Source organism: Molossus molossus, unplaced genomic scaffold (assembly GCF_014108415.1).
Source record: "Molossus molossus isolate mMolMol1 unplaced genomic scaffold, mMolMol1.p scaffold_m16_p_5, whole genome shotgun sequence".
NCBI lineage: Eukaryota > Metazoa > Chordata > Mammalia > Chiroptera > Molossidae > Molossus > Molossus molossus.
In genome coordinates, this window is record NW_023425388.1 from 90983509 (window position 1) to 91127687 (window position 144179).

Below are 144179 nucleotides of genomic sequence, written 5' to 3' on the forward strand. Positions count from 1 at the left end.
GAAGAAATATAAAACTGGGTAAGGGAATGGGGCTAGGATTAGGACTGGGAATAGGAGTGGATTAGGAGTTAAATTTTAGATAGGATTTAGTTGCATATTTAGAACTGTGCCAAAAACAAATTTTGACCAAATAAAATTGACCAAGTATTAATTGATATTGAGCTAAAGCTAGATATCACCATCACAGAATGAAGTTCTGAGATAAATTAAACATCCAAAAATTGTATCCAAAGATGTATTATTAAATTTTGGTATTAAAATGTTCTGTATATAATTTTTTCAAGTTTGACATTACAATATAGGTAGGATACATAAATTTTCAGCATTGGCTACAGGTGCTGGCACAGTGATACACATTTGTGGTATTAAAAAAATTCCATTTTTTAAAATTTTGGTGTTATACTTTTATTTTTTAGAATATCACCTTTATTTATGACTTAGGTGAAATGTGAAACACAAGAGATTAGATTGTTCTCCAGCTAATTAACAAATGCACAAAAACAATAACTATAAATTATATGCTAAAATAAAGTAAAACACCATAATAACTGTACATAAAAAATAAACAAATTGCCTGAAACTTGTCTTTTCAAAAATAAGCTAATTCAAGTCCCAAACCCATCTTAACTTTTCCTCCCATCTCTGAATTTCTATAGAACACTTTCTGTAATTCATAACACACTCATTGTATTGTCTATATTGTTTTTATACAGATAGACATTAATTATATCTCAAACTAGACAGTAAATTCCTTTGAGGAGACTTTACAGTATCTACCACTACTATGTAGCAGGAACCCATCAAAGCCTAGTCAGCATTTATTTTTTGCAAGCATTTCTCTATGAACCAGTTGGAATGAGAAGGATGATGTATGCTGGTGGTAGGATATGGAATCTAGGAGAGTAAAACACAAATTAAAAAACACAGTCAGTATCTAATAGACTGCTGCCTAGACAAAAGGGCTAATATAGTTTTATTTTGCTAATACTAAAAGCCAAACTACAGTATAATTCTCAGCAGCACAATATTTAAATGGAATAACACAAAAACAACTGAAACACATGCACACTTTATTGCAACCAAAGATTAAATAACGATTGTAAATATTACTCCATTTAAAGTCATCAAAAATTGTAGGTAGTATATAACCCAAAAACAACTTGCTGAAGATAGAGTCATTCAATCAAAAGCAATCCTGATATTGTATTCCTGTTGCTTGTGAAGAGGATCCTCAAAAACCTATGCTACTTCTACCTTCCTTTGCAGCATCCCTGAATTCTGGTTAATCCGCGGTGGAGAGTCCATTCACTTTCAGCTGAAGTCTTTGAAAGAGTAAGATTTTTCTTTTGGTAATTCACTCCTCTGTTTCTCTAACATTCCCTTCTTCATGTTCGTTATAGTTTTTTTTTAATGTCTGTATTGGAGGTGATTTGTTATGAATGTTGTTGATTCACAATTTTGGAGGTTTTCCCTCATGAAATTTTGAGATCTCAAAACTGATATTATACTCTTAATTCTTCCTCACAAGATGAGGAGATTCCTAAATGCAATTAATAAATAAATATAGTAATTAAAGTTTATTTTGTTTAATGTTATGATTGCTAACACACCTAACAAATCCACAGAGATTAGAATTATTTAAAATTAAATCACTTGGGGCCGGGAATAAAGTGGTGAATAGACTGACATGGTTGTCAGACAGTAAAAACAGAAGAGAATTTAAAAGAGGGAAGGGTAAAAAAAAATTCAATAATTCCTTTGCAATTGTTCTTATCAAAAACTGACTTCCATCCAGCTGGATCACAGAACCATAGAAAGCTAGAGCAGGAAGAGACTCCTGAAAAAAGGATCAGCCTATCAAATTTTGCTCACACACATAGGAAATCAATTGATATGTTCATTTGGTCAGAAATACTAAAAATGATAATAGTAAATATGCCTTAAATACCACTAACACACACTAATTGCTTTATATGTGTTATCTCTTTAAACCCTTACATTAACACATTAACACTATTATGGCCATTTTACAGATGATACAACTGAGGCTTAGAGGTTAATCGATTTGCTTAAAGTTACAAAACTAGTAAGTGACACAGTACTGCAATTTAAATCCTGGCAGTTAAGCTCCACAGGCAGCCTTAAACATTAAATGACATTGAAATGTGTATGTCTTAGCACAAAAAGCAGAGGTAACACATAAAAAACAAAACTTTGAGCTACTCGAAGGTGATGAAATTTGATACATTCTTTTTTTTTTTCCTCAAAACATTTTTTATATATATTTTTTAATACACCATACATGCAGGTACAAAATAAAAACTATTCTATTTGCTTCCATTATCTTTGTTCTCTGCAGTCTTTTCGCAGTTGCTTCATTCACTTCTAGGTTTCAGTTAATGTCCTCATCCTCACTGTCCCTCTGACTGTTTTGCCTTCTACGCAGGGATACCCAGCCCTTTGAGTCCTCAAAGTTCTCCTGGCCATGCAGCCTCCCACCCTAGCTTGCTGGAGCTTTGCACTGCTTTCGCTTGCCTTCCCCTTGGTAAACCTCCCATTCGGGAGACCTGGAACGAAACGCTGGAGCTCGGATCCGGCAAGGAAGGCGGTCTGCACAGTGTTTACTAGGCCTCCGGAGCATTCCCTGGGCCCTGCCCCCAGCTCCGAAAAGCTTCCTGGAAATGTCCTCGTTATCACTTCCCCCTCTCCGGCAGGGGGCTGGGAGCGGGCGGTCCTCTCCGCCCCCGGCTCCCGCTGTTGCGCGGATGCGCTGGCTCGCCCGCGCCGCCACCCCAGTGCTCGAACCGCCGCGCCCCAGCTCGCAGCTCCGTCGCGCGCCCGGCGCTCAGGTCCCGCCGCGACGCGCCCCTGTCCCGCCCGCGCAGGGCCGGCCTGGCCATGAGGGTCCTCGGTGGGAGCTGCGGCGCTCTGCTGCCATGCCTCGCCTTAGTGTTTTCCGTCTCAGAGGCAAACTGTGAGTAATCAATAGCGTCTTGTCTTCTTTCCCCAGCGATGCCAACTGAACTGCCAGCCAGCCTAGTTGGATTTTCTTTTCAAGGGCTGCAGCCTCCTGGAAAGTTCCTGGGAAGTCTGGACAGCCACCGGCTGATGGAAGCGTGGATCTAGCGGGCAGTGTAATGGTGGGGCAGGGTCACTATTTGCCCCGCTCTGGGAATCATTGTTGCCTATAGGTCAGACCCAAGGACCGGAGTAATAAGCACTAAGTATATAAAGGACACCCACCCATTTGCCCCAACAGCTAAAGTTCCCGGAGGACGGGAATGAGCACATTCCAGCATAAAAGTAGGAGAAAAGGCAACCTACTGTCTTCCCTTTGTACCCGCCCCTGTCCCCAACTAGCACCCCTGCTGCAGCCTACCCCCTTTTGCTATTTCTGAACTTTGAGCTTGGTTTGCTTATTTCAACATTGACCAACGAATTGTTTTAGGATGAGTGCAGTTTTGCATAGCAGTTGGCAGATGTCATTTTCAGACCTTGAAATAAAAAAAACAAACAAACTATTAAATATCGAATTTCTCAGATCATTTTGTACTGAGGATATTTGACAGAGTGCCACTGATATGAAGTAGTGGCGTGAATTTTTGGTCTTTATCTTTGTATTTCCAGTTCTTTAGGTTCCCATGCCTGGATTCAGGGCAGGATACTGAGTTTTCTCTGAAAAATATACGAGCAGTGTTTAGGGTATTTAGAACATTTTCGTTGTCAGTTAACTCGTTTGTTTTCTAAAGTTTAAGCATGTTCATTGATTAAAAATGCTTACTTGTGCTGTTTTGTTCTCAGAAATGACATGGGAGAGATACACTCTGAATTAAAAATAACTTTTAGGTTCCACAAAGCACTAATATAAATTTTTCAAAGAAGCAATTTCAGGAGAATTAAATAGGAATTTACTAACATTACACTAGTTTTTGTTACTGCTTAGGATGAATGAGGTATTTTAAAATTCTAATTTAGAGGCTAGAACATAATTTGTTGATTTTGTATTAAAGAGCTACAATAGCAGAACTTCAGTGCTCAGACCCCTCTTATTAAGCCTGCACGTGGACCATAGGCACTACCTTGTTATCTATGTAGTTTATTAGGACAACCAAATATTTTTCTGTTAACCAGTGCTTTGGAGAAGAGAAAGAGGCAAAAGTGACTTGCCACACTTACTGCTTGTCATCACAGGAATTTGTTAGGCTCTTTCTTTTTATAGAGATTTGTTATATTTTCATTGAATCTGACAGTTAAAAGTGTGTTTGTATGTCTGTCATATGCAGGTATTCAAACCATATATATGGAGAAATACACTTGTTATGTACAGATACTGTTAGAGTGGATACATTCATTCTACCAGTATAACAATATAAAGGCCCTATAATCTCTCCATTTAAAAAAATATGATAATTTGCCCTGGCCAAGTGGTTCAGTTTGTTAGAGCATCATCCTGATTCGCCAAGGTTTTGGGTTCAATCCCTGGTCAGGGCACATACAAAAATCAACCAAAGAATGCATTTATAATTAGATCAACACATTGATGTTTCTCTCTCTCCCTCTCTCCCTCCCTCCAGTTCTCTCTCTCTTTAAAACTCAATAAATAAAAAATTGAAAAAAAAACTTATATGATAGCCCAGCTGGTATGGCTCACTGGTTGAGCATCGACCTATGCACCAAGAGGTCACTGGTTCGATTCCCAGTCAGGGCACATGCCCAGGTTTGGGGACTGATCCCCAGTGTGGGGCATGCAGAAGGCAGCCAATCGATGTTCTTTCTCATCGATGTTTCTACCTCTCTCTATCTTTCCCTTCCTCTCTCTCTAAAATCAATAAAGAAAAAATATTTTTTTAAAAAAAAGTATGATAGTTTAATTAGTTTGAAAATCATCTTGGTTTACTGATGAGGAAACTGATACAGATGGTTTTATTTTGCTCCTTAAGATTTTAAATTTGAGATAGAATTAAAACTCTAAATATTTGATTTATAATTCATGTTTGGTCCATAGAAATATAGTTGCTATTTAAAAAAAATCAAATCACAGGTTTAGTTTTGAGAGAGTGAGAAATCTAGTTCAACTGCTTTGTTTTAACAATAAAGAAATTTTTCAGAGATGTTAACTGACTTTCCAGACATTTCCAGAATGCAGAGAGAGAGAGATATTTAAAAAATATACTGTCTACATATTTTGTCATTTCCCACCGTGTGCTGTAGTGAAGAGAGGACATGTCCCCTTTTGACTGTGTTAATTTGGCCTATCATGACTTCCACTTCTGGATAGATGCAGTCTATCCTAGACATCACTGACTTATATCTTCCTTCTCTTTTTCACTCTTCTCTTTTCTAACTGTTCCTTTCACTATTTATCTATCTTTGTCTTGACTTAAATCCCCTTTATTCAGAGTCCAAAATGTTGCACTGATAGATTTTTTAATTTTTTCTTTTATCCTCACTGGAGGACATTTTTTTTCCATTTTTAGTTCAGATAGAGTGGGAGGGGGAGAGAGAGAGAGAGAAACATCAATATGAAAGGGACACATCGAGTGGTTGCCACCCGCACGACCCAACCAGGCCCAGGGACAAACTGCAACTGAGGTACATGCCCTTAGCGGGAACCGAACCCGGGTCTCTCTGGACTGCAGGCCAATGCTCTAACCGTTGAGCCAAACTTGCCAGGGCTTTGCAATGATAGATTTTTTTTAAAGAAATTTGTTTCTATTGATTTTTTTAGAGAGAGAGAGAAAGAGAAATACTGATATGAGAAACATCAGTTGGCTGCCTCCTGCCCGCCCCCTACTGGGGATTGAGCCCCAAACCCTGGGCATGTGCCATGACCAGGAATCCAACCGGGATCTCTCAGTCCGTGGGACAATGCCTAGTTCACTGAGCCACACCGGCTGGGCTGTTGGAGACATGTTATCAAGGTTAGGTTAGAGTTGGGGTTGTGCTAGAAGAGTTAGAAACAATTTCTGGTATGCAACGACACCACCCTTTGCCATATTCTCTTACCATTAACTCTGTGCTCGGAAACACAGTAATGCTTTTCATAATAGACATTTTTTGTCCACCAAGTTTAATAGCCTCTTTATAGATAAGTGTTCTATATACATCTGTAAACTTTCAAAATATTATGAGAAAAAAAAAGAAGACTGATAATACATATATATCAGTATTCTCTAGCTACAAGTAACAGTAATGATAACTAAAGAAGGAACGAAAGGGAAGGGGAAGGGAGAGGAGTGGAGGGGAGAGAAGGGAAGAGAAGGCGAGGGGAAAAGGAAAGAAAGGAGAAGAAAGAGAAGAAGGAAAAAGGAAGAAAGAAAAAAAGCTGAATGGATTTATTGGGAGACTACTGAATGGCATGCTGAATAAGCAGGCCTAGGGAATCAGGGACTTGGCATTTAGGTGATCTATATAGTGGGAACTCATGTGCTTACTATGTTAGGAGTTGCCACCATAAGACTCATTTCTAACTGCGTTCTTCTAGCCGTATGTGTCTCTACTCATTATTGAAATTCCTAGAAAAGAGAGCCTTGTCATTTTGGCTCAGCTTATTTCTGGAGTCCTGTGGTTCCTAACTCAGTAGAATCATGTAGAGGGCCTGGACAGCCCCCACAGTGCTGGGAAAGAAGCAGAAACAGATAAGTCTACACATTCTAATTATATACACACATGGCCTTCTTTTTATAAACACCAACTGAAAGTATTTCAAGCATACACACATATTTCTAATATAGCGTAAATAAGTAATGTACAACAAAAAGTACCCCCTCCTCGTTGGTTAGTAACCATAACTGAAGAAGAAGGCCCAAGGTTACCATTTCCTAGTTTAATATCCTTGGATGATGTCCATGTGTCCTCTAGTTCTGTCACAATCCCATGTCAATCTGCTATGCTTTATGGACAAAATGATACATTGTAGTGTACCAACATATCATATATGCCAATAGTAATAATAATGAAGAGGGGAATAAAGGTACTCTCGTTAGAGCTTGCCTGTCTCTCTTGGTTATAAGCTTGAGCTGGTATTTATGAAGGACTTCATTCCTCACTACTCAATTCATCAATTCATAAATTCATATCTCTCTCACTCTCAGGGAGTTCCTCATGTTTGAGCTTTTGTCTGCTCTGTGAGCTGAATGAACCACATCCTTCAGGAAGAATCTGAGCCCTGTTGTTCCTACCTGCGGATGGTTGTATTCTTTTATACTAATTTCTACTGTGTACAGTAGTTATGCTGGATGAGTAGCCCTCCTTCTGACCCTGATTTGTATGTGGCAACAGCACTATTGTCACTCTAGAATAATCCTCTTTTTTTTCCTAAATGACGGTAAAGAGCTTTAAATGGCCATAAAGCAGGTTCAGCTTCTAATTCAGCAGAGAATACATTAGGTCCCCTGGTGGATGTATTCCTCCCTGGTTCCCCAATTTCTAGATGAGCAGAAGCCAGTTGCGAGGGAAGAAAGCAAACAATTCGAGAATAGGCCTGTGGGTTAGTTTCTTAGGTCTGTTGGAACAAACAACTGGGTGGCTTAAACAACAGAATTTATTTTCACAGTTTTGGAGGCTAGAAATCTGTGATCAAGTTGTTACCAGAAAGAGGACCTGGCTCTGAGAAAGTTTGCCTAGGGTTAGGTGATCGTGTGTGGGCTTTGACTCTGTGCAGGAAAGATTACACAACTAGTTCTGGTGATTTTTAGAGGACATGTGTTAAAGCTGAGGACAGTGAAGCAAGGAAGGGCCTAGGATAGAAACAACAGGAGAGCCCAGGCTGGGCTGCTTGGGCTCACTAAGAAGTCAGAAGGAAGTCTTGGGGAAAGGCTCAGGGGGTTAGCCTGGGGTGAACTGCCACTGCCCAATGTTCCCTGATTGTAAGTCTCATGGTCTCATGGGGTTCCTCCCTACCTTTTTTATTAGATTTTAAAATTGAATTTTAAAGAATAAGAGTGAATCATCGATTGGCTGCCTCCTGCACTCCCCCTAGTAGGGATTGAGCCCGCGACCCGGGCATGTGTCCTAACTAGGAATAGAATCAGCAACCTCTCCATGTATGGGACAGTGCTCAACCAACTGAGCCACATCAGCCAGGGCTTTCATTGGGTCCCTTAGAATTTAGGAGATGCATGCCTGTGGAGGAAGAAGAGGGGAAGGGAAAGGCATGGGTGTACCCCTGGGAGGGAGAGGGCACGCTGGGACTTTTGTTTTGAGGGTTTTTGAAGGCTGAGAGTTTAGGGGAGATCTTAGAGGAGGATTTCAATATTCATTAGTTTTTTCATCAGAATATTCATCAGTTTTATGCTGATGTACCAAAATGAGATTTATTCCCTTCACTTCATCTGTCCTTGGATGTGGTTGGCAAATGCACTAATTGGATTTCTGCTGTCTCCCTGAGTAGGTGATTTAAGCAATTTACTCTCTGGTTGGGGAGAGGTGTAAACCATTTACTCTTAAGCGTCCTTGGATTTTGCGATTTACTAGATGGGTGTAAATTGTTTGGCCATTTAACTATCTGTCTCAGTTTCCTATTCTACTTGTCCTGGTTTACTAGCCTTTCTCAAAGGTGTAGGCAGGGTTGGTTCCTTCTGAGGGCCTTGAGGGAGAATCTATTCCATGCTTCTCTCCTATCTTCTGGTTTCCAAAGACATTCTCCCTATGTCTTCACATCATCTCTGCTCTGTCATGTCTGTCTCTGTTCGTATGGACAAGAACATCAGTCATAGTGGATTAGAAACCACCCTTATGATCTTGTCTTTTTTTCATCATCTGCAAAGGTTCTACTTCCAGGTAAGGTCATGTTCATGAGTACTGGGGGGAATTAGGACTTCACCATCTTTATAGGGGACACAGTTCAACCCATAACAGTCACTAAGCCTCAAATCATGACAAGTACTGCTTTCTTTCAACCTTCGTTCCTGACCTATATATTTGGCTTTAGGAAAAAGAGCACTGTATATGAATGATTGCTGGTACTGAAAAGGTACTACTTTTTTTAAAACTGCATTGGAAGATAGTGTATCCCAAAGGGCAGTGATTAAGCCCTCAATAATTGGTCAGTCTATTATTCCCTGAGGTTAGCTCCTTTTTTTTTTAGAGAGAGAGAGAGGAAGTGAGAGGAAGAGAACGAGAGAAACATTGATGAGCGAGAACATCGATTGGCCACCTCTTGCATGTCCCCCACTGGGGATTGGGCCTACAACCTGGGCATGTGCCCTGACTGGGAATTAAACTGGCGACCTCTTGGTGCATGGGTCAACACTCACTCAATGAGCCACACCGGTAGGTTGAGGCTAGCTCCTTTAAGATATTAGAGTACACAATAAGACCAATGAAAACCGTAATAATCATCCTATCACTTATTTCCTTAATTGAGTTAATTCCTTAGTTAAAGGTAATGTGTGGCTTGGCAAAGCATTGAGTTAGTCTACCAATAGTGGTGCTGACAGAAAAATTAAACCAAAATACAGAATAAATGTCTCTATCTCTGAGTACAAATTGCTGTTCCTCCTTGATAAAAAAGCCTACTAATCAACCATCCACTAGGTATCTGATTGGATTTTGTAATATGTCCAATTTCCAATGGCTCAAGGAATAACAATTCTACTGACAAATTCGGTGTTGTTGTTTTTTTAAGTAGTGAGAGTCTAGTGGACCTAAGTGAGGGGAAAGTCTGTGTAGTTGAGTTTACCTTTAGTCTCCATCCTTGCCAGCCCGGCTGCTTTTTTTTATGTGTACTGATTAAACATTAGAGTTACACAAAGTGGCCGCCTGAGGGGCCGTGCATAGCCACAGAATTGTGTGTTTGGCCCTCGTCGCATGTTAAAAATTAAAAAATTTAATTTAAAAATTTGGTTTTATGACTTCTCATGAAACACAAGTAAAGGGCTGGCCACACTGGACCCCAGTTCATGGTAAGACTCACGAGCGCCGGTTCACAGCTGCCGTCTTCAGATGGAAATGCCCTCTCAGTTAACACCATCCAGGCATCTGCCACTGTGTTCCACCAAATTCTCTTCTCTCATTTATGATACTTGTCTGACTCCTGTAGATTTATGTGTTTGTGACCCTTGTACTAGATAGCCTTGAGAAGAAACACAACTGACAATCATTAAGTGGGTCATCTGTCCCCTCTTGTTAAGCACTGCCCTGGTGAGGGGCTGTGCTGTGAGCAGTCATCTAGAACATCACAGGTGGTCTCTGCCCTGGGCCAGTTCTTGCCCAAGCTTTCTCGTCCCTACACCTAGGTCCAGCTCTTCACAAGTCCCTAAACAAATGGTCAGATCATTGGCAACCATTCAGAAAGTAGAATAGGGTCTCATTTCAGATAAATTATCCTTCCAGGAAAAGTGGACAGTGAGAAATACTGCCTGTGTCTGCCCATATGAGGGTTTTGTGTCTCCGGTTTTCCTCAGGACCACCCTTGAGAGAGGCTGCAGTTTGTGTATGTTTGTTTCTGGCTTTCACAGGTGGACCTCTGGCTCATTGTGTATCACAATATCTAATAGTCACTGAAGGGTTTTGCAATCTCTCTCCTTAGTGCAGTGCAGTTACCCAGTGCAGTTTTGGAGAAAAGTTCACTGCGCTGAATACAGATGGTTTTTTATGGGCATCTCTCCTCTCCTTCCTTCAAGATGTTCTGGGTTCATCAACTGATCCGAGATTGGTAACTAAGGAGAGAGGGTGATTTCTTTGCATTGTGACTGAATACAGGGACATTGGGGGTGAAAAACTCAATGACAAATTTTGTGAGTTGTTTTTCTATCTCATTCTAGGGAGATTTTCTCCAAGATTTGATCAATACACTCACCCTGACTTTGATTCAGGTGAGTCTAGGCTGCTCCCTGAGCTCAGCCACCCCAGGTTCTTCCCATTTCACCTGAGATCTGGTAGCTCATTTCAACAGCAGCCCCTCCCTCCAGTATTTCCATTGAGGGAGGATAATCAGTAACTTGCTTTTTAAAAACTCCAATGAGCCCTGGCTGGTTTGGCTCAGCAGTTGGAGCGTCGGCCTGTGGACTAGAGAGTCCTGGCTTCGGTTCCCGCTAGGGGCACATGCCCCCACAAAAAAAAAACAACCTTCAATGATTTTCTCAATAATCTATTTCTGTGATAATTATGGAAATATACCCCCCCATATTGGAATGGGGGGAGTACGATGAATGAATGAGGAAGTGAATAGGTAGGAACTGTATGAATGCCAGAATGTCTATCTCCTAGTCTTTGTGAATTCTTTCTTTTGTATTATGCCAAGGAATGTTGGCTTTTCAGTATTATTTTAATATACGCTGAGGTTTCATATAGGATAGCATTAGCCAACCAAGAGAACTAACTGTTAAAACTGAAGCTGGTGGCCCTAGCTAGCCGATGAAATGAAATCAGCAATATTGAACACATTTGGCTTCATTCAAAATTACATATGCCTCTTCGTATTCGTTTTCTATTGCAATGTAACAGTTACCACAAACTTAGCATCTTAAAGAAAAACAGTTTATTATCTCATAGTTTCATATGTCAGAAATCCAGGTACAAGTCCAAGGAGCTGCTCACGGTCTCGCAAGGCTAAAATCAAGGGGTCTACCAGGGCTGAGGTCCCATCCGAAGCTCTTCCAAGCTCATTGACTGTTGGCAGAACTCAGTTTAGGCAGCTGTAGGACAGAGGCCCCCAGATCCTGAGGCCTCCTACCAGGTGCCTGTCTCCACAAGGCAGTTTGCTTCTGACAGGTGAACAGGAGGCATCTGCTGCTGCTTATCTCCCTTCTGTTTCTCATGTCTCAACCTGGCATACGAGGCTCGTCATCTGGATCCTTCCAGATCTTTTCCTCCAACTAGACTTTCCCTGTCTCTCTTCTCAAAGAAGGTCATTCTCTCTCTCTCTTTTTTATCATCTTCACCCGAGGACATTCTTCCATCCTTTGTTCAGGTAGAGTGGGAAAGAGAGAGAGGAACAGAGAGAGAGAGAGAGAGAGAGAGAAACATCGATGTGAAAGGGACACATCGAGTGGCTGCCACCCCGCACAACCAACCAGGGCCGGGGACAAACTGCAACCGAGGTACGTGCCCTCAGCGGGAACTGAACCCGGGTCTCTCTGGACTGTAGGCCAATGCTCCAACCGCGCTGAGCCAAACCGGCCAGGGCAAGAAGGTCGTTCTCTATCCTCTCTTCCCTGTGGTCTTTTCCCATGAAAGGCTTCCTGTTTGGAAGACTTTCATATTCGAGTCCTCTCCCAACCATCTCAGGTGATCTGTCTAAAGGCTTCTCAAACTTTAGGATTCTTTTGTTCTTTTTTTTAAGAATCATGGACTGGCATGTGACCAAGCTTTCTGCGATAATTATTTCCCCATTTATATTACAGGATGATTTAGAATATTGTCATTTTTCTTGATTGCTATTTTCTAATATTTAAAATATATTTGGGGCTATTTTTTACTCTTTTGCTTTATTGGTAATTTTATTCACAGAATAAACTGAACTACCCTGTCTTATCTATCTATCTATCTATCTATCTATCTATCTAACAGTCTATCTTTATCTATCTTTCTTTATCACTATATCTCTCTCTTTATATATTTATACATTTTTGGTTTCATTATAGTCCTCTGATTATTAGAATGGAGCAAATAAGCACTTATTGAATAACCTTTGTTCCAGGCATTAGTTTAAATTTTTCATAATCTTATATGAGTTTGGATAAGATATGCTATGGAGTAATAACACTTTAATCCCCAAATCTTCAAATTAATCTCCAAATCACCAAATCTTAGTAGCTTAGCAAAACAAGAATTTACTTCTTAATCATGTACAGTCCAATTTAGTTTGTGTTAATCTCTTCCATCTCTAGTTATACTATCTGGTACACATGGCCTCAAATGTCTCTGCAAGAAAAGAGAGCAATGTAGGAGGTGTACTTGTTCTTCACAGTCTTAGCATGAAAGTGCCAAGACTCATTCCTGCTTACAGTTCACATCCCAAAGCAGCACGTGGAACGTTTTGGTCAGCATTGTTTCTGTTACAAATACTTTTCTTCTAAGGTTAAGATGTTAAGATTATGGTTTCTTCCTCTAAGAGGAGTGCAAATACTGCTTATTTAAACTTTGGTAATATATATTACAAAGTTTGAGGTTGTTGTAACTATGGAATAAAATTTGTGATAGACAGAGGCCATAATTAATTATGCCTACTAACATACCACTTGGGGACTTAGTATAATGACATTGAGTTGGTTGTTAGTGTACCAGGATGAAAAAAACATGGTAATAGCTGATATTGAAATTATTCCTCTGGTGAGAACTGCTGTTCTTTTAGAAATCACCTTCAACAATAGCTTTATGTTTAGAAAGTGAAGTTCTGAAAACATGGTCTATAAGTTTGCTGCTCAGATGGAGTCTATGGACCACCAGCAGCAGCATTACCTAGGAGTTTATTGGAAATGAAGTCTCTCTGTCCCCACTCACTCCAGACTTGCTGATTCAGTTTAACAAGACCCTCTGGTAATTCCTATGCACACTTAAAGTTTGAATGATGTGGTCTACAAGGAGATAGCAGGGGAGATATGGTTCTGCATAACAAGTGAACAGATTGCACGCGTGGCAGTAGGGGGCAGCCAGGGAGAGAGAAGGGAGAGCGATGTCCCAGAAAGGAGAAAAGCAGCTGAGCCACGGGCAGAGAACGCAGCTTGTGTGGAAGGTCTCCAGGGAGAGATTATTAGATGTAAGGTGGACAAAGGATTTTTAGGAACTGGCATTTCTAGGACTCAACTTTAAATTGCAAAAATGCTTTAAATGTAAACGGAGGCTTTCCCAACTGCCACCTGCCCCCAGTGCATCTTCAGAAGAGGTTGATTTCCACATCAAGGTGGATTAAGAATAAAGAGAAGGAAACAGTGAGACAGTTTAATGAAAGCTAACACACAAAGCCAACAGTGGCCATAGACCACAGCTCCAAAAGATTACAGCTGAGGGATTTCATGTCACCATTCAGGGAATGAAAACAAGCAGGATAATATCTGACATTAGCAAAGCTAAATTATCTTTAAATTGCTAAGTTTTGATTGAGAGTAATGTTTTGTTATGCTAAAAGAAAAAAACCACCTTGGTGCTGTGAAAAAATAGTATGTGCTGACTCTTGCTTTATTGGGTGATGCAAATTCTTTTCATCTAAATATTTCTATTTTATTTTACAGTTATCTGGAAAATACATGTAATTACTTGGGAAGAAGGGCAAGAATTCAATTTTTTATTAAATATTTTAAATTGAAATATATTTGTCATATAACTAACGATTTAAGGTGTACAACATGTTACTTTGATACATTTATGTATTGTAATACGATTGCCATTAAGAATTCAAAAATTTTAAGCAAAAATATACTCTGTATAGAAGTTACAAACTTCCAGTTATAAAATAAGTCCTGGGGATACAAAGTAACATCATGGTGACTATAGTTAATAATAATGTATTATATATTTGAAAGTTAACAGAGTAGAACTTAAAAGTTTTCATCCATCATACACAAAAAAATGTAACTATATGGGTGAAGAATGTAACTAGACTTATTGTGTGATCATTAAATATATATATGTGTGTATATATATGTGTGTGTGTGTGTCTGAAGCTAACAATGTTTTATGTCAATTATATCTCAGCAAAAAAAAAAGGAATATTTTCTGCATTACAAAAAAGATTAAAAGGAAATGTATAACCTTTTAATAGTGAATGTCTTTGGAAGGTAGAGTTATAAAGCTTTTTTAAATTACTTGTTCACTTTTTTTAAAGATTTTTTTTGCCCTGGCCAGTTTGGCTCAGCAGTTAGAGCGTCAGCCCTTGCACCGAAGGGTCTTGGGTTGGATTCCTGGTCCAGGGCAAGTACCTGGGTTGCAGGTTCAATCCCCAGCCCCAGTCAGGGTCATGTGGGAGGCAGCCAATCAATGTGTCTCTCTCAGATCAATGTTTCTCTCTCTTTGTCCCTCCCTTCCACTCTATCAATGGGAAAATATCCTTGGGTGAAGATTAACCAAAATAATAATAATAATAATAATGAAAAATAAAATTTTTTTTCATTGATTTTTACAGAGAGAGGAAGGGAGAAAGAGAAAGAAAGAAACACCAGTGTGAGAGGGAAACACTGATCAGCTGCCTCCTGCTGGGGATTGAGCCCACAACCTAGGCAGGTGCCCTGATCAGGAATCGAACCAGCAACCTTTCAGTGCTCAGGATGATGCCCAAACAACTGAGCATTACCAGCCAAGGCTATAACTTATTTACTTAAAAAAAAATATATATATATAAATATATAAATATTTATATATAAACATATATATATAGTCATTTTATATATATATAAATTGTCATTAACTCTAGTATGGGGACAACCCCTTATTTAAGAGGTTTATTTATATTACATTGTTCTAAATATAGAAATTTAATCCTTCAGGTTTATGGGGAAGTGAAATAAGTACAATTTATCTAAATAGATTCTGAGTATTACTACAGATGAGTAAAGTGATAGGAACTGGTTCTCACTGGTTCTAGGCCATCAGTATACATCTTCTTAGTCCTCTTGTTCCATTTTTGTTTGGAATGGATTTTAAAAAGACACATTCAAGAACAATGGCTCTTAGAGCTTTGTTAAAATGGTAAAATTGTAACTTCCTGCATTTATAGGTATTTTCCATCTTTTAATATGGCACATTTGGCATTTTTGAATGGAGTTTCACAGCTATTCACAGCTCTTTTCTCATTGAGATTCACCTTCACAACTTTAGGAAGATGTTACTATAACTGCATCTCTAAGCTATTACCTCCTCTTTCTCTTCCCGGGGGTCTGTATTTCCTCTCTTCTTACCCCTACTGGTATTAGGGACTGAGAGTGTTTATGGTCATGCTATTGTTAAAGAAACCGTACATTTTAATTTTTATCCTAAGTAATAGTAATTATTAATAATAATTATGAATGATTTTTGGCCACATTCAGTGCTGTTGAAATTTGTATTTTAAAAATTAACCTCCAGCCCGGCCGGTGTGGCTCAGTAGTTGAGCGTCGACCCATGCACCAAGAGGTTGCAGGTTTGATTCCTGGTCACAGTACATATATAGGTTGCAAGTTCAATCCTGGGTAGCAGGAAGCAATTGGTTGATGTTCCTCTGTCACCTCTCTCTTTCCTTCTCTTTTTCTCAAATCTAGAAAAACCACTTACCCTATATATATCAGAGAAACAACAAATAACACTTGGAGTCCTCACCCAGAAATTAGGTCTGACTGCAAGGTCATTAGCTTACTTTTCAAAACAATTAGATCCTATAGCAGCCAGCAGGCCACATTGTTTAAGAGCAGGCACTAGACATACCGAACCCCATCAAGCACAAGGTGTGTTAGGAACAAAGGGACAATGCCTGGCTTGTGTGGCTCAGTAGTTGAGCATGGACCCATGCACCAAGAGGTCACCAGTTTGATTTCCGGTCAGGGTACATGCCCAGTTTGTGGGCCAAATCCCCAGTGGAAGTCGTGCAGGAGGTGGCCAATCAATGTTCTCTCGTAGATGTTTCTGTCTCTCTCGCTCCCTTCCTCTCTCTCTAAAATCAATAAAGAAAAGTAAATAAATAAAAATTAACCTCCTTTTATGTCTACAAGCATTCTATTTTTCAATTTTTTTCTCTCTCTACATATGTGGTACTAATTCTGCTTCTGCTGTTTTGATGATCTCTGCTTGCCCTTAAGTGTTAGAGTTTCGTGGGGTTCTATTTTGACGTTCTGTTCTCATAAGCCAGCAGCTTAAACTACTAGCTATATTCTACTGGTTCCCTAACATTTTTATTATTTATTTATTTATTTGTTTATTAGGGCAGTTTAATTTTTATTTTTTGCAAGACTGTTGGCTTTATTATTATTGTTTATTTTGAAAATTTTTTATTCCAATAATCCTTGTTTAATATAATCTCACTTGGGAACTCTCTAGTGTCTCTTCTTATAAGAGCACTGTTCCAATAGGATCAGAGTCCCACCCTTATGACCTCATTTAACCTTAATCACGTCCTTAGAGTCCCATTTCCAAATACAGCCACACTAGAGACTATGGCTTCCACATATGAATTTAGGGGAGACACAAACATTCAGTCTATAATGACCCGTCAAGTAGAATACAAATGCTTATTTCATTGTTTTGTTACTATGGAAGAAAACAAGTAGGTTTATACTTTGTGGTTGTTTTTTGTGTGTCCCTGAGTTTCTATATGTTAAATTTATCTTTCCTTATAACTTGTTTTATTATCTTTCTTTTCCCTGACTCCTTATCCCAGTCATTTTTCTCCTTTTCTTAATAAGTTTTCATTTTATTCCATTGTTATTTAGACTGTGTCTCGTAGCCTTTTGGAATGTCAACAGGGAATTCTGAGAAACTAGCAGAAATTGTACTGAATTATAAACACCTACTCAATGATACATCAATATTACAAATAATCTCACATCCACATCAGCGCTTTAAAAAAATTAATTAGTATCCCAGGAGTCAAAAGGGAAGCCATTGAGATCTAAAGGTTTTCTAAGCCTCTAAGTATACTTCAGACTGGCTTATTGGGGAGATCTGGGAGATACTGCAGGAAGAGGGATATTACAGAATTAGGCCAACTCTTTCATTGTTGCCTTTAAAAATGTCCAGAAATAGTTTGCCTGTTGCTTTTCCAAACATAAATACACACACAGGCCAGTGAACTAATAATATAATTGATGGCATCCAAATAAAATAGGTCAAACAGAACAAAAAACAAAACATTTCCTGTGCTGTAACCTCTTGGTACGTGATGTCAAAATCAGATGGTATTTTGGTGTCCTAGTGAGCAGGAAACAGAAAAGCCACGAAAGCTGACTGCATGAATATCTTGCTGCGTGTCATAAAAGAGACCTCTGCTATAGCCTGAGGAAGTAGGACCAGTTGGCAATGTAGCAGTCGAGAAAAGATAGAAAATTCCTCTTCATACCTAGTGGAAATCTGAACTCTGATGAAGGACGTAAGTTATCACTCACTGAGAGCAAACAAGTCAAATAAAAGAGATGGTCAATGTAATGACTTCCTGGGTAATAAATAAGCTGCCTGTTCTGTCTTTTGGGTAGAAGTATTTGTTTTGGAACGAATATCTAAAATGTGCTACTTCCTCTCTCTCTGTGGCTAAATCAAAGGTTTAATCTTGAGGAAACAATGGCAGAGTGATTTATTCTTTTTTTCCCCCTTATACTGAGGCTATAAATTAAAGTAAATTAAATCTGAGAGTAAGAAGAGGCCCATTTCACTTCTCTTGTGGCTAAACAGTTTAGGCATTGTTTCCCTATTCATTCATTGATCTGTCCCAGAACAGGAGTCAATGGCCAAAGTTTTTTGTTTGTTTTAAATATGTTTTTATTGATTTTTTTAGAAAGAGATGAAGAGAGAGAAATCTTGGTGTGAGAGCGAAACATCTATTGGCTGCTTCCTGCAAGCCCCCTACTGGGGATCAAGCAGAGAACCCAGGCATGTGACCTGACCAGGAATTGAACAGGGACCTCTCAGTCCATGGGATGATGCTTGTTTTTTTATGCCCCTATTTTTAAATAAATGACAGCCCTCAACACTTCCAATCCATATGTTTTAGAACTCACTTTTATGTGTACAGCTTATAATTATTTATTTAAATGCAGATTATTTCATCTTCTTCTCCAGATTTATATCCTTATCCAGACCTATCTCTTGTGATCTTTGACTCCCTTAAAGTCAGCCTATTTATTGTTCATTCCTCTTGAAGGACAGAGACATAGTTCACCTTTAGAGATGACTTTTTTTTTTATCCTCACCCGAGGACATTTTTCCATTTTTTGTTCAGATAGAGTGGGAGAGGGAGAGAGAGAGAGAGAGAGAGAGAGAGAGAGAGACACATCGACGCGAAAGGGACACGAGTGGTTGCTACCTGCACGACCCAACCAGGGCCGGGGACAAACTGCAACTGAGGTACGTGCCCTTAGCAGGAACTGAACCCGGATCTCTCTGGACCATAGGCCAACGCTCTAACTGCTGAGCCAAACCAGCCAGGGCTAGAGATGACTTTTTCTTACATTTTTCTAATCCTTAACATAATAATATGAGAAGAATCAGTGTTTAGCACCACAGTGCTCAATATGAAAAACGTGAAATTTAGAGAAAAGCAAGGGTAATAACTTTATTTTAAAAAAAACACAACTTTTTCTTTTTTAAAATTGAAGTATATCATACATACAGACAGCATTTCTTTCTGAAGGCTAACAGAAATTTTTTGGAAAGTTCATAATAATTATATAGACTGATGAATACCTAAGTAAAAACCTGTCTTTGGGTTTTTCTCAATCTTTACAACCTTCACATTTCTAAATATCCCTTCTCAACTGAAAATCTTCTTAATAGAATTTTTCATTAAAAAAAATGAGATATTATGTAGTTTATTAATATGCAATCATTTAAAATAAAAATTATAATATGTGGCCATATGTTTTCCTATCATTGGCTAAAGGTTTTCATATATTAACGTGCAATTCTATTTTTTCCAGGCTTTGGCTAAGGAAAACATGCATTTTAACAGTTGAGACATAAGAGACACAATTATATCTCAAATTATTATCTAGTTGTTCTGTTTGTACTTTGAAAGCCATTTTCCCTGACCCCGTCCCACACTGAAGCAGAAACAAAGATTCAAAGACTCTGCCAACCCAAATGCTAGGCAAAGACTCTCTTCTCAAGACACATTTTTTAGGGGCAGTTTTTCATTCTTGGGATGCCAAATGGTAAGGACCTGGGGAAAGGAGAGGCAGAAAGCAAAACTATAAAAGAGATGAGCTTTTGGGAGGAGGAATATACAGACAATCTTCGCAAGGACAAGAGAGCAGAATGGAAGAGATTCAGAGGATGAACTGTCCTAAAGTTTGGGCCTCCTCCATCTGCTGCCTCCTCCTCATCTAACTGATCAGTTTTGCGCAACCTGCAGATCTATGGTCCCGACCCGCCTGTACAAAGGGGAGCAAGCTCGGACAACCAGGTGGGAAAGAGGCCCGAAGAAAGGACCTCCCCTTGACCAAGGTCCAACTAAATTGAACCATGGAGGAATGTTCCCGTGAGCAGAGGCAATACTGACTCCACTATCCTTATGACAGATGCTTGAGTGAAGTACCAATAATAACAAACTACTTTTTTTTGGAGATAAAATATCCAACATATGCTGGAAAACAAAAACAAAACAAACAAAAAAACCACACACACACACACACACACACACACACACAGATTTGCCCCCATAGAAAACATCGAAGGGAACATATGAAGGCTGTGAGGACAATTTCAAAAGAGAATTCCAGTTAGTTCTTGAACAATGGTTATGTTATTGGCATAGTTGTTCAACCGGATATGGCCCGTTTTGGAGAAGGGATGACTCAGATAAGTTAAAAAAATAAGCTGATTCAGTTGTACTTCTAATCTTGAAAGATTCATAACTAAACATTATAACCTAAAATTTTAAATTTGAATGTAACATTTTTCAAGGAATGTAGTTGGGTTTTAACAAGGAATTTCTTGAAAAACTTCATCTAAACCAGTGAAACAAACTATTAGAGAGACGGGGTGGTGATGCAGACAGAGAACAGGTGTCAGAGGCAGTCTTGTCTTTGTTCTCAGATCTGTGAACTCGGCAAAATTAGACTCAACTTCCCTGAGTTTTAATTTGTGGATAAAATGGGAAAATTATTATCCACTTAGACCAGTTGTGATTAGGATTAAAGAAGATAATGCAAAAAAAACAGCATTTATCTGTTTATGTGCCATGGTTATTATTAATACAACTTTTTAGACATTGCTGCAGGCCAGTAGGCTGGATATTTTGGGGCGTATAGACTCTGAGCCAGCAGCTAAAAGCATGTCTGACCATATATTTGTCTCATCCTACAGTTCTGTAGTTCTTGGTTTGGATCTGTGATGTCATGTTTATACCTTTTCACAAGGAATAGTAGACTCTGAAAACACACTCTGTTGGATGGGTTTATTTTATCAAGGACAGTAAATGTCTTATTTAAGCTATCAAACTTGTCCATTCCACAACCACATAATTTCTTTTTCTTTCTTTTTTTTTTTCAGTTTTTTTTTTTTTTTATCCTCACCCAAGGACATTTTTTCCCCATTTTTTTTGTTCAGATAGAGTGGGAGGGAGAGAGAGAGGGAGAGAGAGAGAGAGAGAGAGAAACATCGACGTGAAAGGGACACATCAAGTGGCTGCTACCTACATGACCCAACCAGGGCCGGGGACAAACTGCAACTGAGGTATATGCCCTTAGCGGGAACCGAACCCGGGTCTCTCTGGACCACAGGCTGATGCTCTAACCGCTGAGCCAAACCGGCCAGGGGTCTTTTTCTTTTTTAAATTCAGTACATTGTGGGCATTTGAGTGACACAGAGGAAAGAACACTGGACGGAGAGGATGGGGATTTATTTATTTACTTTGTTTTATTTCTAATTATTTTTTTCTTATTGATTTTAGAGAGAAAGGAAGGGAGAGGGAGAGAGAGAGATGGAAACATCTATGAGAGAGAAAATCCACTGGCCGCCTCCTGCATGTCCCCCACTGGGGACCTGGCCCACAACCTGGGCATGTGCCCTGACTGGGAATTGAAGCAGCAACCTCTTGGTGCTTGGGTCAACACTCAACCACTGAGCCACACCAGCCGGGCAATGGGGAAATATTTAAATTTCTGTCCCATTGGCATCACCTCGTAGCTCCGTGACCTTGGTCAGATCATGTATCCTTTTTCCATTTCAATGTCTTCAGTAGGAAAGTGGGAAGGATCATTCTAACCAGTAGTTTATTTCACTATTTATGTGAGGTTCAAATGAAATAAATAACTTTGAAAATTATTAAGTATCATGCCAATTTGAAGCATGATTGGGTTGAACCTGGATGAAATAAAACATAAACATTCAAATTTAGACAACATTTATTGAGACAAAGTTAGTTTTTTATTGTTAGCTTCATTATCCTTTAGGTCAAAGTGTTACCAGATGGGGTCCAGGCCGGGTGGGTCTGCCTCAGCTTGGCCGGTAGTGTGTGGTTCTTGACTTCATGGAGGAAAGATTTCATAAGATGAGCCCAGGTGACTGTGAGATACATTTATTATAGCTGGGAACAGTGAAATGGAGGAAGGTTTGCTAGCAGAAGCAAGAGGAGAGCCTAGGCAGGGCTGGCTTGGCTCTCTAAGAAATAAAAGTCTCAGTGACAGAAGTGAGCTCACTGGGAAGTCAGAGAAGAAAGCAGGTCTTGGAGACATGTTCAGCGGGTAAGTTCAGCAACATGTTCAGCAGTTGCAAGTCTCGTGGGGTCCCTTAGAGTTTAGGAGAAAGAGAGCAGAAATACAAGGCGTGGGCATTATCTAGCAAGAGCGGCACTGTGGGCCAGCGGGGATCCTAGGAGAGGTCTCAGGGAGGGTCTTACAGAATGTTCATTAGCTTTTCAGGTGTGTCCTTCAATATGTTGATTCATCAAAATGTGGGTATAGAGGGGTCAGGGGTTATGTTTTGGTTAGTTTTATTTTCAAAGAATGTCATTGAAGAGGGATCACAACCTAAGATGATCTATCCTGGGATGGTCTGGAATGTGTAAAGCATTTGCTCCTAAGTGTCCTTGGTTAGGGAAGATAGAACCTTGTGATTCATTAGCTGACTATAAACAGCTCAGTCATTTGGCCTTATTTATTTTGTCTGTTTCCCTTATTCCACTCGTCAAGGAATTTCCCTAGTTTCTTACTATTCTACCTCATTCCATCCTTAGAGTCTTCCATCCCTAAAATCTTTTAGGGTTGATGAGGGAGGATGGTGTGTCTTCAGGAACTACTTTCTGCTCATAAGAGTCCTGGTCACTGCCTATGTAGGGTATAGAAGTCTCTCTCTGCCTGATCTAAGGGGGACAAGGGAATAGAATCTGAGACTAAAGCAGAGAGGCTATTGGCTGATTCTTCTGAAATAGGATGGGCTGGAATCCCTGAAGTGTCATAATCTTGCAGGGTGTTGTTATCCTACAAATGACAAATTTGGCAAGAAGATTAGTGGAGTGGAGGACCTGGGGGAGGAGGCTGATCATATTGACAGACTAGTAGAAATAGTCTCAGAAATATGAGAAGCACAATTATTTTAAGGTCCAGTTATTATATTACTTACCTGTAACAAATTTTTACTTCTTGAAGAGGTGTTTGAGGTCCTTGATGGGTTCACAAGAATAGGTCTTCGGTTGTGGTTCCTGTGGGGACTCATGAGAAACGGGTTAAATTTGAGATCAGTGAACACAAGTGGCTATCCCTGAGAGCTTTACTGTAGTTGGGGTGCTTAGTAGGATCTGATATAGACTCTTCCATCTGGATTGTAGTTGGGACTCAGAACAATTATAACCTATTTTCTCTCTCTCTCTCTCTCTCTCTCTCTCTCTCTCTCTCTCTCTCTCTCTCTCTCTCTCTCTCTCTCTCCCTTGTTAATCCTCACCTGAGGATATTTTCCCATTGAATGTTTTAGATAAGGTGGAAGGGAGGTAGGGAGGCAGAGAGAGAAACATTGATGTGAGAGACAGATTGGTTGCCTCCTGCATGACTCCAACCAGAGCTGGAGATAGAATCTGCAACCCAGTATGTGCCCTTGACCGAGCATCAAACTAATGACCCTTTGATCCATGGGCCAATCCTCTAACCCCTGAGCCAAACCGGTCAGAGCTGTAACCCATTTTCTAAGGCCCAGGAGACCTTCTTCATGGTGTAGGAGGGGACTTCTGGGGACTGAGGGAGGTTGGGGAACAGAGGTTTTTCCTAATTGTAAGACCTTGGTGAGTGCTATGAGTTCAGCTTTTTGAGCTGAAGTAGTAGGGGGCAGGGGTTTTGCCTCTGATGTTTCCTGAAGACTGACAATGGTGTACCCAGCCCTTCTAACCCCATCTTGCATAAAACTGCTTCAATTTGTAAGCTATTCTGCTTCATAATTAGGTAAAGGTTCATCTTTTAAGTCAGGCCTGCCTGAATATACTTATTCAGTAGTTTCTATGCATTGCTCTGTGACCTAGGTTTGTCTTTGGTGGTAGGAGGGTGACAGGAGTGAGAGTCTGACAAACCTCAGGGTTAACCCAGGAGAGTCTAGGAGGAGAGCCTGCTGTTTACTTAGTCTCCCCCCTATGAGCCATTGATGTCCCTTTGTTTTTGTTTTTAAAAAAATATATATCTTTATTGATTTTAGAGAGAGAGGAAGGAAGAGGGAGAGGGAGAGAGAGAAACATCAATGAGAGAGAAATATCGATTGGCCGCCTCCTGCATGCCCGCCAATGAGGATCTGGCCCACAACCTGGGCATGTGCCCTGACCGGCAATCGAACTGGTGACTTCTTGGTGCATGGGTTGATGCTCAACCACTGAGTCACACCAGCTGGGCCTTGTCCCTTTATTTCTAACACACCTTGTGCTTGATGGGGTTCTGTATGTCAGTACCTGCTAGGGCTCTTAAACAATGTGGCCTGCTGGCTGCTATAGGATCTAATTGTTTTGAAAAGTAGGCTACTGACCTTGCAGCCAGGCCTAATTTCTGGGTGAGGACTCCAAGTGCTATTTGTTGTTTTTCTGCTATATATATAGGGTAAATGGTTTTTCTAGATTTGGCAGCCCCAAGGTGAGTGCACTGCTTAATTTGACTTTTTTTTTTATCCTCACCCGAGGACATTTTTCCATTTTTTTGTTCAGGTAGAGTGGGAGGGAGAGAGAGGAACAGAGAGAGAGAGAGAAACATCAATGTGAAAGGGACACATCGAGTGGCTGCCACCCGCACGACCAACCAGGGCCGGGGACAAACTGCAACCGACGTACGTGCCCTTAGCGGGAACTGAACCTGGGTCTCTCTGGACCGCAGGCCGACGCTCTAACCGCTGAGCCAAACCGGCCAGGGCGCCTTTTTTTTTAAAAAAACTGATTTTAGAGGTAGAGGAAGGGAGAGAGAGAGAGCAATGAGAGAGAAACATCAATCAATTGCTTCCCAGTTTTGAACCTGCAACCTAGGTATGTGCTATGACCAGGAATCGAACTTGCAAACTTTTGGTGTATGCGACGACGCTCCAACCAGCTTAGCCACCTAGCCATAGCTTGGTTTGACTTTTAACCTCTCAAAGGCCTGGTGGCATTCAGGTGTCCAGTCTACAGGCCCTGTCTCCCTTTAAAGCATCATATAGAGGTTTATCAATTAGCCCCAAACCTGGTATCCACAGGTGGCAGAAGCGGGCTATTCCAGAAGTCCTCGAAGCTGTCGTTCACTTTGTTGGACTCCGAGAGCCAGTATGACCTGTTTTCTTTGGGGAACAGGGCCCGGGCTCCTGGGGTTAGTAAGTACCCTAGGTATTGGACCTGCTAAAAGGTTATTTGGGCGTTTTTGGGAGAGACTTTATATCCTCTATGTGCGAGGAAGTTTAATACCAGAATGGAATTTTTATCTGAGTCCTCTTTCTTATTACTGGAAATTAATAGGTCATCAACATATTGTAGGAGGATCCTCTTGGTCAATTGGAGTTCTCTTAATTCCTTGGCTAAAAGATTTCCAAACAAATGGGTTCTGTCCCTAAAGCCCCGAGGGAGCAGTCCATGTATATTGACAACTTTTCCTAATTTGGGGGTTAGTCCAGTCGAATGCAAACAGGTACTGGGAGTTTTGATGCAGGGGGATGCAGGAAAAAGCATCCTTTGAATCTCCTACAGTAAATTATTTGGCTTCTCCTGGATCTGAGTTAAGATAGTGTAGGGGTTTGGAATTACAGTATGTACTGGAATTACAGCCTCATTTACTGCCCGTAGGTCTGTACACACTGGCACCCTCCATCCGGTTCTGCACTGGGAGAATAGGGGTATAGCAGGGCACTGGCAGGGCCCGAGGAGCCCATGCTTGAAATATTTCTCAGTGAGAGGTTTGACCCCTTTTAGGACCTCAGGTTTCAGAGGGTATGGTCTTTTGTTAGGGTAGGGTACCCCTGGTTTTAGAGATATCTTGACAGGGGGTATGTTTGTTGCCCTGCCTGGTATTCTAGTTTCCCATACCTGGGGTTGAATTGGATGAGACAGATTCTGGAATATTCATTTCTGGCTCAAGGTGAGAAGTTAGGTTGACCATCAGGTATAACAATGAGGGTACATTATATTCTATAACTAATGCTCCTAGGGTAGTTCCCAGAATAGACAAGTTGTCCTGCCCTGGATGGTTTGGCTCAGTAGTTGAGAGTGTTGGCTCATGGACCAAAGAGTTGTGGGTTTGATTCCCGTCAAGTGCTTGTACCTCAGTTGAAGTTTGGTTCCTGGCCCTGGTCAGAGTTGTGCAGGAGGCAACCAGTCGATGTGTCTTTCTCACATCAATGTCCCTCTCTGTCTGTCTCTCTCTCTCTCTCACTATATCTGAGGATAAATGGAAAAATACCCTAGGGTGAGGATTAAAAAAAAAAATCTGTCTCTCCTAAAAAAGGGAATGGGGCTACAAGAAAGGCATGGCTAAAAGAGATTTCTAAGGCTTTAGCTGAGGTGTCAGACCAGACCTGGGTTCAGCCACTTTGGTACTTGAGTTCTGGCTAGAAAAGATTCAAAGGCAAGACTCAATCTATAAGAGAATATTTATTTGGAAAATCACCGAGGTATAAGAAGTAGTTTGTAGAAGAAATGAGCCGAGGAAACAAGTTATAGAGGTAAAGGAAGGGCCCTTGGGGCTTGGGAGTGAGGAAGGTAAAGGTGGCGCCGTGAGCAGAGCATGCTGGCTCCTCTGTCCTAAGGGTTTTTAGGGTAGATTTTAAGGGCGGTCTGGTCCCAGTGGAAGATCTCAATAGACTGTTCAGCAGCTTTCAGGTGTATCCATTCAGGGTCAGGGTCTCCACTGATGGCTTGGTCTGCACCAGGGCAGGGATTCATTATCCAGTGCAGCTGGTCCCTGAGCTCATTGCTTGTCTTGTTTGTTTGCTTTTCTGGGCCTGAAGCTAAAATACAACTGAGGCCTGTTGTGTTTAGGGAGGAAAGGTCAGGGCTTTCAAACCACATGACCATCAATATGCTAAGAGAGGAAAGGACACCCTGGGATGAGGTCCCATCCTATAATTGTCCTTTGTTAGACACCTAGGGCTTTTCACCCCAGTGACCTTCTCTACCTGGCCCCAGCCCAGTGACCTTCTCTATCCTTGCTCCACTCAATCTGTCTAACCACCTACCACATCTCTCTCTCAATGATTTGGTTCTGAATTCTTTCAGGGAAAAGGAGCGCAGGGTCTCTTCTGTATCTGCTTACTGCTGAAGAGATGTGAAGTTTCCTTCAGAGCCCAGAGATCCTTGCTCTTTGTCAGAGGGATGATGAGGCCTGAGTACAGGAGGTGGTGATGGTGTCTAGAGGTGGTATTCCCTGAGTACAAGTAGGGCTGGTGTGGGCACTCTGTTACAAATCTTAGTATTACTGGGTCAAAAGCTAGAATGAGAAGAATTATGACAAATGATCCCATGTAAGGAAAAACGTTTACTTCTCACTAATTTCAAGTCAAAGGATGGGAGAAAACTGAAACGTTAGTTTGGAGGGTTGTAGATAAATATTTAAGAAAGTTAGAAAAATTCAGGATCCGGTTCAGTTTATAGGTGAAAAATATAAAGCTTTTAATTGAACTAGAGTCTAATATTTACAATGGGGAATTATAGAGTATTGAAACACATCCCCCCCACTCCCCTGGAAAATTATCCTCATTTTTATCAAAGAGACCAAGTAAGACCAATTTCTTTACTACTTTAAGTCTAGTTTCAATATGGTCTGGTTATTTGCCTAAAGACAGTAAGAATAGCAATTGATTATATAGGCTCTTTTAAATATGCTTTGCTGGAATCTGGCCCTCAGTGCAAAGAAGCTGAGGCCCCTAGTAGCCAGTCAGGATTTCCTGCAGTACCTACAGACTTGGGTGAATTCTTCAAGTTCTTGAGGTTCCTTTCTTGCCATCTCTTGGGAGAGCAACCTCTGCTCCTTACCTGGAAAGACTACTGTGAACCATGTGACCAAGCAAGGTACTAGGCTGTTTCCCCAACGGGCTCTTAATTGGTTTCAAAGTCAACCTTTATTCCTTGGGCTTTCTGGAGACATCCAGAGCCAGGCATGTCTCTCTCACACAGGACATTCCAGTCAAAGTCTTGGTCAATAAAACCACAATTAGAAACTGGTCTTACTGAATTCATGCAAAGGAACATATTGCCGTGACTCACTCATTAAGAATTGCCAAATTCTGGAGGTAGGGAGAGAAATGTATAATTTACCAATGCTTTAAAAAAATGTCTCCTTATACCTGAAAAGCAAGAGGATAATCCTTGTTCTTTTAACAAAGTGAAAAGAACCAAACTCTGTATTTTTATCTTTAAATTCATTTATTTAATTAAATTTATTATTTAGCTTATATTTCTTTACTAACCTTTTTACAACTTTTATAAATCTTTTTACAACTTTCACAAACCTTCTTATCCATTCAGAAATAACCAGCTTTAGAACAACTTACTTTCTCTTTGTTGTTGAAAATATATCTCCATATCTTATTCCTTTTTATTACCCAACCCATACAATTTATTTCCCATTAGTTAGAATTCTTAACATTTAGAAACCTTGATATTTTTTAAGTGACAACTAAAAAGTAAGTAATTAGTATCTTTTAGATTGTCAAGTACATTTTATAACTTTTAGAAACATAGGCTCCTCCATTGGCAAACACATGAGACATAGTTCTAATAAAATATAAGATATTTACTATTAGCCCCAAATCTATTTTCTGGCTTTTTTGTATTAAAAGGCCAAAAGTAGGTGAACTTAAGACTTGTCTAGCAATCAATGTTTAAAGCTGAAATGAATTAATTGATCTGCTCAGATGGCTAAGGTTTTTTTTCTTTCAATAAGGATTACTTCCCAGAAACTTACATTTTAAGAGATGGCCCAGATAATTCTTGCAGAAGACCAAGTACAGGGAAAGAAATGCAAGCTTCTCATAGGACATTGGCTTCATAAAGCCAATCATCTATAAGCATTTTGAGCCAAACAGGAGAGGTTTTGGGAAGGTAAAAGGATTTAGTGGGCTCTGATGTCCTGGAGCCATACCTCTGACCCTGTAAAGACTTTATTTGTAAAACAAGGACAGTATTTTTTAATACCTCAAGGACTGGCAAATGTTGACAAAGGACTCACAGATTCATTCATCCATTTTTGGAATGTTTCTTTCCATCTGGGTATATTTTTTTCTCAGGCTCTGTAGCAATTAATTACAGAGAGATTTAGTTTAGTACAGGTGGCACATAGCTGAGAGTCATTTCTGAGAGCCACACGGCTTTCGTGTATGGAAAAGACATGTTGATCTAAGGAGGCCCCATCCTCCATTCACTTCCCTTGGGAATGGCAAAACAGGTGCAGCTGCAGGATAGTATTAAACTTTATGGTGCCATACACTGTCCAAACCTCTCCATTGTCCACTTTTCAGTGGGGCCAGGTTATGTTGCAAAAGAAGCTTGAGGGACTCAGGGTCAAATTTCTCCCATTTGGCAAATATGTATCCCAAAGGGGTATCTTGAAGCACTGTGGATTGGTACCCTGTCTTCAGAGAGACAGATAAGTTCCAAGAGTTAGAGGTGTCCCTGTTAGTCTGGGCTGTTTTGGGCTTTCCTGCAGGCACCTGATGCCTGAAATCCAGCAGGCACATGGAACCCCTACCTGCAGGCACCCGGCACCCCAATTCTGCAGATAACTGGTGCCCCAATCTTGTAGGCACCTGGTGTCCCAATCCTGAAGGTACCCATTCAAGTGAGTTGTGCCTCCCTTAATGACTTCCAGCTCTAGCTAGCCTTACTGGGGATTCCCTCTATCATATCTATCTGCACAAGGTGTGTCGGGTACCTTTGTCTCCTCAAACGGAACACCCATCCTACAACTCCAGCAGTACAGCTAGGATCTGTTTCCCTGTCTTTCATCTTTCTAAGAGCCCTGGTCCTTCAGGAAGCCTAGGACAGAGAGAGCAGCTGCTACTCATAAGGAAGGAAGAGTTCCTGTTAATTTATCCCTGAGGCTCTCATAGAAGTTAGAAATAAAGATAAGATGGTTAGAAGAGTATGGAAGGAGTTGAGGGTGGTTCAGTTCCCCAGTTTCAGGGGCTTTGGGGAGTATATAGAAAAGATGTTTTAAAAGACAGGGAACCCACAAGGGATCAGAGAAGGTTTCTGTTGAGCCATGTATGTTAGCTGGGCTAGCCTGACAGAGGCAGCACCTCCGGCCCTAAAGGCAAATCTTCCCTAGGAAGATTAGAAATTGCTGATATCCCTTATCTTTAAAACCAAATGAGTTTATGCTCTCATTTATCCAGCAAAAGTTTTGTTCAAACCCTCAGAAAGCAATTCTAATGGAAAAGCACAAGTTAAAAAGCAGCTATTCATTTTTTTTTTTTCTGTCCTTAGTTATCTCAATTCTTATCTATAGCCTAGGGTCTCTCAACCCTTAACCTTTAGCTTCACCTTGAGGATTTCAAAAAAACAGCTTAAAGAAAGTCAGCCTCTTACCTTAAAACAAAGTGGTCTGGAATTCCAAGAAACTCACCCAAGTCCACCCAATGCAAAGCAAGGAGCTGGTGGGCACAGTGGGTTCCTGCTAGTACCTAGCACGGGTCTGGGTCTGCAAGGTGGTCCTTGATGGGCTTCTCTGGAATTCTGCCACACATTCTGAGTCATAGTTCGAATCACAGCACCATAATGTTGTAGGAGAGAACGGCCCCAGGTGTTAGACTAGTGAGGTGGGACCAGACCTGGGTTCAGCGACCTCAGTACTTGAGTTCTGGCTAGGACAGAATTGAGAGCCAAGACTCAAACTATAAGAGAGTCTTTATTTGGGACATCACCAAGGTAGAAGAAGCAATTCGTGGAAGAAATGGGTTGAAGAATCAAGTTATAGAGGTAAAGGAAGGGTCCTTGGAGCTTGGGAGTGAGGAGGGTAATGGTAACTTGCTTGGGGAGATGGGGAGGGAGAGCATGCTGGGTCCTCCCTCCCAGAGGTTTTAAGGGTGGAAATTTTAGGGGAGGTGCCAAAGGAAGATGCCAATAGAATATTGAGAAGCTTTCCAGGTGTGTCCATTCAGGGTCTAGCTCTCCACTTATTGATTGGTTAGTGCCAGGGCAGGGGTTCACTGTCCAGTGCAGCTGGTCCTGAGGCAACCATGGAGTCACCTTTTTGGTTTTGCTGCTTCTCTGGGCCTGGAGCTGAAATACAACTGAGGCCTAGATGTTATGTCTAGGGAGGAAAGGTCAGGGTGTTCAAAGCACATGACCAACGATATTCTAGGAGAGGAAAAGTCACCCTGGGGACGAGGTCCCACCCTACAATTGTCCTTTGTTAGACACCTGGGGCTTTCCACCCTGAAGGCCTTCTATACCTGGCCCATTATCCTTGCTCTGCTCACTTCTGTCTGACTGCCCGCCACAGCGGGATTGAGTGAAATGGTAGCATTGAGGATGCCCATTCACCCTACTGATCAACGTGTTATGGAAGAAAGAGGCCCTGGTGAGTGAGTCAGAGCAGAGTAAGCAGCCCTCATGTATAATAAAAAATGTAATGGGCTTACCTGCTACGTCAAGGGTCACCCAAGGCTCCTGTGGCATGATGGCCTGATGGTCAGTCTGTGAGGTACGAGGTCTCAGGCACCATCAACTCTCAGGTGTCTTAACAATCATTGCTTTGGAGCCACTAGGTCCTTTTGGAGCCTAGGACACTGGCTTTTCCAGTGGCCTTTCTTCTTGCAGAGGGGGCATGGCTTACTGTTTTTTCAACTTGCCAAAGGTGCTTATAACTTCTTGATGTAATTTTTTCTATTCTATATTATACAAATATTTCTAATCTGTTGCTTGATGCTGAATTTTTGTTTCATCATTTTTGTTATTCAACTATTTAAAAAATATTTTTCTTTGCCTTCTGTTTTTATCTTACATATTCTGTATACAGTGATACCTCGGTTCTCGAACATAATTCGTTCCAGGAGGACGGTCGAGAACCGAATTGTTCGAGAACCGAAGCAATGAAACCAATAGGAAAGCGTGACTCCACAAAGCGTGACTCTCTCTCTGCACTCACACTGATGACGCAAGCAAGGCGCGCTGGGCCGAATGAACGCCATTCGGCTCAACTCGGCTCATCTCGGAAGTTCGAGTTCCAAATATTTGTTCGGATTCCGAGACAAAAGTTTCTCGAATCTCCATTTGGTCGAAAACCGAGGCGTTCGAGAACCGAGGTATCACTGTATGATGCCATTAAACACACACACACACACAGACACCTTTTTTTTTTTTTTTGGTTGTTGTTAATCCTCACCTGAAGATATTTTTCCATTGATCCTCCCCCCCCCCCCATGGGCCAATGCTCTCACCACTGAGCCAAAAGGGTCAGAGCTCATTAAATATTTTTAAAATACAATAATAAAGTATTATAGTATCAAATGGGAAAAAACAATACATTAGTCATTTTTAATTATATCAATCATTTTTTAAATAAAAGATGGCCAAACTCATACATACATATTGGTTTGTCACAATAATGAATAATATTAGTTAGTTAATTAAATTCCCCAAAAGATTTCACAAGGAAATTTCACCTTTCACAAATACATGGATGGACCTGTGAAATAAGCCAGCCAGAGAAAGACAAATACCATATGATCTCACATAAATGTGGAATCTAATGAAAAAAATAAACTAATGAGCAAAATAGAAACAGAGGTATCAACGCATGAAACACTGTCAGAGGGGAGAAGGGAGAGGGAGGACTGGATGAAAGAAGATGAAGGAATTAGCCAAAGAATGTATGTGCATAACCCATGGACACAGGCAACAGTGTGGTGATGGCCAGAGGGAAGGGGGTCGGGGACTGGGTGGAGGTGGGCAAAGGGCGGGCATGGGGGCATCTGTAATAGTGTCAACAATAAAAATGAAGAAAAGAAAAAATTGTAACTGTGAGGTGATGGATGTTAACTAAACTTATTGTGGTAATAGTTTGTATATATATAATGTTATACACCTAAAACAAATGCAATGTTATATATCAATTATATCTCAATAAAATTGGAAATGACAACTAAAAACAAATTCCCTAATTTTAAATAACTTTGTAAAAACTGACCTTTTTCACATTTGCATGTGCCACAGATAGTAGTGCCTGGGTTTTAAATCTTGACTCATAGTTAAAGAGCATGTTTTATTAATTTAACTGTGGAATTTTTTAAATGAAAGCAGATATACCAATAATAACAATTGAGGTGGTGAGAAGTGGTCATGATTTTTATAAATCTTGAAGAGAAATTGTAGAGGATTTTGTGATGCTATAAAATTGGGATGTAGGGGGAAGCAGAGGAATGAGGATTGTTTCAAGATTTTTTGCATGAGCTCCTACAAGTTACCACCGACTGAGAGGCTTCAAGTGGAGCCAGTCAGATAGAGTGCGGAACCTCACTCTTTTGATGCCATGTTTGAGATTATTATTGGTCATCCAGGTGGAGATGTCCAATAGCCAATTTGGCATATGACCTGAAGTGAGTAGGGAGGCTTGAGCTGGAGATATATTTTATCTTTAGGATATAGCCATGAAACTTCTGAAACTTCAAATACCAACATTGAGAGGTAAGTAAAAGGAGGGCCTGGTCAATGAGATATAAGAATAATGAGTGCTTGATGAGCTGTAAGTCAGGTTTAAATATATACAGGAAATAATAATCAAGGTTGTCAGATACTGCTAGTAGATCTCTTAATATGACGACTGCTAATTAACCACTAGAGTTAGTACTATGACCTTAATAAAAGCAGCATGGTGAGTTGCAGACAAAAGCCTGATTGATTTGAGTATGTGAACAAATGGAAGGAGAAGATGGAGGTACTATAAATGTGGACAACTGTGTCAAGGGGAGCAAAGAAATGGGGGCACTTCTAATGGAATTGAAATGTCTTTCATTAGAGGATGAAGAGGGTCATGCTAAGATTAGTCCCCGTGGATTCTAGAGCCTTCTGTATTTTTTTTTAGGGGGTAAGAGAGAAAGAGAAACATCCATGTGAGAGAGACACATTGAGTGGTTGCCACCCACATGACCCCAACCGGGGATGGGGACAAACTGCAACCGAGGTACGTGCCCTTAGCGGGAACCGAACCCTGGATTCTCTGGTCTGCAGGCTGATACTCTAACCACTGAGCCAAATCAGCCAGGGCAGATTTGCTTTTACCATGAATTTTTATCGTCCTGTTTGTATGAATAATTAAGGGTGTCATCCTATCAAATATATTTTAAATGGCTTATTGGACTATACTCCTGCTTCACTGATCATGTAAGTTTTCCTTTAAAATTGAGAAAGTAGCTTTCAAGATGGCTATGACTTTTGATGTAGTAATTTCAGCATGATGCTATTTCCAGTGTAGTTACAAGGTAAACAGTAAATATGTCTGGTATGTATGACCTCCAGCAAGAATGTGAATAAGTTGTGTAGATCATTATACAAGTGCTGTAGCCGGACACTGAACCTGCTCTTTGAGTTCTTAACCAAAGTGATATATATCTGCCTTTTGTTGTTGTTGTTGTTCAACCATACTGATTTTATTTACTTATTTTTAAATTTTAACTTTATTGTTGAATGGATTACAGATGTTCCTCATTTTTCCCCCATTGACCCCTCCTCCCCACTCCCACCCCCCTTTTGCCTTTTCCCACACTGTTGTCTGTGTCCATTGATTATGTATATGAGTTATTTGGTTTATTTCTTCCCAACCCCCTTTCCCTTTGAGATTTGTCAGTCTAGCAACCAATTTGTACTTTTTAATCCCTTCAGCTTTTTCCCCCATTTCCCCAACCCCCCTCCCATCTGGCACCCAACAAAATGTTCTCTGTATCTATGAGAATGTTTCTGTTCTGCCTGTTCATTTTGTTTGTAGATTCAATTGTCGATAGATATGTATTCATTGCCATTTTGTTTGTTCATATTTTTTATCTTTTTCTTCAAAAAGACCCTTCAACATTTCATATAATAATGGTTTGGTGGTGATGAACTCCTTTAACTTTTTCTTGTCTGGGAAACTCTTTATATGGCCATCAATTCTAAATGACAGCTTTGCAGGATAGAGCAATCTCGGTTGTAAGTTCTTGCTTTTCATCACTCTGAATATTTCTTGCCACTTCCTTCTGGCCTGCAAAGTTTCTTTTGAGAAATCAACTGACAGTCTTATGGGAACTCCTTTGTAGGTAACTCTTTTTCTCTTGCTGCTTTTAAGACTCTCTCTTTGTCTTGAACCTTTTGCATTTTGATGATGATGTGTCTTGGTGTGGGCCTCTTGGGGTTCATCTTGTTTGGGACTCTCTGTGCTTCCTGGACTTGTATGTCTGTTTCCTTCCTCAAGTTAGGGAAGTTTTCTGCCATTATTGTTTCAAATAGGTTTTCGATTTCTTGTTCTCTCTCCTCCTTCTGACACCCCCAAGATGCGAATGTTGGCATGCTTGAAGTTGTCCTAGAGGCTCCTTACACTATCCTCATTTTTTGGGATTCTTTTTTTTTTTTGCTGTTCTGATTAGGTGTTTTTTGCTTCCTTATAGTCCAAATCAATGGTTTGCTTCTTGACTTTACCTACTCTACTATTGAATCTGTGTAAATTATTCTTTATTTTAATTAGTGCCTCCTTCATTTCTGACTGTTCATCCTTCATTTCTGACTGGTCCTTTTTTATGATCTTGAGGCCCTCACTAAGTTTGCTGAGGTTCTCACTAAGTTCTCTGAGCATCTTTATGAGCAGTATTTTGAACTCAGCATCTGTTAGGTTGCTTATCTCCATTTCATTAGTTCTTTTCCTGGGGTTTTGTTCTGTTCTTTTATTTGGGACCTATTTCTTTGTCTCCTCATTTTGGCTGCCTCCCTGTGTTTGTTTCTGTGTATTACTTAATGAGAGGTATGGGGCTAGCTGAGACCAGATGCTGCTTGTTTGAAAGAATTTAGGAAAACCTGAAGCAGGATCCAAGACAGGCCAATCCTATGGTAAAGCAACTGGCAACAGCTTGGGTGGGCTTGAAAGTTGGGTGGGGCAGGGCCTCAGGGAATCACCAGGGTGGGGCAAACAGTGTGAGCCAGGTTGCTAGAGTCCCAGATATGGTGGCTGTCTGCTGTCCCAGGGAAGGGCTCACCAAAGGAACAAAAGCCTCTGACAGCACATTTGTACTGGAGAAAGACCCCTCTCCAGCCCTTGCTCCAGTGCCAAACAGCTCAGTTCTTCCCTGTATGTCTCTGGCGCCCCTCGAGCTGCCTCCCCTCCAAGCTTAGAGGGAGTGAGTCTGATAAGTCCGTGCATGGGTCCTTTAAGAGGAGCTGCCTGGGGCTCCAGCTGCCTCAGCCTCCCTGAGCCTCAGTTCCCACTGGCTTTTCCAGCCAGAAGTGATGGGGACTTCTCTTTATGGCACTGGAACCCTGAGCTGGGTGCCTGGTGTGGGACGGGGACCCCTCAGTCCTCAGGGAGGACCTTTCCAGCTGAGGTGTCCTCCTAATTTTTTTTTTTTTATCCTCACCCAAGTACATTTTTCCATTTTTTGTTCAGACAGAGTGGGAGGGAGAGAGAGAGAGAGAGAGAGAGAGAGAGAGAGAGAGAGAAAGAAACATCGATGTGAAAGGGACACATCGAGTGGTTGCCGCCTGCACGACCCAACCAGGGGACTAACTATAACCGAGGTACATGCCCTTAGTGGCAACCAAACCTGGGTCTCTCTGGACTGCAGGCTGATGCTCTGACCACTGAGAAAACTGGCCAGGGCTGTCCTCTTAATTTTTATCTGCCACACCTGGGTGTGGGACCAGTCCGTTGTGCCTCCGCCCCTCCTACCAGTCTCAATGCTGCTGTTCCTTTAATTCCGTAGTTGTAGGACTTCCTTTCAGCTTGATTTCAGGCAGCTTTGAATGATGGTTGTTCTGTAGTTTAGTTGTAACTTTGATGTGGTTGTGGGAGGATGTGATACCGCGTTTACCTACACTGTCATCTTGACCGGAAGTCCAACCATACTGATTTTAAATGTCATACAATTTACAGGCAGAAAACGATTTTGATTCTCATTGTTTAATAAAATAATATATTTTAGGTGGAGAAATGAAAGATTTATTTATATAAACTTATCTTTTCCTTCAGTTTTGTCAAAGCAACACGCTTCGCAAGTTCTGGTTAGGAAACGCCGTGCGAATTCTGGTCTTGAAGAAACCAGGCAGGGTAATCTTGAGAGAGAGTGCATCGAAGAACTGTGCAATAAAGAAGAAGCCAGGGAGATCTTTGAAAATTACCCTGAAACGGTAAGAACTCATGAAAGTTAATGTTAGCACACCTAGACATGCAGTTACAAACAGAATTTTTCCAGTGTGAGTCTGTGTTCCTTTTTAACATTAATAATTGTGTTTATATCATGTTTCATATGTAGTAGCCATGGAATCATTTCAGAAGGATGCACCTTCAAAGGGAGGTGGACTAGCTAGGAAGACACTACTGTCAAAAGCAATGAGCTCTAACCAAACTATAATTCAACTATACCTCATTGTCAGCAAATAGTATCCTCCTCATGGTTTGTAAATACTTTCTCCCCACCAGAATTTGGTAGTATGGGGTAAGGGGGTAAGGAATCTCAAGTATAATGTGTGTGTTTGTGCACATGTGTGCACACCAGCAGGTGATTGCATTGTTAACACATACTTAATTAAATCACACCATTGGCATTTTTAACCAGCCTTTTCATCGAGAGCTTGGTAAAGGTTAGGTACTCAGTGAATGCTTACTGAAGAATTTATTCAGCACCGTGTTCCCTGAGTATATTTTAATCTATTCCATAAAACCTTGGGAACTTTCCTGAGCCATTTTATATCATCAGTCAATCCTGGGGTTAGAATGTACATCTTAGTGGATTAATTTTTCCAAGTTAGTTTAGAAAAATCTAATCATACACATTCTTAAATATCATAAAGAAATATGACCTTATCTTTAGTCCTATTATTTCCTGGAGGAGGATATTCTCTAACATATCCTGTGGGTAGCAGGGGTATAAATAGTGCCTCTAAGAATTCAAGTTTGATAATCTTCTTGGTTACCTCAGATATATTTTCTGAGATGAACCTTATAGCCAAAAGGAAATGAGGAAGAAAACGTATACAAAGTACCTCCTTTACCTCTGCCATGGCTCTTGGAACCGTGAGACTAGTTGAGAGATAATGAGGAAGAATCATTCTCCAGTTGTAGAACTTGTCCAAGACAGTGATAACTTGTGTTCTTTTGAATTCTTTTACCTCCACCTACCTTAGTAGGTTCAAAGGGATTTGTTTCTAAGGTACAAAAAGATTCATTTTATTTTAAATATGCTTTTATTGATTTTTTTTTTAAGAGAGAGAAGAAGGGAGAGAGAGAGAGAAACATTGATATGAGAGAGAAACATCAATCAGCTGCCTCCTGCACGCCTCCTACTGGGGATTGATCCCAAAACTCAGGCATGTACCCTGACTGGGAATCAAACTGGAACCTCTCAGTCCATGAGATGATCCTCAATCCACTGAGCCACACCAGCTGGGAAAAGATTTATTTTGAATACCCTCTAGGATTGAAGCAAAATGTTTCTCTCAATTCTGTTGCTTTTGTAGATAAGCAATTGGCAAGACAAAAATATTTTATTCCACACAATATACAGAGTATTCTTATTTTGTAGGAAATAGATACACACATGCACATACATACATACACACACACATTTATTTTTATTATAGAAATTTAAAATGCATACTAAAGTATCTAGAACAATGTAATAAACCCCTCTGTACCTTCCTCCCACTTCAACAATGATCAGCAATCTGCCATACTTGCTTTGTTCATTTTCTACTCCACCCACTCGAATTTTGTTTTGTTTTTCTGGAACATTTCAAAGCAAGTGTACATGGCTGAGATATCATATATATCACACATGTTGGCATCTGAGTAGCAAATGGGGTGCAAAGCCGAAGACCGTAGTGGAGAGAAGGGAAGAGAGTGGGAAGGGAAACTCGTGAACGTTCCCTCTCTCCTCCACTCATTCTGACATCAGCCACCCTGACCGAAGAGAAAGGTGTGACAAAGGAAGCAAGGGGAGAAATAAGCCCTGGCCAGTTTGGCTCAGCGGTTAGAGCGTCGGCCTGCGGTCCGGAGAGACCCGGGTTCGGTTCCCGCTAAGGGCACGTACTTCGGTTGCAGTTTGTCCCCGGCCCTGGTTGGTCGTGCGGGTGGCAGCCACTCGATGTGTCCCTTCACGTCGATGTTTCTCACTCTCTCTCCCTTCCTCTCTCTCCCTCCCACTCTGTCTGTACAAAAAAAATGGAAAAATATCCTCGGGTGAGGATAAAAAAAAAAAAAAGAGAAAGGTATGACAAAGGAAGCAAGGGGAGAAATAAAAGGAAGGAAAAAACATTTGTGCCGCTTTTATCCTGCCGCATCCACTCGTTGTCCACAACCCCAATACCCTAGCCGACATTCCCAATCTCTACCCTATTGTTTAGCTCCACATTATCCCGAATGTTTTCTTTTCCCCATCACATAATCTCCTTTTAACCTGTTCTTCGTTTCTTCTCCTGGCTTTTGTTCTGTGGAAGACAGCGCCGCTGTCTGGAATACTTGGTGGGAGATGCCATCCTTACACACTAGTAGACATGCGGTGTGTAAGTTTATATGTGAGAGGAGGAAACGGCGAGGGCTTTTGACTCTGTACTGGAAGAAGTTATGTTTTGTACTTGAGTACATTTCATGTAGAAACACTGGTTTCTCATGAGGTGTTCTTGTGCTATTAATGTTACACATTAAATATAGTATGGCTTAAGAAGGCTTTTGTGAACCAGCCTGAGAACCTTCCATTAGAAATCATTTTCAACATTTTTCTCTCTCTGATAAAGTGCATTCCTTAGTCCAAATTACTGATTTAAAGACAAACTTTTGGCATATGACCAATTAATAAGTAAGGTATTACTTGTACCTATGATGCTAACAGATAAATGTCCACTTCAATTTACTTCAGATGTTATCAGTGTTATTCAAACATTGGATCTAGTGTGTTTAATCAGCATGGCATGAATGTGTCAAATGGGTACCTAATCATTATGGAAAAATAAAGGATTTACAAAATGGGGGCACATAAAATTACATTTAATAGCTTCAGTAGAACTTGTTTTCAGATTAGAAATTTTTTGTTTGTTTGCTTTTGTTTTTGGTACATGCCCCTAGCAGGAACTGAATCTGGGACGCTCTGGTCCGCCGGCCGACGCTCCAACTGCGGAGCCAAACCAGCTAGGGCAAGATTAAAAGTTTTTGAAGCATAATTTAATTTATCAGTATTGCCTTAAGCCTAAGCCTCTTATTACCCTAACATTATTAGTTATATGCTCCTGGTATATATTACTATAGAAAAAAATCTAACAATGTGGAAATGACGGTTATATGTAATTTATTTGCATCTTTTTTTTTAATCCTCACCCGAGGATATTTTTCCATTTTTTTGTTCAGATAGAGTGGGAGAGAGGGAGAGAGGAAGAGAAGGAGAGAGAGAGAAACATCGATGTGAGAGAGACACATCTACTGGTTGCCTCCTGCACAACTCCAACCAGGGCTGGGGATGAACCGAAACCGAGGTACGTGCCTTTGACCGGAATCGAACCCATGACTCATTGGTCCACAGGCCGACACTCTGACCACTGAGCCAAACCGGCCAAGGCTTATTTGCATCTTTTAAAAATATTATTTATTTTATTTTATGGTTTTCCTCACCATGTATCCCCCCCATACTCTCCTCCACCTTCACCCAACCCCCCTCATATATTTACACCTTTAAAATAAAAACATTTTAAAATTTGTTTAACTCTATAGTAAAATTTAAGTTTGTTAAGATAATTTATTTGTTTTTCTTTCTTTCCAGGACTATTTTTATCCAAAATATTTAGGTAAGTTCAAAGGTTTTTATTAATATAATGCTATAAATGGAAGGGAACTTAGATATGATCAAGTCAAATTCTCCACTTATATATTTCATCCAATACAATTTCATTAGCCTTGGGAGTAAGATCCCATTTTTTTATATGCAATATTGCTGTCCTTTTATTACAGTTACATAGAAAAGTTTAGAATAGTTCTTTAATTAGCATGTGACATTTTGACTTTTAGTCTTCAATATTCTATCTTTCTCATAGAGGCATTGGGCTAATGCAAAGTTATATTTAGGTCCATGGGTTATCTTTTAATGGAAGGAAAAGTCTCTGTACTCCCCAGAACTTATGGCATATATAATTATTGAAATTATTAACAACTTCTCTCTTGGCAACACAACTTCATCATTTCCTGCAGGATCCCTCTCCATGTTTTGCTTTTGTTCACAATTCTGGACTCCCAAGAAATGAGGTGTCATTTCCATACCCAAACAGATGAGATGAGTTCCACTGAATAGCAATAAAAGATAACAGGGTTTTGGTTTGCTTTAAGCAAATATAAAAACATTTTGCATTAATATTATTTGGAATGTTGTCAGCATTTCTCAGCAAGAAAAGTCGAGTATGATTTGCTCACCTCTTTCTGATGGGATTCTCTGTCGATCCAGCCCACAGAGGTGTGCTCGCTGTCCTCCTTTAGGCTCAGAATTCTCCCCATCTGTGCATCTTTCCACCTCACTGTCATCCCAGCCAATGTGAGCTGCAAGCCCTGCGGAATAGAGCAGTGAATTGTCCTTGAAAAAAGAATAGAAATGTACTCTGATACACATTAATGACTATGCAGCTTACCATTTATTAATATAATTTTACAAATACCTTTCTATAAATTCTTATTTCTCTATAAATTGGAGGGCTTAATTATAGTTTAAGGCTTTACTTTTGTTTGTTTTTGTTTTGTTTCTGAATATCCACACAGAGATGCCAGAGACCATCTTTAGATTTGGTATATCTCTTCCTTTCCCCCTTTCCTGTGGAGCCTTGCATTGAAATGATGGTATGTACTTATACCTACTCTTTGGGACAATGAACAGATAGGAGCCTAAGACCACTGTGTAGAAGACCCTTTTAGAGCCAAATGCTCTTTTTCATAGTCCTGAAGTCATTGCTCTTTCATTTTTGAGTGTCCACGATGGTCTGAATCTTGAGTGTGTGGTACATCCTGAGCCAAGGAGACTCAGCTGTCGCACCCAACATTTCATTTCACCCCCTCGTCAATGGCATGACCTCAGTTCAGTGGTATCTCTGCTTAGAACTCCATGGCATGACCCATTTCTGTTCAGTGAGCTGCTAGGTGTTTTCCAGTTGATTTATTACAATTCTTTTTGTAATTCCAATCCAACATTTCTCCTGCAAGATCTTAAAATTATGATAATCCTCTTATTTTCACTTTGACTTCTCTGTTTCCATTTTATTCTTCCCCTCACTTTTCTTTTTGAGCCACTAATAGCAGACTCAAGCAGTTTTATTCAAATTTGGAAAGGGGACACTATAAAAATTTTGTAGTGATATTATTTTTGTCTCTGAATATGAAAATACAACAAAATTGCCTAAAACTTCAAAAAACAATGCTACGTCTTAAAAGAACGTTGAGATATAGTTACACATTTATGAAAAATAATTTTCTTTTGTAATGTTATACATGACTCACTTTCTAAAGCAAAATCTACAGGTTTGTACTGTTAAAATGGAGAAAAGATAGAGTAATAAGACTATTTTAGCTTCTCAATTTTAGGTAGAAATTAGAATATTTTATAACTAAAACAGACAATATTTGGCTATTAAAAAACACAAACTTGCATTAAAAAAATGTAGTATTAATTAATACGTATTTCTTTGGTTGGTGTGTTGAACCTGTTTTTGCAGGTGTCAGCCCTCTGGAAAATACATACTTTTGTTCACAGAGTATATTTGGATAAAGATAAATAACACTTTAATACAACATTGTGTGTTTTGGAGAGTTCTTTAGATAAAATATTTTTTTCTTTTTCTCCCTTTTTCCTTCCCAACTTCCTCTTTGCTGGCTCAACCCAATTTTCTCCTCTCTTTGCCTGTTTTATTTGGCAGCATGGTAGAAAAGCTAAGTCTCAGATAAATAAATAAGATATAGGCTCTAGTCTCAGACCTAAAAATTTCTACTGTGTCAGGTTATGCAAGTTATTTAACGTTTCAGGTTCTGTATTTAAATGTACACTATGTTTTCTAACTTCAGAGCTATTGGGAATACCAAATAAGTATATTTATGGAGATAGACTTTTTATTGCATCAAATTTTCTTCAAATGTCAAGTATTTTCATTTAACCAACCCACGTATGAAACAAAAATATATTTTTTGTTATGGCTTATTTTTTTATTAAAACTTTATATTTTGGGTTGTATTTATACATCAGCATATTTTATGAATTCCACTGTTAAAAATTGAAAAGAAATGCTCTAACTTAAAGTTTTCTGTTATTTGATGTATGTATTTCGTAGGCCAGATTTTCCTACTTGATCAAAAAAAACCTTTATAATCCTGTCCCTGGTAAACCTAACAGTAATTTTATTAATTACCACAACCCATGCCCGGAGCTCCTTTCAGTGAGATAAGGATACTCAAGAGATTAGACCACTAGTAACCCATACTTTTTTGGACAGTGTCTAGATTTAGAGTTCTAGGGGTTTAGAAAGCACTTCAATCTATCCACACATCCCATTACTGCATTGAAAACAGAATTTAGACAGAAATATTCTGGATGTCTAAGTTGTGTCCTTTTCCTTAGAAAATAGAATAAACAATTCTACCATCCATATTGACCTTTAAAATATCTCTTGACAGAGTGAAGGATTCCATTCATGGGAGAGAAACTTCTTGGAAAGAATGCTAAATTCTGAGCCTAAATATAAACATTACACATAAATTTTAACTTCTATGTCTTACCAAGTTGGTGAATTAGCCCAGACTGCTGACTTCTCTTAAAATCATCTCAAGAGAAACAATACATTCCAGACATTAACAATAACAAAATAATAATAAAAAACAAAACAAAACAAGAAGTATGAGAAACCCATGGGTAGACCGAAGGCTGGCTTGAACTAGCATGTGTGTGTGGGGAATCAGGGTGTTGACTGCTGAGGCAGCAGTCAGAGAACAGCTTGGAATATTTTAAAAGTGATCTAAGCATTCTAATCAAGAAAAACTTTTAGAAGTAAACCCTGAGTAATAAGAAATAAGGAAAAAACAAAAATAGGGATAGAAATAAGTTAAATGGAAAACAAAAGAGAGATTAACAAAAGCAATATCATATTCTTTGGAAATATCATTAAGTTAGACTGATCTCTGACAAGAATAATCAAGGAAAAAGAAAAACAAGGAAACAGGAAATATCAAAACAAAGTGTAGAATAAAAATGGGAAATCCTAGAAACTCCCAACATAGATAAGATTTATAATCTGATGTTTTACTGGTGAGTTCTTCCACATTTAAATAAATCATTAAGCTCTTTCTTATAAAATTGTCCTAGAAAATAGATAAAAATCTATGCTGTGAGCTTATTCTAAGACCGGTGCAATCTTGATTCCAAAACCAGATAAACACAACATAATAAAATAAAAATATAATTCATTTTTATTTATGAATTAATTCTAAATGAAATTATGCCCAATCTAATGTAAAGTATATTAAAATAATATATTATGGTAAGGTAGGTTCTATTCCAGAAATTCAAGGAGGTTAACATCAGAAAATCCATTAATGTAATTCTCCACAGAGTTTATTACTACCTCAGTTCATACAGAAAAAGTAGTTGATAAAGTTCAACACTTAATTATGATTTAAAAAAAAAACTTTTAGCAAACTATGATTATAGGAAAACTTTCTGAGCTTGGTAAAGGTTAAATATAGAATAACCATATAATTTATCTTTCAACTTCTAATATTTTGTTAAAGACTAATAGTACACTAGATAAATGCCAAGTGAAAAAGAATAAATAGGACTGTCTTGGCTAAATTGGCAAGTATAGTCATGCTAATAATATACGCACACACACAACATGAGAGAAAGAAAGAGTAGAAGGAGGGAGGGAGGAAAGAAAAGGAAGGAAGGAAGGAAGGAAGGAAGGAAGGAAGGAAGGAAGGAAGGAAGGAAGGAAGGAAGGAAGGAAGGAAAAAACCTACAGTAAACATTCTACTTAGTGGATAAACTTTAGATACAGTCTCTTTATGATTGAGTGAAAGACTAGAAACACTTCAGCTTACAGATAATTCAACAGAGAAAGAAAAGGAAGAATCATGAGACAAAAATATATGACTGTCATTTGTAATTGATATGATGATATACCTAGAAAAAAGTATCCATAGAGAAAATATTAGAGCACATAAGAGATATTAGGTAGTTCTAAGTCTACCCCATAAAAGTTTGTAGTAGTTTTTTACACAAACAGTAGTCCAGTAGAAAATAAAATGTTGATACCATTCACAGTAGCAACAAATACCATTGAATATCTAGAAATAAGTTAGGAATATATAAAACCTCTATAGGGAAAAATTTTAAACTCAAATTAAGGCTATAGAAGATGAACTGAAATCATAGAAAAATATTTCATGCTCTTGAATTGAGTGGCTATAAAGAGATCAATTAATCTATATATTTGGAGCAATCCTGTTTAAAATTTCTGCTGGATTTTTTAAAAGGAATTTTGTAGTATTTAAATCCGGGAATAAAAGTCCACACATGCCTAAATTAACCTTAAAAATGCAAAGGAGGAGCCCTGGCCGGTGTGGCTCAGTTCGTTGAGCATTGTCCCATTTCACTCTCACATTGATGTTTCTCTCCTCGCCTCCCTTTCCCTTCCTCTCTCCCTTTAAAAGTATAAATGAAAAACATTTTTTTAATGCGAAGGAGGAAACACCTGATTAACTAATAATATACAGCTGTAGAAAGAAAACCACTTGCTGTTGTCAGAGGAACATGTAGACTAATGAACTTAAAGAGTTCAGAGACAGACTCATCTATATATGGCAACCTAATATTTGATAAAGATGATACCATATATCACTTTGTATTGTTTAGAAGATCATGTTGGGAAGACTGGCTAGGTATAATCAGAAAATAAATCTGGGTACCTAACTATCCCCAAATATAAGGATGGATTATAGGTGAAATAAAGACACTAATGTTAAAATAAAACTATGAAATTAAATAAAAACTGTATGAGAATATCTTTATAATCAATGACATGGAACAAAAAAACTTCAGATGCACAAACTATAAGGTAAAATAATTGGTTAATATGATTACAACAAAATTAAGAACTTCTCTTAAAAGACATAAAGGATAAGGTTAAGAGACGGTAAGAGAAATGAGATCATAATTATAAATCTTTAAATTTCTGCAGACCCACATGAACAATAAGTGCCTTTAGAAAAGTGGCTACTAAATAATAAAATATTCAGAGAAGGAAACCTCAGTTTTTAAAAAAAATGAGATATGCTTCATCCCACTGGAAATCAGGAAAAAAAAAAGTGATATCACTTTATTACCTATTCTGACAACAATTAGACAGCCAAGATATGGAAATTCTTATGCTCTGCTGATGGGAATGCACCTCTGGAGAGCCCCTAAGTTCATGCCTATCTGATGATCCTACAATTCCAGAACCCACTCAGAGACTATTCCAAAGACATTTCTTATGCATGTACTAATGAGGCATGCATGAAGTCTTCCACTGCAGGGCTACTTGTAGAGGTGGGAAATTGGGAGCAATCTGAGTATCTTGGGTAGAGAGGATTTTTTAAAATGGTGATTGCATGCCATGAGTAATGCTTTGCAGTTAGAAGCAATAAATTATATGTAGCCACATGGATAGATCATAAAAATTCAATGCTAAGGAAGAAATGTCCGACAGCATGATACATAATACACAGCCATTTGCAAAAATGAAAATTCATGGACACAAAATTATAAGTACATTTTATAAGAATACATACAAATGAAAATATATGCATTAACTCATTAGAATGGTTGCATAAGGGGTGAATGGGAGTGAAAATGCAGATAAAAAGGAATTTATCCATATATATATATTTAAAGTTTTTTTCTTTATTGATTTTAGAGAGAGAGGAAGGGAGGAGAGAGAGAAACATCCATGAGAGGGAGCATCAATTGCCCACCTCCTGTATGTCCCCCACTGGGGATTGGGCCTACAACCTGGGCATGTGCCCTGACCAGGAATTGAACTGGAGACCTCTTAGTGCATGGGTTGATGCTCAACCACTGAGCCATACTGGCCAGGCAGGAATTTATATATATTTAAAAGGCAGCAAGCAACAGGCTTTTCAAAGTAATAGATTGTATCATCAAGAGGGGATATGAATAACTGAGTCTTCTATACTTAGAAAGCAAACATTTAGATTTTCATGTGATGGCATCTTCTGTGCCTTAAAGACAGAGGGCTGTAAATGAATTTCGCTGAAAAAAGAAAATTTTGCCAGACTCTGGCTCTACTATAATCCCAGTAAAATCTTTGTTTTGGTGGCATTGGCAGTTTGAACTACTTTTTAGACTTGACAGATTCAGACAAGTAGTACTGTGGTGTCTACATCAGGTGGTAAAAAGGAATCCAATAGTTTGTCCCTAATGAGATCAACAAGGGGAAAGTAAATAGAAGAAGCGTGTAGGAATTGTTATAGTCTAGACCAGCGTTTCTTCCTAGGATGTCTGTCCTGACTACTAGAATCAAAGTGCTTTTTTCTTAGGCTTTCCTCCCTGGGGGCACAAATTTCTGTTTCTAATCCCATTTCTTACGAGGTCTTCTGCCTTCAGTTACAACAATTGTGACGTCTTTATCCAAGTCTCAACTTTCTACTCATCCTCTTGGACTTCCTTGCTTCCTGTTGGGCTATGAGGACGGGGAGTGGGAGGGTGAAGGCTGTAGATCACCCTGCTTTGGAGCAGCCAGGCAGCTGGCTAACTGCAGATTTTTATAAAAACATTATCACATATATGAGTATAGCCTTGTATATAAGGTGCATTATAGGTTATGTCTACTTTGTAATCTAGCCTAGGGTCCTAATCACATATGAAGCGTTTCACTTGGACCTCCAACCTAAGATCTTTCAAATTCCTGCTGTTATTCACTGTCCAGCGGTGCAAAAGGCGGCCTTCTCATGAAGGAGGAATCCTAGTGCAGTACCTACATTAGTTAATTCTGGGGTTGGGTGACTCAGGAGGAGGGACAGATGAATCTGGAGAAAGAATATTCAAGTCCTAAAACTGCTTACGTCTCATTTGGCCTTGAGAAAGAGCGTTATGTTGTAAGGTGTTACTTCTGTGGGAAAATATTCTAACCCATCATGGTAGGCTGAATAATGACTCCCCCAAATGTGTTCATGTCCTAATCCTTAGGCCCTCTGAATGTTACCTGCTATGGCAAAAGGGACTTTGAAAGTTGAATTAAGGATCTTGAGATAGCAACCTGTATTATCTGGGTGAGCCCAATGTAATCATAAGGGTCCGTGTACAAGGGACACAGGAGATCAGAGTAAGTAGTAGGTTAATTGACAATGAAGCAAAAGTTGGGAGTAATGTGAGGATTGGTTTATGAACCAAAGAATGCAGATGGCCTCTAGAATCTGAAAAAGGTGAGGAAATAGATTCTTTCTTGAAGTCTCCAGAAGGAATGCAGCCTTGCTGAGACCTTAATTTTAGACTCTGGATCCTGTAGTTAAGAGAATAAACATATGTTGTTTTAAGCCATGGAGATTATGATAATTTGTCACAGCAGCAAGAGGAAACTAATGTACACATTGACTTCAAATGAGCCTTTGAATCTATCTGTACTAAATTGTATCTTCCAAAATGCTGTATCTTGCATCTCACATGCTCTTCTGCAATGTCATCTTGCCGCTTCCCATTCACTGTACGGAGCGCATGCTTGCCACCTCTCCCCCTTGCATCTGTGTGGAACCTGGGACTGCTTTGATCAATAGAATGGTGGAAATAAAATGCCTCCTAGTTGGCCTGGCAAATTCCACTTTCTTCCTCTTGAAAGCTAGCTACCATGAAAGAAGAGCCACGCTAGTACCAGCATGCTAAGGGAAACTGCCCCCAGGAGAAGCCCTGCAGCACGACGCGCCATACAGAGAGGGATGCCAAGGAGCCTGAGCTGTCAGATGTGTGAATGCACAGCCAGCTCGGAGCTGGATCCTTCAGTATGTGCAGCAGAAACAAAAAGCCCAACCCAACATTTTCCAGAGACTTGACCCACAATTTATAAGCAAAATAGAAAAATTATTTTAAGCTACTAATGTTGGGATTTGTTTCTCAGCAAAAGGTAATCAAATCCATGTTTTTAGTAAGTTGGTGACTATCTGTACAGTGAAGTGATATACATACTGTTGTCTTCAGTGGCTACTAAGAAATGTTATTTTGCTGGTACTAAGTGACCCTTCATTACTTAAAGACCACAAATATTTTATCCCTGTTTTTTCAGCTGTTATTTCTGCCAGATTGCCATATCTAATTTCATAGAACGTAGTTGCAGTAAACCTGCTTTCCTTTGTGATATTGAGGCACTGTGCAAATATTATTATGTGAGTATCTATGCAACATTGAAAGAATTAGAAGTTGTCTACAGCAACCACAAACACTAACTCATTCTATTGATTTAATTACAGACACTGTCTAAACCAGGCTATAGTCTACAGATTTGAAGATAACTATAGGTCTCTGCTACAGAATTAAGTACATAGATTTATGTGACAATAAATTTCACTTCTGGCTTTAAGGTTCTTCTCCAAAGAAAATCTCCCATAAACCTATTTTTAATGATTTTATATTTTTGCAATCTGCTTTGAATGCTGAATCCTGTAAACCCGTAAGGGCATAAATAGTATACTTCTTTGCATAATTTCTACCATGACTTCAGATCAAGTATGCATGTCTACTCTAAAAAAAGATGACATTTTTTTTGTATTTACAGGTTGTCTTGGCTCCTTCCGAGCTGGATTATTCAGTGCTGCACGTCAGTCAGCTAATGGCTACCTTGACCTGAGGAGCTGTGTCAATGGTAAACACATCTATAATCAATTTAAAAACAAAACCAAACAAATACCTGCAAGTCAAGTACACCCATGTATATATAATGTTTACAAATTAACAAATGAACCCTAAAGGTTATGCTCAACAATGAGGTATTCTCAAAATGCATTTGAAAGAATGCTTTTTAGATGCAAATGCTGCTGTTTTATTAAAAATGAATTTTCTGCCGAATGTTTAAGTTCAACAGTGTGCCTGTTTACTTAGCTTTAGGTCATTGACTTCAGGTTTTTATTCCCAACAGCTTTATTTTGGCTGCAGTGGCATGTAGTGTGACCAAATGTTACAGTTGATTAATCGATCAAAACTGAGCCATGTTTATTCTTCTAACTATTGGCATCAATAACATAAATGTAAAAATCTTATGATAACAAATTAGTCTTCTCCCTCTGAAGTTTACATGGAGTCTAGTGATAAATCTGGTACACTGTCTGTCTCCGATTTCTCAATTTCCCAAGTGAGAGTCAGAGAGAAAGGTGAAATTGCAAGAAGGAGAAAGTGCAAGATTGGGATGTTTGTCCAGTGAATATTTTATATGCAGCATTGACATTATCTAGATATTTATCTGCATTTTCTCTAATATAAAGTTGGTTATGATTACATAAGTAAAACCACTTGACCACATATTTAATTCACACTTTATATTTCTATATTTTACCAAAGGACAGCAAAATAATTTGATAACAATTTCCTGATTAATCTTTCTATTATTATAATTAATACCTAATTTATTACTACTTTTCAAAAAACCTTGATGAATTTATGAGGACACTTCTTTGAAAAATTTGGTACTTAGTTTCAGCTAGGTTTAAAATTTTTTTTTTTTAATGAATTTTTATTTATTTATTTTTGTTACAGATATTTTACCTTTTTACCCCATTGGCACCCCCGACCCCACCCTCCCTTCACCCCATCCCCGGCTTAGTTGTCCATGTCCATTGGTCATGCATACATGCATATAAGTTCTGTGGTTTATCTCTTCCCACCTCCCCACCCCTCCATCCCCTCTTCTGAGGGATGTCAGTCTGTGCCCTACTTCCATGTTTCTGGGTCTACTGTATTCCTCAGACTGTTATGTTCATTATATTCCGTATATAAGTGAGATCATGTGGTATTTGTCTTTTTCTGCTTGGCTTCTTTCACTTAGGATAATACTTTCCAGGTCCCTCCATGTCGTCTCAAAGGATAAGAGATCTTTCTTTCTTACCGCTGCATAGTACTCCATTGTGTATATGTACCACAGCTTTTTTATCCATTCGTCTACTGATGGACACTTGGGCTGTTTCCAGATCTTAGCTATTGTAAATAGTGCTGCTATGAACATGAGGGTACATATATTCTTCCTGATTGGTGTTTCAGGCTTCTTAGGGTATATTCCCAGCAGTGGGATCACTGGGTCAAATGGAAGTTCAATTTTTAATTTTTTGAGGTAGCACCATATTGTTTTCCATAGCGGCTGCACCAGTCTGCATTCCCACCAGCAGTGTATTAGAGTCCCCTTTTCTCCACACCCTCGCCAACACTTGTTATTTGATGATTTGTTGATGACGGCCATTCTGACAGGTGTGAGGTGATACCTCATTGTTGTTTTAATTTGCATCTCTCTGATGATTAGTGATGTTGAGCATTTCTTCATATGTCTTTTGGCCATTTGTATGTCCTGTTTGGAGAGGTGTCTATTCAGCTCCTCTGCCCATTTTTTAATTGGGTTCTTTGTCTTCCTTTTGTGGAGTTGTATGAGCACTCTATATATACTGGAAATTAACCCCTTATCTGATACATCATTGGCAATGATATTCTCCCATACAGTGGGTTGCCTTTCCATTTTGATGATTGTTTCTTTTGCTGTGCAGAAGCTTTTTAGTTTGATGTAGTCCCATGTGTTCATTTTCTCCTTTATTTCTGTTGCCTTAGGTGATGTATCAGTGAAAATTCTGCTCCGTATGATGTCCGAAATTTTGTTGCCTACATTTTCTTCTAGAATTTTTATGGATTCACGGGTGACATTTAAGTCTTTTATCCATTTTGAGTTTATTTTTGTGTATGGTGTAAGTTGATGGTCTTGTTTCATTTTTTTGCATGTAGCTGTCCAATTTTCCCAACACCATTTATTAAAGAGGCTGTCTTTACTCCACTGTATGCTCTTGCCACCTTTGTCAAATATTAATTGAGCGTATTGCCTTGGGTCCATTTCTGGGTTTTCAGTTCTGTTCCACTGGTCTATATGCCTGTTCTTGTGCCAGTACCAGGCTGTTTTGGTTACAGTCGCTTTGTAGTATAACCTGATATCTGGTATTGTGATCCCACCTACTTTGTTCTTTTTCAAGATTTCTGTGGCTATTCGAGGTCTTTTTTGGTTCCATATCAACTTTTGAAGTATTTGTTCTAGTTCTATGAAATATGTCGTTGGTATTTTGATGGGGATTGCATTGAATCTATAGATTGCTTTGGGTAGTATGGACATTTTAATTATGTTAATTCTTCCAATCTATGAACAGGGTATGTGCTTCCACTTTTTTATATCTTCCTCTATTTCTTTTTTCAGTGACCTGTAGTTTTCTGCAAATAGGTCCGTTACTTCTTTGGTTAAGTTTATTCCTAGGTATCGTAATTTTTTTGGCGCGATGGTAAATGTTACCTCAAAAAATTAAAAATTGAATTGCCATTTGACCCAGTGATCCCACTTCTAGGAATATACCCTAAGAAGCCTGTAACACCAATCAGAAAGAATATATGCACCCTCATATTCATAGCAGCACTACAATAGCTAAGATCTGGAAACATCCCAAGTGTCCATCAGTAGACGAATGGATAAAAAAGCTGTGATACATATACACAATGGAATACTATGCAGCTGTAAGAAACAAAGATCTCTTATGCTTTGAATCAACATGGAGTGACCTGGAAAGTATTATCCTAAGTGAAACAAACCAAAGAGAAAAAGACAAATACCACATGATCTCACTTATTTGTGGAATATAATGAATATAACAGTCTGAGGAATAGGGTAGACCCCAAGACATGGGAGTAGGGTACAGACCGACAATCCTCAGATGAGGAGGTGGTGGGGGGAGGGAAGAGATAAACCACAGAACTTATATACATGTACGCATAAGCAATGGACATGGACAACAAAGACGGGGACGGGGTGGGGGGGAAGGGGAGGAGGGTTTCAGTGGGGTAAAAGAAAGGAGAAACGTCTGTAACAAAAATAAAATTGGAAAAAGAAAAAAAAAATGCTTTTTCTTTGAGAGTAACAGAAATTTCCTCTAGCTGACCTAAGCAGAGGCCCATATTGGAAGAATGGTAGGCACTCACAGAGTTGACTGGGAAGGCTAAAGAGCAGGTGTGGAAATGTGTAGGCACTAGGGACCACTGCAAAGTCTGGTGAGGAGAGGGAAACTGCCAATGACTAAAGAAACAAATGGGCATATCATTCAAGATAGTGATAAAGTACTTTGACATTTTATAAACAAAATCCTCTCCCCCAAGAATCACAGTACTCTGCTACCTGTTTTTTAATGTCTGAAAACTATTGTTTGACATATTTTGGCCAGAGTTATTGAAGGCAGGAGGATAAATCTGGTCCCTGTTAATCCATTTAGCCTAAATTGGAAGTCCCCCCCCCTTTTTATATATATCTATATTGAGGGTACTTTTATTTTATGTATCTTATGGAATTGTTTTAATGGTCAATAAGGTAATATATATAAAAAAAATCTAAATTACAGTTATGAAATACTGTATATATTTGCAGATATAAAAGTAATTTTCTTTTGCAAAGTAACTATAAAAGTTTGTCTAATGGACTCACTGTTTTATGAAAAAGTATCATTTGAAGGAAGGAGTTAGAATTCTTTTCATTTATTATAAGTTGTATGCACAGGATTTCTATTAAAGGGCATATTATTTTATTTTACCATGGCATGTGGTAAAAATTAAATGGATGTCTATTTCCTTTAGCCATTCCAGACCAGTGTAATCCTCTGCCATGCAATCAAGATGGATATATGAGCTGCAAAGATGGCCAGGCGACGTTCGTGTGCACATGTAAACCCGGTTGGCAAGGAAAGAAGTGTGAATTTGGTATGTACAGTAAACCCACCTGGCTGATCTGGAGCGACCTCCTGGAAAGTTTTCTGAAGGCTTTATCACTTTAAAAATAATTTATTTCCCCCTTTTTAGATATAAATGAATGCAAAAATCCCTCAAATATAAATGGAGGTTGCAGTCAGATTTGTGATAATACACCTGGAAGTTACCATTGTTCCTGTAAAAGTGGTTTTTTCCTACTTTCAAATAAAAAGGACTGCAAAGGTAAGAGTGGAAAGGGAGAATAAGAAGGTATATACTATGTGAGAAGATTTTTAAAAAAATTTGTCTTTCTTGTTGAAAGTAGTACAGATGTCGCCTCTTTTTTCCTCCCTCCCTAGGAAATTTTTGGAAAACACTTTGGTTATAAGCTTTATAAATGTGCATTATCATGCACTTTGAAACTTTGTGATATTACGGGTCTGCCTTCTTTCTAGTTTATTTTTTATAGGGTATTTTGTTATTTATATTTTATTGTTTTCTTACTATAGTTTATCATTTATAGAATATTTTCTTTTTTCTTACTGTCTATTTGTGTGCACACACAAGATTACATTTTAATACATAATTTTTAAAAGACATATGTTTTTATTGATTTTTTTTAGAGAGAGAGAAACATCAATGTGAGAGAGAATCATTGATAGGCTGCCTTCTGCACACCCCCTATTGGGGATTGCGCCTGCAACCCGGGCATGTGCCCTGACCTGGAATCCAGCCAGGATCTCTCAGTCCATGGGATGACACACAGTCCACTGAGCCACACCGGCTGGGCTTAATAAATATTTTTATTATGCCCCAGACTGTTGGTTCTGTTCGTGGGAGCATTGTCCCACACACCAAAAGGTTTCTTGTTGGATTCCTGGTCAGCATACAAACCTAGGTTTTGGGTTCATTCCCCAGTCTGAGCACATATGGGAGGCAACCAATCGATGTTTCCCTCTCACATCCATGCTTCTCTCTCTCTTTCTCTCTCTCTCTGTTTTTCTTCTTCCATCTCTAAAAATCAATAACTATATCCTCAGGTGAGGATTAAAAAGAAGAATTTCATTATATGGGGATGAAGTTTCAGTGAAAGTCCTTGCATACTAGTGTTTGCAAAATTGTTGCATATACTTTCTTTTTCGGACACTATACTATCATTTCCTATATTCCAATAAAATAAACAACTATACAAATCAATCCAGCACAATTCTTAGTAAGTACTTTTGCTGTATTTTATATTTTCCTGTCAGAAAGACCTCTTTAATTTCCAATATAAGCCCTTGATGCACCTCACTTTCTGTTGTGGTTTGTGTGGAAATGAACAATTGATTTTTTTTTTTACATGTAAGAGCACATCATTGGTCATGTCTTTTTAAAACAATTTCAGTCTTATTTCTGTCAATTTAGCTTTATAACAGTCATTTTACTAGTGTATTTCTTTTTTTCTTTATACTTCTCTTTTCCTCGAGTTTTGACTTTTTTCTTTTCGCATTATGTCTTTTTCATTAGACTGCTTTAACTGCCATAACTAAGTAAGTATAAGTGCTAGGTGTGTGGATAACTAAAAATGAAATTTCCGTCCTAAAGTTAAATTTTGCCTTTAGGAACTGGAAGTGAGTCTTTCTAACTCCTTCCTTCCTTCCTTCTTCCCTCCCTGCCTCTCTTTCTCTTACTCCTCTTCCTCTTCCTCCTTTTCTTCCTTCATCTCCTCAACCTCTTCTTGTTACAAGGTAAAAATAAATTAGTACATTAAAATGTAAAGTTTTCTTGGTCAACTTCATTCATATCTGCTTTGGTAAATCTACCAAATTGAATTCATAGTCAAGGAAAGGGTTGTCTCTCACTGCACTGCAGTGTTTGGTATAATATAGTTTACTATAATAATATTTAAAGTGCATTTAAATGACTAAAGAGAACTGTATTAACTAAAAATTTCTTCTAATTATATACCTAATTTGTGACCATATAGCTTTCTTGTTTGCCTATTTGAAGGTCTGTTTGAGCTTAGAAATTTAGAAAACCAATATCATTAGAACACCGGTTATAGAAACCAATCATAATGCAGGATACCATACGCATGCCATAAACAAATAATACCCATTCCTGCTTCTACTTTTAAAAACTTAAATAGTCCATTCTTCTAACGAATTTGTGACTTCTATTTTTAATTAAAATGTATTTATCCTTATACACTGATTTCATACATGTCTATGTAAATTATTACAAAAACAATACTCATAAATAAGAATGTCCCTGTTGACCAGAACATGTGTACTTCATTTGCATAGCTTTTTATCCATGATCCCTAAGTAATTAGTACAGATCTCTTAAAAGAATGTGTATACAACTATTACAATAAGGCCTTTGTCAACAGTGGATATGCTTGGATCAAGGTGTCAGTAAATATCAGAAAATTCAAGAATAAAGCTTTTCATCAGTCATTAGGTGTCAGTGTGGAGTCATAAAATCGGTGTGCTATAGCCTGAATGCATATGGCTTAAATAATTCCTTGCACTATTTCTCAGACCAACTAATTTAGGCATATGTTTTTACTTTCTTTTAAAAACATTAAATATTTTATTTTGAAGTAATTATAGATTCACATGCTGTTGTAAGAAATAATTAAAATAAAAAAGATCCCATGAACCCTTGTCCAAGTTTCCCCAGTAGTAACATTTTAGAAAACTATAGTACATTGTCACGCCCAAGAAAATTTCCTTACCACAGAGATTGATTCTATTATTTTTGTGCATGTCAATTTAAATAATGTCTGAAATTTCTGCTATCAGTAATAACCAAATGTGGAAAAATTAACTTTTTAGAGTAGAAAATACATTTTTCATTCTGAACTTGCCCTTCAGAGAGTACAAATGAGAAATGTTCACCTAGTATTAGATCTGCATTGAACTATTTCTGTCATTTGTTTTTGTTTTTGTTTTCACTAGTTCTTATCTAGTAACTAATTGCAATCAATACTTTGTCTCCTACTCTACCATGTAATGTAATAAATGCACCTGAAATTTCAGGAATATTAATTTAGTACTAAAGTTTGTATTGGATTAATTGCAGCTTTAAAAATACTTTGAGACCTTACTCAATCTCATTTTAAATTTAATTCACTTTTGAATATTTTAGGCAACAATAACGGTGTGCAGATTTAGCTATTGTTCATTTCTGAGGGAAAACATAAGACTAATGAGCCATCTCACATTTGTTTTTTTGGTTTTTTTTTATCCTCACCCGAGGACATTTTTCCATTTTTTTGCTCAGGTAGAGTGGGAGGGAGAGAGAGGAACAGAGAGAGAGAGAGAAACGTCGATGTGAAAGGAACACATCGAGTGGCTGCCACCCGCACAACCGACCAGGGCCGGGGACAAACTGCAGCCGAGGTACGTGCCCCCAGCGGGAACCAAACCCGGGTCTCTCAGGACCGCAGGCCGACGCTCTAACCGCTGAGCCAAACCGGCCAGAGCGTCACATTTGTTTTTTATATTTGTGATCATACAGAGTGTATGTACTATTTTTTGTTGTTGTTAATCCTCACCTGAGGATATTTTTTCCATTGATTTTTAGAGAGAGTGGGAGAGAGGGAGGGGAAGAGAGAGAGAGAGAGAGAGAGAGAGAGAGGAAGAGAAGAGAAGAGAAGAGAAGAGAAGAGAAGAGAAGAGAAGAGAAGAGAAGAGAAGAGAAGAGAAGAGAAGAGAAGAGGAGAGAGACAATGATTGGTTGCCTTCTGCATGGTCCCCACTGGAGCCAGGGATCAAACCAGCAACTCTTCAGTACATAGGCCGACCCTCTAACCACTGAGCACACCACCCAGGGTTACTTTTACGCCCGTATTTCAGAAATACGTATTTAGGAATACATATGAAGACTATGGTGGCCCTGACTGGTTTGGCTCAGTTGATTGGCCATTATTCCGTTTTGCTCCCACATTGATGTTTGTTTCTCTCTCTTTCTCTCTCTCTCTCTCTTCCTCTCCCTTCCCCTCTCTCTAATAATCAATAAAAAATAAATCTTTAAAAAAAAAAAGAATATGGTGAATCCCTTATCCCATTTATTTTCATACTGTAACCTGGTAGATAAGACAATAACTAAAGCCCTCTTTCTTTTACATAACTACACAGGAACATTGCAAACATCAATCAAATTCTTTATGTTTGCATAAAAGTATCATACTTGGTGAACTAAAATATGATGACAGATTTAATATTTTGTTATTCGCAGGCTACTTTGTTGTCTTATTTCATATATTAAACCAGAACCAGGAAACATAGATCAAGGGTTCTTTACTAGCATCTTCTGGTATGGGAAAAATTTTTTTTAATATATTGGTTTCATTTATAGATATGGACGAATGCTCATTGTGGCCAGACATTTGTGGCACAGCTGTGTGCAGGAACACCGTGGGATTCTTTGAATGTGAATGTGCTGAAGGGTACAGATACAATCCCACATCAAGGTCTTGTGAAGGTAGACTTGTGGTGGAGAGGGTGGGTTTGAACCCTGATTTGATATTAGAAGCATTGGTTCTGTTTAACATCACAATCAGATATTCTAAGATGGTAAAATCCATCTTATAGTTTGGTCAGTTAATCATTGGCTTCCTTCCAGAGTAAAAGCATGTAAGACACATGCTCTTTAGGTTTAGTGTTATGTGTTCTGATTGGCCCTCTAAGCTAAATATGAATTAGAGACCTCCCATGTATGATAAAAACAAAATATACTCATTCTCACATCATTTAACTAATATTTGAGGATAGAAAGAATTTCAAGCTGGAAGGCATAACATATATATACAAAAGGAAGGCAAGTTTAAAAATCATGTGGGTATGATTTCTAACAAGGGTAGTTAGAATCTTTTTATTTTATGCCAAGCTTTGCAATGATTTTCTGTGTGTGTATCGGTATGTCATTTCTTGTCAGACAAGAAATGACAAAATTCTATTATAATTAAATACACATAAAAGAAAAATCTAATTCTAACCAAATGATAACTGAGCTCTAGAAATGAGAGAAGCACTGATTAGTACTGTCAGTGCCTGTGGACTAGGAAGAGCCCTTGGACTTGACATGACTTCATTTGGCCAAGTGGTGCTGCCATGTGTACTTCAGGGAGCTTGGATGCACTTTATTACTTTAATCATACAACATTCTTTTTCACTGGTATCGAGGGATCACTAAGTTTTAGGTTCTATTTAAAGCATTTTTTGCTGTAATACGAGTCACAATTGGGGGAATTTTCAAAGATCTTATTGAGTGCATGCATCGAAAAGGTCAAGGATCTGAATAGCTAGCTCTGCAGGGGACCCAAGCTGCAGCATATTATTACAACTGTTTAAGAATGATTTTCTCCAAATATGGAGTAGGAACAGGGACCACATGGAAGATTTCACAATATGGGAGGTAATATAGTACTGGGGAGGTTTTGTTTGTTCTTTAAGAGAAGTTAAGAAGAAATAAACATATATTCTTAAATTGACTGCCACCATTAATTATTGCATTATGAAAAGTCATATGCTTTTGATATTGTTATTTAATCCTCAATTACACTGACCTTCAGTTAAAAGGGATCATTTTCCCCTGTCTTCCTCTCCTCCTCTCCACCCCATCCTCTTTCTCTTCCCTTCCTTTTCTTCAAAACAAAGAATTGGGAGGTAGTCTCAATGGAATTATATAATTTGAAATGACAGTTAATTTGAGACTCTCAGTCCTTTCTCCTTCAACTTCAAAATCAGAAAATTGGTAAACTTGTTATATTTTTGTTCATTATTAATTAATTAAATTTGTCGTTTCAGGTGTGTAAATAGAAGTTAGACTTGTGACTCATTTACGTTTTCATGACAAGTGTTTAAATGTAATTTGATGTCATAGAGATTTCTTTCAGTACTATCATTGATCTCAAACTAAAATCAGAACAGTCTTTTTTCCATTGGATTGAGCATCTAGGAGATGTTAAGGCTTATGTTCTCTTTCACTCCAGATGTGGATGAATGCTCGGAGAACGTGTGTGCTCAGCTTTGTGTCAATTACCCTGGAGGTTATTCTTGTTACTGTGATGGGAAGAAAGGGTTCAAACTTGCCCAAGATCAGAAGAGTTGCGAGGTACCATTTTGTAATGCTAAACTTCCCATCTCTTTTCTGAAGTAAGAGGTTCAGGTGCTTATTTCTACAGAGCTGAGGTAAATCAGGAAAGTACAGATGTTTTACAAAAATTGCTGTAATTCCTTCTAAGCTATGAATCACAATCTGTTTACGAATTATGGTCATGTAAAGTCATAAACAATTGGGAATAATTAGTGGCTGCATTAAACAAAAGCTGCAGGATCACAGTTCAGAGAGTGTTCATCTATATAGCATGTACATTTGCAGAATACAAAATATATGCTTATTTAAGAAACTTAAGGAGAGCCGAGGTTTTTACACTTCTCTTTGTGAGAGAAAAAAAAAATCTTCCATAGAAACTTTAGTGAAAACATTTCCCAGTGTCTACTTTTCTGTATTCACCCTCTGACAAGTTTGATCTTGCTTTAGGCATGTTAGTAGGCAAGAGTGCTCTTAAAATCTAAGGTGGAAACAACTTTGTCAGACTAGAAAATTTAGAGGGGCTTAATATCAAAGTTCAGAGAGGTTCATTTTATTAATCTGTGTCTCTTAAACTCACTTTTAGTTGCTCAGATTTAACATATAATTGACCCAGATAACTGTTGGGTATAGGTTCTAGTTTTTTCTTTATTGAAATGACTAAGTCAACCTCTGAAGCTATTTTTTTTTTTCTAACTAAGGATCACTTCTTTTTCAGGATCCTTAGTCCAATTCTTGTATCTCTTTTACTTTTTTACAAGTGAAGGTAAAATTTTATATGATTATGAGGTAAACAGTAAAAAGACAAAATCCTTAATTGTAATTTAATCCTTAATTATGATTTAATCATGTGTGTACACATACATCTTTATCATCAAGAAAAAGCTGTATTGTATCCCCTAAAATGTAACATTTAGTATTATGCTACTTACTTGATAAAAGGGTAAGGTAAGATAGTTGGCCTATGTATTAAACTTTGGTTGTACATCACTGAAATGCCATGCTGTGTGAATGTCTATTTTGTAATTTAGTCTCTTATTATTTCAGTATCTGTTGTACTTAATCATCACCACCTACCTCAGAATAGATTTATTAAAGCTCTGAGAGGAAATTAAATGTTATTACTAGATCTAGATTTAATACAGTGGTATGTACGTAATTCCTTCCAAAATAGCCATATATATATATGCCTAAGAATTTATCTAAAGACTTCTCATTTTAATGTTTATTTTTATTTTTAAGAAAAAAAAATACTCGATTTCAGATTTAACAATTCAAAATCACTGTTTGTAGCTTCCTTGGAAACTACGATGATATCTTGTTTATATTTATTCCATTCAGATTTTTCAGTTTTCCCTTTGCTACCTAGATAGCACAATTTTTGCTCAAAAAATTTTTGCTTAATAATGAGTGAGTGAATAAATGAGGTCTTGGTTATTGGTACATTCATTCTCCCACCTATTTCTGACCCCAAATAAAAATAATTTTCAGATATAATTCATGGAAGGTATGACACTTGTGTCAGTTAAATAAGGGATTACATGTTGTAACTAAAAAAGTTGGTGTGTCAGACTGCAATTTACAAAGGAAATATTAAAGACCAAATGAAGCTGCACACATTGAACAGGATTTTAAAACACACGTATTCATGGAGATCCCACTGATGCACTCTTCAAGGAAGTAAAAGATATTGCTTTATTGTTACCAAGGTGTTTTTAATTTATTTTAGTAGATTGCAGAGGATACATTTGATAACACTAGGAACCAGAGAAAGGATGCATAATCTGACAAAAACATCAGGCAGTAAACTATGCATTTTTTTTTGGTTTCTTTTGTTTCCTCCAGGCTGTTCCAGTGTGCCTTCCCTTGGACCTTGACAAAAACTATGAACTACTTTACTTGGCAGAGCATTTCATAGGGGTTGTTTTATATCTAAGATTCCGCTTACCAGATGTCATCAGGTGAGGTACCAATGTCAGTGATAATTTCTAAAGGTTAAGCAGGTTAGGACAGAAGAAGGAAGCAACTGAAAAGGTTTGAAATGTATGAAATTGCATTATAAATCAGATAATTTAGGTATATAATCAATCAGATGACTTGGGTAACCTTAATGTTAATTTGCTCCTTCACAATGAAATTTGCATTCTAGAACCAATTTGGGTTATTCTAGGCTGGCCTTCCCCAGTGATCCCTCATTCTTCCTTTATTAGTGAACACAGATTTACTAAGAAATTGGGAAAGTAGATTTAATGTATATGTTTTTAGTTTTTTAATATGTTTTAAAAACTAAGTAATGAGAAAATATTCCAAGTGTTGCTTTTTTTTAAAATTCATTTCCCTTTATTTATTCATTTTTATTTATGTTTATTAATTTATTTTTTCATTTATTGATTTTGGAGAGGAGGTGAGAGGGAGAGATAGAAACATCAATAAGAGAAAATCGATTGGCCACTTCCTGCATGCCCCCAAATGAGGATCAGGCACACAACCTGGGTATGTGTCCTGACTGGGAATCAAACCGGTGACCTCTTGGTGCATGGGTCAATGCTCAACCACTGAGCAACACCAGCTGGACTTTATTTATTTATTTATTTTTAACTTATCTTTATTGTTGACTGTATTAAAGATGTCCTTATTTTTCCCCCATTGACCTCCTCCTCCCCATCCCCACGCCCCTTCTGCCTTTCCCCACACTGTTGTCTGTGTCCATTGATTATGCATACATACATATAAGTTCTTTGGTTTATTTCTTCCCATCCCCCAACACCCCTTCTCTTTGAGGATTGTCAGTCTATCAACCAATTTGTACTTCTTAATCCTTCACCTTTTTCACCCATTCCCCCAACCCCCTCCCATCTGGCAACCAACAAAATTTCTCTGTATCTATGAGGATGTTTCTGTTCTGCTTCTTCATTTTGTTTGTAGATTGAATTGTCGATAGATATGTATTCATTGCCATTTTGTTTGTTCATATTTTTTTATCTTTTTCTTCAAGAAGACCCTTCAGCATTTCATATAATAAGGGCTTGGTGGTGATGAACTCCTTCAACTTTTTCTTTTCTGGGAAACTCTTTATATGGCCATTGATTCTAAATGACAGCTTTGCAGGATAGAGCAATCTTGGTTGTAGGTTCTTGCATTTCATCACTCTGAATATTTCTTGCCACTCCCTTCTGGCCTGCAAAGTTTCTTTTGAGAAATCAGCTGACAGTCTTATGGGAACTCCCTTGTAGGTAACTAACTGCTTTTCTCTTGCTGCTTTTAAGATTCTCTCTTTGTCTTGAACTTGTGCATTTTGATGATGATGTGTCTTGGTGTGGGCCTCTTGGGGTTCATCTTGTTTGGGACTCTCTGTGCTTCCTGGACTTGTATATCTGTTTCCTTCACCAAGTTAGGGAAGTTTTCTGCCATTATTGTTTCAAATAGGTTTTCGATTTCTTGTTCTCTCTCTTCTCCTTCTGGCACCCCCAAGATGTGAATATTGGCATGCTTGAAGTTGTCCCAGAGGCTCCTTACACTATCCTCATTTTTTGGAATCTTTTTTCTTTTTGCTGTTCTGATTGGGTGTTTTTTACTTTCTTATATTCCAAATCAATGGTTTGCTTCTTGACTTTACCTACTCTACTATTGAATCTGTGTAAATTATTCTTAATTTCAGTTAGTGCCTCCTTTGTTTCTGGCTGGTCCTTTTTTATGCCTTGAGGCCCTCACTAAGTTCACTGAGGTTCTCACTAAGTTCATTGAGCATCTTTATGAGCAGTATTTTGAACTCAGCATCTGTTAGGTTGCTTATCTCCATTTCACTTTGTTCTTTTCCTGGAGTTTTGTTCTGTTCTTTTATTTGGGACCTGTTTCTTTGTCTCCTCATTTTGGCTTCCTCCCTGTGTTTGTTTCTGTGTATTACTTAATGAGAGATGTGGGGCTAGCTGAGACAAGATGCTGCTTGTTTGAAAGAATTTAGGAAAACCTGAAGCAGGATCCAAGACAGGCCAATCCTATGGTAAAGCAACTGGCAACATCTTGGGTGGGCCTGAAAGTGGGGCAGGGCCCTAGGGAATCACCGGGGTGGGGCAAACAGTGTGAGCCAGGTATGGAGTCCCAGATATGGCGGCTGTCTGCCATCCCAGGGAAGGGCTCCCCAAAGGAACAAAGGCCTCTGACAGCACTTCTGTCCAGGACAAAGCCGCCTCTCCAGCCCTCGCTCCAATGCCAAACAACTCTGTTCTTCCCCATATGACTCTGGTGCCTTTCAAGCTGCCTCCCATACTCTAGAGCCTGGAGGGTGCGAGTCCGAGTAAGTCCATGTATGGGCCCTTCAAGAAGAGCTGCCTGGGGCTCCAGCCACCTCAGCCTCAGTTCCCACTGGTTTTTCCAGCCAGAAGTGATGGGGACTTCTCTCTGTGGCACTGGAACCCTGAGCTGGGCTCCTGGTATGGGACAGGGACCCCTCAGTCCTCAGGGAGGACCTTCCCAGCCGAGGTGTCCTTTTAATTTTTATCCGCCACATGTGGGTGTAGGACTAGCCCGACCGCCTCTGCCCCTCCTACCAGTCTTGATGTGGCTGCTGCTTTAATTTAATAGTCATAGGACTTCCATTCAGCTTGATTTCAGGCGGTTTTGAATGATGGTTCTTCTGTCGTTTAGTTGTAACTTTGATGTGGTTGTGGGAGGACGCAGTACCACATTTACCTATGCTGCCATCTTGACCAGAAGTCCTCTGGACTTTATTTTTTTATTAATTTATTGTTGTTACAGATTTTTCTTCTTCCCCCTACCCAGACACCCTGCTTCGTATCCTGCCCCCCTCCAAAAATTGTTGTCTATGTCCATTGGTTACACATACATGCATAACCAACTATTGCTTTTAAATATGGTTATATTCATAATTTAAAAAAATTTTTTTCTTTTATTTGTTTTTAGAGAGAGAAATAAAAACATTGATGAGAGAGAACAGTGATTGGCTGCCTCCATCATGCCCCCCACTGGGGATTTGGCCCACAGCCTGGGCATGTGCCCTGACCAGGAATCGAACCAGAAACCTCTTGGTGCATGGGTCGATGCTCAACCACTGAACCACACCAGCCGGGCTATATTCATAATTATTAAGGAAAATTCATAAGATTGCTTACTTGCAAGTGAAGAAATGCATCACATGATTTTAGGAGATTTTCTGAGTACTTTATCTGCTATTCCTGTACTTAGGGTGACTTTAGGGAGGAAGTAGTTGCTTATGTTTTTGAGTCTGAGTTTCCTTGATCAAATTTTTTCAGTCATACACTATTTGAAAAAAGAAATTGGAGTTTTGTTGGAATAATGTAAAAGAAACATGTTTGAGACTGGTTATAGAGTTCAAATTTTAAACTATTTTAATTAAATATGCATGCAGGTTTAGAATTTAATTTATTATATATATGAGTGATATTTATTAAATATAAAGTCATAGAAATCTTAGCATTAAGAATCATTGAAATTTATTCTGAGGTTCATGGATGTGATTGTGCTCCTTTAACACTCCATTTTCTACTGCAACCTGACTTCCCCTTTAACGTCTCAGAGCAAATAATATTGTCTAATGTGATAGATTGGAGACAACCATTCCTTGCTATGTAAATAATGAGAATGAGAGAGAACAAAATAATTATTGCATACTTTAAGCCATGTTCAGGGGTATTCATTTCTCAGATAATTTACAGTAGCTTGCGCTCTAACAGTGGATCAAATTAGCCAAATAAGTATTTTCCCCAGTATTTATTAATTAATTAATTTAGTTAGTTACTTAGTTTAAGCTTTTTATTGAGGTATAATATATATAAAATGTACCTCTCTGAAATGTACAGCATGATGAATTTTTATGAAATGCTACCTGTGTAACCAACACAAAGAATAGCTAGTGCTTTTCTGGATTTTTTCTTTTTTGCAAATTCCTACAGCTGTTTCCCATGATCAAATACCCTACCCAAATGTTAACAGATTCACTCTCTTTTTTTTTATTTCACTCTACAGTATTTCTGAAAAAGAATGATTTGTTCCCCAGTGTAATGAATCAGTATGCTAATGTACTTTGGAGAGAAAATACGCAGAACACGACTGAATTACTGGTGTAGTGTGATTTTACAGAGACAAAAATTATCTCCATAATAGGATCAAGTTATGGAAGATTCTGCGCATACAAGATTCTGAGCAGATTTAGGTTTTGGGAAGATAACACATGCTTCGCATCAGTAAAATGTGATGATTGTGAAAAAAGAATGAAAGCACTTATTCTAAGCAAAATTCTTTTTCTTATAAAATACTCTGGGTTCAGTGAATTTCTACTACATTGTTATCCACTCAACACACTTGACTTCACTCTTACCTCTTTGGAATATTTTCTTTGTTCCATCTGAGGTAGATCTGTGCCCCGTTGCAGATGGTGCCTCTGTTATCATTACAGTTATGTGTGGGGATGAGGTACAGGGCTCCTTATCTTATTTAGTAATTATTTAAAGTCCTAACTTTTTATTTTATATTATTGTTATTTCAGATGACTAATAGTTATACAACTACTTTTACTATGCCCTGTTTGTCTTTTTTTCAATCATTTTGGTTTGCTGGTTCCTTGGAAACTTTATTGCTGATTCTCATTGAAGTGTCCTATGGGCACTGAATTAATACATGTTATTTTAAAATACAGCATCCTTAAGATTTTTCCTCCCTTGTAATAGCTACATATATGTCCAGAGTCTTAATAGCAACAGGCATTGTCATAGATCTGAAACCCCAAAACATATGGCTAAACTATATCTGTTGTTGTTTTTCTTTTTAAGGTAAAATTGGTATATAACATTATATAAGTTTCAGGTTTACAGTATTATAACTTGATATATGTATATACTACAAAGTGGTCATTACCAAAAGTCGAGTTACTGTCTGTCCTTCACCATACAATTGACCCCTTCACCCTTCTCACCCACCCCCAACCCCATTCTCCTTTGGTACCACCAATCTGTTCTCTGTATCTATGAGTTTGGTTTTGTTTTGTTTTGTTTATTTGTTTGTTTTAGATTCCACATATGAGTGAAATCATGAAGTATTAGTTTTTCTCCATCTGACTTACTTCATCCATTTTTGTCTCAGATGGCACGATTTCATCCTTTTTGTGATTGGGCAGTAGTCCAGTGTGTGTGTGTGTGTGTGTGTGTGTGTGTGTGTGTGTGCGCGCGCGCGCGCGCTCGCTACATTTTTTTTTTTTTATCCATTCGTCTGTCACCTACTTAGGTTTAAATCTTGGCTATTGTAAATAATGCTGCATTGAACATAGGGGTGTATTTATCTTTTCAAATTAATGCTTTGTATTCTTTGAATAAATACCCAACCGTGGAATTGCTGGATCATACGGTAGCTCTAGTCTTAATTTTGAGGAATCTCCTTACTCTTTTTCATAGTAGTGTACCAGATTACATTTCTACCAACAGTGTATGCGAGTTCTCTTTTCTTCACATCTTCTCCAACATTTGTTGTTTCTTGTCTTGTTGATGATAGACATTCTAACAAGCGTGAGATCATATATCATTGTGGTTCTGATTTGCATTTTTCTAATAATTAGTGAAGCTGAACATATTTTCATGTGCCTGTTGGCTATCTGTATGTTGGATGTAAATATCTTCTACAATTCAACAGGTTGCCTTTTCATTTTTTTTGTTTTTAATTTTTTTTTGTTATTGATTTTAGAGAGAGAGAGATAGAAACATAGATGAGAGAGAACACTGACTGGCCGCCTCCTGCATGCCCCCCACTGGGGACTGGGCTCACAACCTGTGCATGTGTCCTGACTGGGAACTGAACTGGCGACCTCCTGATGTATGGGTTGACGCTCAATCACTGAGCCACACTAGCCAAACTGCCTTTTCATTTTGATGATTTTTTTTTTTTGCTTTGTAGAAGCTTTTTACTTTGATATAGTTTTGTTTGTTTTTTTGTGCTTTTGTTTCCATTTCCTTTGGATTCAGATCCATGAAAATATCACTAAGACATATGTCAAGGAGCTTACCTTCTGTATTTCTTCTATGTATTTTATAGTTTCAGGTCTTTAATCCATTTTGATTTAATTTTTGTGTATGGTGTGAGGCAGTGGTCTAGTTTTATTATTTTGCGTGGGACTGTTCAATTTTCCCAACACCACTTACTGAAGAGACTGTTCTTTCTTCATTATATGTCCTTTGTCTTGAATAAGTTGTCTATATATGTGTGGATTTATTTCTGGGCTACCGATTCTGTTCCATTGATTTGTCTGTCTATTTTTATGCCAATATGATACCATTCTGATTACTATAGCTTTGCAGTATAGTTTGAAATAAGGAAGAGTGATACCTGCAGCTCTGTTCTTCTTTCTCAAGCTTGCTTTAGCTACTCAGGATCTTTTGTGGTTCCATATAAATTTTAGAATTGTTTGTTCTAGTTCAGCAAAAAATGGAATTTTAAAAAAATGGGTCTGAGCCCTGGCCAGTTTGGCTCAGCGGTTAGAGCGTCGGCCTGCGGTCCAGAGAGACCCGGGTTCGGTTCCCGCTAAGGGCACGTACCTCGGTTGCAGTTTGTCCCCGGCCCTGGTCGGTCGTGTGGGTGGCAGCCACTCGATGTGTTCCTTTCACGTCGATGTTTCTCTCCCTCTCTCTGTTCCTGTCTCTCCCTCCCACTCTACCTGAACAAAAAATGGAAAAATGTCCTCTGGTGAGGATAAAAAAAAAAAAAAAATGGGTCTGGGGTTTAAGGGAACAGCTCATGGGGACTGAAGGAGTATAGCCCCTGGCTCAGCTGGCCCTGGGGGTACCCAAGCCTGGGGACCTAAGGCCTGGACAGTGCCCTGCAAAAGGGGGTAAAAAGAGAGAGAGAAAAGGAGGGCTGGGGAGAAGGAGAGTTGTAAGCCAGGAAGGTAGAGAGGGAGAGAAGGGGGCAGACAAAGATGGAGAAGAGGGGCTTACAAGAGATGGGAGAGAGACAGAGAGTTCCAGTGGGAGGGAGGGAGGGAGGGGAGCCATGGAGAGAGGGAGAACCAGCCACAGACAGAAAAACAGAGAAAGAAGAGAGAGAATGAGAGAGAAGAAAAGGGAAGAACCAGAGTCTTAGAAAAAGAGAGACACACACACAGGGTGGGGGGTTAGACAGACAGACACAGGGAGTCACTGAGAGACAGAAGGGGTTGGAGAAAGAGGAAAGAAAACAAACCAGCCACAACAAGAGATGGAATGAACAGCCAGGAGGAAGGAAGGAGATAACAAGGGTGGAGGCCAAGGCAACACCAGGAAAAGGTGGGTCCTGGAGGATGGGGGGCATTCAGACCTTCTGACAGCAGAGGGCACTTCGGCCAGAGGATGGAGCATTGGAATTTTGATAGGGATTTCTCTGAATCTGTAGATTGCTTTGGGTAGTATGGATATTTTAATAGTATTAATTTTTCTAATCCATGAACACAAAATATTTTTCCATTTATTTGTGTATTTTTATCTTATTTTATCAGTATCTTATACTTTTCAGTGTATAGGTGTTTCAACTTCTTGGATAAATGAATTTCTAGGTATTTTATTCTTTTTGATGCCATTGTAAATGGTATTGTTTTCTTAATTTCTTTTTCTGATAGTTCAGTATTGGTTATAGAAACACCACAGATTTCTACACATTGATTTTGTGTCCTTGAACTTTGTTGAATTTATTTATTATAACAGTTTTTGGGAGGAGTCTTTAGGGTTTTCTACATATACATGTCATCTGAAAATTGTGAATTTTACTTCTTCCTTTCTGACTTGGATGCATTTTATTTCTTTCTCTAGCCTAATTTCTGTGGTAAGACTTCCAATAGTTTGTTGAATGAAAGTGGCAAGAGTGGGTGTCCTTGTCTTGTTTCTATTCTTGAGGAAAAGCTTTCACTTTTTTCCCATCAAGTGAGTTGTTAGCTGTTGGTATGTCATATGGCCTTTATTATGTTGAGGTTTCTTCCTTCTATACCCCTTTTGTTGAGAGTTTTTACCATAAATGGATGTTGAATTTTGCAAAATATTTTTTCTGCTTCTTTTGGGATGATGTATGGTTTTTCTTCTTCATTTTGTTAATGTGGTGTATCACGTTGATTGATTTGTGGATGTTGGATCATCCTTACATCCCTGGAATAAATTCCACTTGATCATGGTACACGATCCTTTTAATGTATTATTGTATTTGGTTTGCTAATATTAGACTATATCTTTTATATTATATTCTAGTATAATGATTTATGCAATTAGAGTTTGGAAGATCTTTTGAAATCAAGCTAACAGATACATTTTAAAGTTTTGGATTTTACCTTTTTTACCACACATGAAGGCTTAACTATGTTTGCAATCATTCCGGTGCTGAGTGATTCCTTCCTGACACACATGAAATCATAGGGAAAATATGCTTTTTGATGGATAAACCAATCATGAAATTGTAATATCTTTTACTAACCACTTACAGATACAGCCATAAAGGAATCTTAATCAGATTGTGTAGTGAATAAAAGGATGCAGGAGAGATACGATATGCCTAATCTTTGTGCGTGTGCATTAATTCCAACATTTGAGAGGGTGCCCCCAAAACAAATGCCACGAAGATGAGAAATTACCAGAGTATCTGCTCACTGGGAAAAAGGACTCCAAGAAAGCAAGAAAGTTTAATAACTTGATTTTAAACACACATGGAGCCAGAGATAATACATCAATAATCTAATTCTGCCCTTCTCTTTGATTAATTCCAGGGACAGAAACAGTTGACTCTTTCAACCTACTGCTTTTTGCCAGTGCAAGAAAAAGAGAAGAGTGCATCGAGCCTTCCATGCTCTCACTTTAAGCCTCTCTCTGTCCGTTGTTTAGGTTTTCAGCCACATTTGACTTCCGGACATATGATTCAGAAGGTGTTATCCTGTATGCCGAATCTCTTGATCACTCAGCTTGGTTCCTGCTTGCTCTTCGTGGTGGAAAGCTTGAAATTCAGTTTAAGAATGAATATACAACCCAAATTACAACCGGAGGCCAAGTTATTAATGATGGTGTATGGAATATGGTACGTTGTCCAGATTATATAAAGAGTGTTTCCACTTTGACATCGTTTGTATAAAATCAGTAATAATCTAAATGGACTTGGGTTTAATCTGATGTTATATGAAGTATATTCTACGTACTGCAAATCTGTGAAACAGCCCGAGGAAGGATAACCTCACTTAATATTCTTAGGATTTCTCATAATGGAAGCTGTTTCCTGTTATTTGCTTGACTCAGTTTGTCTTTAGCTTCTTACTTTTTTTAGTGTCTGCCACTGGATGAACAGGTCAGGGAATATCAGCTGGCAAAATAGTTTATGCAAAGACAGCACTCGTCAAGGACAGGTACACTGGATAGCCACATTTTTTTTTATTAATTAATTTATTTTTGTTACAGATGTTTCTCTTTTTTCCCCCACTGATTCCCACCTCCCTTTCCCTCCCACCACCTTTTTTTTTTTTAATGAAAGAGTTACACATAGGAACAAATCAAAGTTAATTCAGTTTTATTTATTTTTTTAAATATGTTTTTATTGTTTTTTTTAGGGAGAGAAGAAGGGAGAGTGAGAGAAACATCAATGTGAGAGAGAACCATTGATTGGCTGCCTCCTGCACGCCCCCTACTGGGGATTGAGCCTACAACCTAGGCTTGTGCCCTGACCAGGAATTGAACTGAGACCTCTCAGTCCAAGGGGCAACGCTCAATCCAATGAGCCACACTGGCCAGGCAAGGAAGAATTATTTTCTGCAATAAAATCATTGCGACTTCCAGCATAGCTGAGATCAGCTTTACCTTAAAATGTGGTACCTAAAAGAAACTTTCTTTGCCTATGAGAGCTGATGAGAAGTCCATGTAGCAAAGCCGTGTGAAGTCATTTACCCACCCATGCACTCATATATTCAGTATGCTTTTAGTGAGCACTTTTAAAGTGCTTAAATTCCTGAGTACAAGGCACTAGAACCATGAACAGGTCTTCCTTACTCTTGACCTTAGTACCTCACAGTGTAGTAGCTGATGCTGCCTTATGAATTAGTTGTCCGTATCTGCGTGGGTTTATGGGCTAATGCAATGTAATGTGAAATATGTTACAGTAGTAGGAGTAAAACAGTACAGTTGAGCACAGACGTGGTTCACCAAACAGGGGGCTCTCTGTCCTTTGGCAGTCATAGATTTTGAGCTCCTAACTCTAAAAGAATAGTGTCTGTGCAAGGTTAGATGCAACTGTCAGAGAAATCACTAAAATTCTCTGACTTCTGATGCTCTCGTTAGATGCTTTACTACTATGTCTCTCCTCCTACCTATGTATCTAGAGTAGTTGATGCACATAGCAAAAATATATATTTTACTGCCTAAAGTCTCAAAATAATGTAACTAAAAATCTAATGATTTTTTCAGCAAAAGAGGACAAACGCTTTTCCCCCCAATGAGTTTTTACAAAAGAAAATAGTTGTTTGAAGAAGAATTTTGATAAATATCTAAGTAGAATATATTATGTATAATGAAGAATGTAAATGTTTACCTGTGAGATTAACATCCTGAATTGCAAATAATATTTATTAAAAAAATTTTTATTACACCCTGGCTGGTTTTGTTCAGTGGTTAGAGCATTGGCCCGCAGACCAGAGAGTCCCAGGTTCGGTTCCCGCTAAGGGCATGTACCTTGGTTGCAGTTTGTCCCCGGCCCCTGTTGGGGTTGTGTGGGTGGCAACCACTCGATGTGTCTCTCTCACATTGATGTTTTCCTCTCTTTCTTCCACCCTCTCTCCCTCCCACTCTATCTGAAGATAAATGCAAAAATGTCCTTGAGTGAGGATTAAAAAAAAAAAATTGTTTTTTTATTACCAAAAAAATATGGTGGCAGAAGAATATTTGAGTTTGGGTGGTAGGCACACTGTGCAATATACAGATCTTGCATCATAGAAATCTATACCTGAAACCTATATGATTCTATTAACCAACGTCACACCATAAATTTAATAATAAAAAAGGAAAACAGAAGGGAAATGTTTAAAAACAAATTAAAACTGTCCACGAATCATTCTGTTGAAGGCAAGATTCAGGGCTGGATGGAAGGCAGCAATTCAGTTCTATACATTTTGTCTCCTATGTTTATGATCCTTGAAAAAAAAAAAAAAAACTATTTAGTGTATACCCCTGATTCAATTAAAACATTCAATTCCCTGGCCAGTGTGGCTTGGTAGATTGAATGTAGCCCCATGGACTGAGAGATCCTGGTTGATTCCCTGTCAGGGCACATGTTCAGGTTTCAGGCTTGCTCCCCAGTAGGGGGTGTGCAGGAAGCAGCCGATCGATGTTTCTCTCTCAAATAGATGTTTCTATCTCTCTCTCCCTTCTTTTCTCTCTAAAAAGTCAATAAAAACATATTTAAAAAAACATTTAAACTAAAATCTCCCTTTTAAAACAATGCAATTTTATATAAAAATAAAATTTAAGAACTATAAACAAGTCATACAGAAACTTTAATTTGGTAATAAATTAGTGCTGGTAGTTTTTCTTAAATTCTTAAGTCAATATTTTAACAATTAATGAATTTCTCCCTGACATATAAATAATACTTCTTTTTAATTCCATATATTTTGTTTTAAAAAAATTACTACATGATATTTTATCAGCTTATAATTTTGATGGTTTATTAATAAATTATACTGTTTCAAACAAATTTATGCAGCACAGACATTATTTGAAATAAATATTTTAAGAGTATTCACTATATAACAATTGTTTCACTGATTTTAAATTATTTAAAATTTTAAATAAAATACTTTAAAAATAAATTAAAATTAAAATTTATGACATAATTATTTAATAATTCAGATAAATTGAATAGAATGTTTAATTATTAAGTACTTAGGATAGTTATAACCCATAGAATAAAGATTGACTCTTTTTTTTTTTTTTTTTTTTTATCCTCACCTGAGGATATTTTTCCATTTTTTGTACAGGGAGAGAGAGAGGAAGGGAGAGAGAGAGAGAAACATCGACGTGAAGGAACACATCGAGTGGCTGCCACCCGCACGACCAACCAGGGCCGGGGACAAAGTGCAACCGAAGTACGTGCCCTTAGCGGGAACCGAACCCGGGACTCTCCGGACCGCAGGCCGACGCTCCAACCGCTGAGCCAAACCAGCCAGGGCAAGATTGACTCTTTAGAAGTGATTATTATAGCTTATATTTGGGTTTAATCCTAATATTGGTTGGAAATCTATCATTTGTATCATGATTTCATTCATTCAGAAAAATATTTATTGAGCACTTTATGTGCTATTCCTTCTTCTAGGTGGTGAGGATACAACAGTGAGTAAAACAGCCCTGGCCGGTTTGGCTCAGCGGTTGGAGCGTTGGCCTGCGGTCCAGAGACCCGTGTTCAGTTCCCACTAAGGGCACGTGTAGTTTGTCCCGGCCCTGGTTGGGTTGTGCGGATGGCAGCCACTCAATGTGTCCCCTTCACATCGATGTTTCTTTCTCTTTCTCTCTCTCTTCCTCTCTCTCCCTCCCACTCTATCTGAACACAAAACAAAAAAATGTCCTCAGGCGAGGATGAAAAAACAAACAAACAAAAAAGAACAGTGAATAAAACAAAGTCACTGCTCTTTCATTCTAGTGGTGAGATGAAAACCACAAATATATGAACAAATAGACATGTCAGATAGTGATAAATTCTATGAGGAAGAAGAAAAGGCCAGTCAATAGAGAGTGATGATGGTGAGTGTGCAAATGGAATCAGGAAAGCTATCTCAGATGAGATTACACCTGACCAAAGACTTGAGGACACAAGTCATGAGAAGTATGTGGGGAAAGATGATTCTGTGCCATGTGAACAGCAACTACAGAGCCCTAGGCAAGAGGATGTGTTTGAGGAACAGCACAGAGGTCAGTGTGGATGCAGTGCAGTGAGACAGGAAGAGAGTACATAGAAAATGAGGTCAGAAATGTGATCTGGCATAACATCATGTAGGGCCTCGGGGAACATACTAAGGACTTGGCTTTTATGCTAAGTAGAAAGATTTTGGATGATTCTGAGACATAACATAATCTAATTTGCATTTTAAAAGAAAACCCTGGTCAGGACCTCATGGCTTTGTGAAAACTACACAGTAGAGACTAAGGGTAGAACAGGACATGGGGTGAGGAGCCCACTGCAAGAACTCAGTAGAGACAAGATGGCAACTTTGGCTAGAGTGTTGATGGTGTGGGAAGTGACCAGATTCTGGATATATTTTTAAAGTCAAGCCTTCAAGGTAGATATAAACTTTTGAATATTCAGCATAAAGAGAGGTTTAAAGGCCATGAAATTGGGTATAAACTCTTTTATCCAATGCCCAAATATTTCCAATGTCCCTTTACTCTCCTGTAATGAAATATATCAATAATGTAAGCTACCTTCATATATCCCTAAAAGAAACCAATAGAATGTTTATGATATAAATGAAGGAAAGTAATTTATAAGAAACAATATATTTCAGTATATAAATGTTCAGGTATAAGTATAATGCTTGTCAAATCTTGCTCCTCTACATAGAATTACATGAAAGCTACAAATTAAGACTTATGCTGGGGTATTGTATTGGCAACTCAAATACTGTAAGTGTATAAATGGGGTTGCCATCATGAATAGTAAGTAACTTTCAAAAATGGTTAAAAACTCTTGGTAAAGATCCAAACAAAATAAATATCAATCTATCCTTGGTTTACAAGACCGTGACATTCTGAAAAATTTAGAAATGCTAAAATAGTACAGTGCATATTTTGTGTTTATATATGCATAACTCAGATAATTATAAGCATGAGTATACCCTACATGAGTATCCAGTAGGAATATTTTTAAATTTATTTTTAATATATTTTTATTGATTTTTTTAGAGAGAAAGGAAGAGAGAGAGATAGAAACATAGATGTGAGAGAGAAACATCAATTGGCTGCTTCCTGCACGCCCCCTACTGGGGATCAAGGCTGCAACCCCAGGCATGTGCCCTGCCTGGGAATTGAACCAGGACCTCTCAATCCATGGGACAATGTTCAATCCATTGAGCCACGCCAGCTGGGCTCCAGTAGGGATATTTAGAAGGTTTGCAGCATATTGGATATATTATTTATTTTGTACAACTATCCTGCATATTACAGTGTCAGGGTACTTCCTACTAATTATGATAACTAAAAGTACCTCACCCCAAATTTTCCAAATGCCCTGGATTGGGCCAGTAGAGTTCTCATTTAGAAATATTTGCATGGCTAAAAGGAAAAGGTCAGGAGGCTGAGTTCTGGGGCCTATTATAGAGGTTGAGAAGAAGAGGAGGATCTAACAAGGAGATTTAGAAGGAATGGTAAGAAGGTAGGAGAACCAAGCTAAATTGAGGTCCTGAAGGCTATTGGGAATGTCCTTTAAGGAGGGAATAGTCATTAGCAAAATGACATGATAGGCTATGTAAGGACAGAGTGCACACCACCTAAATCTGTAAAGGTTGCCAAATTTATTTTACTTTAGAGCACAGTTTTTCTCTTCTTGTAGTGGTCTTTAATATGTCTATTGTTTGGCTTCCATTTGTGATTAGTAAATGAATAATTTGCAAATTGAGTGCTACAGTTTTACATGAAATTGCAACAATGGTTCTTTGAGTTACCTTTATAGGAGAATTTTTTTTATTATTTGCCATCACTGTTAACTTTTATTTTAAGACTCAAATTACTGTCAAAATTGGGGGGAAAAAAAGTTAAATTTCACATATTGTGCTTCCTAATGATCTCAATTACTTTTGAATTTTGAAATAAAATATAATTTGTGTGTAATAACCAGAATGCTGGATGTACTGATTTCTCTTAATTTATATAAAGAGTTTATTTACATTGTTGATTCTATATGTCTACTATCAGACAGTTGCCAAGTAAGAACACTTAAAAGTTTTTTAAGATTTTGTAAAGTGCCCTGGCCGGTTTGGCTCAGTGGTTAGAGCGTCCGCCTGCGGTCCAGAGAGACCCAGGTTCAGTTCCCGCTAAGGGCATGTACCTCGGTTGCAGTTTGTCCCCGGCCCTGGTTGAGTCGTGTAGGTGGCAGCCACTCAGTGTGTCCCTTTCACATCGATATTTCTCTCTCTCTCTCTCTTCCTCTCTCTCCCTCCCACTCTATCTGAACAAAAAATGAGAAAAATGTCCTCGGATGAGGATTAAAAAAAAAAAGATTTTGTAAAGTGACTCACTTTTTATAAAACTGTCCATTTTATGGCCTACTGGTTTAAAGGACACATTATAATTGGATGTTTAAATTTAAGATATATTGATTTAAAAATTTTAAATATAGTCATTTAATTTTCAGTCAAGTACTACTCCTTTAAAACACATATTTATCACTTATATAATCATTTGAGATTTCAAATGGATTGGAACACATTAATAATTACATTAAGCCCTGGCCGGTTAGGCTCAGCGGTTAGAGCGTCGGCCTGTGGTCCTGAGAGACCAGGGTTCGGTTCCCGCTAAGGGCATGCACGTCAGTTGCAGTTTGTCCCCGGCTCTGGTCAGTCGTGCGGGTGGCAGCCACTCGATGTGTTTCTTTCACATCGATGTTTCTCTCTCTCTCTCTGTTCCTCTCTCTCCCTCCCACTCTACATGAACAAAAAATGGAAAAATGTCCTCGGGTGAGGATAATAAAAAAATAAAAATAATTACATTAAAATGATTACTTTGCAAAGTACTGGAATTTGGCATAATAACAGGATTTTTCAAACTTAGTATTTAAAATGGCATGCAACAATATTCGGTTGTTTGATAATCTCTGTCTTTTTAATTGTAGGTCTCTGTGGAAGAATTAGAACAAAGTATTAGTGTGAAAATAGCTAAAGAAGCTGTAATGGATATAAATAAACCCAAAAGCCTTTTTAAGGCCACAAATGGATTTGTCGAAACCAAAGTATACTTTGCAGGATTACCTCGGAAACTGGAGAATACACTCATTAAACCGGTAATGATCCAAGCTTATATCACTCATCTTGGATGAATTCCTTTTGTCTGTTTAATAGATTGAAGATATTACAAAAATCAAGAGAAGTTATTTTATTGAGCAGACCAACTGTGACAACTTGAATTGAACATGGAAAAATAACATTAGTGGCACTTGAAACTACATTAAGGAAATAAGAAAATGAGTGTTGTGGTTTTTATCCCATCAGCCCTCCAGCATGACTCATGGAGGAATGGAAAATTGTAAATTCTTAAGCCTCAATTCACTGCTAACATTATAGTAGTCCATAGTTAGCCATTACACATATAAGTACATATATATGAATAGAAAAAATATTATTTTGTAAAGTCAGTCAAAGAGCTTCCTTAGGTCTATTGTAAGAGTCAATTTGGGAGATAAGAATGGCACATAAGGTGGAACTTTTTTTATTTTTAAGAAATCTTTACTGGGAGTATAACTGCAGCCTGTCCTAAAGTGGTTACATACAGTAGATGGTTTTCTAAACATGATGTTTGTCAAATAACTGTGGGATATGTTTCATGAAGGAGACTAATCCGTGTCCTTGAAGAGTTTTAAATATTTCGTCTGAAATTGTGGATCTGCCAATTGCACCTGCTGGTTTAACTTAAATGTTTACTATTTTATACCTATCTTTCACTCATGGCAATTCAATGAATTGCCTTAACTTGAAAGATTTCTGTGCTATGATATAAAACCTGTATTAGTTAACCCATGTCAAAGTGAATATACCTGTTCTTTGAAGTTGATAAATTGAGACATTTTAACAGTAAAATAAATTATTCAAAAAGAATCAACTATTTATGACATGTCTTCAGTCCAACTGGATGCCATGGTGAGGCCAAAGAAGGGAAACACCTTAGTTCCTCAAGAAGCTTTGATTCTGATGGCAAGACAAACCTGTGTGGTAAATGCAATGAAAGAAAAATAGATAAGTTACCCCTGAATGGCACAGAAGAGGCAGGTTGGGCTTGAGGTGTTAAAAATTATTAGGATCTTAGTGGAGGCCTGTGATGGCATAAATGCATCTTTACTGGAAAAGACTATCCATCCGAAGAACACTTTGAAAAGAAAATTTTAGATAAAATTCAAAATATTAAAAATATTTTTTAAATGCCATCAAAGAAAAGGTTTTCTCTCTAAATGAAAACCTGTATCTATCATTAGTTAGTTAAGCCACTGTCAGGCTGACTTACTAGTTAAAAATGCACTCCTTGACATGTATTCTATTTTGTTAGATTAATCCTCGTCTAGATGGATGTATACGAGGCTGGAATTTGATGAATCAAGGAGCTTCAAGAGTAGAGGATATTATTCAAGAAAAACAAAATAAGCATTGTTTTACCACTGTGGAGAAGGGTTCCTACTATCCTGGTTCTGGAGTTGCTCAATTTAGCATAGATTATAGTAAGTGATTTTCCATTTCATCTCTCTTTTCTCATTAATGATTAATTTATTCATTGACAAACAGCAGTAATTTCTTCAGTAAACATGATGTGTACCTACTTTGTGCTAGGCATAGTGTTAGGCTTATTCACATTGTTATATACTTTTAATAAAATTTTCCCAGCATATTGGGAAAAATTAGTAGAATATACCTATGTTATTATTTAAAGATTATTGACACATAGCCTGATTAATTTGGGGTAACTTAAATGGAAGGTTCAACAATTTCTCAGTTGTATTGAGTCTACTGATGAATGCATTAAAAAGATTCGTCTTCATTTCTAACATTTCCATTTGATCCTTTCTTAAAATTTCCACCTCTCTCACAGAATTTCTTATCAGTTCATACATGTTGTCTTCCTTTTTTACAAAAGCCTTCAACATATTCATCATAATTTTTTTTTATTAATTTATTTTTGTTACAGATGTTCCTCCTTTTTACCCCCATTGACACCCTCCTCCCCACCCCATCCCCAGCTTTGTTGTCTATGTTCATCAGTTATGCATACATGTATATAAGTTCTGTGGTTTATCTCTTCCCTCCCCCCACCACCCCCTCTTCTGAGGGTTGTCAATCTGTACCCTACTTCCATGTCTCTGGGTCTACCCTGTTCTTAAGACTGTTATGTTCATTATATTCCACAAATAAGTGAGATCATGTGATATTTGTCTTTCTCTGCTTAGCTTGTTTCGCTTAGGATTATACTCTCCAGGTCCCTCCATGTCGTCTCAAAGGATAAGAGATCTTTCTTTCTTACAGCTGCATAGTACTCCATTATGTATATGTACCACAGCTTTTTTATTCACTTGTCTACTTATGGACACTTGGGCTGTTTTTAGATCTTAGCTATTGTAAATAGTGCTGCTACAAACATGGGGGTACATATATTCTTTCTGATTGGTGTTTCAGGCTTCTTAGGGTATATTCCTAGAAGTGGGATCACTGGGTCAAATGGCAGTTTAATTTTTAACTTTTTGAGGTAACACCATACTGTTTTCCATAGTGTCTGCACCAGTCTGCATTCCCACCAGCGGTGTACTAGGGTCCCCTTTTCTCCACACTTTCGCCAGCACTTGTTGTTTGATGATTTGTTGATGGTGGCCATTCTGACAGGTGTGAAGTGATCATAATTTTTAAATATTCCCTGTCTGATAGTTCCAATATCTGTGTCATAATTTAACCTAAGTCTGATTAGGTTAATTAGGTGGATGTATTGTTTTGGGTTTTTTTTCTTCCTTCTGTATCACACAATTTTTGTTTTTAAGGTGGGCATCTTATGTAGAACAGTAGAGACTGAGATAAATAATATTTAGATCTGGAAATGAGCATACCTCTGCTTTTGCTGGGACCTTAATGAGTGATGTTGAATCAATCTACTCAAGAGTTGAGTGGCTTAGGTTTTGTTTCTGTGACTACTCTTCAAATTCCTTTAATATTATTTTGTGCTTAGGGTAGTGGCTTATTTGCCAGAGGGTTTTTCTTAATAGCTAATCCATCCTAAGGATTAGGTGTTCTCTTTATGATATGCATCAGGAAAGTGTTTTTCCATGGTCTTGTCTTGCCCAGCAAAGGGTTATTACATGTTCCTTGACACCTGCTAGCATATTAGAGGGGTTTGGGGCTCAGGGGCCGTGAGGGAGAGCATTCTCTGTGGTTCACATTCAATCTTAGGTGAGTATTGTTTTCCTGGGCCTCGGGGTTGTATGTACTTTTCATCCTCTCGCTCACACCAGTAGGGGCGGTGTCTAATGATTAGAATTCAAGGTGTTTTTTGTTCCTCATGGTAGATCATCTTTGTTGTTGTTTGTTTTGTTTTTTCTTGTTTCCTTTCCCTAATCTTTAGGTACAATGGTCTTCACATGTGTCCCAGTGGTGACAGGTTTGCAACCTTTCCCCCACACCTTAAGGCTTTTGTCATAGAGAAGAGACAGAGAAGGATCTGGGTGGGACTTTGCGCCTTTCCTGCTGGTTGCTCCTCTTTACAGGGCTGAACTAGGAAGAAGGCACTTTTTAATCTCTCTCTGCTCCCAGTTTTTGTCTTGAGCACTCAGTAAAGTTTGTATAGAAAACCCATGAATGAGTATGAATTTCTCATGTATCTGTAATTCCCACAGCTTCTATATCATACCAGCTGCCACTGGGACTTTAGCAAGTTGTTAAAATTTTTACCTAAATTCTTCTTACCAAATTATATAGTATCTCATGTCTGCCTTGAGTGAGTACTCTCATCCTCGCCCTCCTTGGAAGTACCTGTCTTTCTTTTAGGTTGTAGTTAGTTGTTCTGCAATCTTAGCTCTTTGATAGCCCAAGAAAAGTTGTGCTAATGTAGATAATTGGGCTCTTGATGTTGTAAGGGCTGGAGCTGTGCTCTTTCCAGTGTTCTCAGCTAAGTGGACGTGCTGGACTGATCCCAGGTTTTCACCTTTGCAAACAATACTTCCATGAATATTCTTGGACATACATCATTCTACCCTTATATAATTAATTCTGTAGGAGAGATTCTCAGATTATTTCTCTCAATCTGAATTATGCAAATGTATAATTCTTACTGTTTGATCAGATTCTCTTCCAAAGATGTTTTGTCAATTTATACTTCTACCAATAGGATAAATATGTTTATGCTTGAGGTTTTTCAGTCAGAGTCAAAAAATTAAATCTTGTACATAGTTTTAAATAGTATTATCTCAATTTCTACTAAAGTTGAATATCTCTTCATATGCTATATCTTAATTATTTTATTGGGTTCTTTGTCTTTTTCTGTCTTAGGAGTTCATTATTTGAGCTACTAAGAGTTTGCATTATAATTTTTCCTGGTATTAATCTGATATCTCTGCTTTAAGAAAAAATTGTATTTTAACTGTGTTTATTTGCAGCCTAAAAAACACTTACTACAGTTTTAAGGAAGAACCTCATACCAGTACTTTGAGTTTTTCTAACAAATTTATGCAGTTTTTTTTTCAGCCTTTTATTTTATTATTTATTTATTTATTCATTTTTATTTAATTAATGAATTAATTTTTTTGTTACAGATGTTTCTCCTTTTTTACCCCACTGGCACCCCCCTCCCCACCCCACCTCCACCCTGTCCCGGCTTTGTTGTCTATGTCTATTGGTTATGTATACATTATGCAGTGTTTTTTGTTTGCTTGTTTTCTTTTTTGTTTGTTTGTTTTTTATCCTCACCCGAGGCCATTATTTTATTTTTTGTTCAGATAGAGTGGGAGGGAGAGAGAGAGAGAGAAACATCGATGTGAAAGGGACACATCGAGTGGCTGCCTCCCTCCTGCACAACCCAGCCAGGGCTGAGGACAAACTTATGCAGTGTTTTTAACTTTTACTTCTGTTCTGTAAGTGAAAGATTTTTAAAAAACATGTTTAAATTGGGTTGGTGACTGAATATATAGGAAAATAATTGGCCCACAATTTGTTGAAAGAAAAAAAAAATCTCAGAAAAGAAAATGAAAATAAGAGTTATTCTGTATCTGAAAAAATACTTTAATAAGGAATTACTTCTTTTTATGGGAAACTTGAAAGAGACCTACTTTAACATTAATAGTTAATGTTATATTATAATTTCTGTGCATTTGCACATTCATTTTAGTTTACTTTGTTGATACCTTATAATAAATTTACTTCAAAATGATTATATATAATTTTTTTTTTTCTCTCTTGGATGGGAATTAGAGGAGAATAAGGAAAAAATTTAATAGCATTAGATGTGGCTAAGTGGAGGAACATCTTATCAAAAGAAAATTATTTTCTTCTGTTCACCCTTTCAAAGCTTCTAAGTGGTATTTGAGTTATTGTTACATATTACTTTATATTACATAAGGAAGATTTCATTCAGATTGTGAGCTAATATTTTTAGGAATCAAACTATTTTGGAAACACATCAATTCAACAAATGTGTGTTGAGTGACATCTGTGGAAAACAAAGTGATAGTACAGACATGTAGAGAGCTTGGATTCCAGTGTGGTAGACAATTAACCTACTAATTAGGAAAAAGAATGTTAGGCATTATGGCAAGAGAATCACAGAGAAGAGTTTCTATTCAAATGTCAAAATTAGCTGTTAACTTAAGAGTATTTCTCTACTATTAAACTAGCCAAATCCCCCATGCATAGAAATCATCTTTTTTCTTTCTACTGCTCTAACCTCACGTCTTTGTGGATGAGAAGTGGTAGGGTTGTGATGGCAGCTATATCCAAATTTTCCCTCAGAAATAGTACATAAAGTTGTTAAACTGCCTTCTAAATGTGTACGTTAAAATACGACCACTCTGAGACGTGTGCATTGGTGGAGACGCAGAGCAGGAGGAGGAGCTGTTACAGAGCAAACGGGGAAAAGTCACAATAGACTACATGCCACAGTCCAAAATTCTGTTCTGGGAAGAACAGAAAGAGGGGGATCATTTATGGGTCGCTTGCCTGCATTAATTTGTTTCTTGTGTTTTGTTTTGCCTAAGTTTTATAGATCATTGAGCAGGAAGAACTAAAATCTCTAGTATTAACACCAAATGGCTTTCAGTATTAAGAAGATTGTAACAATTCTTTCTGCTGTGCTTTGATTCTAATTTTGTTGTTTTGTTTAAACAGATAATATATCGAATTCTGAGGCATGGCATATAAATGTGTCTTTGAATATTCGCCCATCCACGGGCACTGGTGTTATGTTTGCCTTGGTTTCAGGTGACACAGTGCCCTTTGCCTTGTCCTTGGTCGACTCCTCCTCTGAAAATCTTCAGGTATCTGATTCTAACCCTTTATGATCCTTGTCTTTTGTGTTTTTTTTTTTTTTTTGTAATCTGTAAAATGGATATAATGGCAGTATTTTTCTCAAAGTGCTATTTTGAATATTAAATGAGATAACTGATGTAATATATTTGATATAATCTCTAGTACATAATTAAAGACTCAGTAAATGTCCACTATTGTTACTTTTTTTTGCTGGCTTAATCCCAAGGTCTGAACCAACAAGTAAAGGTGAAAAACTGAAAAGCTTTATTACATCTGTAGCTAAGACTAGATAGACTCATACACAGGCTGCTTGGAGTCTTCCTGGCGTACAGGGACCCTCCCTTAGACAGAACCCACGAGGAATCATGGGAATCAGTCTGTACCAGCACATAGAAGTGAGTCTGCCTGCAGCCTGCTCTCAGCTATTCAGTGCCTAATTATAATGTTTATGCTTTCTGGCACACTTAATCTTTTCTCCCTGAGTAAATTTGGAAAGATATGTATAAACTAAAGCCAGTTCATGTGGCTTCTTGCTGGCAACTCTGATTTGAAATTAGGAGGAAAAACTCTTGTTTCAAAGGAAACTTGAGAGTTATCAGAAGATCTGTAATATTCAGCTTTCTAATAGAGACTAAGAGCTCTGCCCATGTGTCATCCGTTGTGGATTCCAACAAGTTACAGCAAGAAGCTTGCATTGGTGCCAAAGTTAGCCTGGATGCTCTCTGTAGCTTTTAGAAGAGATGTAATTGAATTTGCCTGTAGTAATAAAAAGGGTGCTGTTTGCAACTTAAAAGATGACTTGGAGGAGTTCCTGATGCTTAACCATAAGCAACCTAAAAGATCCTGCTGAGTTTTTATCTCCAATCTTATCCACATTTTTCACCATAGGAGCTTACTACACTGGGATTTCAGATTTATGTTTGTTTGTTTTATTAAACAAAATGGAATTCCTTTCTTTAACACAACATTAATGCAGTGGAGGTTAACTCCTGCCAGCCAAATCTTTGATATTTATTTTATTTCTTTGTATTTTTCTCCATGGTCCCGTTTTTGTATGTCAGGTTGCTTTCTTAGGATCTGTGTACATTGTTTTATAACATTATTCCACACACTACTGATTATTCTGGAACATCCTCTCAGCTGATCATCTTTGAGTCTTAATGAATTCAGGGATATGGAATGCATAACACAGTAACAGATTTTCTCGAATAACTTGTATTTGAGTTGTATAGTCTTTGTTTTTTTTTTGTTTGTTTGTTTTTTATTAATTTATTTTTGTTACAGATGTTCCTCCTTTTTTCCCCATTGACACCCTCCTCCCCATCCCCCCACCCCATCCCCGGCTTTGTTGTCCGTATCCATTGGTTATACGTACATGCATATAAGTTCTGTGGTTTATCTCTTCCCACCCCCAACCACCCCCTCTTCTGAGGGTTGTCAGTCTGTACCCTACTTCCCCGTCTCTGGGTCTACCCTATTCCTCAGACTGTTATGTTTATTATATTCCACATTAGATGTATAGACTTAACAGAGGTATCTTGCATTCTTGAGTAAACGCTTCAGACTGTCCTTCTACCATCTGGGAAGCATGACAACACTGCATCTCCCTAATTTTGATTTTATTTTCTCTTACGTTTCACATTTCCTCTATACGCATATAAGCTATATGCACAGATTGCTGTCAACAAGTTGAGTAACTTTGTGTATCAGTAGTTTGAAAAGTTCAGCAAAATAAATACATTTTCTCTTTTGAGACGCTTCTGATAAATACTCTGTAACATACTGCTGGCAATTCCTGGTTTTGCTGTCTCCGAGTTTTCTCATACACGTCCCAAGTCTCCAGGGTTGCTTGGGTGGCACAAAATCCTGTTAGTCTTGCTGGCATGTGCTCACTAAAGCACTTTCAATTTCCCAAGTCTTTTTCCCAACAAATAGTGATTCAACTTCTTTCTTTTTTATATGTTAGTTTTGAGGTTAGGAAGGCTCATGAACAGAAAAAATATTGCTTATGACACTACTTGAGGTTCCTGTTGTTGGTATCACAGCTGTGTTGGTTTATTGAATTTTCAGAAGCCACCATACAGTTACATCTTAATTAAACCCGAAGTTTATAAAACTAACATATAGTCTAAAATTATGATTATTATAATAACTGGTAATTTTTTTAATTTAAACTTGGAGGCTCTATCATACATTGTTTTCTCATTGAAATTCAGTTTTTGATTTCAAGAATCCTAAGTCACTCCTAAGTGGTATTACCATCAGTACTTGCTCATACTGAGTCTGCCTTTTCTTCAGGATATCCTGGTATCGGTTGAAAATACGGTAATATCCCGGATAGAGGCCTTAGGTCTGTGTTCCAATCAGCAATCCCATCTGGAATTCAGAATCAACAGAACAAGTCTGGAGCTGTGGACTCCACTCAAATATGACATCATCTACGCTGAAGATCTTCAAAGACAATTTGGCATCTTGGACAAAGCAATAAAAGGAACAGTAGCCACTTACCTGGGTGGCCTTCCAGGTATCTGCTTATTTATTCTTCAGTTTTAAAAAGTATATTTTTAATAAAATTGATAGTATTTGAAATATGTAATTTTAGTAAAAGGGCATCAGAGGGGAAGAAAAAATTCTAGTATCCAGTATTCTATTCTTGAGGGTTTGTAGTGACATTTTTTAAAAATGTGAACTGAAACTAACCAAATTATGCCTCATTTAACTATCTTTGCCAAAAAGAATTTATTGTTTCATTTTATCCTCACATAGTCTTGTGAATTCAGTATTTATTCTTCAATTCATCCATTCCTCACCCAATATTTTTTAAGACTCTACATCCTAGGCATTAGGAATACAGTAATAAACAAGTAGATGTGATCCCTGCTATTACGGCTTTTACAATCTCATGGCAGAGGCAGGCATTATACTAGTGATTAGGAAAATGTTTTAAAAATTAAAATTGTTATAACGTCCATGAAGAAAAAATATGGGTTGCTTTTAGAGCCTGAAAATGGGAATTATTCTGGTTTTAGAGGCCAGACACAAGCTTTCTGAAGAAGAGATTAAGATATAAATCTGATATTTTTAAAAATTTATTTTTTGTTGAATTTATTGAGGTGACATTGGTTAATCAAATTATATAGGTTTTAGGTGTATAATTCTATGAACACACCATCTGTATATTGTATTGTGTTCACCACCCCAAGTCACATCTCCTTCCATCACCATTTATCCCTCCTTTACCCTCCTTCTACCTCCCCCAAGATATAAATCTGATATTTGAAGGATTTAGTGAATTTAACCAGGTGGTGGGGGTGGGGATTGGCATTAATATGCAAGTAAAATAGTCTGTGTGCTGGAAGAATGGGAAGGGGTTGACGTGCTTGAGGAATATATAGATGAGTATGGTGAAAGCATATTGAGCAGAGAGGATGAGGCTCTGAATGGGGTGGTGGTGAGGGGGCGGATTAGGAGGTTTGTAGACCTGGCTCAGGGTCCTGGGTCTTATTTTAAGAGCTATGAAAATTATTAAAAAGCTTTAGGCAAGGAAGTTGTATATCATCAATATAGCACCCAGTGTAATGGATGGAGGTGGACAGATGGGAGACAGTAATGGACAGGATGAGCTGGGGCAGTATGAAGAGGCAGTATTAATAACAGCAGTGACAACTATGCTACCATCAGTTGGTGCATAATAAACAGTCTGGGAAGTGTTTAGAGTGCTTCAAATAGATACACTCATCGGATTTTCAAAATAGTACTGTGAGGTAGGTACTATCATTATCTGCATTGTACAGATGAGGAAGGTGCTGAACTAGGGTCATGGTGGTTGAGATGGAATACAGTGAATAGATTGGAGATGTGTAACAGAAACAAAAGTGATAGGCTTAATGATTGAAAGGCAGGTACAGGATCTCCTAGGTATCCGGCGTGAGAAATAGCATGGGTAGAGATTTCACATCAAGATGGGGAAAACTGGAGGAAAAGCAGGCTCATCTTTAACTTAACAGTGAAAAATATGAGCCTGAACAGTGTGGCTCAGTGGTTGAGCATCACCCATGAACCAAAGAGGTGGCCCGTTCGATTCCCGGTCAAGGCACATGCCCAGGTTGTGGGCCAAATCTCCATTGGGGGGCATGCAGGAGGCAGCCAATCAATGTTCTCTTTCATCGATGTTTCTCTCTCTCGCTCCCTCTCCCTTCCTCTCTCTCTAAAAATCAATAACAGCAAAAACAACAACAAAAAAATAGAAAATATGAAATTGGCATAAATATTTTACTTTAAATGGCCAAAAAAAATTGAGGCAGAAAGTTCTTCAGAAAAATTTTCAAATAATTTTGCAGGTTATTCTTATGGGGAGAATTCTGAGTTTGACGTCTGGACTTAGAGCAACCCTCACTGTTTTACTTAAACTGATCAGGGTCTTCATTTCTAAAGTATGGAATTTATATCTGGGTTTTAGGAAATAGAATAAATAGGCTCTAGCAATTTAGATAGATAGATAGATAGATAGATAGATAGATAGATAGATAGATAGATGATAGATAGATAGATATAGATAGATAGATAGATAAAGATAGTTAAGTAAGTTGGTTGATTATTAGGAAGTTAGTTAAGTTAGCATGGTTAATTTTTAAGAATTATAGTTCAAATGAATAATGGATTTCTACATTGAAATCTACCTACTACCTTATTCATAAATTATTTTAATGCAATTTTTAGGAAATCAAACAAAGAGTCCAAAAGAAGTAAAAATATGAAAATTTCAGTGGTTTCAGCACTTTGGCAAGAACATTGAAGACTGGCAAGATGAGTTTAGAAAAAGAGTGAGGAAAAATTAAGGGAACTGAAAATGGAGATATTAAGAGTGTAAACTGTGGGATGCGTAAATTATAATTGTTATGCAAGATAGGCATGTTAAATCGCATGTTGTGAATTAAAAATCAGGGAAAATTGATGATCCTGAGGTGTTTTTTTTTTTGATAATAATGGCATAATCTATAGTGCTTAGCCAGACTTGAAAGGGTTTCTTAATAAATGCTATTAAGCCCACAGAAAAGTGTATTGGCAAGTTAGAGGTGGAAAATTTAAAGTATATATGTTTTTGCATAAGGTACTGAGGAATAAGAATAAGGACTGAGAATACATATTGGGAATTAAGATTCATGGAGAGGAGATGCCAAAAAAGAGAAAGCAACAAAGAGATGGATGTTTCTAAGATGAATCATAGTTCTTAAGAATCCAAGGGTGTTACCTAAGTATTAAGTTTGATAAAGAGAGTGAAAGTGGAGAAAGGCCCAAAGGCCATAAACTATTCACTGAAGCATCATTAAAATTGTTATTTTTTTAAACTGAACATTACATTAAAGTGAATTCCCTATCATGACCTGCCAGTGTGCTCAGCAAGAAACTGTTTCTTTGGAAAATATAGAAATTTGCTTTTATTCCAGTAATAATAAAATAGATATATTTATCATGGCATTTAAAACAGATTTCTATGTAGCTATAATTTAGAGTTGGAAAAGTGATTTAACAATGCATAAACTGTTGCTCAGATTTAAAGAGACAATAATGAAGTATAACATTATAAGAAAGAATGTGCTCATTTCTTCTTTAAGTGTGTTTGCCTTAGATTTGATGGCACTGATTGTGTTTATGAAATTAGAGGAACTCGCCCTGGCCGGTTTGGCTCAGCGGTTAGAGCGTCGGCCTGCGGTCCGGAGAGGCCCGGGTTCGGTTCCCGCTAAGGGCATGTACCTCGGTTGCAGTTTGTCCCCGGCCCTGGTTGGTCGTGCGGGTGGCGGCCACTCGATGTGTCCCTTTCACATCGATGTTTCCCTCTCTCTCTCTCCCTCCCTCTCTGTCTGTGCAAAAAATGGAAAAATGTCCTCGGGTGAGGATAAAAAAAAAAAAAAAAGAAATTAGAGGAACTCATGTATGCTGAGTTCAGTGCCAGGCACAATACCTTATGTACATAGGAGTCTCTTAATATAAATTTATTAAAGAGAATTACATTAGTAGCTTTTCCTTTGGGGTTAGAATTGGGTTGGAAGTCTGAATAATCTGAATAATTCCTCTGTTTGCAAATAAGATGGTAAGAGTCTGGGACTAATCTTTTAATATTCTCTTTTTTCAGTTATTCCATTCACTGCGACACCAGTGAATGCCTTCTATAACGGCTGCATGGAAGTGAACGTGAATGGGGCACAGCTGGATCTGGATGAAGCCGCTACTAAGCACAGTGATATCAGAGCTCACTCTTGTCCATCAGTTTTGGAAAACAGAAAGCATCCTTAAGTCATCTTTTCTCTGCTGATGACATCTTTTTCCTGGGTGTAATTATACTTATGTTTCAATAATAGTTGAAGGGTTTTACTTATGGTGGGCAAACCTTGATTATTTTATGGTACTTTGACCTTATTGAAATTTTAAGAAGGTCCTTTTTTGAGAAAATAAGATTCTCTTGTGATAGAAATCACATTTAAGAAATTCTTACCTCTGTTGCTGTCTAGAAATTAAATAATGAAAATCAAAAAACTTTAGAGTTTTTTGCTATAAGTGACATGTCTTTATTTTTATGTTTATAAATTTAAATAGTATCATCATGAATTAGTGTTTAGATATCAATTTTTCTTAGAAGGTAAAGAAGTTAACCTAAACAAATGTTCATGGGACTCAATACTGTTGATCATAGCAGATACTATTTTATTTGTTTGTTTTTTTTGTTTCTTCCTAATGAAGGCAGAAGAGACAGTGGGCATATTAATTGGAATTGAGTGGAAGGCCTTACAGCTTTATTCCAAAATAACTCCTCAGGGTACCAGCTTTCGCTTCATCTTTCTCTGACCGGCTTCACATGTGAACCAGTAGTTTCACTGAATTAGAAAACAAGTAGACACATTTTTAGACAGCGGCACATGTGTCTTGCCCGTTACTAACTGGATTCCATGAGAATGAGATACCAGATTGTGTTGGGATGGATGTGGAATCCCGGGGGGGGGGGGGGGGTACATTCCTTAAATTTGGCTCTGTGGGTCACACAAGCTCTTGATTAGAAAAAGCAGAACCTAATGATGGAAAGAATAAATGATTCCAATTACCAGAGTAAGTTGCCAGAATGTGACTGATTATTGAAAGACAAAAGGGACCATGAAAACTAAAATAGATATTAATGAAAGTGTAACAGAAGAGGAACAGAGTTAACGTTGTGTCTTTGAAGAAAGCAGTTTTATCACTCCTAAACCTACCATTCACGTTAGGAATGTATCTGATATTTCATTGACAGTTTTAGAAAACAAACATTTTTCCCCACTATTGATATTTTATATCATGTAACACATAATAAATTGGTGTATATTTTAAAATTTTATATGAATGATATCTATATTCTGTCAACTCTTTGAACAGAACATAAAATTACCTTAGCCAGGTAGCTCAGTTGGTTAGAATATCATCTCAATACACTGAGGTTATTAAAACGACTATGAGGTATCACCTCATACCTATCAGAATCTGTCAGAATGGCTGCCATCAACAAATCATCAAACAACAAGTATTGGTGAGGGTGTGGAGAAAAGGGGACTCTAGTACACTGCTGGTGGGAATGCAGACTGGTGCAGCCACTATGGAAAACACTATGGTGTTACTTCAAAAAGTTAAAAATTGAACTGCCAACTGACCCACTGATCCCACTTCTGGGAATATACCCTAAGAAGCCTGAAACACCAATCAGAAAGAATATATGTACCCCCATTTCATAGCAGCACTATTTACAATAGCTAAGATCTGGAAACAACACAAGTGTCCATCAATAGATGAGTGGTTAAAAAGCAGTGGTACATGTACACAATGGAATACTATGCAGCTGTAAGAAAGAAAGATCTCTTATCCTTTGAGATGGCATGGAAGGACCTGGAGAGTATTATGCTAAGCGAAACAAGCCAAGCAGAGAAAGACAAATATTACACGATCTCACTTATTTGTGGAATATAATGAACTAAACAAACTGATGAACAAAATTAACCCAGAGTCATCGAGGTGGGATATAGACTGACAAGTCTCAGAGGAGTGTGTGTGTGTGTGGGGGGGGGGGGGGTGGATTGTGGGGGAAGAGATAAACCACAGAACTTACATGCATGTATGCATGACCAATGAACATAGACAATAAAGCTGGGGATGGGGTGGGGGGAGAAGGGGAGGAGGGCATCAGTGGGGGAAAAATGAGAAACATCTGTAACAAAAACAAATAAACCACCAATGAATGCATTAATAAGTGGAACAACAAATTCCTGTTTCGCTCTCTCTCTAAATAATCAATAAATTTTTAAAAAAGAACATAAAATTACGTATCATTCATGTAACTCTTCATGTAGCACAGTAGTTTTTCAGTTCAAAGGCAGATGAAGCTCAAATACTTGCTGGATTGTTAAGGCTGCATTGTAGACTGGTGCTGAGAAAAGAAAAGCAAAAGTCACGTGTTGAGTATTTGCCAGAAATTGTGCTAGACCAATTGACAGGATGTCATTTCTCTTCGAATTATCACCATGTACCATGGGTTATGAATTTCAGCAAGCAATGCTGATCATTACATTGATGTAAAAAAGTAAGGGAGAAGAGCCCTGATGGGTGTGGCTCACTTGGTTGGAGGGTGTGCAGCAAAAGGTTGCCCGTTTGATTCCTAGTCAAGGCACATACCTAGATTACCGGGTTCATCCCTGGTGGGGGCACGAACAGGACACAACCAATCTATGTTTCTCTCATCCATGTTTCTCCCTTCCACTCTCTAAAATCGGTAAAATATATCCTTGGGTGAAGATTAAAAAATAAATAATATCCTACATATGATGATTGATTTTTTTTATTTTTTAATCCTCATCTGAGGACATTTTCCCACTTCTTTATTCAGATAGAGTGGGAGGGAGAAAGAGAGAGAAACATCGATGTGAAAGGACACATCGAGTGGCTGCCACCCACACAACCCAACCAGAGCCAGGGACAAACTGCAACCGAGGTACATGCCCTTAGTGGGAACCGAACCCGGGTCTCTCAGGACCGCAGACCGATGCTTTAACTGCTGAGCCAAACTGGCCAGGGCTGATGATTGATTTTTTAAAAATACCTAATCACTCTTCAGAGTATATGTTTTTAATTGAGCAAAATTGTATTTCAGATTTGTGATGCCAGGAACATGAACGAACTAAAAGTTCCTGTGCAGTTGTCAGAAACAGTAAATCCAGCTTTTTGTGGAAAAATAAAATAAAATAAAGAGAACTGTGGTTTCAAGTAGCATATTTGGTGCTATTTGGGGTTTGTGTTATAAGAAAATCCAAGTGACAGAGTCATCACATTGTCCACTAGAACTTACCATTTTCAGAGAAAGGTTATGGATCAGTGAAACTAATGGTTAATTTGTGATAACAGTTATTAACCTCAATTTTTTGTCTGAAGTTTTCATTCCTGTTTCAGTCTCTGTGACTCTTATAAAGTATTTCTACTTATCTTGTCATTCTGAAACTAGTATTATAGCTGGAGAGAAGACTTAAAAATTTTTCTTTTCCTTTATTAATTTTAGAAAGAGAGGAAGTGAGAGGGAGAGATAGAAACATCAATGAGAAAGAACATTGATTGGCAGCCTCCTGCATGCCCCTCACTGGGGATTCGGCCCACAACTTGGGCATGTGTCCTGACCAAGAATCGAACTGGTGACCTCTTGGTATATGGGTCAACACTCAACCACTGAGCCACACTGGCCAGGCTGTATGTTTGTTTAATAATAGACACTTCTTTGGGAAATCCCTTAAGCCTTTAATCTCTGTGGTCAATACAAAAGACTGGAATATTGGAAATAATTTTATTTCAAATTTCTTGATGTTGCTATTAATAATATGGGTTTGGGAAAAGACAGGGTCACTAGATCCTCTAGGGAAAAGTGTGGGTACAAAGCAGGTTCTTGCAGGTTGTACTAAGAAATGGCAATAAAACTCTTGATCATTGCACCTATATTAGTTTGTTCCTTACAAACAAGACTGATCTTGGACATGAGTTACTAGCTATTACCAGGCTTCAAGCTTTCACAGAGAACTATATTTAAAAATTGGGCCTTCTCCACTGGAAGAGGCATTGGTCCAAGGTTCATCCAATGATGTACTCGGGTCCACTCCCAGCTCGTGGCTATCTCGATTTGATGTTTGCACAGTATGGCAGTGAAGGGCAGTTAATGGGTCATCATCCTACGAGGGCTGTTTGGTACATGTTAATATAAACACAACAAGGTCAGATTACCAGATCAGATTGACACCATAAACTGAACGACTCAAAATGTGTGAAGCTAAGAAAGTCAGAAGTAGAAGGGAACTGAGTGTGGAGCAGTTTGGAACAGTAGCATACCAGTGAGGCATAGTCTGACCACAGTCGGCTACGTCTGCAATGCTGCACACCTGCCATGGTACAGCAGTTACCTGGTGGATAAGGGCAGCATGCGGTGAGCTTACAGACACTTTTCTGTGTCTGACAACTACTTCCCACAGCAAGTTCACTCCAATTGTAACCCTGGTTTTGTAAGAGAAATTGTACAATAAAATTTGCAGTTTACTAGTGTGAAATCCTCTTTTCTGCTAAAGGTTCAAATGGTGGAATCTGAAATCTCATTCCGTAATTAGTCTCCAGATGGAAAAACAACTTAGAACATTTTTATCCTTCTTCAAGTTGATTTGAAGAGAAAAGAGAATGGGTCAATATTTAACTGACATAGGAAGAATTTAACATTTCTTAATAATAAACATAAAACAATAAGTTATTATTGTTTTAATCCTCCCCCGAGGACATTTTTCCATTTTTCGTTCAGATAGAGTAGGAGGGAGAGAGAGGAAGACAGAGAGAGAGAGAGAAACATCGATGTGAAAGGGACACATCGAGTGGCTGCCACCCACACAACCCAACCAGGGCCGGGGACAAACTGCAACCGTGATACGTGCCCTTAGCGGGAACCGAACCGGGGTCTCTCTGGACCGCAGGCCGATGCTCTAACCGCTTAGCCAAAGTGGCCAGGGCAAAACAATAAGTTATTTTACAGAAATGTAAAGAATAAGTATAATAAATATTCAAGTGTAGTTAAACAAAGCCACATTGAACCTTGGGGCCGAGGCTGGGGCCTTCAGGGATGAGTATATCCTGAGCCAACTTGGCATGTGCAGTAGCCACAGAGGACTAAAACTGGAAAATAGGCATCGCCTCGGCCTCCTTTGCACATGCGACCAGCAAGATGCCAATCTGGAATTCAATCCCAGGACATCTGGCTCAAGAGTTCATGCCCCAGTTTGGAACTATATGCACCCTTATTAGTTATCCCATCACTTAGTAAATGTTATATTTTTGGAGTGAACAAATTGTATCTCCAGCTCTACTGATAACCTGCTGTATTATTGAGTCCCAGTCAATAATATTATTAATTTAATGGTTTTGAAGACAAATATGATATTACTTTACTCAATTAAACTAATACTGATACTGATAATGACTCTGAAAAGTTGAATACTTATATAATGAGAACTCTGGGCTAGACACTATCCTAAGAAAACAGTGGAGAAGATGCCCTAGTCTTGCCACCAACATAATTACAGTCTAGGGGAGAGCAGACAAATGGACAGTAATTAAAATATGAGCTGGGGTTTGATAAGAAGTGCAGCACAAAAAAACATTTCGGGAGGTTTTGTGGAAGAATAAATGAATTTCAGATAGAAGCTTGGTGAAATGCTACTTGAATTAGGCCTGATAAGATAGATAGGAATTCCCACTAATTTATTTGCTTCCAAGTCCTGTTGCCCACAATGTTTTCAGATGATCTCTCACACAAAAGTCTTATTTCACTATAATACTCAAAACCTCCTTTGTTTATCTATTGATTACTGCATGAAGTACATGTGATTAATTGGGCTTTTGAGGGCATTCATCATTAACTATGGGTCTCAACCCAAGATGCTTACTAGATTCACTGGCCACATCCTGGATAACTAAATCGGAAGATTCTCACAGGTAACCAAAGTAACAAGTTATAGATCCATCCTCTGAGTAAGTCTCTAGCTTGGCGATTTTCAACTGGTGTGCCACAAGAATTTTTTAAACATACAATATCTGACTCTAGTCAGGGACACTGACATCTTTTCCCTTAGATTGTCAGATAAAACAATAACAATAGCCAACAAAATAGCCAATCAGTATGAATGCCCTGTCTTGAATCATAAATTTATAGGTCATATAATAGTGTTGCATTTTATTGGTCATGTCACAAAATAAGGTTGTGTCTGATTGGTTAATTCTTGGTACCAAAAATCCTTACATACTTCTGGGCACCTGATTTTTTCTTAATTGTCTTTATTGTTGAATATATTACAGGTGTTTCTCATTTTTCCCCTATTGACCCCCTCCTTCCCACTCCTGTCCCCCTCCTGCTTTTCCCCATTCTGTTGCCTGTGTCCATTGGTTATGCATACATACATATAAGTTCTTTGATTTATCTCTTCCCACCCTCCATCCCCCCTTCTCTTTGAGGTTTGCCAGTCTAACAACCAATTTGTACTTCTTAATCCCTTCACCTTTTTCACCCATTCCCCCAAACCCCCTCCCATCTGGCAACCCACAAAATATTCTCTGTATCTATGAGAATGCTTCTGTTCTGCCTGTTCATTTTGTTTGTAGATTCAATTGTTGATAGATATATATTCATTGCCATTTTGTTTGTTCATATTTTTATCTTTTCCTTCAACATTTCATATAATAATGATTGGGTAGTGATGAACTCCTTTAGCTTTTCCTTGTCTGGGAAACTCTTTATCTGTCCATCGATTCTAAATGACAGCTTTTCAGGATAGAGTAATCTTGGTTGTAGGTTCTTGCATTTCATCATTCTGAATATTTCTTACCACTCCCTTCTGACTTGCAAAGTTTCTTTTGAGAAATGAGCTGACAGCCTTATGGGAACTTCCTTGTAGGTAACTAACTGCTTTTCTCTTGCTGCTTTTAAGATTCTCTCTTTGTCCTGAACCTTTTGCATTTTGATGATGATGTGTTTTGATGTGGGCCTCTTGGGGTTCATCTTGTTTGGGACTCTCTGTACTTCCTGGACTTGTATGTCTGTTTCCTTCACCAAGTTAGGGAAGTTTTCTGCCATTATTGTTCCAAACAGGTTTTCAATTTCTTGTTCTCTCTCTTCTCCTTCTGGCACTCCCAAGATGTGAATGTTGGCATGCTTGAAGTTGTCCCAAAGGCTCCTTACACTATCCTCATTTTTTTGGATTCTTTTTCATTTTGCTGTTCTGATTAGGTGTTTTTGCTTCCTTATATTCCAAATCGAAGGTCTGCTTCTTGGCTTTACTTACTCTACTATTGAATCTGTGTAAATTATTCTTATTTCAGTTAATGCCTCCTTTATTTCTGACTGTGCATCCTTCATTTCTGACTGGTACTTTTTTATGCTTTTGAGGCCCTCACTACGTTCACTGAGGTTCTCACTAAGTTCATTGAGCATCCTTATAAGCGGTGTTTTGAACTCTGCATCTGTTAGGTTGTTTATCTCCATTTCATTAGTTCTTTTCCTGGGGTTTTGTTCTGTTCTTTTATTTGGGACCTGTTTCTTTGTCTCCTCATTTTGGCTGCCTCCCTATGTTTGTTTCTATGTATTACTTAATGAGAGGTATGGGGCTAGCTGGGACTAGATGCTGCTTGTTTGAAAGAATTTAAGAAAATCTGAAGCAGAATTCAAGACAAGCCAATCCTATGATAAAGCAACTGGTAACAGCTTGGGTTGGCCTGAATGTTGGGTGGGGCATGGCCTCAGGGAATCACCAGGGCGGGACAATCAGTGTGAACCAAGTTGCTGGAATCCTAGATATGGTGGCTGTCTGCCACCCCAGGGAAGCCTCACCAAAGGAACAAAGGTCTCTAAGCCACCTCTCCAGCCCTCGCTCCAATGCAAACAATTCAGTTCTTCCCCTGTATGTCTCTGGTGCCTTTCAAGCTGCCTCCCCCACACTGGAGCCTGGAGGTGCGAGTCTGAGTAAGTCCATGTGCGGGCCCTTTAAGAGGAGCTGCCTGGGGCTCCATCCACCTCAGCCTCCCTCAGCCTCAGTTCCTGCTGGTTTTTCCAGCCAGAAGTTATGGGGACTTCTCTTCCTGGCACTGGAACCCTGAACTGGGTGCCTGGTGTGGGACGGGGACCCCTCAGTCCTCAGGAAGGACCTTCCCAGCCGAGGCATCCTCCTGATTTTTATCCACTACTTGTGGGTGTGGGACCAGCCTATTGCACTTCCACCCCTCCTACCGGTGGCCGCTTCTTTAATTTTGTAGTCCTGTTTGTATAGCTCAATTGACTGAAGGGTCATCCCAATGTGCCAAGGCTGTGAGTTCAATCCCTGGTAAGGGCACATACAAAAGACAACCATGGAAGACTTCTGGTCAAGATGGCAGCATAGATAAACACGGTATCATGTCTTCCCACAACCACATCAAATTTACAACTAAACTACAGAACAACCATCATTCAAAAACACCTGAAATCAAGCTGAATGGAAGTCCTACAACTATGAAATTAAAGAAGTAGCCACCGGTAAGAGGGGTGGACTCTAGTATACTGCTGGTAGGAATGCAGACTGGTGCAGCCACTGTGGGAAAAACACTATGGTGTTACCTCAAAAAGTTAAAAATTGAGTTACCATTTGACCCAGTGATCCCACTTCTAGGAATATATCCTAAGAAACCTGAAACACCAATCAGAAAGGATATATGTACCCCTATGCTTGTAGTAGCACTATTTACAATAGCTAAGATCTGGAAATAGCCCAAGTGCCCATCGGTAGATTAGTGGATAAGAAAGCTGTGGTACATGTACACAATGGAATACTATGCAGCTGTAACAAAGAAAGATCTCTTATCCTTTGAGATGGCATGGAAGGACCTGGAGAATATTATGCTAAATGAAACAAGCCAAGCAGAGAAAGACAAATATCACATGATCTCACTTATTTGTAGGATACAATGAACTAAACAAACTGATGAACAGAATTGACCCAGAGACATAGAGGTGGGGTACAGACTGACAAGTCCCAGAGGAGGGGAGTTGAGGGGGGAGAGATAAACCACAGAACTTATATGCATGTATGCGTGACCAATGGACATAGACAACTAAGCTGGGGATGGGGTGGGAGGGATGAGGAGAAGGGTGTCAATGGGGGAAAAAGGAGAAACATCTGTAACAAAAACAAATTAATAAAAAAAAAAAAGAGAGAGAGAGAGAGAGAAAAGAATCCAAAAAATGAGGATAGTGCAACGAGCCTTTGGGACAACTTCAAGCGTGCCAACATTTGCATCTTGGGGGTGCCAGAAGGAGAAGAGAGAGAACAAGAAATCGAAAACCTACTTGAAACAATATTGTCAGAAAACTTCACTAACTTGGTGAAAGAAACAGACATACAAGTCCAGAAAAGAGTCCCAAACAAGATGAACTCCAAGAGGCCTACATCAAGACACATCATCATCAAAATGCAAAAGGTTCAAGACAAAGAGAAAATCTTAAAAGCAGCAAGAGAAAAGCAGTTAGTAACCTACAAGGAAATTCCCATAAGACTGTCAGCTGATTTCTCAAAAGAAATTTTGCAGGCTAGAAGGGAGTGGTGAGAAATATTCAGAGTGATGAAAAGCAAGAAGCTACAACCGAGGTTACTCTATCTTGCAAAGCTGTCATTTAGAACTGATGGACAGACAAAGAGTTTCCCAGACAAGGAAAAATTAAAGGAGTTCATCACCACCAAACCAGTATTACATGAAATGTTGAAGGGTCTTCTTGAAGAAAAAGATAAAAAAAAATATGAACAAACAAAATGACAATGAATACATATCTATCAACAATTGAATCTACAAACAAAATGAACAGGCAGAACAGAAGCATTCTCATAGATACAGAGAACATTGTGTTGGTTGCCAGATGGGAGGGGGTTTGGGAGAATGGGTTGAAAAGGTGAAGGGATTAAGAAGTACAAATTGGTTGTTAGACTGGCAAACCTCAAAGGGAAGGGGGAGTAGGAGGTGGGAAGAGATAAACCAAAGAACATATATGTATATATGCATAACCGATGGACACAGACAACAGTGTGGGGAAAGGCAGGAGGGGGCAGGAGTGGGGAGGAGGGGGTCAACAGGGGAAAAATGTAATACATTCAACAATAAACATAAAACAACAACAACAAAAAATAAACCAACAAAAAAAAGATAACCATGGAATGCATAAATGGTTTATGATATTTGTCTCTCTCAAATCAACAAATAAAAATAAAAGTGTCAGGCAGGGGCCTTGTCACTTAAATAAATAAAAGGGCCAAAAGTGAATGAAGAAAAATGAAAGAATAAAGGGAGAGAGAAAGAGAAACAGAAGAAAAAATACCAAGTTGGCATGGAAATAGAGAAAATTATTAGGCTGAGAAAAGGGAGATGAGCCAAAGATAGTGAAAGAAGAGTAAGACAGAAAGAAACAACAACTACAACTGGAAAGGAAGAAGAAAACAGCTCCAGAAGAAAAACAACAAGAAGAGGCAGACATACCATTAAATAAAAAGAGGAATATGTCACCCAGACGGTGTGGCTCAGTGGTTGAGTGTTGACCCATGCACCAAGAGGTCACTGGTTCAATTCCTGGTCAGCGCACATGCCCAGGTTGTGGGCCCAACCCCCAGTCATGTAGGAGGCGAGCAATCGATATTCTCTCTCATTGGTGTTTTTTTCCTCTCTCTTTCTCTCAAATCAATAAAAAAAAAAAGGAATATGCCTGGAAAAAGAAAGTGGGAACAAGAAGAAAATAATAAAAATTGGAAGTAAAAAATAATGATGGGGAATTAGAGACAAAGAGACCCAGAAAAAGAAAGAAATACAGTGTGGGGCAAAGGTAGGTTTAATATGCCAAAGATAGAGTTTATTCTTATATTATTGTTAATTAATTATTATATTATTTTCCATATGAACAACTGGAAACCTACTTTTGCTCCATCCTGCATAGAGGCAGGCAGGAAGAGGAAAAGTTTGCTCAGCTGGTTTATCCACATTGAGGCAACTGTAGGACATACTGAGGCGATGTTCCAGGCCCTGGAGGTGGAGCCGTTGGCCAAGTAGCTGCTACAGAGTGTGCAGCCAGTGTCCCTGAAATCAATTATCTGGGAATTTTCTGTAGAAGCTGAAAGTTTGAAATCCAGGTATTGGGGTTTACTTTCTTTTAAGGCAGCGGTTCTCAACCTGTGGGTCGCGACACTTTTGGGGGTTGAACAACCCTTTCACAGGGGTTGCCTAAGACATAACAGTAGCAAAATTACAGTTATGAAGCAGCAATGAAAATAATTTTATGGTTGGGGTCACCACAACATGGGGAGCTGTATTAAAGGGTGGCGGCATTAGGGAGGTTGAGAACCACTGTGAGGGATGTGAGGGGAGGATCTGCTGTAGAAAGTTAGACAGACATGAACAGAGCAAAGACAATGGGCCAGGTACAGAATGTCACCAGGGCAGAAAGCCCTGCATGCCTCAAAAAGGACAATTGTAGGGTGGGACCTGGCCCCCAGGGTGAACTTTCCTCCCCTAGCATATGGCTGGTCATGAGATTTGGACCCTCTGACATTTCCTATCTAGAGATAACATCTAGGCCTAGTTTAATTTCAGCTCCAGGCCCAGAAAAGCAGCAAAAGCAGAAAACAATGCCATGGCTGCCCCAGGACCAACTGCTTTGGATAATGACCCCCTGCCCTGGTGCCAACCAACCAGTCAGTAGAGACCTCAACCCCCAAAAGGACACACCTAGTAAGCTGCTGAATATTCTTTTGAGATCTTCCCCTGGGACCTCCCCTAAAATCTCCACCTTTCAAACCCTTAGGAAAGAGGACCCAGTGCACTTCCCCTCCTGGGAGAAACCAGGGGCCTTTCCCTTCCCCCTCCCCCTCCCCCTCCCCCTCCCCCCAGGCACTGTCACCTTTTCCTTCCTCACTTCTAAGCTCCAAGGGCCCTTCCTTTACCTCTACAACTTACTTCCTAAGCTCATTTCTTCTATAAATTACTTCTCCCACCTCTGTGATTTTCCAAATAAATGTTCTCTTATAGTTTAAGTCTTGGCTCTGAATTCCTGCTTAGCCAGAACTCAAGAACTGAGGTTGCTGCACACAGGTCCTACCTGATTCCACAGTTCTAACACCTGAGGCCGTTCCCACTGCCTCCAACAGATCTGCTTCAGGGAAAGAGTAAAGTGGAAAAACCTTGGAAGATGTATTTATGCAATATGTTTTCACCATCACAATTTTCACTGGCATCACTAGAACATACATTCAGATTTATTATGATGCAAGAACAGAAGTGCTTTTCAACTAAGCACTCATGTTAATGTTCATTAACAGAAGACATAGATTCAGACTCATAAATTATGTGAGAGGGAAGGTAAAGAACCTAGAAAATAATTAACTATCATAATTAATTTAGATGCATTTCCTCTGAAAGTAATAAAATATCTGTGTTCCTTCCTGGAGAAATTACTTTAAAGCATTGATATACTGTGGTTCTTCTATATAATTTTTAGAGAGCTGATTGTGTGGTTTAGAAATTTTAAAAAAATCCTCTAAAATTTTATATTCAACTTTGCCCTCATTTGTCAAATAAATTTATTCAAATTATTTTTCAGGATCTAGTGAATTATATAGGCAGTTATTATTTAATGCTTTGTTCTGTTTTTTCATTTTAAAATCCCCTTTATTATATATAAATATAAGACCTTTTTGGGTGGGAAGAGTGGGAGATACTAAATAACTCAAATATTAAATAAGAAAAAGATAAATTTTAATTACTAAAGCTGTGTTTCTGAAAGTTGTTTCTATCTCCTTATTTAGTTTGCCTGAGTAGAAACTGAAAAATGTCAGGCTATGAGATTGAGAAAAGTGGTCTGATGACCATGCTGAAGTAAAGTCAGGAAATGAACATATATTTCAAAATTTTCCTAGGGATTCTCTGTTACTTGGCATTCATGGGACTACTCAGTAATACTTGAAACATAGGAAATATTTGGCTCTATTAACTGCATAACAAATAATACCGTAATCAAGTGCACTTAGGGCTGAGAAAAGCTCAAACTATTTATTATGAGTTGCTCCAAATTCAATAATATGATTATATGCTTTTAATTTTTGTTCTTATCTTATATTTAAAAGTAGCACTTTGGATCCACTTTCTCTCCACTTATGCTTTCAGTTTGGTATCTAAGTGAAACCCATGGCAACTAGGGACACGTGTGGCAAATTCCTACAAGTCCTCAGTTCCTTTCCCTGACTTCTTTTTCCTCATCTGCAAAATTCTTCAGTCATAGGGGAAAGAGTAAATCCTCATTATAGACAAAAGAGGTAAGCCCTGCTGTTATACTCATTTTAAAAACAAACTACTTTCTTGGCTATTAATTGCTTTTACTCTCAAGTTCTCCAGAGGGTTTTCAAGGTCCTTCACAGTCTTTCCCCTTCCCCCTGTCCCCAGACAGCATCTCTACCTCATTAGATCAGTTACTTAGTGGCCCTTCATAGGTTACCATTTAATCCATCTGTCTCCATTCGGCTTTGGCCTATGTTTTTCGTTCGACTAATGGAGCCCTCCCCACCTTTATTATCCACCTTAAACATTTGTATATACTTTCATGTATGCTGTTTATTTACAATGTGTCTTTCAATAGACTAATTTTTATGAAAGAAGGGGCATTATCTGTACCCCAGTACCTGGCATTTAATAAGCTATACATATTTATTGAATAAATAAATAAATTATATTGTTTCTATGTAGTTACTTTACTTCTCTCCAATTGGATTGCTAACTTTTATGTACAAGGACATACCTATTCTTTTATCCACAGCACTCTCAGACAACCTCATTGCCTCCTAAAACACCGGTTACTTCATGGATACTTGGGACATCTAGGCTAATTCACATCATGAGGCCCTGGTGAAAATCCAAGTGAGCAGGAGGAATAAGCAAAAAGGAACAAGGCCTACATGTTTCAGTGGCTCTTTTCCAGCTGAGATGAGCTGACTGTGCTTCACTGTCATCTGGAGGAGAGAACAACCCGACCACGAAGCCCTTGGCGCTGTGTTTAGAGCAGAATGTCTGCAGAGGATGAAGGGAAACACTGAAGGCATCTGTGTTCTGTCTGTAAAGAAGCAAGAACGGGCTGCCCCTACAAGTCCACAGCAGGACGGTTTGGAGTAAAAGGCCTTGCACTATAAAGAAATATTACAATGTGAGGAAGATACTGACAAGTGAAGATTCATCCATTTTTCTCCTCATTCTTGGAATTTCATGTCCCAGGCTCAACAGATGACCATATTACTGCAGAGCAGCCGACGTCCACAAATCTTGGCCAGACTGTCTCACAGGAAATCCTCAACTTCTCTATCAACCTGGACATGTCAACCCCTCACCCCCACCCCAATACTCGTACAAAGGAGTGTTTCATCATTGCTTTGACATCCTTAGGAATAACTCAAATGAATTCTTCTCCATCATGAAGAAAAACCCCAAACAGATCTATGTTTCCCGGTCTGACATAAAAGCCCAATATCCAAGTACATTTTGGAGGGTACATTTTATATTTTGCCTGCAATACTGCCTTTTCTCTTGGTCCTTGAAGATAAACCCACATTTCAGTCATGATTTGTTTCATGTGAGTAAAGTAAAAACAGACTGGAACGCATTTGGCGGAGCACATGAAGGTGTTGAGACTCCTGCTCCCTTTCCCAGAGCCTCCTGGCAGCTGCGATCGCGTGCTCTCCAGGCTGCTGCTGCTCACTACGTTTTTTCAAATTGAAGTAAAAATCATTTAACGTACAATTAGCCATTTGTTTTTTCTTTTTTTTTTTTTTTCATCCTCACCCGAGGATATTTTTCCATTTTTTGTACAGATAGAGTGGGAGGGAGAGAGAGAGAGAAACATCGACGTGAAGGGACACATAGAGTGGCTGCCACCCACACGACCAACCAGGGCCGGGGACAAACTGCAACTGAAGTACGTGCCCTTAGCGGGAACCGAACCCGGGTCTCTCCGGACTGCAGGCCGACGCTCTAACCGCTGAGCCAAACCGGCCAGGGCCAATTAACCATTTTAAAGCCTCCTCTTTACCCCTCCTTGCCAGTGCAGAGGGAAAGCAGTGCTTCTCCTGTGAAATGCGCTCCTGTCCCATTTCCTCCACCTCGCTGGCACCCTGTGCCAGCAAATATTGTGCAGATTTGCTGCCTTTTCTCGATGGCTACTGCAGTGCTCCTTCCGTGGGCTCACGCGCTCTCACCAGCTTCATCGCATTTGCCTTTTAAAGGTCTTTCTGCCTCAACTCCCCAATCTCTTTATATTCATCCTCTTTTTTGTTATTATTCATATTTTGAAAATAAAGATCCATCAAGTTACTTTTTTACCTTAAAATTGTCCTGGACTTCCACTGCTGAGAGGAGGAAGTTCACACTCGCCTTCTACTTGCATGGGTTTCCACTGAGGTTCTCTCCATTGGACTCTCTGCACCTCAGCTCAGCCACTGTGAACACGCTTATTTTCTGAACACATTCATTTCCTGAACAGCTACTGTGTGACAGGTGTTGAGATAAGTGCTGAGGACAGGAAAAGAAAAGAGAAAAAAAAAGTCACCAGGAAGAATTTCTGCTTTCAAGACACTTAAGTTTCCACCGCTTTGGTCATGCTGTTTTCTCTGCATAACGTTAATTCCATTCCTTTACCTGCTCTCTGGCAAACTTTTATTCATTGTTCAAGTACACATTTAATGCTATTTTTGTCATGGATTTATTTTTTACTCCTAGAAAGAATGACTTATTTTGTCTGTATTCTGGCCAAACATTTTTGTATTCTTGTATATTTTTATTAGCTCCTACATATTTCTCAAATGGTGCTGTTTCTTTTTTTTTTTTGTCCTTCAACACCACAGTTCCTGGCCATCATCATTTTCCACAGTCAGTCATTTTCTTTTCTTTTTTTTTTAAATCCTCACTAGAGGATATTCTTCCATTAATCTTCAGATAGAGTGGGAGGGAGGGGGGAGGGGAGAGAGAGAGAGAGAGAGAGAGAGAGAGAGAGAGAGAGACATTAACGTGAGAGAGACTGGTTGCCTCCTGCACGACCCCAACCAGGGCCGGGGACCAAGCTGTAACCGAGGTACATACCCCAACCAGAATCAAACCTGAGACTCTTTTGTCCTTAGGCCGATGCTCTAACCACTGAGAAGACCAGGGCTTCCATGGTCATTTTCGATCTGGTTGTTCTTTATCAATGTTTGCTCATTTCCATTCATTCTCCTTACACATCTGGAGCAAACTGGTCAACCCTCTCTGGTTGGAATCTCTTCTGTGGCTCTTAGAGGAAGATCAGTGTTCTAAACTGAGCATCCTGCTCGCCACATGGCCTGGCCCACACCAGCCTAATCTCATACTTTCCGCTCCCTCGTTCTTTGCTTTCAAGTCACTTCAGCTGGACATGACTCAGTTTCTCAAATGATAGGACTTGAGCCCATGTTATTTCTTCACTCTAGAAACCCACCAGCCTTATTTAGTGCATCCTTATTCTGCCATCAAATATCAGCTTAATTTTTGTCCAGGGAGACCTTTCCTGCCCTTTATGGTAGATCAATTTCTCCTATACTCGATTGTAACATGTTTCTTTCCTTCATTGCTTTGCCTATTTGTAATGATTATTTATTTATTAACATCCATCTGGCCTACTAAATGGTGTGTACCATTAAAGGAGTAATGGTATTTTTTTTTTCTCAACTTTGATCCCCAGTTCCTAGAAGAATGCACTCAATATATATATAAAAATATATAAATGCATATGCATTGACTCAATAAGGACTAAATTATGCCACAACAAGGCTGTAAGGTCCCTGCTTGCAAGCAAGACCCATGGATTCCTCATATTGATAACCTCAGAATCAAACATGGTGCCTGAGTCATAATAAACCATTTAGTTCAGGCATACTGTCTTGAATTAGGTTTTAATTACTTAACACAAGAGTGAATGTGTAGTCAATGACAGATGCGTAATGTTTAGTGATCTGTAAATGTGGTTCAAATTAACTGATGAAAGTGTTGGGGTGGAGGGAATACCTGGTGTTAGATCAGTGGGGTCAGACTGGAGCTCGGTTTAGCAACCTCCATACTTGAGTTCTGGCTAAGAAAGAATTCAGAGCCTGGACTCAAACTATAAGAGAACTTTTATTTGGAAAATCAAAGACATAGAAGAAGTAATTTGTAAAAAAAACAGGCTTTGGAAACAAGTTACAGAAGTAAAGAAAGGGTCCTTGGTACTTAAAAGTGAGGAAGGTAAAGGTGACAAGCTTAGGGGAAGGTGTGGGTGTGCTCTCGGGAGGGAGAGAGACTGGGTCCTCTTTCCTAAGGGTTTGAAGGGTAGAGATTTTAGGGGAGGTCCCAGGGGAAGATCTCAATAGACTATTCAGAAGCTTTCTAGGTGTGTCCTTTTGGGGTCAGGGTCTCCACGGAATGATTGGTTGGTACCAGGGCAGGGGGTCATTATCCAATGCAGTTGGTTCTGGGGCAGCCATGGCATTGCTTGTCTGCTTTTGCTGCTTTTCTGTACCTCCAGCTGAAATAAAACTGGGGCTTAGATGTTATCTCTAGAGAGGAAGTGTCAGGGGGCCCATATCACATGACCAGCAATATGCTGGGGGAGCAAGTTCACTCTTGGAGTGAAGTCCTACCCTCCAGTTGTTCTTTGCGACACCCAGGCCTTTCCTCCTGGTGACCTTCTGTACCTGGCCATCGTCCTTGCTCGGCTCATGCCTGTCTAGCTGCCGACCACAAAAGTACAAATGACAAAAATCTATAATGAAGATCATAATCAGGTTTTGTATTATTTTCATTCATTTCTATGATATCTCAATTTATCCCAATGATTTAAAATGTGCATTACTTTTATGACTTTCCATAGGTGGCAGTTTTTTATTGTAGGTCTATCCTTAAGCAGTGATTAAAAAAAATTATTCTTCAGTAATTTTAAAGAGAGAGGAAGGGAGAGGGAGATAGAGAAATAGGAACATGGATGAGAGAGAACATTGATTGGCCATCACCTCCTGCATTTCCCCCACTGGGGATTTGGCCCACAACCTGGGCATGTGCCCCGACCAGGAATCAAACTGGTGACCTCTTGGTGCATGGGTCAATGCTCAACCACTGAGCCACACCGGCTGGGTGAGCAGTGATCTTTGATATAGAGCTTCTGTGAGACAAAATCATATCTAATTTCCCATTTTCACCAATGGCAATCAAGAATTATTCGTCATCTTTAACAGAATTAAGCTGCTTAGTTTTTAGCCCAATCATTCTCCTAAAAAAAACAATCATTGTGGAGTGAGAGATGATTTGGTATATTCTGCTGCCTATTGTCTAATTGCACTTAATTTATTCCAGAGACAGGAGCATTTAAGCTTGTTTGGAAGTCCTCACATGGAACCAGATGAGGGTTCATGCCCCTGAGAAGACACAGCCTCAAACGGCACATGTGCGCATGCTCGGCACTCTTCACAGCCCTCATTCATTAACACCCTAACACCTCAGGGGGCGCTTCTGGCAAGAGGGAAGTGAGCTGGGCGGCTGATGTAGGAGCACTGATCTGAAAACAGGATTTTGGGTTGACCACTGGCGAAGAGCTGTTGACAAGGTCAAGATGGTCGGGCTTTGCTAACAAAGATCTAGGTTCTCCTCCCAAGTGTGACTGAGTGGATTATTTCTTCTTGAGTTTCAGTTTGGGGAGCTTTAAAATGGGATAAAATACATTTCAAAGTATTACTTTGACAAGTACACAGGCTGTTACAGGTAGATATTTACAGACAATGCCTAGTATATAATAGGTATTTATTAAATGATAGCTAGCTTTTAAATATTGATGATAATATTGTATTTAATCACAGGTAGTAGAGAAGTTGTGTTAAATTAGTTGAACTCCCAATGGCCAAATCATGATTTTACTTTTCAGTAAAAGGCTTGCTTATTAAAGTTTTTCTTTTTTAAAATTTTTTTTATTGATTGTTTTTTGTTTTTCCTTAGAGAGAGAGAGATTGAAGCATCTATGTGAGAGAGAAACATCAATTGGCTGCCTCCTGCACGCCCCCTCCTGGGGATGGAACCCAAAACCCCTGCATGTGCCCTGACCTGGAATTGAATAAGGACCTCTCAGTCCATAGGATGACACCCAATCCACTGAGCCATACCAGCCAGGCTAAAATGTTTTCTTTATGTTACGTTCACTTTAAGCTTTTTCTGTACTCAAAGACAAATACGTTGTTGGTCTAGGATATGCCTCCCTGTCAATCGGGGTTTCCCTCATTTTGTTTCTCCAGAGTAAGGCTCCAAGAATAAGTCTCCTTCTGTCTTCCTCCAGATATTTCCTGTAGCTTGAACTTGGGTGGTATCTGCTCATACCATGCACCTCTTCTCTTAAAAGAAGAGAACATTTTTAAAAGTGTGAGACTTGGCAGTCATTTGTATATTTTATAATTCTACTGATGCTACCCAATATCATTACCATATTCTACCAATATAGTCTGTTTCAATTAGATCCACTTTTATTCAACACACTTGAATCAGACAAAAGTAATTAATCTGACTTATTACTATAAAGAGTTTTGTGATTTTTTTCAGAGCTATGGAGTCAGCCTTCTGTTCTTTTAAAGTTCATTGAATAAACTACTTTTATGTAAAACTACTGTAAAATTCATAAACTGATTGTGGAAAGTTACTATATTAAGTGGAAAGAAATAAATTGAGAACAAAATGTTATGTTGAAGTAGTCATTCATGTACAGTAAAGCAGAGACAGATGTGTGCAAAGACAAAAATAAAATAGACATACAGAGAGAAGCAGAGGGGAAAGTTCACGAGGCTCTGAGGGCCCAGAGAGAGCGCTGATGATCTTGTTCTAGTTTTCAATGAGGTTTGGATGCTTACTGTCTTTGTTTGTATGCAATAGCTTTTGTCTTAGGTTGGGTTCCTCAGCCTAAGGGGACATTAAACAAAGGTATCTGTGAAAGACCCCATGTGTTAGGTCAGGTTCTTCAAAATAAAGAGACCTTAGGCAAAAGATTTATATGCAAGTAATCTATTTAAAAAGTGCTCCCAGTAAGCTGGTGAGAGAGGGAGGATGCGAAAGCAAGGGTGCTATTTCAGGCAAGAGTGGCAGCAGCCTGATCCAGCAGGGTCATTTTGTAAATGAAAACGCACTGTTTGTCCTAACTCAAGACTAAGTTGCTGGGCTTTCATACTATGTCACCAACCAGTCACCGGCTTGTGGCCGTCCTTGGAGGCAGCAGTGGATGCGAACTCTTCAGCACATCTTGCTCTCTGCTTCTGCTGCTGAAGATGCTTCACCAGCTTGAGGCCCTCTTTGAAAAAGATGGCAGGACTGGCCTCCAGATAGAAATATTGATCAGCTGCCTCCTGCATGCCCCCTACTGGGGATGGAACCCGCAACCCGAGCTCATGCCCTGACCGAGAATCGAACCGGGACCTCTCAGTCCATGGGACGACACTCAGTTCACTGAGCCATACCAGCCGGGAAACTAGCCATTTTAAAACAATTTGTAAAGTTTCTTAGTCAAAGATTAATAGAATGTTTAGTGCTGGGTGTGGGAAAAAAAGTTCAGCTAAACAAATCCCATTGTTTTTATTTTTATTCATTTATTTTTAGTTTTTATTTTCTTTTTGTTACAGAGGTTTCTCCTTTTTTCCCCATTGAGACTCTCCTCACCATCCCTGCCACCCCGTCCCCAGCTTTGTTGTCCATGTCCATTGGTCATGCATACATGCATATAAGTTCTGTGGTTTATCTATTCCCTCCCCCACCACCTCCTCTTCCGAGGGTTGTTAGTCTGTACCCTACTTCCATGTTTCCGGGTCTACCCTATTCCTCAGACTGTTATGTTAATTATATTCCACAAATAAGTGAGATCATGTGGTATTTGTCTTTTTCTGCTTGGCTTGTTTCACTTAGGATGATACTATCCAGGTCCCTCCATGTCACCTAAAAGGATAAGAGATCTTTCTTTCTTACAGCTGCATAGTACTCCATTGTGTATATGTACCACTGCTTTTTCATCCATTCGTCTACTGATGGACACTTGGGCTGTTTCCAGATCTTAGCTATTGTAAATAGTGCTCCTACGAACATGGGGGTACATACATTCTTTCTGATTGGTGTTTCAGGCTTCTTAGGGTATATTCCTAGAAGTGGGATCACTGGGTCAAATGGCAGTTCCATTTTTAATTTTTTGAGGTAAAATCATATTGTTTTCCATAGTGGCTGCACCAGTCTGCATTCCCATCAGCCATGTCCTAGGGTCCCCTTTTCTCCAAACTCTCACCAGCACTTGTTGTTTGATGATTTGTTGATGGCAGCAGGGCTATTCTTAATACAACAAATATGTAGCTGTAAAGCTGAACAACACTCCTTCCTTGATGTTACCCCATGGCCACCTTCTGGACGCTCTTCATCTCCTTCATGGGGATTGAAAATTCAGGAGATTTTTGGTTTGTAGCCCTGCCATTGAGAGCTACCCCTGACACTTCGGTTGAGCCAGTTTCTGAGACTGACAGACGATTAAGTAACTTGTTAACTGGTCTTAACTGTGGTCCCATTCCCCATAATTAATAAATTCTTTAACTGTGTCAAGATTTCATTAGGCTTTCTACTTGTTTTATTATGTCTATTTACTGTGTTTATTTTATTTTCCATAACAGACAGTTATAACCAAAATAAGTGTGCTTATCTAATCTTTGGGTTAAATAAACTCCATCTTTACTCAACATAGTTTTCTTTCTTCATTAGGATATGTAATTAGTAGGTCATTTCTTTTTCTTTTCTGTCATATACAGATGTCCTTATTTTCTATTAAAAGTCCTCGAAACAAATTTTGTTTTATATATAACTACAATAAACTCGTGGAGATATTATAAAAAATCATTATATTAAGTAGAAGTTAAAGAAGTAGTGACAGTTTAAAACCCTAAATTTAGATTTACAGTTATATTCTTTCTGGTTTTGTATCTGTTGATATTTTATGTATTTTAAATCTAATAAACAATTTGTAGTTGGTGTTCAATAGAGAAGGGAAAAGGGAAATGTTAGAAATTTGTCCACAAAGTTGAGTGGTGTATTTCAATTTTATAATCTGAGATATATTTGAAAGCACTTGACATTTCTTAAAATAATATATAAGACAATAGAGTTCAAATAACCACATTTTGTCTTTATATTCTCAATTAAAGAAAAATTTCATCAGCTCATTTAGTGCTTTATAAAGAGAAATCATTAACAAAATTGTACTTCCCTGTAGATTTTACTATATTTAAACTTTAGTAATATTTTATATCTGAAAAAAAATTTATAGACCTTTTTAATTTGAATCCCGAGTCACTCCTTTACCAACTTGTGTTTTTAATTTTCATGTTCAGACCTTGAGAGAAAAAAATTTAACTTATAAAATAAAAATCCATTAAAATGCTCTCATTGTCATCATGTTTTGAATGATTAAACCCATCCCTCAGTATTAGAGATGATATTTAAAATTAAGTAGAAGAGAGTTGGAACGAAAGTTCAGTTTTATAATTTTGAAAATAGATGCTCATGATCTAAATGAGAAAAAAATAATGTCATGCTATGTGTTCAATATTTCCAATTTAAATTGCTCTGATTCTCCCCATATGTGCCTTAAACGTGTCTGTTCATTGTATCCAGATTTTTTTAGTTAGATAAAAAGGTCACTTTAGTTATAAAATATTATTTTGACTATAACTTGTGATTTTGAAGATAATTACAGAAATAACACAACTCTGACCAGTTGATAGGCCTTTTATGTAAGACACCCAGAATATTAAGCAGTTCTGAAGGGGGAAATGTCTGCTGCCTCAGGTCTTCTCAGCTAAGTGGATTTGGTTCTGACTTCAAACAAACACCATCTGAGCCTGCTGGTAAATAAGTGACTGGGCTTAGACCTGTGCTATGAAGTCACTACAGCTAAACTCTTTTTAGGCTCTTTTTGATAAGACGAAGATTCTCAGCTTGAACTAAATCTACCAAATAACTCGTTCTCTTTTGGGACTTGTCAGTTTCAAATAAACTGGTATGTGTTTGACTTACCACACGATGGCGCTACATGAAAGCCTTACAATGAAAGCAGCTCCAAGGAGGCTTGTTGTCAGGCTGTATAATGTAACACAGCCCAAATCATCCGCTTAAAACGGGAACGAGACCTAATTCAAATCTCCTATTGCACAGAACATTCTTCATATTTAAAATATTGTCAATTTATGTTGTTTATATTGAGGTTTCCTGCTCACCACCATAGATGTCAAAAGCATTGTTGTTTTGCTTATATTTTAGTGAAAAGAATGATCAGAGGCATTAACATTGAGTAGAAAGACAGTAGCATTAACTCTTTATCAACCTATAACACTTACAAACCTTATTATTTTATTTCTATAAAGTGCTCTCTTTCTCTTGTATTATTAGTTCTCAAGACATTCATCAGAGGTAAGTAATAAACAAATTATCATTTTGAAATGAGTAATATGTTAGCTATATATTAAAATTTCAGGATAAGAGAGAAGGAATAAAAGTTACAATTTTTTTTTTTTTTTTTATCCTCACCTGAGGACATTTTTCCATTTTTTGTTCAGATAGAGTGGGAGGGAGAGAGAGGAACGCAGAGAGAGAAACATCGATGTGAAAGGGACACATCGAGTGGCTGCCACCCGCACGACCAACCAGGGCCGGGGACAAACTGCAACCGAGGTATGTGCCCTTAGCGGGAACCGAACCCCGGTCTCTCCAGACTGCAGGCCGACGCTCTAACAGCTGAGCCAAACCGGCCAGGGCAAAAGTTACAATTTAAAAGGGGACAATTTTGAGACCAATGTTAGTAGCCTTATCCACCAAACTGAAATAAAACTATGGCTAGGGGTATACATATTTTATTTCATTTACTTATTTTTAAATCATTTTTTAATTTTTCAATTACAGTTAATTATATAATAACTATTATATTAGTTTCAGGTGTACACCCCAGTGACTGAACATTACATAACTAAATGATCATCCGATAGATCTTGCATCCAGCTGACACCATACATACTTACTAGAATATTATTGACTATATTCCCTGTGCTGTGCTTTACATCCCCATGACTATTCTGTGACAATCAATTTGTACTTCTTAATCCCTTCACCTTTTTCACTGTTCCCCCCAATTCCCTCCCATCTGTCAGCCGTCAGATTTTCTCTGTATCTATGAGTCTATTTCTTTTCGGCATGTTAGTTTATTTTGTTTTTTAGATTCAATTGTTGATGGATATGTATTTATTGCCATTTTATTATTCATAGTTTTATCTTATTTTTTTCTTCTTCCTCATAAAGAAGACCCTTCAACATTTCATATAATATTGGTTTGGTGGTGATGGACTTCTTTAGCTTTTTCTTGTCTGGGAAGCTGTTTATCTGTCTTTCAATTTTAAATGATAGCTTTGCTGGGTGGAGGAATCTTGGTAACAGATTCTTGCTTTTCATTGCTTTTAATATTGCTTGCCAACTGCTTCTAGCAAAGTTTCTGTTGAGAAATCAGCTGGTGGTCTTATGGGAGCTCCCTTGTAGGTACCTAACTGCTTTTCTCTTGCTACTTTTAAGATTATCTCTTTGTCTTTAACTTTTTGCATTTTGATTATGATGTGTCTTGAAGTGGGCCTCTTTGGGTTCATCTTGTTTGGGACTCTCTGTTCTTCCTGGACTTGTATGTTTCTTTCACCAAGTAACGAAAATTTTCTGTCATTATTTTTCCAAACAGGTTTTCAAATTCTGGCTCTTTCTCATCTCCTTCCAGCAGCCCCATGATGTGCATGCTGGTAAACTTGTAGTTTACCAAAGAGGTTCCTTATAACTATCTCCATTTTTTTTTATTCTTTTTTTCTGTTTACTGTTCCAATTTGGTGTATTTTGCTTCCTTATGTTCCAAACCTCTGGCTGATTTGATTCTTAGCTTCATCTAATCTATTGTTGATTCCCTGTAAGTTATTCTTCATTCAGTTAGTATATCCTTTATTTCTGACTGATTCTTTTTTATGCTGTTGAAGTTCTCATTAAGTTCACTGAACATCCTTATAACCAGTGTTTTGAACTCTAAATCTAGTAGATTGCTTGTCTCCATTTTGTTTAATTATTTTTCTGGAGTTTTGTTCTGTTTTTTTATTTGGGACATGTTTCTTTGTCTCCTCATTTTGGCAGCTTCCCCGTGTTTGTTTCTACATATTAGGCAGAGCTGCTACATCTCCCAGGCTTGGTAGAGTGGCCTAAAGCAGTAGGTGTCCTGTAGGGTCCAGTGGCAGAGTCTCCCCAAGCCAGGCACTCCAAGTGCACCCTGCCTCTCATGTGGGCTGTGTATACCCTCCTGCTGTAGCTGAGCCTTGATTGCTACTGGAATGTCAGTGGGAGGGATTTGTCCCCAGGCTGATTAGCTGCAAAGACTGGCTGGAACCACCAACTACCATGGAGGATCAGCTGTTCAGGGGCCAGGATTTACCTTAGCGGGGCTCTGGTACTCTTTGAGTCTACCCTTTGAGTGTGTTGCTTGTGGAGATGGTTGGGTGGTGATTTGATATAATCTGAAGCTGTCCATGGGTTGTGCTGGCTCTAGGACCTCCGGGTGGGCAGGGGGTGCAGGCTGAAGTTAGCCACCAGTTGTATTGGACTTAGGGCCACCCAGAATGAACTACAAAACAATCTTCAGACAGCTGCTACTTGTGCTGGGCTTGAAGGTGCCCAGTAAGGCCCAGCTACTGGCCTCTAGTGCTGGTCCTGGGCCACTTAAGGAGAGGTACAGAGCAACAGAGGCCAGATTCTGCTTGCTTGAGAGATTTTTAGGAATGTCTGAAACATGAGCCAAAACAGGCTCTTTGTATAAAAGAGCCACTGGAAATGACTTGAGTGAGCTGGAAAGTTGGGTGTGGTGGGGTCTCAAGGGATCACCAGGGTGGGTGAACAGTGTGAGCCAGGTTGATGGAGACTCAGATATGGTGCCCAACCTGTCAGCTCTGTGTCGGGAGGGCTCAGAAAAGGAACAATGGCCTCCGCCAGCACTTCTGTCTGGGAGAAATCTGCCCCCCGCCCCCCTGCCCCAGTTCTTGTCCTGATGCCAGATAATTCAATTCCTCCAGTATGTCTGTGTTACTGTTCCAGCTGCTGCCCCAGTGCTGAAACTCAGGGAGAGTGAGTCCAAGTAAGTCCGTGTGTGGGCTCTTTAAGAGGAACTGTCTGGGACTCCAGAAGCCCTCTGTCTCATTCATCTACAATTCCTGCTGGTTTTTACAGCCAGAAGTTATTGGGACTTCTCTTCCTGGCACTGGAACCCTGAGCTGGGGAGCCTGATGTGAGGGTGGAACCCCTTGCTCTTCAGGGGAGACCTCTGCAGTGAAGATATTCCTCCAGATTTTTATCCATCACATGTGGGTGTGGGACCAGCCCTTTCAGCATCTCTGCCCCTCCTACCAGTCTCCATGTGGCTTCTTCTTTAATTCCTTAGTTGTAGGACTTCCATTCAGCCAGATTTCAGGTGGTTCTGATTGATGGTTGTTCTGTAGTTTAGTTGTAATTTTGATGTGGTTGTGGGAAGAGGCAAGTACTACATTTACCTATGCTGCCATCTTGACCAGAAGTTGAGTATACATTATTTTATTTTGTATGTGTGTTTGTGTGTGTTTTTAATCCTCATTCAAGGATATTTTTCCATTGATTTTTATCTTAGATAGAGTGGGAGGAAGAGAGGGAGGAAGAGAGAGAAACATCGATGTGAGAGAGAGACACTCATCAGTTGCCTACCACATGACCCCGAAGGGGCCAGGAATTGAAACTGCAACCAAGATACATACCCTTGACTTGGAATTGAACCCACAACTCTTTGGTCCATGGGCTGATGTTCTAACCACTGAACCAGATTGGCCAGGGCAGGTATACATTATTTTTGAAAGATAAATGATACTACAGAAAGTGAGACAAATTTGATTTATATTGGATTTTAACCTCATCTTCTTTTTCTACTAATAAAAGAAAAAGTCAATCCTATTATTCATACATTTTCATGTAATGGCTTATTTCTTTTCATTGTTGTATTTTCAAGCACCCTATTAGTTTGAGGATTTAAAAATACTTTAGTCGATCCAGCCTGCAGCAGATAATCTCACTGTTTGTGAGTTAATTCTACTAGGAAAATAATTATACTAGTCCATTTAGGTTGCCCTTTGATTAATAGAAATTCCAAACTTCTCTATAATCTCTGTATACCATCTTGCTCTTCTTCATTGTCTTTACTTATCTACACAGACTGAAATTGCGTCCCATGTCCTGTTTTATTCATTTGACCTTATGTGTTTCCTCAGCCTCCTCGGGTGATAGAAGTCAATCACTGATTCAAATTTCTCTAATCTTTTCCTAAATGTCCCCACAGTGGAAACTGAGCACAGAACTAGTTGTCTTGTGGATACTTCTGAGAATAGACAACTCTCAATCTGTTTCCCTTTACTGGTTTCTTTAGATGTGTAAACTGTAGTGCATGCACAATAACATAGGTTGTTCATTGAAAGAAAAAATCTTGTCTCTTCTGATTTCATCTGTTGTTAGGCTTACTGATTTAAGTTACTCTGAGTGTAGACCATAAAAGCTACAGATAAAGGACTCATATAACACACTGCATCTTTCTCTCACCTCTTTTTTATTTCTTTATTGAATTTTTAGAGAGAGAGGAAGGGAGAGGGAGAGATAGAAACATTGATGAGACAAAACATCTATTGACTGCCTCCTGCATGCCTCCCCCCCTGGGGATTTGGACCACAACTGGCATGTGCCCTGACCAGGAATCGAACCAGTGACCTCTTGGTGCATGGATCAGGGCTCAACCCCTGAGCCACACCAGCCAGGCTCTCTCACCTCTTTTACCCTTCTCTCTCTTCCCTTCCTCATTCTTCCTTTCCACTCTCCTCCTTTATTCTTTAATTTTTTTTTTCATTATTGATTTTTAGAGAGAGAATAAGGGAGAGGGAGAGAGGGATAGAAACATCAATGAGCGAGAACATTGATTGGCCGCCTCCTGCATGCCCCCCACTGGGGATCTGACCCACAACCTGGGCATGTGCCCTGACTGGGAATCGAACCGGCGACCTCTAGGTGCACTGACTGGGCTCTCCCTTATTCTTAAATTTGGAATTCTAGGTTCTCAAAACCAGACAAGAAAGACATGGAATAAGAAGTGTGGGATGGGGGGAACACAATTGTCAAATTACAATCTCAAGGGACACAGTAATAAACATCAACCTGAGGTTATTTTGGACTAGACTGCATAGTTATTATAAGTACATGCAAACCATATGTAAATAAACTTATGACCCACTTACATATTGATCTTGGAAGTCATAACTATCTTCTTCAACACTGCTCAATCTATCATGACATTTCTCTGTCCTCAGCATGAAAGATTATCCCTATTAAAAATAACATCAATGTTTTTATTTCTATAGCTTTAAATTCAGAGCCAAAATAAGCATTTGTGAACTGTTGCTTCATCCTGTCATCCTCATCTATTCAGCCGTGATCATTATACTCCTGTAACCAGCTTGAATTTTTTTATTTCTAATTCTAAAGTGATCCACATTACTATGATGAATATGTGTTTTTATGGAGCTGGCTTCATTTCCTCTTCCTCACGATTGGGTGATTGTGTTTCCTCTCTGGATGAATTAGAGCAGTATATTCGAGATTATATTTCATTAGTTTTATTGCTGCTTGTTAAAGTTTTATTATCCTCTCTGTTTTATATTTCAGGCTGGCAACTCTTGCCAGCAGTGTTCAGTGACTTGATATCTATGAATCATAACTCTGTGACCTAAGACTGTGCTGTCTGCACATGTAATGGTGTTTTAGATGTGATACTTTATAATACTATTAAACATATGCATTCACAGAATAAGCAAGTTTGCTTAAAGAACTTTTTAGGTATTTAAAATTAAGGAATGTTGTTCCACATTTTCTTTCATCCCAGTGAAAGTATTCAGCATTTATCTTAAGAGGTAAGTGATACATAATATGCTTTAAATAAGAATTCATCTACTCTGTGTGATTTTCATTTATTTTATGTAATTGCTATCTGCTGCTCAATTATAATTCAGTGATGTCTTTAAAGCAATCCAGTACTTGGGTAAAATCTGAAACTTGGTGCCCCTTAGGTTGATGTTTTTTTCCTCAGCTGAATAAATAGTTGAGTAGATGTAAAGGGTAGCTACACATCCCAGCATTCTAGTAGTACCAGACAGGGTGAGGGTTGAGTAGGAAATAGGTTAGACTATTTTAACACTTTCTACCATAATTGTGACCCCTGTTCCTCAGAACTCACCATACTGTGGTTTCTTGTAGTAAATGGGGATTAAGAATGTAGTACTTCCTGATACATTTATAGTTATTAAAATGTGTGCAATATTATCATAGAGAATATGATTCAGATAAACTACCTGAAATCAGACTCCTTAAAAACAAATTTGTTTAAATCATTTTTTTTTAAAGCATTGTTTTAGTTTCTGAGTAAAGAAATTGTTATCTGCAGTCACCATCAATAAGTTAATCTCGCCCTGGCTGGTTTGGCTCAGCGGTTAGAGCGTCGGCCTGCGGTCCAGAGAGACCCGGGTTCGGTTCCCGCTAAGGGCATGTACCTCGGTTGCAGTTTGTCCCCGGCCCGGGTTGGGTCATGTGGGAGGCGGCCACTCGATGTGTCCCTTTCACGTCGATGTTTCTCTCTATCTCTCTCTAAATTAAAATAAATAAATAAATAAATAAATAAGTTAGTCTCCTGAAGGAGAATGATTTATTTATGAATATTTGTCAAGATCTGACTACGTGTCAAAGGATACTTTGAGTTTTATTTAACACATTGCTATTTTTGAATCATTACATCTTATGTAATTGAAACTAGTGATTCATATAAATATCTCTAGTTAGCTAGATGTCTACTACCAATAATCTAAAATTCCTTAAATATTTTAGAAAAAAAAGAGTGTATTCTTTATTTGTATTGGGTTTTTCTTTCTTGGTAGTACGCTAACATTTAAAAAATTAAATAAAATTTGATTAATCATGAAATCGAACTTTTTCTTACTCATTAAAAGCAAAACAGCACCAAAACAGTCTGCGGGAGAAAGAGAGGCAAGGTGGAAATGTGAGTTGACTGGTTCTTGGAGCAGACACACATTCCGCGCTTGTTTTCTGATGAGTCTCAATGCGAAAAGCCACGGACCTCTGAGCACCGTGTCCCCTCATCTCAGGTGCCACAAAAGCATTTGGCATCTCCAGGGTCAGAGGACTCTTGAGGTCCCTGTGGTTTGACACGGAGATTTCTATTCTGTTTCCCACTGATTTTAAAAGCCCTAGGGATCCTGAAAGAGAAGACAACCTGGGGATTCTAGTTGTCATCTGAAGAGCCTGGAGTTTGAGAACAAAATAAAACATAATAACAGTAAATTATTTTGAAACTAAGTGTTTACATGTGATGGGAACAGAAACGTTAATGTGCGCAAGCTTTCCCCTCTCCACATTTTCCCCTTCTCTTCTCCTTACCCCTGACCTCCAAGGAGAATTTTTTTCAGTTCCTACATTACTTAGATGCTGCTTTGAGCCAATGGGGAATAAACAAAATGAAAAAGGGAGGATGGGGTGTTTACTTTGGGAAGAGATTAAAGAGTATCGATGGAAGGAAAGAGAGAGGAAGGAAAAACAGAAACCCTCCTGGGATGGCGGGCTGAGTAGAGTGCTTGGTTGGGAGTCAAGAGCATCAGAGAGAAAGATGTTTAGGAGCTGCTGCTATCCAAGCGGGGAATGTTACAAGTTAGACAGATGAGCAGAATGGCTATTTAATATAGTTTGTGGTTTTAAAAGTATAGTTTCATATTGTTGCCATTGTTGAAAAGGACATCTTTAAATAATTTGAATGTCTTTTAATTCCTCCTGGTTTCTCTATTGTGTTTCTTTAACAATGAGCCTGAGTTGAGCCTGCATCACCTGGGCCTGGTTGTTCTTTGGGGTCCTCAGTGTTTCTGGAAGACATCAAGTTGGACTGACCTTCCCGTGGGGAGCTTGTACCTGCCATCTTTCCAGAAGTGCAAAAATGGAGGTGTGAGCGTGATACTTACTCTTCATCTTGATATTCTAGGTCCCCTCACCAGACTCGTAGTTTTCCAGTGTCCTTGGAGTAAGTTCAAGTTAATGAATGACAACTCTGGGAAGAGTTAGGAAAACTCTGGGTGCGTGTGGGAAAGTGAACCCGTAAGAAACACTGCGGAAGGAGGGAGGCTGACTCTGTGTCTCTGAGTTGGACTTTATTCCTCAGACATGCTGAAAATTGGGAAATCCTAGGGATGTTACTGAAAACTTCATCGAGAATATCCACTGCTCTGTGTTTCTTGTTGAAAAGAGAGAGGCTGTGGTCAGAATAATTAAACATGTTAGTGGTTGTGCTTTATCCAGTAGCAGCTTCTCCGGCTGTCACTCTCCATTTTCTTCTGGCTGCCCCCAAATGGCTGAAAATTCAACACAGTCAAACCCAAACGCCAGCTTTTCTCTCATGACTTATCTCATGACTGTCCCCCTCAGACTCACCTTGGCATTGTTTCCCAGGGTTGGAACTTAGAAATAATCTTTTATTTTCATCTTCACTCTTGTACACTCTTTCATGACCAATAGTTTCTTCCTTTTTGATATTTTTCAGACCCTGATAATTGCCAATGATAATATTTTACTCAAGTGCTTCCTCCAAAGGGTGATGCCTGCACCCTTCCTTTCTATCCAGTTCTTCTAAGAACAAAAGTAAGTTTCCTGTCTTAGAGTGGTGTCTGCGCCTCAGTCTGATGCTCAGGCATTCCCCCTTCTCCATATGTGCATAGTAACCACATATTAATGACTCATCTTTTCTTAAAGTGTATTGAAATAATGTAAATGTGATACTCATATTTATTATAGACTGTCCCCTGGCATTCTGGTAGTCTTTGAAATTTTCCTTTTTGCTGTTAAGAAGTTAATTACCCTGATGTCTTCTTTTAAATTCCACTGAGTACACTGTTCTTGTCAAACACTTTTTTCTACGTATACATTTAAAGATATATGAAAAAGATGTTAAACTTATAAATTTTTCAGCTATAAAAATTATGTCAAGAAAGTCTCATTGTGCCCTGGCCAGTTTGGCTCAGCGGTTAGAGCGATGGCCTGCGGTCCTGAGAGACCCGGGTTCGGTTCCCGCTAGGGGCACGTACTTTGGTTGCAGTTTGTCCCCGGCCCTGGTTGGTTGTGCGGGTGGCAGCCACTCGATGTGTCCCTTCACGTCGATGTTTCTCACTCTCTCTCCCTTCCCCTCTCTCCCTCCCACTCTATCTGTACAAAAAATGGAAAAATATCCTCGGGTGAGGATAAAAAAAAAAAAAAAAAAAAGAAAGTCTCATTGTAAGTAGTTCCAAATTTCCAGAGCTCTACAGTGTTATTTGCATCTTTTCGGATGGAGTGATTGATCCTAAAAAGGTGTAAGTCTAATTATTTCAATTTCACAGAAGTAGACAGGCTGGTCTTGACGCTATCTCAAGCCCTTTATCCCGTCTTTGCACCAAGTACTTTCAGAGCATAGCCTGTTCAAGTTCCTTTAATTCACTGGGACTATTAGTTTTCTCGGGAGTATTGGCTGTAAGTGATCAATGCTGAAGGGTATATTTAACCAAACTGGTAGCATTTCAGTCATTATTGATGGGATTTTGGGGGTGGGGGTGGGGGTGGGGGAGGTATGGCATCATGGCGGCTACCTTTATAATTCAACCATGTAGAAACGACTGTCTACTCCACCTACATTTCACTTGTATTATTTTGTTTATTTGTAGATTGACTCTTTTGAATACAATTTTTTAGTAGCTATAATTTTTTCCCAGATACTAAGATTTTATTAAATCTAAAATCTGAAAATTTTTGGGAATAATGTTCTCCCATGTTTCTTATTCTTTGTAAACATTAGTTTTTGATAAAATAGTTTAAAAGTACATCTTTGAGACTGATAAAATATTTTTCAGTATAAAAGTTTTCTGAAGGTTTAGGTTGTTTTTGTAAAATCAAAGTATATATATATATATAATAAAATATATATGAAAAGATATGTATTTAAAATACTTTAGGGATTGAAATAAATCATTTAACACATTTCCTCCTCCATTAGTCAATCACTAATAGTTATTGAGCTCGAGTCTGGGCTGGAACCATTGATATTCCTCATTCGAATTAAAATAGGGCCCCTGTGCTACTGGATCAAATGTTATGAGAAAACACCTCAGGGTGGTTGCAGGGTATTTGTTTTCAAGTTCATCAGACTAGCAAACAAAAAGCCCAATTAAGGAAGAAAAAAAGCTCTATTATTAATCATTATTTTATTAAAAAAATTATCATCCCAACTCTTAGTAAAATTTTTCACTGAATAAATACTTTTGAATGAATAAAAATTATAAACCTGAGAGAATGGGAAGTTATACTTGCTTAAGATCTCTAGTTACTTTTCCTCAAAACTTCACCCAACACACTAGGCTGTTTCCAACTTCTGTTGGCTATAAGTGTAAAGTTTGTAACAATACATGTAAAACCGATACTGTAAAGGTTTTATTTATTTTATAATAAATAGTATTATCTGTTTTCTTTACAAACACAGTGACCTCATGTTTTATAGTTTCTTTTTAATACAAAGCAGTGGTATTCAACCTTGACTGCATATTAAAATCACCTGGGGAACTTTTAAAATACAGTGATACCCCCAGCCATCATGGATGTTCTCTAATAACTGGATCAGGGAAGAGCTCTGGCATCTGTATATCATAAATGCTCATAGAGTGATTTAATACACAATTAGAATAGAGAACCACTGATGGGGGGTGGCGGGAGGGGTTTTATTTGAATTGTCTGGAACAATCCCATCTCTGGGCATATTAATATATCCTGTGTGGAAAGCTACATAGCATATGTTTTGGAAAAGCGCTCTCACCAATTCTAATCTTGCAGTAGACCCCAGTGTGAAAAACAAGTTCCCCCACACACTTGGTTCTGCTGCCATTGCAGCTCTCTGGAAAAATAACATCGGCAGGAGTTTGGATTATTCAGCCACATAAAAATCAGTCAATATCAGAAATCATCTCTGTGCTTCTTGGGATATTGACACTCTAGTTTGATTTGTTGTTATATTTACAGCTGAGATGAGGAACTATTGGGATTGGAACACAGGATGGATCGATTTTGATGGGGAAAGAAGGGCAACCCAGAGGGGTTAAGACAGTGATGGAGCCCTGGCCGGTTTGGCTCAGCAGTTGGAGCGTTGGCCCACGGTCCAGAGAGACCCGGGTTTGGTTCCCGCGAAGGGCACGTACCTCGGTTGCAGTTTGTCCCGGGCCCTGGTTGGTAGCGTGTGGGTAGCAACCACTCGATGTGTCTCTCTCACATTGATGTTTCTCTCTCTCTCTCTCTCTTCCTCAGTCTCTCGCTCCTGCTCTATCTGAAGATAAATGCAAAAATGTCCTCGGTTGAGGATAAAAAAAAAGTGTTGGAGTCCTGGCACCAGTGTAGAGAGGTTGCTGGGAGGAAGCGTCAGCTTCATAACTACCTAGAACGAATTCTGTGTCTATTTTTACATAAGCATCTCAAAATTGTATTTAGTACTCTTGGGTCATTAATACACTGAGAACTTTGTCACTGATTATGACTAAACTCAATCACTTTGGACCATTTACATTTTCTTATTGTTTCTACCAATATATGATTAATCTCAATTTGTTTCAATAGTAACTTGTAATAATAAAGAGGTTTGGAGAAAAAGTTATCTTTTTTTTTTTCTTTCTCTGTACCGCAGGCCGACACTCCAACCGCTGAGCCAAACTGGCCAGGGCGTTTTTTTTTTTCTTATTGGATTCAGCACTTGTGTAAAGATAACACGTGTGGTTAATTTTGTGTGTCAGCTTGCCTGGGCCATGGTACCCGTATATTTGGTCAAACATTATTCTGGATATTTCTGTGAAGGTGTTTGTTTGGTTTTGGATATTAACATTTAAATTGGTGGACATTGAGTAAAGCAGATTATAATGTGGGTGATTATCCAATCAGCTGAAGGCCTGTATAGAACAAAGCCTGACCTCTCTCAAGCAAGAAGGAATTCTGTCAGCAGAGAGAATTTGTGCTCAAATTATAAGACTCTGGGCCTGCAATCTGCTAGCCTACCCTGCAGATATTGGACTTACCAAGCCTCAACAATCACGTCAGCCAATTCTTTAAAAAAAAGAAAGAAAGAAAGAAAACAAAATATCTATATCATCTATATCTATCTATATCATCTATATCTATCTATAGATCCTGTTGGTCCTGCTTTTCTGGAGAACTCCAACTAATAGAGGCCATATTTCAGATGTGGGCAATATGGTGGTTATTGTGGGCTCATCTGCCTCAGCTCCTGATCACTGGACCAGCAACATGAGCCTTCCATGGGAACCTGTCAGAATACAAACACTTGGGCCTTATCCCAAACCTGCTGATTCAGTAACTCTGAAGTGTGGCTAGCAATCTTTATTTTAACAAGTCCTCTCAGTAATTCTGATGCACACTAAAGATTAAGAACAACTGTCAAATGTCATAGAAATTTTGAGAATTATTATGTGTTTCCAACCTCACTCTGACTATATTTTCTAGGTGGGGCCCACCAAGGTAAGAAGGAATGCAGATTGGTGGTTCTTAAACTTGGCTGCATATTAGAATAACCTTGGAAGCCTTTAAAAGTTCTAATGCCTGGGCTGTAGCCTACACCAGTTATGAGTAGTTCTAACAACTGCACTGTTGATGCCAGTGTGCAGCCAAGTTTGAAAACCAGTGGCCTAGCTAAAGGAGCTCCATGTCCTGCTGGGAATAGAGAAAATAGTTATAGTGTCACATGATAAAAATTTCTTCTGAGTAACTGTAAATTACAAAATACAACAATATAACTATCACACATTTTCGAGTTTTACAAAATGCACATGAACTCACTTAATTCTCATAACAACTTGATAACTATCTTCCTTTTGCAATAGAGGCAACTGAAGTGAAACATGTTAAGTAACTTGTGAAAGGTGCAGAAGGTGTCAGAACAGGGACTTGAACTAAAGCAGTCTGGCTGCGGAGCTTTTGCTCTATGGTTACCCAACACCACCTTGCATATAATATCATGTCACTGAACACAGGCTCTTGATACAGCTGCCTCTTCACCTGAGGATGCTGGCATTTCCCATTCTTGCAAATTTGTTCTCAGTGATCTACGCAAGCATTAAAAAACATTGTTAATCAAAGGCCAAGACAAAAGTCAACACTCCTCAAGCAATTGAATGAAAATAGACTCTTGGAAAATATCTCAAAATAGAAAAAAAATCTGAATGACATGAAAAGTTTTTTGTGTGAAGCCCAGAGGAACAAAAAAATGAGCAAGTTCTGGTTGGTGACAAGGGATTGTCCTCTCTATTCATGTTACTATCCTGGCATTGGTCTGATGTCTTCATAAACGGAGTTGCATAGCATTATCAAGGATGGATTTGTGTGGAGAAAAATAAACCATAGACTCAGGAAGGATTTTTTTTTTTTTTTGCTTCATTTTGCTTTGTTGTTGCTGAATCTTATAATCTGGTTTCCACTTTGCTAGGAGGCAGGGACCTCACTCTTCAGGGTTTTTAGTCAATTCTTGCATGCTTTCACTCATGACATGTTGTGTCCGAGGCAAAGGAAAATACTATGCTTGCATTATATGCCTGTTAAATGTTGGGACTTTCAAAGTACAATATCCATTGAATCTATTTAATGTTCACTATATTAATTAAGACTAAAACTTTTTCTGTTTTATTTATCATTTTACACATAATTAAATTTGGGTTATAGTACTATTTACAGATGTCTCTATGACAGAATTTTAATTCAACTTGCCAGTATCAGGGTCTAATTTTTGGGAAGGAAGCAAAATATCAAAGGAATAGTTGAAGAACAGCTACAGTGACTTCTTTGTGGACATCAAACATCAATCCGATTGATTTTGTGAGTTAACACGATCTTTGTGTTCCTTGAGGATTGTAATACAGCAGTGATTGTTTGATCCCACAATATGGATTTGTCTTAAACTTAATTGCAGGCTATCTGTGTTGCTGGGTGGTAAAACTGTGCCGAGTAATTCCCTTCCTGTGAAAGGAAAACTCACAGACATGACGCTTGGTACATATCCTATCTAGTGATTGTCTCAAGCTCAGAGAGAACAATAACCCTTTTCTCAGTTAGGGATGCACTCGATGCTTATTTACATTATGGGTGTAAAACTTCCACTTTGAAACATTCTTTAAGCACTTTGAAAGCCTTGGTTATACATTTTGTTTTGTTTTTATTTAAGCAAGAGCACTTCTGAAGAAACTGATTGGATTACTTTGAAAATATATCATTTCTTCAATGACCACTAAGCAGATGTAGAAATCTATTCTTGGCAGTCACATCACACGAATTTGTACGGAAACGTCTATACTGGAGAGACAACTGGCCTATTTCCTGTTAATTATGAAAGTATTGAGCTGCAGAAGAAAGAAGCACTGGTGATCTTGTCCTTAATGAGGCTCTTCATCTACTGTTATTTGCTGACCAGTAAAAATCTTTGCTATTATTTTTGTTGTAAAGTCAGTAGAACAGTGCCCTTAAAAGCATAAAATATAAAAACAATACAAAAAGAATAAAATTTCCCCCCAAATAACAGGAATTAAAGGGGGTAAAGTGTATACAAAGTAAATTCACTCTCATAATTAGTTTAGCTGCAATCATTTGTTAACCCTAACACATTTTCTCTTAAATAGGAGTAAATAAAACTAGATAAGAGACCACCTACTAATTTTCTATTAGCTTTTATTTTGTAAATAATAATAATAAAAGAAAATCATTTTATACATTAATGCATTAATACAATGATGCTTCTTTTATATTTACATGTGTGTGTGTGTGTTTGAGAGAGTTCTAGTTCTTAATACGTGGTGATTTAGCTATGCATATATTTTCATAAGAAGTTAGAGCATGGTTAAGATAGAATCAAAAACTGACACAAAAAAAATGATGCTTCTGCAATGGTAACAGCATCTTACTTTTTTTCTTTTTATCAGTTAAGGCAGATTTTCAGTTCTTAGGAAAGGAGTGATGGATGTAGAGCATGAGGAACTGCTTTGACTTGCTAAAAATAAAGATTTTCCTAAGAAATTCATTGTCATATTTATGGCACTTTTAGTTACTCCATGTCAGGAAAAAGGAAGAAATCATCATTAATATGCTATATAAAATAATGTATGTAAATTACACTGTAAACATAGACACAATTATAAGTTTGAGGTATACTTTAGTTCCCTCTCTTCAAAAAAAAAAAAAAAAAGCCCACAAATACCATTGACAAAGCAAGTAATCCATTTGAAGGGACTAGGATATTAATATACTCTTTCAGAAATGGTTTGAAGAAGTAGACATCTTTGAAAGGAGATGATGAATTGCCTAAGTATATTTCATCAAATATATAATTTATACAGCTTCATCATATTTCTCTCATCTCTTCCTTGTCTTTTTCTCCTTATATATTAGCTTTTTGTATGGCACTGTCCAAGTTAGTTCCCTAAATGTATCAGCTACTAATGATTAATAAAAGTTTAAAAATTCTAATTTAATTTGAATTAAATTGCATTGTCCTTGTGACAATAGAGTTTTTAGTGTACTAGAACCACTGATGACACAGATGCATAAACTCTAACAGTATTACTAAAAGGAGATAGATAGTGAACCCAAAGGCACAGATTCATATAGTGGGTAAGAATAAATCCTGGAGCCATAATGCCTCTGCCCAGCTCTTCTATTTCCTACCATGTGACATTTTGTATTTCACTTCTTTCTTTGTGCTTCAGTTGATTGCCCTGTATAATGAGACTAATAATGTGCTTACCTCACAGAGTGGTTGTGAAGATTAAATCAGCTGACATGTGTAAAATATGCAGACCTAGCTCTATTAAAAAAATAAATTAGAGCCCTGGCGGTTTGGCTCAGCAGCTGGAGCACTGGCCTGCGGTCCAGAGAGACCCGGGTTCGGTTCCCGCTAAGGGCACGTACCTCCGTGGCAGTTTGTCCCCAGCCCCGGTTGGGGTTGTGTGGGAGGCAGCCACTCGATGTGTCCCTTTCACGTCGATGTTTCTCTCTCTCTCTCCCTCACTCCCTCCCGCTCTATCTGCACAAACATGGAAAAATGTCCTCCGGTGAGGATTAAATAAATAAATTAAATAAATAAATAAATAAATAAATAAATAAATAAATAAATAAATTAGAGGCTGGCCGGTGTAGCTCAGTGGATAAGCATCAAGCCATATACCAAAAGGTCACCGCTTTGATTCCCTGTCAGGGCACATGCCCAGGTTGTGGGCCCAATCTCCAGTGCGGGGCATGCAGGAGGCAACCAATCAAAACATCTCTCATTGATGTTTTTATCTCACTCTCCCTCTTCCTTGCTCTCTCTCTAAAAATCAATAAAGAAAACAAAAAATTTTTTAAACAAATAAATAAATTAGAGAAGCACTTGAAATGGGTGATACATGTAAAAGGCTGGAGTTAGTGCTACAAAATCTGGGGCAATTGATTGGTTTACTTTGACAAGTAGAAGAGAAAGCATGGGGACTTTATGCTGCAGTTTGGGGAAAGAGAATGTGCCAGCCTCCTTGGATTAACTCTGGAAAGCTTTGAGAAAGAAGGAGGAAGACTAGGCAGGTTGATATGCGGGCTGCTGAGGAGAAGTTAGGGTGAAGAGAGTGGGAAAGGAGTTAGGCATTGTAAGCTACAGACAGATCAAATGAGTCATGAGAAAAAAGGTTTAGTTTTAATGAGAAATGTTATGGGAAACTGTTTCAAGAGCGTGAAATAACTCACGCTGCAAAAAAGAGGATTAACTGTAGCTTTGGTAGTGGGAGGAAGTTTTGTATACAGAAGTTACTGAGGAAGACTGTGTGTAGAAATAACATTTATTTATAGGAGATTATATTATAATCTTATATAGAATAATAGAATAAATTAACAATTTGAGAATATATATATAGATATATACACACACACAGAGAAATACAGAGACATAGGTAGATAAGAATTATTTATCAGATTTAAGGTTAATTTACTTGGCAGAGAGTTTTTGATAACTCTTATTTATTAGACTTCAGAGGAGAAAAAAAACAAAATGGATTAAGTTTGGCCTGAAGTGAAAATAGGGAAACTCATATTCCATGGTGCACTCGGGCCTCTATCCATATTTCTGTTGGTGATTGTCAGTGAAGTTACTTGAAAACAAGTTATAATAAATAGCTAAGTATGGCATAATTTGATAAATTATAAAAAATCTCGCTCATTTCACTGGAGCAATGTACTAATTGAATCGTAGTTTATTTTGTATCCAATGCAGTTGCTGTTAAGCATGGCGTGGGTCTCTTCACTCTGCCTACTGACGTCAGCTGAATGTGATCCTTCTCGGTGTCCGCTCTTCAAAGAGGCTGGCTGCTTAAACCTTTCCTTCATTAAAAATTCTCATGCCTCAGTGTGAGCATTTTTTGTCTTAAATTTGTAAAGGAATTAGATCATTCTGTAGATCTCTTGGTGCTCTGCTGTTAATGATTTTCACCTACAGTGAGCTCAAGAAGTTTCAGAAGGAATCTTCTTCACTGAATATAATGGATTCAGGCTCCTTAACCGTGGGGAGTAAACTGTTCTTTTTACTGGGTAGAGCTTCTTACCCATCATTTGAGACCAGTCTTGACCTCTACAATATTTACTAAAAGTAAATTATCAAATGATTAACCATATTATTCATCTAGATGGTTATAAAATAGATTCAATAATCATATTTTCCCCAATATATTGCTTTACCCTTAGGATTCAATTAAGAGTGATATATGTAAAAGACTCACTATAGGTAACATACATGTAAATAAAGAGTTTTGATATAATTAGCCAAAAAACTATTTCCCTCTTTAAAATATTCTATTCAGGGTATCTTAATCTGGGGTGCATATTTTATAGTATGTTAAAACTTCTAATTATTTTCTAGACAATATTTATTTCTGACTCAAAATTGATACCAAGGTGAAACCTTACACACCCGTGCTCCTGCTATTTGTCATTTTTCCTACTTCTCTTCCTTTCATTCCCTGCATGACAGCCATGCTCCTCCTTGCTGTCTCTCAAACAGCCCAGCCTGCTCTGGACTCAGGGACTTGGCCCCTGCTGATGCTTCTCCCTGAAATGCAACTCATGTCGTTATTAGTAAAGTTAGTTCCTTTATGCTTTCAGGTTCTTCATTAAACTTCACCTTCACATGGGCCACCCGAGTCAACATTTACAGTTTCCACCTTCCATCTCCACACTTCATATCACCCCTTCCCACTTTGTCTTTTCTCCTGAGAACTAAGTACAATCTAACACATCATAAAGATTATTTAGTTATTTTCTGTCTTTCCCATCATAATTTATACCCCATGAAGGCAAGGCATTTTTTTCACTATCTATTCTCAGTGCTTAGTAGAGTGTTGGCACATCTAAATATTCTATAAGTGGTTGTTAATTTAATTATTGAGAAAAGAATGATTGCATGATGTCTGGACATATAACTAAGGTTTTCCTTCTTCAATTGCAGTCTGTGCTTAATGTAAATCTCTCCTTCTGTGTGTAAGTCCAAAGTAAGGATTTCGGAAAGGCATAGAATTAGTTTAAAATCTCTATGGTATTTGAAATCGTTATGGCAAATAGGGGTCAATGTATTAAAGATGTACATGCCTATTGTAAGACCTTTGGATAAGTGAATTACATTTTTTGTCACATTGCTTTATTTTTATTCTAAAGAATAAGTAAATCAGCAGAAAAATATTTAGATAGGTGGTATGCAATGACACCATAGGGAACTGTATTTGATTACTTACAATAAACTATGTTCCAAACAAATTATAATTGCTGCCCAGGAGAGAAAAGCAAAAACCAAGAAATTGTTTCTATCCTTATTTGGTGAGAGCTGTGTGCACATAATACACCTGACGAAAACTAATGACAAAGGAGATGTGGAACTATCTTTAACAAAAGAGTTTAAATTTCACAATCGGGTACATGTCAAATAAGTTTGCCTAAAATGGAGGGAAGTCATAAATTTTTTCAAAAGCAATTCCTAGAAAAATAATAAGAGCTGACCTATTTTATTTTACTTTTCTTTATTTTTATTTTTTTCAATTACAATTGACATTCAATATATTAGTTTCAGGTGTGCCGCATAGTGGTTAGACATTTATATAATTTATAAAGTGACTGCCCCTGATAAGCCTAGTACCCACCTGGCACCATACATATTTATTACAATATTATTGACTATATTCCTTAAGCTGTACTTTACATCTCCATGACAATTTCGTAACTGTCATTTTGCACTTCTTAAGCCCTTCCCCTTTTCACCCAGCCTGTCAAACCCTCTCTCATCTGGCAACTATCAGCTTGTTTTCTGTATCGATGAGCCTGTTTCTGTTTTGTTTGTGTGTTTATTTTGTCTTTTACATTGCACATATAAGTGAAATCATATGGTATTTGTTTTTCTCTGTCTTACTTACTTGACTTAGCATAATACTCTCTAGGTCCATCCATGTTGTCACAAATGGCAAGATTTCATTCTTTTTATAGTTGAGTAATATTCCATTGGATATGTACTACATCTTCTTTATGCAGTCGTCTACTGATAGACACTTGAGCTGCTCCATATCTTGACTATTGTAAATAATGCTGCAATAGACATAGGATGCATATATCTTTTCAAATTAGTGTTTTGGATTTCTTCAGGTAAATACCTAGAAGTAGAATTGCTGGGTCATAAGGCAGCTCTATTATTAATTTTTTGAGGAACCTTCATACTGTTTTTCATTTGCAATCCTACCAATAGTGCATGAAGGTTCTCTTTTCTCCATTTACTCACCAACACTTGTTATTTGTTGATTTATTGATGATAGCCATTCTGACAGGTGTGAGGTGATATCTCACTGTGGTTTTAATTTGCATCTCTCTGATGAGTAGTGATGCTAAGCATCTTTTCATATGTCTACTGGCCATCTGTATTAGAGAGGACTTATTTTAAAGGAGCCTGTTATTTGTGCCTGGCATCATGTTAAATAATTAGCAAACATTAAAGATGAAATCCTCCAGCAACACTGTGTGGAGGCTACTATTCTCTCCATTTTGCAGATGAGAAAATTGACTCTTAGAGAGGTTATGCACCTTGCCTAGTTACTCCACAGCTACTAAATGCTAGGACAGAGATTCTGTCCTGAGTGGGCCTCTTAACTACATACTATGTTGCTGTACATTGAGGCCATAACTTGGATGCAAGCCTCACAGCCACTTCTGGCTGTTTAAACTCAACTCTGTGCAGCCAGACATCTTTAGGGCATCCCTTAAGATTAAATCACCCAACTGAATTGGAATAATAAGTGTATTTTATAGCAACTTTTTAACATCCAGATTTCATAGCCATCAGAAGCAGAAAACAAGCCACGGGGAATGTAGTGTCCTGAGTTTACATCAATTCTTTAATTTGTCTGAGTTCTGAAGTCAAAGTTTTGACCAGATTCAATATTTGGAAGAGTCAGCCTTACAGAGTTGACAATTAAAAAAGATAAAGGAAGTCAGGAGAGAGGACTAATTAAGCCTGATGATTCAAAGATGGATAATCCCCGTGCCCCCTGGAGATTAGCCTCTCTGTCCTCTTAAAGGTGAGATGTTCCATCCTATAGAGAGAAACAAAGGGGTCAGAAAAGCGGTAAAGCAAACGCCAAGCTTAAAAAGAATATATATTTGGAGTCTGGTCTGGATGTGGTGAACATTTGGAAGTGGGGCAGAGATGATGGAGATTTGTAAATGTATAGACCAGAATAAAGGTTTTGGGAAAAGCCACCTTTTAGTGGTTTGCCATTCTTTCTTTGTGACTAGCCATTCCTTTTGTGGGAATTAAAGGCTTTCAGACTTGTTTTTCCAGATTGCTCTTTACTTCATTTCTTCTTAGCAGCTTCCTGACTCAGGAATGCCTAGATGTTTTCAAACAGATTTGATCATGGTCACTAGTTCTGCTGACTTGAATGCTATTAACCAACCCACGATTTATTTTTATTTTTTTCTGTATTAATTTTTAGAGGGAGAGGGAGAGAGAGATAGAAATATTGATGAGAGAGAACATCGATTGGCCGCCTCCTGCATGCCCCCCACTGGGGATTGGGCGCACAACCTGGGCATGTGCCCTGACTAGGAATCAAAATGGTGACCTCTTAGTGCATGGGTCGACGCTCAACCACTGAGCCGCACCAGCCAGGCCAACACATGATTTCTTTTTTGAACTCTGGAGAATATAATATATATATAAATATTATAAAGCAATATAACTTTTTCTTCTCTCTTCTTTCTTTGTTTCCTTTGCTAGTCTTAAAACTATATTCACTTTCCCTAACTGTAAAATTCTTCCTATATTGTTATATTAAATTAGTCATAATCCATGGTGGATTTTATGTTTTGTGATAGTAATTGAATGTGTTACAACATAAGCAGGTTCAATTTGTTTACTTCAGTGACTGACTCTGCTGGAGTGGTTAAAAAAATAGCAAGTTCCTTTATGAGAGTTGTAAGCCAAATTCCCTCTGTCCAGATGGCTTCTTCTACCAAGCCAGGAAAATGTAGAGCCTCTCTGTTTCCTACTGATTTGTTTATGGTGGCCCTTGATTGCTATTAATGATCCCCAGCTGTACCAGATCCCCAGCCCTGTCTCCTTTCTGTCTCTTCCACCCTCATTAACACCTTGGGTTTGGTTCCTGCTTCACTGCTGTCTGATACTTCCTTACTTCTTTGCAAAAGAAACAAAACTTGAATTTCAAAAACTTTCTAGGAAACTGGAAAAACAAAAATAATTAATTCTGCCCATAAAGAGGAAAATGGCAATGTTGAAACCTGAACTTCTTTCCTTCTTTTTTTTTTTTTTTTAACTTTGTATTCATGTACCATTTTCTTTTTTCTTTTTTTGGTACGTGCCCTTAGTCGCTAGGGCCTAGTGGGAACTGAACCTGGGACTCTCTGGTCCGCAGGCTGACGCTCCAACCACTGAGCCAAACTGGCCAGGGCCTCATGCACCATTTTTTTTTTTTTTTAATCCTCATCCGAGGACATTTTTCCATTTTTTGTACAGACAGAGTGGGAGGGAGAGAGAGGAAGAGAGAGAGAGGGAAACATCGATGTGAAAGGGACACATCAAGTGGCTGCCACCCGCACGACCAACCAGGGCCGGGGACAAACTGCAACCGAGGTACATGCCCTTAGCGGGAACCGAACCCGGGTCTCTCCGGACCGCAGGCGGACGCTCTAACCGCTGAGCCAAACAGGCCAGGGCTCATGCACCATTTTCATTCATTTTTCAAAGACATAAATTCTGCAGCTTCTAAAAGTACAAAATACTCATGAACGTGTGTGTGTGTGTGTGTGTGTGTGTGTGTATTCATATTGCTTTTTGGAGGTATATTAGTATAGTTTTGCCAAATTTGTAAGGTTTTTCATTACTCAAAGCCCACTGTTGACTATCACCTCGTCATTCTTCTTTGTAGGTGCTATTTATTTTAGATGCCCAAGACATAAACAAAAATACCATAGTGTTACAATTTCCATTACATTCAGAAACGGACTATTTCTGTAGCCTCTGTTTAAAATAGAATGTCCTATAAAGAAAGAAAAAGAGAATCGACCCAACGTTGATCCTTTTAGCATCTAGGCAAAGCACAGAGCAGATAGGGCTCTGTGAATTAATGTGAAATAAAGTGAATTAAAGTGTTTCTTACCTTTGGTATTTTTCTAGCTTCTCTTTCACTGTTCTTTTCTCTCTTTCTGCCTTAAATATTAAGCAACAAATCCCTTTTAAGAATTTCTAGAGTGGCTCTATATGTTTCCGTGAGGCATTGACTGTGAGTTAACATCCACGGTACATGTTCAAACTGCCAGGTGTACCACATGCATGCATTCGCTCTTTTATTTATCACAAAACCTTTTGAGATAGATTTTTTTAAAAAAAATCATTCCCATTTAAAGAAGGATATACTGAGACTTAGAGAGGTCAGGTATACACATCATCTGGGCAGTTTTTTCTTCAGAAGTAATTGAATAAATTCAATATCCAAGTTCTTTGTCTCCAAGAAAAGTCCTGAAGCTAAAGTAAGTGATCCAGAAGGAAGAATCTGTAACCATTGCTTTAGGGCAATGATTTTCAACCCTTTTTATCTCACGGCACACAGAACGTAATTACTAAAGTTCTGTGGCACACCAAAAATATATTTTTTACTGATCTGAAAAAAAGGTATGATTTTGATTCATTCACACTGGACAGCTATTGTATAGCTGTTCTCATTTTTTATTACAAAGTCTAAGGCAAAAGAGGTCAGTACTCCTAACTAGTCAGGTATGGCATGTTGTAAAAATTCTTGCGTGGCACACGGGTTGAAAATCACCGCTTTAGGGAACAGAGTCTGAGAGCTGGGGTCTGGGGGCCAGCTGTTAAATTGCAGAGGCAGGAAAGCCCTGATGTCTCCAGCTGGGAGCAGGTAAGGAGGCTGCTAGAATGAAATGGATTAAATAATCTCACCTCTTTTTCTTTTTGAGGAAGGAAGAACAGATTGCACTGTTTTACCCACTGGTTGGCAGAAAGAAATCCCCACATAATAGGAAAACAAGAATATATATATTTAAAACAAAAAGACTTAAAAGCTCTCTGATAAACTAAAAATGCCATAAATGAACATTTATTAGTAACAAGTCTCATAATGTGGCCTACTAAATTATTTTAGAATCCGTGGGCATTTTTCTGGTATTTTGTGACACAATTCTTTGAAGGGGTTGCTTTTTAACTGCATATAAATTTAGGCAACATTGATAGATCATATACTGGATCATTTGTGGATTATCTCTGCCACTTGGCCTTTTTTTAAGCTTTTGATTTTTTTTGCTTATTTTAATAGTTTCTGTGTAAAAATAACCGTTAGCAGATAGCTTGTATTCGGGCCTGTGACAGGGAAGCTGATGCCGGCCACTGTGTGTGCAGGAGGCAGGTTTGGTTTGTGAGGACACAGGCTTGCTGAATGAACCCCCTGGGACAGATACACTGTCCGGGGCAGCACACTATGGTGTGCTTTAAGTGAACAGATTTATTCCACAACCAAATGAGGGCTTGGGGAATTGGCCACATTTAACCAAATAACCAGCTGTGCAAATGTTAAAATGCAATTGATCTACTACAGTATTTGACAATCATGGAGGGTCATTTAGTTCAATACTCAGATGGTTGCTCAGCAGGGCTGGAAGGTTTGCAGGTCCAGCCATGACTGAGATGAGTCATTACTGGACATGATCAAAAAGGCTGACTGGGCCTCTTGTAATCCTGCTACCATTCCATTTATGCATTCCTTCCCTCACTTCCCAGACCTTGTAAAGTTCTTCCCTAAAATTTGGCAAAGAAGTGTGCTTTTTTTTTTTTTAGGATATTTTTTCCTCTCCTCAGTTGAATTCTTGCTCCTACATAGAAATGACAAAATTAAACAGACACGGAGTGAAGAATCATGGTTAGTATCAAAGGGAAAATAAGAATCTTACACAAAATATTTTCGTTTTTTGATTTCTTTTTTTCTAGTTTATCCCTCATGTTTTAGTCAAATTTACTTTCGCAGTTTTTGGCCTCTGAAGTCTGTATTCGCTTTTTTCCTTCCATACGGATATGAAACTCTCATACAAGTCTTAGACTCCACATCGTTCTATTTTCTTTGTTTTTCTTGTGTGTTGGCTCTTGAGTTTTTCAGTTAGTTCTATTTTAATGAGTTATTCTTGGTAACTAAAATATTGTCCTGGTTTATATATTTTGCTTTCTTGTCAGGGCATAAAATAATTAATATATTAAAAAAAGTTATGCATTCTACTTAAAATTATAACAGCATATTTTCATACTGTTTAGAATAGAGTTGTGTGAACTGTTGTTGAATTGGTAAGCAAATCCTTTGCTCTTTAGATAAGGGCTCTTATGGCAAAAAGAAAAGCATTTTCTTTTGGGTACACATAGCAATTTGAGTTTCTAAAGTGTTTTGGAACAATGCTTTGGAACATGCTTTAAAAATATAATTTTGATTCATATAAAAAAGTACTTAATCTTTGAAAGAATAGCTTAGGGCTGAAATTTCACATTTTTTGGATGAGATATAAGCCATAAAAGAATCAAATCAAATTATTCTCTTGCTTAGATAAATAGCAAGTACATCAGAAAATGTTGAAAAATCATACTTAAACAGAGCCTAGAGTTTTGTGGAAAGCAGTGTTAGTGTGTAAAAGGTTCTAGGAACCAAATGGTGGAAGGAAAATGAAACTACAAGTGGACAGAAGCTTTTTTCTCTGTTTTTGCTTTAGTGGAGGAGGGCACAGGTCCAAGAGGCAGAAAAACTGGTTTTAGTGCTCTCTCCCTTATTTCCCATGGCTAAATCACCTGTCTGCAGGTGATTTCTGTGATCCCTTTCCGCTCTAAGTTTCTATGAATTCTAGAAACACGGACCTAGAAATTGTTTCATAATTCATAAGCACAAACCCACTAATCCGATCACAGACACCAGACACAGAAGTGACCCTCCAGATTTTCTGTCACCATAGCTTGAGCCTCTGAGTCCAAAAAACCCAACTCATTTGATGTTACTGAAAGGATGCATTTGAATAATAACACTTCAATGCATCTTGAACTCTGAATTTCAGGGGCAAGGTCTTTAAATTTGGCTTTTATCTTGTTGCATGGCCTTAGAATTTCAAAAGATAATTTGTGTGGAGAACAAGGACTAATAGGTACTTCCGTGGCACTCTAAATACTTTGACGTTAGGTTGTATCTCTCACCACTAAGAAGTACAAGGAGCTACCACAATGAATATTTACAGCAACTTTCATTAACCAGATTTAAAATCATGTGTTTGCTTCTTCATGAAAGGATAACTTAATTTAATTTGCAAAGTCACTAGAATGCTTAGTATCTGGGGTCAAGTTACAGGCTTGCATTTGTCTCATTTTGTGAAAGGTGGAACAATTTTTATACTGAAATTATCATTCTTTCTTTCACAATGTCTAGCATGGCTGACCAGCACTTTTAGAACACCAGTAAATGTTCAATGAGTCTGATTGAATTAAATTGACTTCTGATAATAAGTGGGTAGATGAAGAATAATTATGCTCAGAAGCCAAGCTGCATTTGCTCAGTCACTTTGGGAAGACATGGGCCAGTTTTTCTAAACATTTGCCTTGAATTTGCAATCTAGTACTAGGCAGGTTCTAGGTTCGTGCCTTTGAATAGTTTAATTCATGTTTTTTATCTCAGGTTAAACTGAGAGCTACTTAAATATAATATTCTTTTGGGAACCAAGATTTTGATTCTTGCCTTCTGCGACCCAGCTCTCTGCTGATAAATTTGGCTTCTCTCTGACACCCATGACTGATTAGTTCAGTTAGCTATTTAAATCGACCATCTCCACAAAACCAATTCAACTCTTCCAGTTAAAAACTTAATAAACATGTACAAATATTACTGGGTTAGGAATAAAATAAAGTAAAATAAAAAGGCTGGGCAGTGATTAGAGATAGAGAAGAAAATTGCCCCAAAAGTGGGGAGGGTGAGTTAATTAAAAAGTTTGGTTTGGAGTCAACATGCAAAAAAGGGGGAGGAAGAGGTTTCATAAAACATTTCAAGGCCACGTATATAGAAAGTGGAATATATTGGATGGAATGACGAAGCATGTCTGTGTCTTCAAATTACTGCAAGAAAATGAAGACTAAGATAGAAAAGATAAGACTAAATCATTGAACATACTTTGTTTCACTGATAAGTAGAATATATAAAGCCTCGAGCCCTTAACAGAAATTGACTGATAGCAAGGTTTATTGTTGCTAAAACCGATTAAAAGGAGCAAAATATCGTTCTTTTTTATGACTACATATAATTAGATTTGTATTATAAATAAGGTAGCATATGTTATGGAAAAGTTAAGACATTTGTGCAAATTGCATCAAGGCCTACATTATTGAAAAAGCAGAATGATGAGAGAAAGAATGATTGGCCATGCTAAAATAAAAACCCTCCATGTATAATTACTACCCACTTTAGATATTTATATAATTCACACTGTAGTCCACACTGCCTTCTAAGAGTTTATTTTAAAAGTTTGGCTCAGTCAGAGGAAGACAAGTACCATATGATTTCAGTCATATGTGGAATTTAATGAACAAATTAAGCTACCAAGCAACATAGAGACAGACTCACAGATAGGGAGCAGGCAGACAGCTCTGATGGGGGTGGGGTCTTGGGAGTGGTGGTGGAAAGACTGAGCAAAAAAGAAAAGAGAGAGAGAGAGAGAGAGAGAGAGAGAGAGAGAGAGAGAGAGAGAGAGAACTCAGGGACATGGACATCAGTGCTGTGATTGCCGGGCGGGGGGGAGGGGGAGGGGGAGGTGGGAGAGGGTATATAGGGGACAAATGATGATAGAAAAGCTAAACTAAAATTAAATTAAATTTTAAAAATGTTGGCTATAACTTGATATTTTCTTTATTTTGGCTGGGTAACATGTGTATTGACCTTATTTCTGGTTATCTGTTTTTGTTGGTCATATGTCAGTAATGATTGGAATTGGTTTGTGGTCTGACTTGGGAAATTTTTTATTTTATACTTGGTATTTGCCAACCTTTTATTTTAAAACAAAAGCTCTACTTTTAACCTAGGCACAGCCTGAGCAAAATGGAAGTTTAGTACAATGAACTAGGCCATGTATTTATTTGTAATTAGTTCTCTCAGTTATACAATTTTCATAGCCAACTGCTTTGCTAAATTACTTCCTTCAGATTGTATTCCCTTTAAGCATGTTCCCAGTGGTAAGGAAAACTGCAAGTAAGAAATATGATCTGTGACGTCAATGATAAGGCTTCATTTTATTGTGTTACACTGTTATACACATAAAAACAAATACATTATTCCCAGCACTGGTATTATTATATTAGTCTGATTCTTTAATACTGCAGGAAAGAGGCACACAGGAATTACCTTTGGCAAGGGGAACTTATTAAGTTTATATGGAAATATTGGGTTGAAAGTTCTTCTAAGATTGGCATCTACTGCCCCTTTGAGAGAACTGAAACCATAAGTCAGTGTTATCTAGAATCTAAAAGGAATATGGGACATCTTTTCATTTGAACTTTTATGTTTCTAATAACAAAAGTGTTTGATTGGTTTGGTTTATCATCTTTCAATAAGGGGCAACTTTATTAGGTAAATTTCCAGACCAGAGCCCTTTGAAGCTGGTTGGCCTGACTTCCAATGCGTTTTACTTTCACCAGCACACTGATTATTGCAATTATCAACTGGGCCAAAATGAGCTTGGTTTCACTCAATGTGCATTTGAAAGCATCATATACAGTTTTGGTTACTTTCCTTAGGAGGGTACAGTGGGCTTGAAAGACACCTGAGTGTACACCAATCTCTCTCCGGCATGTCCGGTAAAAATGCCATTAGGATCATCTTTCTTATTTAAAGTAGTTTACTGAATTAAATTAGTTATTTTCTTCTTTAAATTCATTAGAAAATATGGTGGGAATAAAAGGATTAAGGAAAAACTATTGTATATTGAAGTACTAAAATCCAAATGTTTTCTTATCAAGAGACTAGTTTCCAATTTCATACTTTTCTTCCTTGAAATCACACACATTAAATGAGTGTACTGCATATATGAAGGAGTTGGCAGGTATTGTTTCATAAAAGTTAGAACTTCAGGGCTTATTATATCTGCGATCTGTAGGCTTGTCTGTGAAATGCCTGGTGTATGGAAACAGAATTTATCAGGGATTTGTGAATCTCCAGTGATAGCTCATGAGATGTGAGTCTAGAGAAACCCCTAAACGTAGAGTTCAGTTCTTCTACTATAAATGAGAACAGTGCCTATTCTGTTTTTTAAAACAAGACATTCATAGAGAAAAGAACAAATAAAAACAATTGGCTTTCTTCCACTAGTTCTTGCTTTTTTAATGGGCTACCTTATGAGGCAGGAGGCAGGAAACAAGGACACTCCTGTGGGGCGAGGTGGCCAGTAAAACAGCAGTAGGGGAGACGCTCCTTCGGTGACTCGCCGGCTCATAAAACTGAATTCTACAAGGAGCTGTCACATCCAGTTGTCACATCCTGAAAGAGTTTGTGTGCTCTGGGAGGAAGTTTCTACTGGGCTTAAAAGAGGGTTTTGACACACAAGCCGCAAAAGGTGTGGAGCTTAACACTTCCGCTCAGCCAGTTCCACAAAGGAAAGCGAGGGACTGGGGAAACGTACCTTGGAGACTCTAAGTTATGTGGGAACAAGAGGTTAATTATTGACCCTCTCTGGCCATCTGCACACATGTTTAAAGGTTGAGAGAAACAGGAGGTTGTATTATTTTGATGACTGCAGAAGAAATGCACCCCCATTGTTTACAGGATGTGGGAATGAAGCTAATATTTATGGCAGGTTACTATAATTTGTTGTATATATGAAAGTACTTTTTCTATATCACTTATAATCAGTCCTCAACACTTTTATGTTGGGTATTATCATCATAATTTACATCAATGAGAAAATGAGCCCAAAGAGGTTAACTGATTTATTTAAGTCTCTAAAGGTATTAAGAAGCCCATCCAGAATTGAGACCCAAAGATGACTAATTTAAAGACCCCAGGTGCCTTCAAGGACTTGGAAATATTATTTATTATTGTTCTAGGAGCAATGTGAAGCTCCCTCATGGAGTTAGTGTAGAGAATTGCTTGCTAATTAAAAGGATATTAAACAATTTATAAATAAAAATTAGTACCTCTTTCATTTATTTGTTCAACAATGCTTTTCTTGAGACAGTGCCATGGATATTCAGTGTGTGTCAGAATAAAACAGATATAAATAAGTCACCGTATCTACCCCCAATAAGAAGGAGAGATAGATATATGAATGAAAATTACTGATATCATATAAAAAGAGCTTGAACAAAGGAACATCAAATAAATGTGCTGGTTCCACTAGATATTATTCATTTAAATGTTTTTTTTTTTTTTTTTTTAATATATTGAGGCAAACTTTATACACAATGAAATGTACCATTTGATGAATTTTGATAAATATATGTACCTCAGAAACCAACACCCCAAACTATCATCATCTTAAAAATTCCTGTCATACACTCTTCCAGTTTTTCCTCGTTCAGTAGCAATGATTGTTCTAATTTCTATCACCATAGAATTTCAACTTGAACTTCAAACAAATGAAATAAGTTAGTGTTTTTTCTTTTTTCTTTTTGATATACCCTTTTTGCTCTTAGTGTTGCAATTTAGAGATATGTCCATGTTATTGGTATTATCCATAATTCCTTTGTTTTTATTGCAGGGTGGTATTCCATTGTATCAATATATCACAATTTGCTTATCAATTCTACTGCTAATGGACA

The 144179-nt window shown here is 38.4% G+C and overlaps 1 protein-coding gene across 1 annotated transcript; it reads left to right on the forward strand.

The window, feature by feature from the left end:
• The first annotated feature begins 2762 nt into the window (after positions 1–2762).
• PROS1 (protein S) lies at positions 2763–92000 on the forward strand. The gene is made up of 15 exons (XM_036243411.1): positions 2763–2974; positions 37191–37348; positions 40969–40993; positions 49994–50080; positions 54073–54195; positions 54295–54426; positions 58531–58656; positions 60167–60288; positions 62113–62228; positions 71127–71316; positions 78100–78267; positions 79524–79692; positions 84329–84477; positions 86768–86993; positions 90603–92000. The coding sequence occupies exons 1-15, from the start codon at positions 2899–2901 to the stop codon at positions 90761–90763; spliced, it is 2028 nt and encodes a 675-aa protein (XP_036099304.1). The 5' UTR covers positions 2763–2898; the 3' UTR covers positions 90764–92000.
• The last annotated feature ends 52179 nt before the right edge of the window (positions 92001–144179 follow it).

What these genes read in the sequence shown, in the direction of transcription:
- PROS1 (XM_036243411.1), top strand. Translation starts at nt 2,899, where the DNA reads ATGAGGGTCCTCGGTGGGAGCTGCGGCGCTCTGCTGCCATGCCTCGCC. An exon ending in TCAATTTAGCATAGATTATA is followed by an intron (nt 79,693 to 84,328) that starts GTAAGTGATTTT and finishes TTGTTTAAACAG; the next exon opens with ATAATATATCGAATTCTGAG. An exon ending in TTACCTGGGTGGCCTTCCAG is followed by an intron (nt 86,994 to 90,602) that starts GTATCTGCTTAT and finishes CTCTTTTTTCAG; the next exon opens with TTATTCCATTCACTGCGACA.